This window comes from Podarcis melisellensis (assembly GCF_964234715.1).
Source record: "Podarcis melisellensis genome assembly, chromosome: 14".
In the NCBI taxonomy this organism is placed as follows: Eukaryota; Metazoa; Chordata; class Lepidosauria; order Squamata; family Lacertidae; genus Podarcis; species Podarcis melisellensis.
Window position 1 is genome coordinate 11,760,052 of NC_138546.1, and position 126,513 is coordinate 11,886,564.

The 126,513-nt window shown below is 45.7% G+C and overlaps 1 protein-coding gene across 1 annotated transcript; it reads left to right on the top strand.

Moving 5' to 3' along the window:
- The first annotated feature begins 7,314 nt into the window (after nucleotides 1-7,314).
- Nucleotides 7,315-107,668, top strand: FAM20C (FAM20C golgi associated secretory pathway kinase). The gene is made up of 10 exons (XM_081889193.1): nucleotides 7,315-9,552; nucleotides 25,454-25,632; nucleotides 50,756-50,834; nucleotides 88,702-88,794; nucleotides 90,800-90,915; nucleotides 95,766-95,946; nucleotides 98,463-98,572; nucleotides 99,197-99,278; nucleotides 100,250-100,309; nucleotides 104,755-107,668. The coding sequence occupies exons 1-10, from the start codon at nucleotides 8,753-8,755 to the stop codon at nucleotides 105,005-105,007; spliced, it is 1,953 nt and encodes a 650-aa protein (XP_081745319.1). The 5' UTR covers nucleotides 7,315-8,752; the 3' UTR covers nucleotides 105,008-107,668.
- The last annotated feature ends 18,845 nt before the right edge of the window (nucleotides 107,669-126,513 follow it).

Consider the following 126,513-nt stretch of genomic DNA (forward strand, 5'->3'; position numbering starts at 1 on the left):
CCTATTGTGTTTGTGCAGACATGCATGTTGTCCAGAAGCCAGCTGAAAACAAATTTCACTCGTTTAATATGTGTACTCAGGAGAACCCAGACTCATTTAATTTAAACAAATCACACAAATTCCCACCATTGCCAACGTGACTGCGAAGGCAAATAGATAAATCAGGGGGAGAGATCTGGCAAACCTGCCTTTTCCAGCAAACCGTATCATAAGCGTGTACAAGCGATAAGAGTTACCACGCAATTGCCAATCCTTAAAATACAATACAAGACTCAGGTGTCCTGATACAGAAACTGACACAGAGCCCTCTGGTTTCAAACAGAGTAATCTAGATAATTACCCGCTACCTCAAAAACAGCACGCATCTCCTCCTAAAACCTTCCTCAACTCTTTACATGGAAAGACAACTGAAGAGATATCCCTAGGAATAAATGAGGACAAGGCTACTACTCCCATAACCGAGGTACAAGCACTAATTGATAGAAAGGTGGAGCTGCTGGAGGAATGCTGCCTATTGACTGCTCAAACGGTTCAAAAAATCTTTGAACAATTACAAAACATCTCCAACACAGGGGTAGAACAATGATGGAGGATCACACACCTGGGGAATCAGACCATGTCAGCATATAGTAGCTGTGCTCCTACCCTGGTTGCTGATTTGCTGCTGGTAAAGGTTCAAGGTGATATATATATATATCGGGACACGGGTGGCGTTGTGGTCTAAACCACTGAGCCTCCTGGGCGTGCCAATCGGAAGGTCAGCAGTTCAAATCCCTGCAACAGAGTGAGCTCCCATTGCTCTGTCCCAGCTCCTGCCAACCTAGCAGTTCGAAAGCATGCCAGTGCAAGTAGATAAATAGGTACCATTGCGGCGGGAAGGTAAACAGCATTTCCGTGCACTCTGCTTTCCGTCACGGTGTCCCGTTGCACCAGAAGCGGTTTAGTCATGCTGGCCACATGACCTGGAAAGCTGTCTGTAGACAAACGCCAGCTCCCTCGGCTGGAAAGCGAGATGAGTCACCTTTGACTGGACGTAACCATCCAGGGGTCCTTTACCTTTACTTTTTTATTAGTATATAAAGCACTTAATAACTTGAGAACTGTTTACCTGCAAGATGGCCTGGCCCCAGGTATACTCACTTAACCACTTCAATCTACTCTTACATATGCCACATAAATTCTTCTTCTACCATGCAATAAATCAATCTTTTAGCATGGCAGCACCTACACTCTGGAACTCCCTGCCTATTGACACCATACCATAAAATGTGGAACACAGGTGGCTCTGTGGTCTAAACCACTGAGCCTCTTGGGCTTGCCGATCAGAAGGTCGGTGGTTCAAATCTGTGTGATAGGGTGAAGTCAGAAAACCACAAGGTAGGGGGAGTAAAATGGAGTGACTGGAAGCCTGTGTGAAAGCATTAGATAAATAGCATGGTCCTCTTCATAATAAGCTTCTAAAGCCAATAATTTCTAATGAATGCTTTCATGTGGCATCACCCTGTTCCAGTACTGAATGACTGGACTCCATTGTCTCAGCGAGGCTTCTTTTAATTTACTTTTCCCACCCCAGAGAGGTTTGAAACAAGTCACCTTATGCATTAATATAGTGCTCCAATTATTTTTAATATCTCAATTGCTGGAAAATGTCCTTATTTGAAGAGTGAAGCCATTAAAATCGTACCTGTGGTTAAGAGATTTGCAAGGAGATGCCTAGAGGGTCAATTTAACGTTGGGTTTCCAGCAGCCTAATAGGACAGTTATAGGCATCATATCCAATAGATTTCCAAAAAACTGCTGGTACAATGTGTCTCTCTGCCTGCATTTGAATGATTCCTTGTCTCATTGACCCTATCTCTCCAGTGTTTCCTGTATCTCAAAAGCCTCTTTCTGGAGAATGCCGGATCCTCAGGACTGATTTTGGAGGGGCTCAGGGACTGTAATGTGGAGGAAGAGGGGACGGAAAAGCCCCATTATATGAGTGGACTTCCACACCTCCACCTCTAGCACATTGCCATTCTTTGGCCTATCCCCATTTAACATCCCGCCAGCCCCTGCCCAGCCTTAGACAGCATGGACAATAGTCAGCGATGATGGGAGCTGTTGTCCAGTTCCTGCATTGCCACAGATTCCCTATTCATTCGTCTAGTCAAGGAGTGGAGAACCTCCAGCCTGCAGGGCAATCTTGGCCCACCAGGGGGAGTCCAAGCTGGCCCACAAGGCCATTTCCAGCCAATCCACACTGCTCAGCTGATATCACTTGTGACATCATCTGATGGGTGGTAGGGTAGGATTAAATTTGTTCATTTGTGCATTTTTATCCTACCTTGTTCAAGGTGGTGTCCATCGTTCTCTCATCACCATTTTATCCAAGAGACTATATTGGCTGTGATTCCTGGAAGCCTCTTTCCTTTGGAACCTACCTGGACCCTGAGATCATCTTCTGAGACCCTCCTTCGTGTGCTGCCTCCTCGAGAGGTCTGGAGGGTGGCATCACGAGAACAGGGCCTTCTCTGCAGTGGCTCCCCGTTTGTGGAATGCTCTCCCCAGGGAAGTTCTCCTGGTGCCTTCATTACACACCAGGCAAAAATGTTCCTTTTTAACCAGGCCTTTAGCTGATCTGTTTGACATTCTATACCCTTTTAAAATGTGGCTCTTCTCTCTCTCTCTCTCTCTCTCTCTCTCTCTCTCTCTCTCTCTCTCTCTCTCTGTGTGTGTGTGTGTGTGTGTGTGTTACAGTGGTACCTCAGGTTACAGATGCTTCAGGTTACATGCGCTTCAGGTTACAGACTCCGCTAACCCAGAAATAGTGCTTTAGATTAAGAATTTTGCTTCAGGATGAGAACAGAAATCGTGCTCCGGCAGCACAGCGGCAGCGGGAGGCCCCATTAGCTAAAGTGGTGCTTCAGGTTAAGAACAGTTTCAGGTTAAGAATGGACTTCCGGAATGAATTAAGTACTTAACCCAAGGTACCACTGTATTGGGTTTTATTCTGATTATATACATTGTGATCTTTTCTGTGAACTGCCCAGAGACCTCTGGGTATAAGGCAGTATATAAACTCTAATAATAATAATAATAATACCTGCCCATGGAGAAATAAATAAATTGCACCCCAGTTTAGCCCCTGACTGCTCATTCATAGCGATCAAACTGGGCAAAGAGAGAGTCTAAAATGGGGAACGTATTGTTTCATCTACTCCATGATCATCCAAGTTGTAAATTTTAGTCTTTGGGGTAGGGATCAGAATCAATAAGGTTTGGACAGAAGTCAATTTAGAAATCAAAGCAGACAAAACAGCATCAATGAGGTCATGGGCTGATCCAAGACTGAGTTCTGAATTCTGGAGGGAGCATACTAGGCAGGTGGTCTTGAATCAGAAAGGAGAGCTGGAGTTGAATCTTGATGAATTATAGGTGGAGTTGGCCAGAACCTAGGAGAATCAACTGGCTCCCCCCCCCACCCCCGAATGCTCATTGCTAGGAGTGTGCATCAGATTTTGGGGGGGGGAGTTAAATGTCAAGCAGAAGTGAGGTGCCTCAGCGAGATGTTGGGCTTGTTAGATGTGAAGCAGGACACACCAGCCTGTGTGTCAAAGCAGACACCCACTGAACTGTTTCATGGCGCCTCGGTGATCCAGGTATCCAAAAATGCTGCAGACAAGTGCCCGCAAAAAGCAATTTCTCCAACCTATCATTTGAGAAATCACACCATGGTGAAGAAAGAGAGAACATCAGAATGGGGAGTACGCATAGGGATAGCTCTGTGGTAACTGACAAGTACAGTGGTACCTTGGGTTAAGTACTTAATTCGTTCTGAAGGTCCGTACTTAACCTGAAACGGTTCTTAACCTGAAGACCACTTTAGCTAATGGGGCCTCCTGCTGCCGCCGCGCTGCTGGAGCCCGATTTCTGTTCTCATCCTGAAGCAAAGTTCTTAACCTTAAGCACTATTTCTGGGTTAGTGGAGTCTGTAACCTGAAGCGTATGTAACTCGAGGTACCACTGTATAGCTTGTAGTCAGAGGGAAAGATGTTATCCCGAAGTGAATCCTTTCTAGTCCTCCTCTCCCCACCCCCACCCCAAGAAAAAACACATTAAAGGTACCTAGTACAAAAGTCACTGGGCTGATTTGTCTGAAACGTAGCAGGTTTCTTACCCAGGGGAACCTCTTTCATAGCTGAAAATTTCAGACCAATTGTCCTGAAAATATCATGGAAGATTAAGTGATTAATTCTTACCCTCCCCAAGGTGATAGCTGCCCCAGCAGAAAAACCATGACAATTATCTTTTTGGAATTTGGCAGGATTCTTCGACTCAGAAGGGGCAACGTTGCCTGTGAATTTCATTCAACTCTGCCCTCCCCCAATAAAATAAAAGTTACAAAAGATGCCTGCAACTACCATCTACTTCTGCCAAAATAAGGTACTTACTAGGTACTTGCCACAAAAAAACTTCTGTTCCTTAAAAGAACACTAATTGTCAATCCTACATGCAATGCTCAGCTGCAAACGGCTGTCTGTGTTACATTTCTATAATTATATTTGTTGTTCAGTCACAAGATCATACACCAGACTTGCTGATATTAGCTACTCATATCAATAATGCGGGGGCAGAGGGGGAAAGAGGAAGAGAGAAAGAGAACAGGAACTGTTTCCAGGCAAAAAATAATGCTAAATCACAATAGGTGCCACGATATACGAAAGAGTTCATTTTATTACATTTATCAGCCAGCAAAAAACCCATATTAATGGCAAGCAATTCCATTAAGAGCTCATTATTTCCTTGTGTTTATAATAGGAGAAGCATTATCAAGGGTAATATTCATCTGACACAGCAGAAACTGAGAGCGTGAAACAGTTTGGGAAAGTCACAGGAGAAGACGTTGAGCTTAATTCCTAAAAAGAAATAGTTATGTTCTGCCTCCCCACCACCACCCAACTGAGTTCTGCTCATCAAAAGCATATCAAACCTTCATCGGAAGGAACGGGGGGCGCAGAGGCGTCTATATAAATGCCATGTATATATTATTGTCTCAGTAATCCCCGTAACAAATTAAAGTAGGCAATTTATGTTAGCCGCACATTGCAGAGGGAGACCAACCCAGTGTGTCGAAAACTAAACTGACATTTCAACCAAGGACCTGCAGGCATTAAACCACTATGCTACAATTAATTGATATTGTTATAATTCGGCTATTATTGGGGGAATATTGGAAAACCAATAAGAACTTATTAGCTATTCTGCAACATTATATTCATTTATTGCATGGTTGGAGAACCTAAGCCCTGGGGCTTAATTGCAGCCCTCCAAGCCTCTCTCTCTGGTCCTTGGGGCTTTCTGCTAGCCACACCCTCTTTCCCCAAGCCACACCCCTCCCTGGCCTTGCATCACAGCCTCCTTGAGGGTTTTTGCCTGGCTGTTATGTGCCCTCGACTCTCATAGAGGCTCTTGCTTGTCTGCCTGGATGGATGATAGACAGGAGAGGGTGAATGTGAAAATTCTGGACTGCACTTCCCATTGCCCCTGAGCATTGGACATGCTTGCTGGAGCAGATGACATACCCCCCAACATTTCTCTGATGAAAATGGGAACATCCTATTCTATTATTGGGACGTGGGTGGCGCTGTGGGTTAAACCACAGAGCCTAGAAGGTGAGCGGTTCGAATCCCCACAACAGGGGTGAGCTCCCGTTGCTCGGTCCCTGCTCCTGCCAACCTAGCAGTTCAAAAACACGTCAAAGTGCAAGTAGATAAATAGGTACCGCTCTGGTGGGAAGGTAAACGGTGTTTCCGTGCGCTGCTCTGGTTCTCCAGAAGCGGCTTAGTCATGTTGGCCACATGACCCGGAAACTGTACTCCCTTGGCCAGTAAAGCGAGATGAGCGCCACAACCCCAGAGTCGGTCACGACTGGACCTAATGGTCAGGGGTCCCTTTACCTTTACCTTTACATTGGTACCTTGGGTTACATATGCTTCAGGTTACATACGCTTCAGGTTACAGACTCCGCTAACCCAGAAATAGTGCTTCACGTTAAGAACTTTGCTTCAGGATGAGAACAGAAATTGTACTCCGGTGGTGCGGCGGCAGCAGGAGGCCCCATTAGCTAAAGTGGTGCTTCAGGTTAACAACAGTTTCAGGTTAAGTACAGAGCTCCAGAGTGAATTAAGTACTTAACCCAAGGTACCACTGTATTCTATTATTATTATTATACTATTTATACCCCACCACTCTGAATGGGTTGCTGCAGGCACTCTGGGCCACTTCCAACATATAAAAACACAATAAGACATTAAACATCAAAAAGCTTCCCTACACTGGGCTGCCTTCAGGCGGCTCGGGTGTCAGATAACTCCACACCCTCCAACATTTCTCTGATGAAAATAGGGAGGTCCTAAGGAAGAGCGGGATGTTCTGGGATCAAATCAGAAACTGGGAATACTTCTGTAAATCTGGTGATGCCACTGGGAAACAGGGACACTTGGAGGGTCTGAGATGGGAATCAGGGTCCAACAACATCAGGAGTGCACCACGTTGGCTATTCCTGACCCAACAGTCAGTTTCATTCCAGTGGCTTTTGGATTCGTCTTGCAGTCATCGCATACAGAAACCACAATAAAATCTGGCCTGGTGTGCCTACTTAACCCTGGAGAGCTGCTCTGGGAGCAATTACGTGTGCATTTATGGATTGATTATTTTTGCATTAAACGCGCGCGCACCCTAGACTATTCGTGTGTGCATCTCTCATCCCTCTGTAAAAAAACAAAACCCAAACCAAAATAATGACCTTGCAAAAAGAGCCAGATGCACTTCTCCTTTGTGTTTCATTTGCGAAATGTGCTCTGTGTAATGCAGACGATGACAACAGCAAAAAAATATTAAAATAATAATTCAAGTCCCTCTGATCCGACGCAGCCAGACTGCCCTCATACTTTGCAATCATAGATTTTCTTCCTTTCCTCTCTCTCTCTCTCTCTCTCTCTCTCTCTCTCTCTCTCTCTCTCTCTCTCTTTCTCCCCGGCTACCAGCGCCTTCCCCTCCTCAAACCTTTGAGAAAAAGACGCCCTCTTTTTGCCCTAGTTGGATCTGCAGTAAAAATGAGAGAGATACTGGGGGGAAAGGAGAGAGAGAGAGAGAGAGAGGGAGACAGCTTTTGGGCTGAGGTTTTCCTGTTACTATCACTGTAGCATTTATTTAGCCAATCTCTTAACTATGACGTCTGGGTGGATGGCTTGCTCATAATATTTTAACACACCCACCGAAGGCCGGCGCTGCCTCCTCCTCTCTCGGCCAGCCAATCTGCTGCATTCAGTGTGGCTCCGAGGGGGGAACCGCGCTGCACCTGCCAAACGCTCCCTCCGAGCGCGCTCTCTCTCCCTCCTCCCCCCTTTCCCTTTCTGCCTTTTCACATTTATTTACCCCCTTCCTCTTCTTCCCCACGAAAAGCAGATCCGCACAGCCCAGCGCGGATACAACCCAAGCTGCTGCCTTGCTCCAAAAAGGACCGCTATTGAATGTGATGCTTCTATAGACCTTTTATTTTCCCCCCCTTCTAATTCGCCAACCCCCCCCCCCCGCACCACCCTATTTAAATTCTCTATTTTGGGTCATCTGGGAGGTTATTATTTCTTTATCTCTCCCCCTCCCTCTTTGGAGCAAATGACAGTATTGCATTTTTCTTATATATAGTGCGGGTTTTCTTTTTTTCTCCTGCACTGATTTATTTTTTTAAGAGAAAACCTCTGTCCTTTCAACCCACCCACCCCCACCTCCTCTCGCTACCCAATTCCTGGATGAGCCGATCGCTCTCGCCCAAGCGCTGGAAGGAAGCTCCGGAAAGAAACATGTTAAAGAAAAAACCCAGCGTCCAGCCAATGTTTTGAAACAGTCGCGCAGAGAGGGAGAGAGCGAGAGAGCGAAGAGAAAACGGCCAGAGGAGAGAGAGAGAGAGAGAGAGAGAGAGAGAGAGAGAGAGAGAGAGAGAGAGAGAGAGAGAGAGAGAGAGAGAGAGAGAGAGAGAAGGCAGGAAGATTTTCGCCTCCTGCTTTTTTCCAGCAGCCGCCTCGCTCGTTTTGCAGAGAACCGGGTAGGAAAAGAGAAGCTCGAACAGAGGACCAGAAAAATAATGGGCTGATTCCTTCTCCACCATCATCCCCCTCTCTTATGGTCCTTTTCTGAAATCTCGTCATCCACCCCTCGCCTTTTACCTTTCTAATTTAATTTAATTCTTTTTAAATGCTCCTGATTTCTTTGCCTTTATTTCCCTCGGCTTCTTTCTCCCTCCCTTTTCCCCCCAAAGGCAAAAAGAGGCCGATGTTGTGTGCATTCGGGGAGATCACGTCCAACATCCGACTCTCTATTTTTTGCATCTGTTTTGACCCCTTCCTGCTTTAAACCCGTCCGACCGTGGGGTGCTCCGAGGACTTTTTTTAAAAAAAGATTTAATTTGCAACTCTACAGATCGCGATGCTGCTGCTGCTGCTGCTTCCGTCGCCGGCTGCTCCTCGGTTTTAAAAAGACTTGCCTGGTGCGGGGGTAAAGAAAAACCGATTTATTTATTTCTGGAAATGACTGGCTGGACCGGACCGGGAAGTCCCGACGCTTTTGTGTTTCTTTTTCTGTGAAAAAGCCCACCCAACTCCAGCCACCCTTTCTTCCCACCTGGCTGGGGTCCCTTCATATATTTATTTCCAAATTAACCCTCAATATATTATATACATTTATTTATTTCCTCCTCCTTTCCAACCGAGCCATGAAGATGATTTTGGTGCGCAAATTCCGGATCCTTATCCTGATGGTGTTCCTCATCGCCTGCACCATGCATATCATGATCGACCTGCTGCCCAAGCTGGAGAAGCGGGCGGCGGGCGCCGACGGAGCCGGAGACGGCAGAGGAAGCGCTGGAGGAGCCGGAGGAGGCAGCGCCAACGCGGGCTGCTCCTGCTCGCACGCCGCAGCCGCCGCTGCAGCCAGCCGAGCCGGGGAGAAAGAAGGCGCGCGGGGCTGGGCGCCGGCTCCGGAGCTGCCCGAGCAACAGCAGCAGCAAGCGGCTGCAGCAGCGCCGGCGGAGAGGGCCGGCGCCTCGGAGGCTGCCGCTGCAGCCGCGGGCTGGCCTAGCAAGCACACGCTGCGGATCCTGCAGGACTTCAGCAGCGACCCCAGCTCCAACGTGAGCTCGCACTCGCTGGAGAAAGGCGCCTCGGAGCGGGCCGAAGCCTTCAAGCGCGCGCAGCAGGAGAAGCAGCAGCAGCCAAAGAGGCCGGATCTGACCCAGAAAGCGCTCATCCAAGATGGGGAGCTGCGCCACGGCCAGCCGAGCAAGAGGAGGCAGCAGCAGCCGGGGAACCGCCTGGGAGGCCACCGGCCTCGCCAGCAGCCGGGCTACGAGGAGGAGGAGGAGGACGAGGAAGGCGCGTATTTCTCCAAGCTGGCGGCTCTCTTCGAGCACCCGCTGTACAAGCTGCCCGTCCCGCCGCTGGGAGACCAGGACGTCCTATTCAGCGTCAACAGCGACATCCGATTCAACCCCAAAGCGGCGGAGAATCAGGAATGGTGAGTTGGGGGATTGCTGGGGTGGGGGGAGAGGAAAGAGGCTTTGGAAAACGCCCCGCCGTCGAAAATAGAGATGGGGGGGGGGCGTCTAGGGTAGGAGTGAAACTAGGCTTTCTTTCACCCGGGGCAAAGACCCCGGTTGGCACACTCCCCGTGCGTATTTGCGCGCACGCACGCACACACAGGCTGGGAGTCTCAACAGCGCCCCTTTGGAGGCTTCACCCGGGGCAAAACCTCCCCTGGCTAGCTTCCCCACTGAATTGGGGTTGGGGGCTGCTGCGGGAGGGGGAGGAGAGAAGTGGCTTTGGCTTTAGGTAACGCCCCACCGCGCCGTCCAAAACAGAGGAGTGGGGGGGGGGTCTAAGGGAGCGTTGCCTGAAGCGGCCCTTTCGGATTCTCGGCTTAGGAGCAATCTTTAAAGAGCCTTGTCCTAATTGCGCCCCCACCCCTTCCGCACCGGTGTCTTTCTTTGCCCGTTCAGATTCTTGCATTAAATGATTCTCTGCTCTCCCCCCAAAAAAATTAAATAGAGGGGGGAGTCTTTGCCCCTTCTGGTTCTCTCCTGAAGAACAGGCAGCGTTGGTTGATTCTCTTCTTTACCCTAAAATTGGTTGATTCTCTTCTTTACCCTAAAATTACAATAGGGAGGGAGTCTTTCTGGGAAAGGGTGAGCTGCTGCTGCTGCTACTGCTGCCCCTTCTCCACCCTCAGAGTTTAATATCTCCCCCTTCCCAGCCTGAGGACTGGAAGAGAAGCTTGCATGGGCTGACAAGCCCCCAACCCATATACTTCAGCATAGAGGGACGGGGGCAGAAAGTAGTAGCTGACGTTGGCAGTGCCACCTTGCTGGTCGTTGCCTTCCCTTCTTAAAGAGAGGAAAAAGAGAATCTTACATTGACAGCTTGCCCACCCACCCTGTAAATACAACAGGGAATGGGTCTTTCTAAGAGAGCTTCGAGTGATGTTGCCCCCTAGGAATCTTCAGCTCCTTCCAAAAATTATCAGCTCCTTCCTTAACAAAAATGGATAAGAGTCTCCTCTTGACTTTTACTGCTCTCCCCTCCCCCAACCCAAGAATACAGTGCAGAAGTCGTAGTAGCAGTGATAACATTTCGGAAATCTTCCTCCCTTATGGGGAAAAAAATGGACAAGTCTTGCATTGGTTACCACCAGCCCCTCTTAATATTTTTTTAAAAAAGGCCTCACACACCCTACAAAAATATAAGAGACAGCCGAGTTCTGTAACAGCATCAGCTGATGCCACCTCTTCTGATTTTCTCCTCCCTTCAAACCTAAAATATATAGGTAAGTCTTGCAGTAGTTAATGCCCCCCATAAGAGTCTTATAGTGATTGACACTCCCTTCTTAAACTAGATAAGATATCCTGAGATAGCAATGGCTGGTGATTCTCCCCCACTTCTCCTCTGCTCCTGGTTTTGCAGTTATTGATGCCAAGGCTAACATTAACAAATACAAATATTTTACTGACTGTCACCCTTCCAAAAAACAAACAAACCAGAGTGCATTCTATGATGCTGCTTTCTCAGTACGTTGCTCCTTTGAAAGGTATTTCTCTTCTCCAGCTGTTGTAAAAATGAAGAAGTCTTGGTTGACCTCCCCTCCCCCCAGATAAATAAGGCAGAGATAATGTTTCTAAGAGAGCACTGTGTGTTGTGAAAGGTAGCTTTGGTTTATGATAAATCCCTTCTTTGATTCCCACCCAACCTCCCCGCCTCCACTGTGGAAATAGATAAGGATCTCAGGGGCAAAAAGGCAATGTTTTCCTTTAAAGATAGCACCTGGAGATGTCTTGCCCACCCAACCAAAAACTGAAGAGGCAGAATTGTCATGTCTTCTTCTCACTCTTAATTATTCTCCCACTGCCCCCCCTCCAAACTACAGATAATGGATAGTGGGTTTTTCAAAAATAACATAGACGAATGTCTTTTAAAATACCACTTTGAACTTCCTGATTGGTCTCCTGTGTCTCTCTGCCTATATGCAATTGTTACCCCCTCTCCCCAAAAAGGAAGGTGAGATACAGTGTTTTTAGGAATCCTGTCACTGCGAAGAAGGTTGTTAGATTGTTTCATCTGAGCTGAAACGGGTTTGCAGAGTTAATCTACCCAAAAGACAAATAACTAGGAATCAGAAGGAGGAGATGGACAATTCATGGTCTTCCCACCTCAGCCCATGTTTACCCCTTGTTAGGTAGAGAAAATAGAATTTGGAGGATTTTATTTCAGTGGAGGTGCCAGATTTAATTGACCTCAGGAAGAGGAACTGGATAGATGCTATGACTTCCACCACAGCCAGCCTTCCCTTCCCAGGAACCTTTCTTAAAAAACACGATTGTTTGAGTTGTGTGAATGGAGCCTGCTAATCTCATCCACCAAAGATGAAGCGGTGATGGTGAAATAGGAAGTATGTCCAATCCCATCTCCTTCCTCCACTGCCTTTGTCAGTGTATAATCTACTCAACTTCAACCCTTTGCTGGAACTGCTGAATGAATTGCTTACTTTTAATTATATAGGATGTCTCCCTAGATTAAATGGCAGTTTTACCTGGAAATAAGCCCCATCAAACATAGTGGGATTTACTTCTGAGTAGACATGTACAGGATTGTGCTAGTAGTGGGTTCCTGAAGAGAACCAGGTATGTTAGAAAAAAGGTGTGTCTTTCTCTCTCCCCCCCCATCTTTTCAGGCTTCTGTCTGGGATGAAGGTCTTAGTATGTTGTCCAATAATTTGAAATGCTGAGGGAGCTCCTGCAGATTTAAGACCAGACACACCCAGAGGATGCAGAGAATTTGAGATAACCATGCTGACATCCTCACCCACTGCCGCTACTACCACTTCCAGTGTTCGAAACTCCCATTGATCTAGGCGCATTTCACAACAGGGAATTTAATGAGTTCTAGGTGCAGCATTGCACCTAAGATTTCAGATTAAAACTGCAGAGTGGAAGGAAAGGAGGAACTTTTTTTCTGCCTCCCCACTTCCAGCTACTCTCTGAAGAGGGGAGAAGAGACCCTCTTAAAGAATATTACTGAGGTGGGCAGGGAAAGGACCAGACCATGTGAAAAATGAACATAATATTTTAGCTGCAGTTCATTCATTTTTCAGCTCTGTATTCTTATAAAAGAGAGTGCTTAGAATTCTGTTGTTGCGCCCGTAACCTAGGTTTAAGGTGCCGTCAAGCTCCTAGCTTTCATATCTCAGTTTCTCACACTGACCACTACTATACTAGATCCCATTTTCCAGATGTTTGGTGACAGCACTAGATATTGTTCCCACAGGAAGCAGTGGTGGCCACCGATTTGGGTGGCTTTCAAAGAGGATTAGACGAGTCCATGGAGAGGAAGGCTGTTGATGGCTACTGGCCAAGATGGTTATACTCTGCCACCACAGTCAGAGACATTAATGCTTCTGAATACCAGTTGCTGGAAACCACAGGAGTAGGGAAAGTGCTCTTGAGCTCTGGTCCCACTTGTGAATTTTCCACAGACATCTGGGTGGCCACTTTGAGAACAGGATGTGGACTAGATGGGCCGTTGGTCTGATCCAGCAGAGCTCTTATGCTCTTACCTTTCATGCTCTGGTTATTTGCTGATTGATCCTGTAGTCCAGGCATGTCCAAAGCCTGTTTTGGGGGCCTAATCCGGCCCGCTGGTTGGTTTAATCTGTCCCCTGTGGCAGTTTATTTCCTGGGGGAAATCCCCCCAAAAATGTTCAACCCTAAAAAAGGGACAACAACTTCAAAGGTCAAGAACTTTGGTCAGTCCTTTGGTCGACCCTCACAGGCCTCCACTTCATCAAATCTGGCCCTCTTTGAAAAAGGTTTGGACACTACTGCTGTATTCCTTTACTCGGTGAGAGTGAACCCCTTTGGACAGACGTGTGTAGGGCTGCACTGCTAACTTCCAAAGCTGAAAGAATTGCAGGTGGTCTAAACACTGTTTGCAAAAACTCTTCCCACCCCTTAGGTAGGAGTTGTTGTTATAAAGATAAAAGCAAGTGCATGAGCAAATCCCTAGAGTCCATCTCCGAGTAAGAGTATTAGGAGCTGGATCAGGCCAAAGTCGCATCCTGTTCTCACTGTGGCCAGCCAGAAACCTATGGGAAGCCTGAGAGCAAGAGCTGAGTGAAAGAACACTCTTCCCGCCCCCTTTGTGATTTCTAGAGGTTGGTATTCAGACATCCATTTGATGCTTTGCTTGCTGCATTTATAACCCACTTGTTCCTCCAAGGAGCTCAACGTGATGCCTTTAGATCTCCACCTCCCCGATTCCTCCTCACAACAAACCTGTGAGGTAAGCTAGGCTGTGAGTGACAGGCCCAAGCTCAACCAGTGAGCTTCATAGCTGAGTGGAGATTCGAACCTTGGTCTCGTATGCTAGTTGGACACTCTAACCACAATACCACACAGGCTCTCTTTTTTATTGTCCCTGAAAGAGTCAGAGATCCTATTGGGTAAGGTGCAAGTTTCCATTCCCTCTCCCGACAAAAGTAATTTGTCCATTACACTCCACCCAACAAAGACACCCTTTTTGTATATGCAAATGTCATGTGCTAAATTGTAGCCCCAAAGACATAGATATATAACAAAAGGTGTGAGCTGTACCTTCCTTCCTCCTTTTGTGGCCTCATTCAGGATTGTCCCTTCCCTGCTGTTAAACAATGCATTCATAAAAAATGAATACGGGTGGATAATATTTTTATTGTACAGGTAGGTAGCCGTGTTGGTCTGCCTTAGTCAAAAGTAAATAAAAAAATTCCTTCCAGTAGCACCTTAGAGACCAACTAAGTTTGTTATTGGTATGAGCTTTCGTGGAATGGGTGATTGGCTGATAGGTGTGGTAAACCTGTTGACGACTGTTAACAACTGCAATTGGTCTTACAGGAAAAAGCAAGGGGTGAGATGGCTAAAAACAGCTTTATCATGTATAATGAGATAAGAATCCAATGCCTCTATTCAGACCAGGTCTCTCCATGGTTTTAAGTTTGCTGATGAGTTGCAATTCAGCAACTTCTCTTTCCAGTCTATTTCTGAAATTCTTTTGTAATAAGACAGCTACAGGTTTACCACACATGTCAGCCAATCACCCATTCCCACCACCCTTCTGAATAATACTCCTCCCCACCCTCTCACTATATATAAGGGTCTGGTGACTTCTGTTTTGGTGTATCTGAAGAAGTGTGCATGCACACAAAAGCTCATGCCAATAACTAACTTAGTTGGTCTCTAAGGTGCTACTGGAAGGAATTTTTTATTTTCTTTTTATATTGCTAGGAGCAATTCCTGAGTCCTTTTTTCTGATTGAACTAGTCCCCCTTTCCCTCAGTACAGAGGGATGACTTCTTGGATATACAAGGCCAAGAAGGCAGGCTCTTTTCTTAACTCCTCTCTGGACCCCTGCTCTCCTCATATTGTCCCTTAAAATGGCAGGGCCTCTGATATATGCATCTGTTACATATCTTTCCTATCTGTCCTCCAAGGAGCTCAAGGTGGTGTCTTATACATTTCTTATTTCACTGCATGTACCTGTTCTTGTAGGTGCATTATATATTGAGGCAGCTTGCTTATTTTTCTCCTCTCCAACCTCCACATTGGATGCATAGTCCCAAGGATGCCCCTCCACCCTTTTACAGCAGCTTTCCTCAGCCTGGTGCCCACTAGATGAGGCTCCCAACCAGTGCCGGATTTACATATAAGCTAAGGGACGCAGGTGGCGCTGTGGGTTAAACCACAGAGCCTAGGACTTGCCAATCAGAAGGTTGGCGGTTCGAATCCCCGTGACGGACTGAGCTCCCGTTGCTCAGTCCCAGCTCCTGCCAACCCAGCAGTTTGAAAGCATGTCAAAGTGCAAGTAGATAAATAGGTACCACTCCAGTGGGAAGGTAGATGGTGTTTCCGTGCGCTGCTCTGGTTCACCAGAAGCAGCTTAGTCATGCTGGCCACATGACCCGGAAGCTGTACGCCGGCTCCCTCGGCTAATAAAGTGAGAGGAGCGCCGCAACCCCAGAGTCAGCCATGACTGGACCTAGTGGTCAGGGGTCCCTTTACCTTTACTTTAAACAAGCTATAGTTTAGGGCCCCACTCTCTTTGGGGACCCCTAAAAAAATTAAAGGAAAAAACCCTGAATGTACTTTTCCCAAATATAAGAGAAAAAACAAATAAAATACAATCTACATATAGCAACAGTGTTTTGTGTTGTGTAGGCTTCTATGATGTAAGTCATGGGCCCCGCCTGCTAACCTGCTCCCTAAAATATCACTGGTTACTAATTTCTATATATAGGGTGCCTATGTTCTGCATGGGCTGGTTGCAGGGCAACAAGGGCAAATGGCTTTAGATACCTATTAGGTCCATAAATTACCATATAGCATATATTCAACACAGAAAACAGTGACAATTTGTTGTTGACAAAGGACAGCCGGACATATAAAGGACCCCATTACCTTTAGTAGCTTAGGGCCTCATTAAACCTAAATCTGGCCCTTTCCTAACCCTCTTTCAGCCCCAGATCAGCGGTACAGCAACTGCTTTGCATGCAGAAACCCCCAGATCCAGTCTCTGGCATCTCCAGGTAGGGCTAGGAATGTCCCTCCTCTGAAATTCTGGAGAGCCGGGCTGGTCATTGGATAAGTGGACCCAATGGTCTGTATAAGGCAGTGTCAATAGGTGAAGTATTGCAGCTGAGAAGGCCTTTAAAGATGCAAGCCTAAACATGTCTACTTAGATCCAGCTGATTTCAAGAAGGCATCCCCCCCAGTGCATGCAGCCTGAGATGATGGCCGGATGGGAGGATTTTGCCCTGTGTGGCTTTGCCAATCATAATTCTTTGTGGTTGGTATGTGTGTTGAAACTGCAATGGATATTACCCACTCCCATCCCTTTGCTGTGCAACTCGTAAAAAACCATCGTTGCCCTCTCATCTGGACCCTATTTATTTATTTTCATCATTTACAGTGGTGCCTCGCAAGACGAAAAGAATCCGTTCCGCGATTCTCTTCGTCTAGCGGTTTTTTCGTCTTGCGAAGCAAGCCTATTGACAGCTTAGCGGATTAGCGCTACAGCTGTCAAGCGGCTTCCAGCGATCAGCTGTTAAGCGGCTTATCAGCGGAACAGCTGATAAGCTGCTTAGCGGCTTAGGAAAAGGGCAAAAAAAGCGAAAGAAACCCGCGGGGGGACGCAAGATTTTTTTCGTCTTGCGAAGCAACCCCATAGGGGAATTCGTTTTACGAAGCGCCTCCAAAACGGAAAACCCTTTCGTCTAGCGGGTTTTTCGTCTTGCGAGGCGTTCGTCTTGCGGGGCACCACTGTATATCCTGTACCTTCTTCGACATAGATGTTTGTTTGTTTGTTGTTGTTCCCAGGCTGGTCTACAGGGGAAAAAAGTACCATTGAAAATAAACGATTTAATAGGATAACAAGGTTTATTACCTATTGGAACCCTTTTAGTACACAGAGTGAGTAGCATTTAAACTAGTGAATCTTGGTTAGAGAGTAGATTTTGCTCATTGCAGTCACACACATACACATAAATGCCTGCACGTAAAAAGGAAAATAAAGTTGTTTATTGTAGGAAATAAATAACTTGGACAGAAAAGGTGTCTAGTTCCAGAGGTTGGGTGGCCATCTGCCTTGGGTGTTTTAGTTGAGATTCCTGCATTGCAGGGGGTTGATTCGATGACCCCTAGGGTCTCTTCCAACTCTACAATTTCTTGAACTAGACAAGAACAAGGCAACCATGCTTACTCCTTTGTTCTCTCAGGGAGGGGGAGAGACAGTGAGAGAGAAAGGAGAAGGAGAAGGAGAAGGAAAACAGGGTGCTATCTGAGAATATCATTCTAATATCAAAGAGAGAGGGATTAAAAGTACAGGGATAGTCTGGGACTGTGGAGGTCCCCAACTCTTTTGTCTGTTTTAACCCCATGCAAAACCCCTCTTCTGCAAGCTGAGTCGCACCCAAATGCCCGGCATAATAAAACAGAAAGCCTACAAAAAAACCCTAATGCAGCAAATTAAAAACAAACCTAAAGCAGCAACAGCCAATTTAAGCAGATGGTAAAATCAAACGTCTCCGAGTTTCGGAACGCTTACATTAGCAGTTCTTCAAAGCCTGGGAAAACAGGAATGTTTTTTGCCTGGCGCCTAAATGATAGTAATGAGGTCTCTAGGCAGACTCCCTCAGGAAGGGCAGGATGAAGGCGCTGAACCCTCTTCTTCTCCCTTTTCCTCTCATCACACATGAAAAGGGATCTAGGGATCCTCCAATTGGACCAGGAGGGCCATGCTCTACCTCTACTGGCTTCTGAATTACAGCTTCTGGGAATTGCAAATAGGGAGAGAACGATATGGCATTCAGATATGGCATTCAGATTCCGCTTGCTGGCTTCCCAGGGGTTGGACATTGTGGAAACAGACTGCTGGATGGGAGGGGCCTTGGCATGATCCAGCAGAGTTCTTCTTCTATTTTCATGTTCCTCAAAAGGCCTATTGCTAGTGAAGGCTGCAGTCTGAACACCACTTATCTCTGGGAGCGAGGCCTGTTGAATCTGGTAGGACTTATTCATGAGTACTCATGGGTAGGATTGTAACCAGTTCAGCCTGAAAGCTCAGAACTGGACAAAAGACCCCCCTAATAAATAAATAAGAATCATTATCCTGTTATTTAAGGTCATATATATAAAAAATGAAATGTTCATAACTGTATATATAAACCACATGTCTGAAACCCCACAGATTAGGGCCTGAACAAATGGACCTCAAATATTTCCCTGCAAGGTCAAAGTGGGAAACCTCCCCATTGTCTTGATCCTCACAAATCCTGTCTTAAGGGCACATTCAAGATATGAACAGGGTGTGGACCTGTGACCTGGATTCAGGAATTAAGTAGTTTTAATAACAAAAGGGTGGCCAAAACCCAGATAATGCAATCAGGTAACTTGCCAGACCGGAGATAAACAAGCATTCAGATTTCTGTTGTATACCGCCTTTTCTGTGATGTAGGTATGATGTATCTGGGGGATGGTCTTGGACTCCAGGGTAGCAATTTAAAATGTCCATATAAGGGCTTGCACACATGGCTCTGGGTCCTTCTCTTCTGTCCTGCATGTGGGGGAGCACCCTGTTGCACAGTTCAATAAAGATCAGGCTTACTAGCTGCTTTGCTTCTCAATATTCTCTGGTTGTTCTCTGTTATTTTTTCTTACCGATAGAGAACCTACAAAAGGACTCTATATGGGCTCTTGGGTACCCCATAAGGGAAAAGGAGCAGGTTTTTTACTTATATCATCCCAAAAGTGCACCACTGAAGAATTAGATCAGAGTCAATTTTGGCAGGGATACCAAATCAGCTTCTCCCCTGGTGGAGAACTCATTCTCCAAGGCATCCTTACCAAGGCATCCTTACTAATGCAAAAAGTGGGGGTGTCAGCATGGTCAAGGGGAACCCCAATATTTTCCATATCATCATCATCAACAACAAAATCCTTTAGGGGTATGCGTGTCTACATATAGGCACCAAACCTGGGTATTTTGGAACCTGAGTTCTTCCAGGTGGAGAAGCTGTGATTTAAGATGAGACCCCAGGAACCATGAGGAACTTTTGTATACTTTGGTAGTTTTAGTAAAAGGATCAACCTGGGTGGTGCTCGGTGAGTTATTCATAGTGAGACAAGTCAGGAGTTGCACACGTTGTTTTTATATTGCAAAAACCAATGGATGATTCTGGAGATTGGTTGTATATATATATTTCTTTTCAAAGCAATCTCATGTTAAGGGCAAAATATTCAGGGGTGGCTTATAGTTGGACCAATATGGGAAAGGTAGGGGTGTGTGTGTGTGAGAAAGACAGATAGACAGACAGACAGAGACTCTGAGACCAACAGCTCAATGAAGGCTAATCAAGCTTAGTGGCTACAGAATGCTGACTGTTCTAGGAAGGTATTGGAATAGAACGCAATGGAGTAGCCTGGAAATGGATCACAGCTAGCTGGCTGGCCAGCATCCTGAACAGGAAAATTTTTTTTTACAAGTCCACTTGTATTCCTTATATTCAGTCAAATAGAAGCTCCAGCTTCTATAGATCATAGTGAACACATCTACTTTTAGCAACTTTTCTATCACAGTTCTGGGGTGTGTGTGTGTGTTTCCAATATATTGTGTAGAAAATGTGCTGGTTTAGTTATGCGAGAGAATTCCTGTCACATTTTTCCATCTAGAGCACCAGCAATTCAGCTTACTTTTTAAAGGTTATGACATTGTTGCTTCTAAGCTTTGAAATGCTGTCATTCAGGGAACTGTTTGATTTTCTCAGCAGTTGAGAAAGGGCTTACTAGTGTGCCAAGAGGGGCTGAAACAAGATAACGTTATAAGTTATTTACCTGCACTTTTAAATCCAAACACAGAGTTGATGTGTCTGTATTTGTGTGATAACTGACAGTATGCAAAGTGCTTTTTATTATTAAACTATTTCCTTGTTTTTGTTTTTTAAAAAAATATTTATTCTTTATGGCTGTACCTGGGCTGCCACCACACACTGGGGAATAAGTCCCACTGAGTTCAATGGAATTGACTTCTTAGAAGATGTTCATTGCTTTGTGTTGCCTATGGATTTGCAAAATTTGAAACCCTGTAAATAAAGGCAACAATTTACTGGCGATTGCTCCTGCCTGAACCTAATAGGAATAAACAGGTGCTGCTGCAATGAATGGAGAAATCCCCTTTCAACTGTGCATCTATCGGAAATACCCATCTCGCTCGCTCTCTGCCTTGTAGTAAGAACAAACAATAAAGTATCACAATTGCCTTCCAAAACCTTCTGACCAGACAGTCTGTCTCCCTGCATACGTGTATCGGTAATCTGAGACTGTGTCACAGGACAGAACAAGGTTCTTGCACCTCAGGCAGGGGTGGGGAACTGTAGCAGCCCGAGGGCCACATTTCTGCCTGAGCAACCTTTCAGGGGCCACATGTCGGGGTGGGTGGGGTCAGAAGCAAAAGTGGGCGGAGCAACTACTATTATTTCTACCTTTGTGTTGTAGGCTAATTTCCACATGTGCACCCACGCACACACACACCTCTATTCTATCCAGGCAAGGATGAAGCGTTTTTAGAGTGCAAGGACAAATTCCAGCCAGGCAAAAACACATGAGGCTGCAAAACAAGGCTGGTGAGAGGTGTGGTTTGCGAGGGTGTGTAACCTGGGGAGAGTCCTGTGGGTCAGGGAGGAAGGGCCAAAGGACTGCATTTGACCCGTGGGTTTCATGAATTGTGGCTTAGGTGAATTAAGCAGGCAAGCTCTTACACAACTTGGCATGAACCATATAATATTGTTTGAAGAACAAGGGCAGTTATGTTGCAGGTTTCTTTATGGGCTGAGAAACACCCCCCCCCAAAGCGTTAATGTTCATTTTCTCTTGAAATATGGTCCCCCCCCCTCCCAGAACGGTTTACAGTATTTTACTCTCTTTTTGTAACACTTTTAACCTTTTGTTGTTTGTAATTGAAAATGAAAATAATGGCTTATAAAAGGATCTGCAATTGGGTTGCATATTCAGATCCAGGGGCAGAGCAGAGGCAACCATTTACTGCACAGAACAATTCTGTCTCCACTGAATAAGTGCTTTCTGGCTCTGGTTTTGTCATGCAAACTGGATCTGAAAGCACAAGCCACAAAACGTTTTCTGGAGCCCCAAATCTCCCCCAACATAACCAGAAATCTCACGGAAGTACTAAAAACACCCCCAAAACATTGCTGTTTGTTTGTTTTGAGATTGGATGAAAGTTAAGCAGACATTTATTATAATTATTATTGATCTGCCCAGCACCTTCAATGTGCATTGTGCTTTGCACCATACAAGAGGCTAGGTCCCTGCCCCATTGAGCTTACAATCTAAAATTGGAGATGGGAGGGAAATGGCAGCAGGAGCTAAACAGAGGAAGACCAATGAATTTGCTCTGGTCATTTGCTGCAAGTTCTGCTGCCAAGATGCTACTTGTTACCAAATGTTTTACACTTTTCATGTTAGTCTTTCATTGTCTTGATGGCATATTTTGCCAGTTTCAAAATTCGTCCATAAGCTGCCTTGGAGAGCCTTTGGCAAGGCGGAAGCGGGGTGGGAGCTTTCCCAGGGAATAAAATGAAATGTTGAAACTACACATGCCAGATCCTCTCCCCCTCCTGAAAGCTAACAAAGTTAAACACACATATAAAAGTGGGAAAAGGGATGTGAGAGCAGTACTGTAGAATATTAACTCCTCTTGCAAACAGGAGAATCAGCATCAAAGGTCACAAAGAAAAACCATTTGCAAGTATGGATTGCTTAATGGGGATTTCCCCCCCCCCTCTATCCCTGAGATTTTTTTTAGTTATCTTCATGTCCTAAATGGCAGCTTGACAACTCTGCAGCCTTCAGCTCCTGCTTCATACTGTTACGGAAAAATCTAGGTGCGAGGCTGCTCAGTCACCCAGCTCATCGGGCAGAGCCCACGGGTCCCTGCGGAATAAAGGAAGGAGTCTAGCCACCAAATGGAGCAAATAGCTGTAGGTCAAAGTTTATTGCACAACAGGTTCAAAGAGGAATTTTGAACCCCGAGGATGAGGTGACAAGGACTTTTAAAACTTTCCCACCATATTCTGGTATATAGTACAGCATCATTGATACATCACTGACATGTCGCAAAAAGGGGAAGGGTAGACAGGGGTTGGGACGCAGGTGGCGCTGTGGGTTAAACCACAGAGCCTAGGACTTGCCGATCAGAAGGTCGGCGGTTTGAATCCTTGCGACGGGGTGAGCTCCCGTTGTTTGGTCCCTGCTCCTGCCAACCTAGCAGTTCGAAAGCACATCCAAGTGCAAGTAGATAAATAGGTACTGCTCCGGCGGGAAGGTAAATGGCGTTTCCGTTCGCCAGAAGCTGTACGCCGGCTCCCTCGGCCAATAAAGCGAGATGAGCACCGCAACCCCAGAGTCAGTCATGACTGGACCTAATAGGGGTCCCTTTACCTTTTTAGACAGGGGTTACACTAGTTTAACCTTGGCAAACATCTCAGGGCAAGACCCAGGTATAAGATTAGCATAGGCAAACACCTCTGAAGTCCCACCACCCAAAGTACAATAGAACTCCCTTTGCATGTCTGAACCCCTTGGCAAGTCTGGTGATGGGATTAGGCTTTCCTTGGCCTACAATCAGCTCAGCAATTGTCACCTCTGGGCACTTCCCGGAGTCCCTATTTTTCAAGGGCAAAATAGTGTTGGAATGGAGGAAACTGGCAAAGGAGTTGATTTTATATGATTGTTAAAGCTAGGTGACTTTCCTGAGCTGCCAAGTCGAAAGGATACATTTAAGCATAATCTGTAACATTCAACAACTTTAAAGATCTGCCCCGCCCCCCGTAATTTCTGTAACAATACTGAAAAAGCATTTTGGATTTCCTCTGTGGATGCCACACTTGCCAACATGAACAGATGATTCTTAACCCAGCTGCACTCCCCTTGCCAATGTAATGACACGGCCCTGTTGCATTGTGGTATGTTATACCTGCTCTGGCAGACAACCAAGATGGGTGGTGTTTGTAACTTCACATCCCTCTTTTTTAAAAAAGTCTTCCTTCCTTGGGATCAATTCATATTGGAATGAGATAGCTCAGGCATGTCCAAAGTCCGTTTGGGGGGTCTAATCTGGCCCACTGGCTGGTTTAATCTGGCCTCTGTGGCCATTTATTTCCTGGGGTAAAATCCTAAAAAAGAGAGAAAAAGCTCAACAACGTTGGTCGGCCCTCATGCATGTTCACTTCATCAAATCTGGCCCTCTTTGAAAAATGTTTGGACACCCCTGAGATAGGTAAATCAGATTGGGGGGGGCATGTCATGAGGGGTAGAGAGAGAACATCTCCTGAAGACCAAACCAATCTTCTTGGGATGGGGTGTGTGATAGGAATTTTGAGGCCTTAGATATATGTTAACTGTTCATAAGTGTACCAACTAAGCACGTACATAGATCAGCACAGGAAGAACGACCTGGAACCATTTTGATTCCCAAACTGACCAAATGTTTTCTCTGCAACGTCAAAGGAAAATGGAAAAGCCTCCCCCTTGTCTTTTCCTTAACAAATCCTGTCTTAAGGGTATGTCTTAAGGGTGTGAGCCTGTGACATGGCCCAGGAACTAAGTATTTATCATTACAAAAAGACTGGCCAGGCTCCCCAGGCAATCTAATCAAGTAACCTGCCAGACAGGAGATAAAGAAGGACAGGAGAAAAACAACATTCAAATTTCTGTTTTAGACCACCTTTTCTGTGATGTAGGTATGATGTATCTGAGGGGTGATGTAGGTATGATGTATCTCAGGGGTGGTCTTAGGTTAACCCCTTCTGTGATGTAGGTATGATGTTTCTGGGGGTGGTCTTGATCTACAGGGTGGCAATTTCAAAAGTCCATATAAGGCCTTGCATGCCATTGTTCTGGTTTCCTCCTCCTTTCCTGTGGGTGAGGGGAGCACCCTGTTGCAACAGATCAATAAAGATCAGGCTTACTAGCTGCTTTGCTTCTCAATATTCTCGGGTTGGCCTCTGTTATTTTCTCCTGCCAATAGGGAACCTATGTAAGGACTCTATATGGGCTCTTGGATAAGGGAAAAGGGCAATTTTTATTTACAACAGGTAGAAGTTTCTAAGTTCTTTCACATTTATTTGGGGGTCGACAGGGGTTGCCAGTGTGACACCCATGGGCGCACTGGTGCCCTTGAAGTCTTCCCCTGGTGCCAGCTAAGACTTGCAGCTCCCTCCCCCTACACTCTGCTCCTCTGGTCATGAAGTGGTGAGGGAGATACAGTGGTACCTTGGGTTAAGAACTTAATTCATTCTGGAGGTCCGTTCTTAACCTGAAGCACCACTTTAGCTAATGGGGCCTCCCGCTGCCGTGCAATTTCTGTTCTCATCCTGAAGCAAAGTTCTTAACCCGAGGTACTATTTCTCGGTTAGCGGAGTCTGTAACCTGAAACATCTGTGACCTGAAGCGCCTGTAACCCAAGGTACCATTGTACCCCCTTTCCCCCTCTTCCTTGCAAAACTAGAGCATGGCATCTGTTGATTGTTGTTTTATTAGGGAAGGTAATTCAGGAAAGCAAGACCTAGAGTTTGCTTATGTAGGTCTGGCAAATATTAATGTTTAGGACCATTTTTGGCAGTGTTTTCATTTTGCTTTGTGAGGTGCTATAGGATTGTGCGCTTTATGTAGAGGTGTCTTTGAAGACAGTTTTGAAACTTCACTTGGTCCAGATTGATAACACACAAAGAGGGTTGTTAGCAAAGTCTCTTTAATTAATGCAGATGGAGTCCAGAGAGAAAAGAAAAACACCCTGATAAGAGGAAATTATTTTGTGCATAGTTTAGTGTATAATTTTAGGAGAAATAAGCATAGAGCTTTTGCGCACTGGCAACTTAACTTCAGGCCTTGTACATAGCAGGGAGGCATGAAACCAAACACACGGAGGAAAAGCTCCCTCAGAACTATACAGCCAATCAGAGTATCTGTTATCTCAGCAAACATCATGGCACTCTGCCTGGTTGCTAAGCAACACCCCCACTCATCCTCCTCTTGGCTAGTTGACTATAACACTAACAGAATCAGCACATAAGTTACACATTGAATGATCTCTGCCATTGCACTTCCAACACAAGCAAGCCAGAACACTCATCTGCAGTACAACAGAGTTTAAGAATTCTGCCCTGACCTATTGCTTTGCTTGGCACCTCCCCAGGCTTGGAATCCGTCCCATTTGCTCCCCTCCCCAATTTCCCCTCTCCCTCACTGACATGTTGCAAAGTGCATTGCTGGCATTTTAAGGAAACCTAATCTTCTCCTGTCTCTTGTTCAATTTTATTTTGGTAGGCAAAACGAAGGCAACGAAGACGAAGAGTTTCTACCCACTGGAGAAACGTCAATTGATTCCTATCCAAACTGGCTCAAATTCCACATTGGCATTAATCGATATGAACTGTATTCCAGACACAACCCGGCAATCGGAGCCTTGCTTCAGGACCTGGCCTCCCAGAAAATAACAAGTGTCGGTAGGTTGATGAACACGCAGTTCCTAACAGCAGACTGTATAAATCATTTCTTCCTTCTTTTTGTTTCTGCTTGTGGATGAGGGATATTTTATTTGGGTTTATACTGGCTACTCCTAAAAGATGGTTCCAATAAGTCAAAACAAAAAAATTCCTTCCAGTAGCACCTTAAAGACCAACTAAGTTAGTTCTTGGTATGAGCTTTCGTGTACATGCACACTTCTTCAGGTATCTGTAACTGGTTCCAATAAGGTTTGCTTTCTGCTTCGGGAGGCTGTAAAGAGAAGCCACTGCTAGCTATGAATTGGCTTTACAGCAAACCTGCTGCTGGCTCCGAATTGGATTTAAAATGAATCTGCTGCTGGCTCTGTATTAGCTTTAGAGCGAACTTGCTGCTAGCTCTGTATTGGCTTTAAAAGCAATTCCTAAGAACAACCCTTAGAGGCGTCTAGTGGCAAAATGCAGCCATAGTCTTGAGCTGAGAGGCAGAAAATTTATGGGGCCTCTTTGGTGGTGGCAACACGTGAGAAAATCTAGAACTTCTCAGGGATAGCGGCTTTCATGGACAAAGAGCACTGGCTTTTCCCATTCTTCTTTCAAATGTAGTTTGCTGCCAGTGCTCGTGCCTGGCCCACAATGCCCACCTTGGAATGACCCTATTTAGTATTATTCTAAAGGAGGGCATGTTGGAGGGAATGGCTGCTGTTGATAGTGTCTTAACTACATTAAATAGAGGAGAATCCCACTGCCGCTGGTATATGTCCCAGTCACACCCTACAAGACCTCAATATTTTCTCCCTTCCCCCATTTTTTTTTTTGAGAAAAATCTATATATTTATTGTCTGCGTATAGGTTCCTTTTATATACTGCCTGTATCTGTTAGTGAAGGTGCTTTTAATTTGATAACAATGACGTGCAATCTAAGAGACGTGCTACTAAAGGAAAAACGGATGAGGAGGGTAGAGAAGAAATAAGGCCAGATGCTAACTCTTTTGTTGCTTTTATGTAACGAAGTTATATGTTGCCCTGGCTGGAATGGCCAGTGGTTATTGGTTTGTTGTTCCTGTTTTTATTAAGTATTATGCATTTTTTATCTTGTATTTTTATGTTGTGAACCGCTCCTGAGATGAAGAGCGGTATACAAATTTAATAAATAATGAAGTGCAGAAGGGAAGATCCAGGTAGTGAGTTGCTTGCAGCTGAGCCAATGGAAGGGGCTTTGCTTTCTTTGCCTCTTTCTCAGACATGGGTGGATGGAATGACAGAGCTGGTGCAGGCAGCTCTGGCAAAGGAGCCCCCCCCTTGCTGACAGATGGGGTCTCACCATCTTGCACCTTTCTCAGATGCATTTGTGCTGGTTTATGAGAAGTTGGTTAGACACGTTTGACTTGTGTGGTTAATACGTTTCATTGATCCATCTCGCCACCTAACTTTGATCTATGCCTGTCTACTTTGGCACGTTTTGAAGAATGTACTCCTTGAATAGTCTGTTTCACCCAGTTCACATCCGCACTGGACATTTAAAGCGCTCTTATACCACTTCAACTCTTAACAACGGTATTCCCCGAAGCATCCTGGGAACTGTAGTTTGTTAAGAGATTTGTTAGGAGACCCGTATTTTCCTTACAAAGAAATACAATTGCAAATGCTACTGAGGAAGAGGAGTTGATTGTTAAACAAACTGGAGTTTGTAGCTGTTTGAGGGGAACAGTCTCTTGACCACTCTCGGCACTCTTAAACTACAGTTCCCAGGATGTGGGGGTGGGGCAGGAGCCATGACTGTAACAGCGATGCAATAGTGCTTTAAATGCACAGTGCGCATGTGTCGCCTCAGATGGGAGCTGTGAAGTTCGGCACTAGCGGGCTCTGTGGAGAAGCAAACCTGTCTCTTGGCATCTTTGCCAGTCCTGTACAGTTTTGGCAGATGTGGCAGCTCGCAGTCTTCCCAGACCAGCTGAACCTACCAACATTCAATAATAATAATAATAATAATAATAATAATAATAATAATAATAATAATTTTATTTATACCCCGCCCATCTGGCTGGGTTTCCTGAGCCACTCTGGGTGGCTTCAAACAGAATATTAAAAACACGATAAAGCATCAAACATAAAAAATTTCCCTAAACAGGGCTGCCTTCAAATGTCTTCTAAAAGTCAGATAGTTGCTTCTCTCTTTTACATCTGATGTGAGGGCATTCCAGAGGGTGGGCGCCACCACTTAGAAGGCCCTCTACCTGGTTCCCAGTAACCTCACTCCTCGCAGTGAGGGAACTGCCAGAAGGCCCTCGGCGCTGGACCTCAGGGCTGAATGATGAGGGTGGAGACGCTCCTTCAGGTATACTGGGCCGAGCGCTCAAAGGACCCATCCCCTCTATACTGGGTCACCCTTCTTGTTTCTGTCTCAGAGTGCCACCCAGGCAATGGAGGAGGGACAAAGGATTCAAACATGTACATGTCCTTTGGAGAAAAATCCAGTAAAGGTGGTTTCCTGGTGGGAACAAATGTGAAGGGGGTACTAGAGCCACATTTGTTCGTAGGCCACATTCTGGAGGGCCGCATACTGTGCAGGGCAGAACCAATAGCAAACGTGAGAGGATCAACAGAGATGATTCTTCCCTTGGTACAGTGGGGTACAAGAATCAGAGGTTCATATCTACAAACACATCTCTTTCTCCATACTCCATTCAGGCAAGCAAGAGTCATTGCCACAGTTCAAGGACATATTCTAGCCAGGCAAAAAGCACAAGGAATGTGTGATCCTGCAAGGACTTACGGTCTGGTTTGATGAGGACTCCACAGAGATGCAGGCCAGGGCCAGGGAATTTATTTCTGACAGATTTTTAGTTTTCAGGTTTGATCCAGCACTGCAAAGATGGATAGATCCCCTACGAACCTACCTGGGTTGGTTCTCACAGTTTAATATCATGACCTGACAAGGTGTCATTGGCTTAACACCTAGGAGCACGGTGTACAGATTACAGAATGTAGCACCAATTATCAGTTGACAACCAAGAGATTAGCACATATAACAGGTGGAAGTGTTTTCCGCAGGAATTCTGACGTGTGATTCAACTTTGGAATGTCTCCACATTTTCGGCACTGTTAAAGAACTGCCTAGTATATTATATTTGCACAAGCCTTGAATATTCTAGTTAGGATTAGTCAGTGACAAAACCCTGAGTGCAACTTCTCAGCAGCAAACAACACTGAATTCACAGGCGCTTACTTCCAGGTTGAGAGGGTAGGGTGACAACCTAAAAGTGCAATCTTAATAACTTAACTGTGGTTGCTGCTATTGTTTTAATTTATTAATCACTTGCAGCATAAGCAGTCTTGGAAAGGGAGCAGCCAAATTAAAAACAATAAAATGAAGCATAGTATAAAACCGGGAGAAAACAATGAATCATAATACAATAATAAAAATACTCGGTTCATACAGCACACCCTGTAAAATAGCTAGAAACGTCGGCAGCAAAATCAGAATCAGTGTGGTGTAGTGGTTAGAGCACTGGACCAGGACATAGGAGACCAGGTTTTGCATCCCTATTCAGCTGCAAAGCTCCCAGGTGACCTTGAGATGGTCACTAATTCTCAGCCTAACCTTTCCAGATTCTCCTGGACTACCAGTCCCATTACCCTTGCATCATATTAGAAACTCAGATCTAAAAGCTAGGCACCTTAAAACCTAGGTTACGATCATCACAACAGAATGTCTGTTTGCCAGGGGGCTGGACTAAATGACCCCCGGGATCTCTTCCAGTGCTACAGTTCTATGATTCTATGGTCTCAAGAAGAAGAAGAAGAGTTTGGATTTGATATCCCGCCTTTCACTCCCTTCAAGGAGTCTCCAAGCGGCTAACATTCTCCTTTCCCTTCCTCCCCCACAACAAACACTCTGTGAGGTGAGTGGGGCTGAGAGACTTCAAAGAAGTGTGACTAGCCCTAGGTCACCCGGCAGCTGCATGTGGAGGAGCGGGGAAGCGAACCCGGTTCCCCAGATTACGAGACTACCACTCTTAACCACTACACCACACTGGCTCTCAACTATATTGCTTGACTGTAGTTTGCTCTTAAAACAATTCACGCCCCCCCCCCCGCGTGCAAGAAGGAGAAACACATATGGCGGCAATGGAGATGGTATTTACTATGGACCAAGGCAGAGGTTATGAACCTGGCACCTGGAAATCTCTATGCAGTCGGATTGGACCCACACCAGGAGCAAAACACACCTGGCGCCTGGGGAATTTCAAACACTGCCTTTGAACCGTTGGCTGTGCTGGATGGAGCTCATGGGAGTTGTAGTTCAGCAGCACCAGGGAGGCTAGAGGTTCCCCATACATGCTTTACTCATTTTTTTTATGGAGGATCCTAATGATGTCACTGGGGAATCTTTGCAATCCATTGTTTTCTGGTGGCTGGTAGGAGGTGAACACCTGGAGACCACAGGTGCCTCTCTGCCCCATCTTGAACCATGTTTGACACTGCTGAGGCATCTGCTCGAAGATCAGGACCTTCCCTTGTGGGGAAGTAAAGCTGAATGTGCAGCGGGTAGACTACAGAAGGATGAAGGGGATTAGACAGGCCTCATTGCCATGGCGACAGAAAAAGAAGAACTCCACATAACCCTCAAGCAGACAATGTGACCTTTTGGGAGTGGATAAAATGGAAGCCAGTAGGCCAAAAATAAGTCAGGTGTGCCCCCACTTACTTCCTCATTAAACACAAAACCAAACAAAAGAATGGGAGACACAGCTGAACTAGGTCAGACAACTTGCTTTGAGAGTATAACCAGCTTCAGCTACTTGGTTCTTTGTTGGCTCCATTCAGACTTAATGTTGCTCAGTCCTTTTTCCTGTTAAAATGCATACTCTGGAGTGCCTCGTGTCCTCCAGTTGTTGCTGGATTACAACTCCCATCATGCCTGACCATTTGTTCTATTGGCTGGGGCTGCTGGGAGCTGGAGTCAAACAAGGCCTCCGAGGGGGTCTCTGGTTCCCCACTCACTCTTACTTTATTGAAATGCTTTATCTATTTATATACGAGTGGGGAGTTTCCAGCATTGCCTGAACATTTTTAGAAACACTTCCCATCCCCCATTAATTAGGTTGATTTTTCTAAAATGGATAGTGTAATTTGTGAGTTTGGATCCATCACACCAAAGATCGGGTGAAGTCACGCCTAAGTCGTGTTTTGGTCTGCCATCTTAATTCAAAATGGCACCTGGCATCCAAATGGCAATGAAAACTGCCATACAGTGGTACCTCGGGTTACATACGCTTCAGGTTACAGACTCCGCTAACCCAGAAATAGTGCTTCGGGTTAAGAACTTTGCTTCAGGATGAAAACAGAAATCATGCTCCAGCGGCGCGGCAGCAGCAGGAGGCCCCATTAGCTAAAGTGGTGCTTCAGGTTAAGAACAGTTTCAGGTTAAGAACGGACCTCCAGAACGAATTAAGTACTTAACCCAAGGTACCACTGTATTGGGAACCCTCATGCTGAGCTTGTTGTCGAGAGGCAGCGGAACCTATGCCGAAAAACAGGCAAAGTCACGTCAAAGTGACATTTTGGCCTACCGTTGTGATTCAAATTAGTGCCTGGCACCCAAACATCTACCAGAATCACCACCCACACCCTGGGAACCCTCCTGTTGAGTTTGGAAGTGCAGCACTTTGAGCTCCTTAAAAGAAAAGGTGGTAGATAAATGCAATTAATAAATTAATAAATCTTCACAGTCACAAGGACTAGAACCTTGGTTTAAGTTTTGAGCTCAGCAGGAGGCTGAATTCTGGGCCTATTGCTATCAAATGCAAGCACCTCTTTTCGGCGCTCCGGCAGAATTGTGATTCTGGTCTTTATTACCACCCTCACATGATGTAGTGTTAGTTTCAAGATCTTTTATCTTGCGTAGCTCCTGGGCAGTGTATGTTTCTTTGAAGAGTTTCTGTTTGAGGCACCTGAGTGTTTCACTTTTCATATGTGAAATTGTGTGCGCGTCAGCAACCCACAAAGCATCTTTCAAAATACGTTTGAACAAAGGCAGGGGTGGAAATCTCATACCTCAGCTGTGTTTCTGTCTCATTGCTTTCGAGATACAGAATATTGGTGGCTGACTTAGGCAGGCAAGAGTTTGGTGGGGTCATATTTCGTCAACTACTTTTGCCAACTACTTTCAGAAGCAAGGCCTTCTGAAATTAATAATGGGACAGAATGTTTGGTAGCATGTCAGATGGACAGTATAATCTAGTGGTGTCAAAATTAACAAAGCACCTCTAAGGATTACAGTGGTACCTCAGGTTACATACGCTTCAGGTTACAGACTCCGCTACCCAGAAATAGTACCTCGGGTTAAGAACTTTGCTTCAGGATGAGAACAGAAATTGTGCCCCAGCGGCAGCAGGAGGCCCCATTAGCTAAAGTGGTGCCTCAGGTTAAGAACAGTTTCAGGTTAAGAATGAACCTCCGGAAATAATTAAGTACTTAACCAGAGGTACCACTGTATTCAGATTTGCAAAATGCTGGTCGTTTTAGTAAGGGAGAGATGAGAAGAGCCTGTGACTTTCTAGATTATTATTGCAGACCTATTTTCCAGGGACAGTCCCGGATACAGAAGCTCTCCTAGTTTGTGATTTGATCCTGGAATATCCCACTTTTTCTTTGTTGTTGTTGTTTAGTTGTGTCCGACTCTTCATGACCCCATGGACCAGAGCACGCCAGGCACTCCTGTCTTCCACTGCCTCCCGCAGTTTGGTCAAACTCTTGCTGGTAGCTTTGAGAACACCGTCCAACCATCTCGTCCTCTGTCGTCCCCTTCTCCTTGTGCCCTCAGTCTTTCCCAACATCAGGGTCTATTCCAGGGAGTCTTCTCTTCTCATGAGGTGGCCAAAGTATTGGAGCCTCAGCTTTAGGATCTGTCCTTCCAGTGAGAACTCAGGGCTGATTTCCTTCAGAATGGATAGATTTGATCTTTTTGCAGTCCATGGGACTCTCAAGAGTCTCCTCCAGCACCATAATTCAAAAGCATCAATTCTTCGGCGATCAGCCTTCTTTATGGTCCAGCTCTCTTAGGACGTCCCTATGCTCATCTGAGAAATGTAGGAGGGTATGGAGTTATGGGACCCCCTGAGCCAAGGAGATAAGTAGCTATACAACCTTTAGAAGACATCTGAAGTCAGCTGTGTATAGGGAGCTTTTTAATGTTTAATGTTTTATTATGTTTTTATATATGCATTGGAAGCTGCTCAAAGTGGCTGGGGCAACCCAGTCAGATGGGCAAGGTACTAAACATGATGATTATTATGGAATAAGGTGTCCCTATTTTCATTGGAGAAATGTTGGAGGGTATGAAGGTGGACACACACACCCAGTTTTCACCTGGGTGTCTACCTCTTCTCCCAGTCTCCCACCCTGAGAGACTGGATTTGCACAAAATGTCGATCAGTTTGGACTGCACTTTTTCAGGAAAGAAGTTGGATCGCAAAGCAGTTTCAGGTATGGCCACAATTGGCCTCCTTAACAATTTTCAGGGATGAAAATTATATATTTCTTCATAGATATGGATTCCTTCTAGCAGAAGAGGAAGACCCTTTGGCCCTCCAGATGTTACTGAACTATAACTCTATGGCCACTAGTCTTGCTTGCTGGGACTGATGGGAGTTGTAGTTCAGCAACATCTGGAGGGCCAAAGGTTCCCCATACCCAGTGTTCAGGATACCCAGTGTTCAGGATTGGATTTACGGATCTGCTGAATTCTTGGATTGCCAGCCAGCAATGTACCACCTATCTATTCAAATTCAGTTACACAGGGCTTTTAAAACTGAGGAAAGGGGGGTGTTTGTCTTTATGAGAGAAAGTTGCCATAGCAGTGCAAGGTAATGTTTTACTAAATGAAATATTTACACTTAACACTGCTGCATATGGTGTAATTTTCAAGCAATTAAAGAGTGCCATGAAAACAAAAGCCAAAAAGAAGACCAGATGCTTCTGCAAAACGCAAGTCGTGACCGGCTGGGAGGGATAGCCTGTCATTTTCAGTTTCTCTGCATTTCTCAGCTTCCCAGTCTTCTCTTCAGTCCTCCCCATATCAATCAGTTTGCAATTTATTCATTTTTTTAAATAAAAAAAATCCCCTCATGAAAATGCCTTTGCTTTTTAGTGAAAGCCCATTTTTGCAAGCTATTTCCCCTGATACAATGCACTGTATGTATAGCTTTCACTGACATATTCATTATCTTATCTATTTATCTAGTTTTCAAAGTTATACAGAAATACCTATTTTAATGCACACTTTCCCCTAATGCATTTAGCTGGAGAATGTATGCATTTAGCTGAAGAATGGCATTGCAAAATTGGGAGAAGTGTGAATTTGCAGGGATAGCTGTGTTTTGGCTTGCATACTGTTCCAAAAAGTGCAAATTAGAGAATTAGAGAAGTTTGCATCATAAGTCTAATTGAACCATGTTTATCCTCCATCCCTACAGGGTGGTCGCTAATCATGAGATGTTGGTGCTTTAAAATGACTGTGACAATCTGAAGGTGGTCAGACGAAAGTTAACCTGGTTGTACTGCGGTGACGTCCCCTGCCCCCTAGAGAACCCTGAGAATTGTAGTTTTGTGGGAAGTTATTTGATAATTCCATTCACAGAACTACAATTCCAAGGAGTCCTGCAATGGGGAAGGGCCCCCCATGACAGTAAAACTGGTTGAACTACGGTATATGGAATACCCCAGACATACACTACTTTGATTTGTGTGGGGCAAGGATGGGACACCTGGAAGTCACACAGATATTGATGAACTAGAACTCCCACCATCCCTAACTATTGTCCATGGGCTTGCCAATCAGAAGGTCAGTGGCTCGAATCCCCCTGACAGAGTGAGCTCCTGTTGCTCTGTCCCAGCTCCTGCCAACCTAGCAGTTCAAAAGCATACCAGTGCAAGTAGATAAATAAGTACCTCTGCAGCGGGAAGGTAAACAGCATTTCTGTGCACTCCGGTTTCCGTCACGGTGTTCCGTTGTGCCAGAAACTGTTTAGTCATGCTGGCCACATGGCCCGGAAAGCTGCCTGTGGACAAACGCCGGCTCCCTTGGCCTGAAAGCGAGATGAGTGCTGCAACCCCACAGTCACCTTTGACTGGACTTAACCAACTAGGGCTTCTTTGCCTTTACCTTAATGGAATCCAACAGTGCCACAGGGTCCTAATCCTTGGGCCAGAGAAACTTGGACTGGCTCAAATGTCTGCTCAACCTTTCAATCCACCAAGCTGACCTGAAAAAAAGACCTGAAGTCTGCTTTTTTCTGCCAGAACTCAACAAAACTCAGTTCTGGCACCTCTCTGGGGAGTGCCATCACCATTATAAGAGAACTACGGGTGCATTCATGTTGAGATCCTGCATTATCAGACCCTTTCAGCATGGGAGACACCAAATGGGAATTGCAGTACAACAAGCTCTGGAGGGCCACAGATTCCCTTTTGTTTTCTGTGGAGCTCCAGGCAATGCACATCCTTTCTCTACCTCCTCCATTTTCTCTGGTCCTAGGCATTAGGACCTCGTTGCAACCAGCACTGTTGGATTCCATCAGCCTGAGCCAACAATGGTCAATAGGTAGGGAAGGTGGGAGTTCTAGTTTAACAACATCTGTGTGGCTCACAAATGCCCCAGGCCCAAATGTCTGCTGAGCCTTCACCATTATATTAGGAAACGTCACTTTGCAAAAAGAGGAAGTATATATTAGGCAAAATTGCACACAGATAGGTGTATATTTGGAGAAATTAGCAGTCAAACTCTGCTGATTTTTCATGTGGACTTCTTTAAAAAAAGTAATCACAAACTAATGTGCAGAACCAAATTTAAGGTTGGAGAAATGAGAAACTGCAGTTGAAAGTTTGGCCCATTAATGTTTCTTTTTTTATGTTATCTTCCCTTCCCCCATTCATTCCATGCTATGCTCTTAAAGGATAATTAGATCAGTGTTTCCCAACCGGTGTTCCGCGGCACACTAGTGTGCCGCCGGACGTTGCCTAGTGTGCCGTGGGAGGGAGGCGGGCGAGTCGGGCTAATCCTCCGACGAGCTCCACCTCCAGACCCATTGCTCAAATCCTTTAACCCAGGAGGGCGGGGAGGGGGGGGAGAAAGAGAAAAAAGAAAGGGTGGGAAAAAAGAAGGGGAAGAGAAAATATTTTTTTAAAAAAAGGAAAGAGAGGGGAAAAAGCGAGGGATGGAGGAAGGGGAATAAACAGAAGGGGAGGACAATGAAGAGGGGCGGGGCTTGGCAGGCAGCAGATAACTGGGGAGGGGGGCGCGGCTGGCGGCGGCTCAAGGCAGGAAGGGAGGAGCTGCCTCGCGGAGAGTCTTGGGCTGCAGAGATTTCCCGTTCAGGAGCGCGGGAGGCCACGCCGTGGATGGGAATCTCCTCCTCCTCTTCCTCCTCCTCCTCCAGGAGAGAGGGTGGTCCGCCCCACCGAGTCGGGCGAGTCGGGCGTGCTCAAGCGTGGGAGCCTATAGTTAGAGCTCAGCTCCTTTTCTTGCCTTCCCCGCCCCCCCACGGAGCACATTTTCCTCGCCCCCCAACCCCCGCATGTAGAATAGAAGCCCTCCAGCCTCCACGGTGCACAAACTCTCCCCTCTGCAACGAAGCGCTTTGTTGCATATCTTTGGTGAGGTTTTTAGGCAGTCTTGGTGCACCTTAAATCAGCGCTAATTGTGCCTGGACGCAGTATTTACTTCCGAGTAGGCCCCCTTCCCCCCCCCCCCCGGTAGCACCTGACGTTGCTATTCGTATCATCAGGTTTGTTTGTTGATAATTTAACTGTTTTAAAAGCATCATGCTAAAGAGCTCTCTCCCACCCCCAGACCCTTGGGCAAAACAGAAACACACACATACACAAACACAGAGATTGAGCCCTGCAGGTTTTATGAAATGAATGGATTCTGAATGCCTGTTTCAGTGGCTTGTCCGCCTTAGGCTGCTGGGCCAGACACCTGTTACACGGTGCAGTCCGTAAGCTGTGAGCGCTGCTACCTGCCGCCGAGACCACGTAACGACAGTCTTGAAAGACCTACATTGGCTCCCAGTACCTTTCCGAGCACAATTCAAAGTGTTGGTGCTGACCTTTAAAGCCCTAAGCGGTTTCGGTCCAGTATACCTGAAGTAGCGTCTCCACCCCCATCGTTCAGCCCAGACACTGAAATCCAGTGCCAAGGGCCTTCTCAGTAGTGGCGCCCGCCCTGTGGAATGCCCTCCCATCAGACATCAAAGAGATAACCATTACCTTCTATGCTGTTACTATTTTTTAAGTAAAAAGTGACCTTTCCCCATCTGGCATGGTGGTGTGCCTCGAGATTTTTTTCATGAAACAAGTGTGCCTTTGCCCAAAAAAGGTTGGGAAACACTGAATTAGATCCTTAATATTATTTTGAACTGAAGACTGGCAGTACATTTTCTGGGAAAGGTGAGCATTCTGAGCTCATAGGCTCAGAAACATAATTATCTGAATCAAGGCTCAAAAATGACCATAATTAGCCATTTCTTTGTGCAATTTGAAATTTACATCTGCAATAATGCCACCTGCATGAGCCAAAGAGTTGTTTAATTAGAAACGCGGCATGGTGTAGAATGGTTAGATGCAACTTGCTAATAACATTGGGCTTTTTCCTTCCCCAAGTTAAAATTAACGGGAGGCTTGAGCTTGATTTCTTAGGGAAGAAGGTAGGCCTCAAGGTGGTTTGTTTTATTTCCCTGCCCGAAGAAACGAGTGCATAACTCGAGTCAGTTCATTTCTGAAATCTACAATGCGTCTTGCTTGGGTGGGCAAAGTAATTAAAGAGGTGCATGCAGTTCTGGAAGCAATTAGCGAGTGGGACCGATAAGTAATCTGGGCACTAGTGAAATGAAAATGAGTTCAGAGTTCAGCCCAGAGAAAGTTGCCTTCAGTTAAATATTTGGCTGTGTGTGAGATCCTATGTGTATTTACCCAGAGGTCAGCCCCACTGACTTAGAGATGTAGCTTGAGGGTCAAAGTTCATGTTCTGACTCTGAATAAGTCAGAAAGGGGCCCATCTTGTCCAGCACCCTGGCCAGTCCAATTGCTGCAGGAATACTACAGGCAGGGCACAAAGGCAACAGTCTTCCTGCTCTCTTACTCATAAGAGCCTAAGAAAAGTCTTCTTGGATCAGGCCACTGGCTCATCTAATGCCAACACTCTCAACTACCACCCTAACTCTCCATTCCTTGAAATGCTAGATTTCCCTGTGCAAGGATTATTTTGCCTGGGAATAATAGAATTGCAATTTGTTCCTGCTTATTTTAAATTGGGGGTGGGATGGGACATCCCACAAACCGTTTGCCCCATAAAGAACCAAATCTATTTCTATCTGTGACTGATGAATTGGTCATTGGCTTGGAAATGGAGGAAAAAACAAAAAGCTGGTATTTCCATCTGTCAGCGGATTAAAAAAAAAGAGTAAATGATATTCTGGTGATGGGGAAAAAGAAATCACATGCCAAGTCAAAGACATGACTGAGCCAGGCCTACTGACTTCCTCCATTGTTTGGTATCCTTTCTTGAGATATCTAGCGTTATCTAATACAGTGCTGCGTCTAATGCATCTGAACTTTGCATTAAAGGCCCCATCTGCACTATAGATTTAAAGCAGTATCTTACCACCTTAAGCAGCCATGGCTTCCCCAACAAAGGATCCTGGGGACTGTAGTTTGTGAATGGTGCTGAGTGTTGTTAGAAGACCCCTATTCCCTTCAGAGTTACAGTTCCCAGAATTCCCCAGGAAGAGGGACTGATGTTAGTTAAACCACTCTGGAAACGGTAACTACGTGATCAACAGAAGTATAGTGTCCTGGTCAAGTGAAGTAAGAGTGGCACTATATTCTGCCTTGGTCTGACCACATCTGGAGTACTGTGTCCAATTCTGGACACCACAATTTAAGAGGGATGTTGACATGCTGGAACATGTGCAGAGGATGGCAACCACAATGATCAAGGGTCTGGAAACCAAGCCTTAGGAGGAATGGTTGAAGGAGCTGGGTATGTCTAGCCTGGATAAGAGGAGACTGAGAGGAGCTATGATAGCCATCGTCAAATAGCTCAAGGGTTGTCACATGGAAGAGGGAACAAGCTTGTTTTCTCCTGCTCTGGAGGGTAGGACCCAATCCAATGGATTTAAGTTACAAGAAAGGAGATTCTGACTAAGCATCAGGAAGAACTTTCTGACAGTAAGAGCTGTTTGACAGTGGAATGGTCTCCCTCTGGAGGTGGTGAACTCTTCTTCACTGGAGGGTTTTAAGCAGAGGTTGGGTGCCCATCTGTCATGGATGTTTTAGCTGAGATTCCTGCATTTCAAGGGGTTGGAATAGATGACCCACAGGGTCCCTTCCAGCTCTACAATTCTGTGATTTCATGATAGGAATAAGAGTTCTCCCAATCATGGTGTATCGTGAAACAGTGATGTTTTGTATCTGGAGACGTAGTGGTTGCGGCACAACTTGCAACAACTTTGTAAGGGGATTAGACAAACACATAAACACATTAGACAAACACACATGATAAAGCTAGCAATAGCTACAAAGTTGAAATGCATATCTGGGGCATCCAGTATCAGAGATAGCTGGTTGCTGCTGAACACTACAATTCTGTGATTCTACGGAGAGAAGGCCATGTCTTGCTTGCAGGCTTCCTGCATCTTGTTTTCTACTGCAGGAGCAGAATGCTTGACTAGATGGACTTTCCTCCTGCTCCAGAAGGGCACTTCTGGAGTTTCTTAATGGTATTTACTGGGAATTCAGTGCCTTGCCTGTGTGATAGGAATTTTGAGGTCTTGATATATGGTAATGCTCATAGGTGTACCAACCAAGCACATACATAGATCAGCACAGGAAGACTGACCTGGAACCATTTTGATTCCCAAACTGACCAAATGTTTTCGTTGCAAAGAGAGAGGGGGGGTCAGGGAGCCTTCCCATTGTCTCAGGAACTGAGTAATTTGCATTTTAATGGGTGACAGACTATCAGGAAAGGCAAGCAGATAACCTGGCAAACAGGAAAAACAACATTCAAATTTCTGTTTTAGACCGCCTTTCCTGTGATGTAGGTATGATGTATCTGGGGGGTGGTCTTAGGTTACACCCCTTCTGTGATGTATGTATGATGTTTCTGGGGGTGGTCTTGATCTACAGGGTGGCAATTTCAAAAACCCATATAAGGCCTTGCGCACCATTGTTCTGGGTCCCTCCTCCCTCCTTCGTGTGGTGAGTGAGGACCCTGTTGCAACAGATCAATAAAAACCAGGTTTACTAGCTGCTTTGCTTCTCAATATTCTCTGGTTGGCCTCTGTTATTTTCTCCTACCAATAGGGAACCTACATAAGGACTCTATATAGGCTCTTGGATACCCCATAAGGGAAAAGAGCAATTTTTGTTTACCACACCTGCAAATTGAGTTGAAACAGAGGAGGGAGGAAAGGCAGCCAGGAAAGGATTGTCCCATGCTATTCATTTGCAGATAGGTATAGATAAGGTAAAGGTAAAGGTACCCCTGCACGTACAGGCCAGTCGTGTCCGACTCTAGGGTTGTGCGCCCATCTCACTTAAGAGGCCGGGGGCCAGCGCTGTCCGGAGACACTTCCGGGTCACGTGGCCAGCGTGACAAAGCTGCTCTGGCGAGCCGGCACCAGCGCAGCACACAGAAACGCCGTTTACCTTCCCGCTATAAAGCGGTACCTATTTATCTACTTGCACTTAGGGGGGCTTTCAAGCTGCTAGGTGGGCAGGAGCTGGGACCGAAAGACGGGAGCTCAACCCGCCGCGGGGATTCGAACCGCCAACCATGCGATCGGCAAGTCCTAGGCACTGAGGTTTTACCCACAGCGCCACCCGCATCCGAGGTATAGATAGATGAGCACAAAAATGGGTCCTACTTAGCATTAGAGGCACAGTTATAGTCTGGAAGAAACAGGAAAACATGGTGGTTGGAGGCAGTTCCAGGGGCAGCTTCCAGTGTTTCAGATCGGGGCTGTCCTTTAACCACGAGAGAAGACAGCTTGATAAGTTCATCTGTGCTGCCTCTGCTGTTTTTGGAGCTCCCCCACCGATGAGGACCTCATGACCATTTGAGGATGACTGCGGAGCAGGATGACTCTGCAGGTTCCATAAACCACTGGCTTCCTTGATATCTTGCAGCTGCCTCGAGTTTCGAAAGGAATAGAGGGAAAGTCTGACTTTTAGGACGGCTGTGAAGTAACAGCCTGTTACCCAACCCAGGCAATCAGTAAGGTTAAACGACAGGGAAGGAGATTTCTTGTCCAGGCAGGTTTATTGCGGTTTGGTAATGGAATGAGATACATCAGCAGGATTGCTTTCTCTGGAGATGTGATAGTAGAGGAGGCTGGTAAAGCACTGTTTGGGGAAGGGAGCTGGGATGGTGCATGACTGTTGGGGACTTTGTGGCTTCCTTTGTATAGACACGGGGTGCAAGGAAAGGGCCGGATCATGTGCTGCAGTGTAGAGGTGGCTAATAGGGGAAGAATGTAACTAAACTGTGCAACTTCTCTTGCACTTGATCCACAAGCTGCAGTTAGTGCGGAACGCTGCAGCACGATTGCTGGCAGGAGGGAGACCTTGTCAGAATATAACACCTGTGCTCTGAGATCTGCACTGGCTGCTGAATTGCTAGCGCACCAAGTTCAATGTGCTACAGTTAGTATAAAGGTAAAGGGACCCCTGACCATTAGGTCCAGTCGTGGACGACTCTGGGGTTGCAGCGCTCATCTCGCTTTATTGGCCGAGGGAGCCCGCATACAGCTTCCGGGTCATGTGGCCAGCATGACTAAGCCGCTTCTGGCGAACCAGAGCAGTGCACAGAAACACCGTTTACCTTCCCGCTGGAGCGGTACCTATTTATCTACTTGCACTTTGACGTGCTTTCAAACTGCTAGGTTGGCAGGAGCTGGGACCTCACCCTGTCAAGCGGATTCGAACCACCAATCTTCTGATCGGCAAGTCCTAGGCTCTGTGGTTTAGACCACAGTGCCACCCACGTCCCACAGTTAGTACATGAAGCCCTTAACAACTTGGGACCTTCGAAATCACCTTACCCTATGTACACCCACTCGGTTGCTTTGAACAGCAGAACTGGCACTGGTTACAGGTGCCACATAATGCCTTTCCTGCTTTCGTAAGAAATCAATCTTTCAGTGTGGCAGGACCCTTCGGAACTCCCTGCTTATTGACATCAAGCAAGTGCCTTCACTGTATTTTCAGCACCTTCTAAAAAACATTTTTGGTTAGACAAGCCTACCCAGATATGTTGACTGTTGACTTGTATTTTAATCTGTTTTTGTTTTATCACTGATTTAATTTTTTTAAAGATATTTAAATAATTGTTTTTAGCTGCTTTTAGCAATAATTTTATTGCTTTTTTTGGTTAACTGCTTGGCTTTTGTTTTGCTTGCACAATCAAGCGGTATACATTTTTTTTAGGAAATTAAAAATAAAATAAAATAACTGGCGCTATGGAAAAAGGCCTGCGGGGTGTGTGTGTTGAGCAATATTAAGCCCACCCCGTGACCATGAGATGTCCTCTTAGGCAAGCTTCCCCTTTTGACTGCGACTTTTCATCTCCAGTCTAGAGCATGTGGGTGTGACATTGAGATTATGAGTATTAACTGTGAAGCTCTGAGCACCACTCACTTCAAATGTCACTTCACTCACCCCAGATTGGCTCAACAGTCAATCTCTCTTCACAGGGAACTCTGGGAATTGTAGTTCTGGGAGGTGAATAGGGGTATCGTGATAACTCTCAGCACCCTTAACAAACTACAGCTCCCATAAGTCTTTGGGGGAAGCCATGACTGCTTAAAGTGGTATCACAGTGCTTCAGATGCATGGTATAAATGTCTTAGTCTTATCGAACACAACTGCTCTTCCCCTGCAATGTGCAGCTGTTGGACATCTTCTGGGGCACACTGTCAGCTGCTACAGAGCAAGAACCCACCCCAAAGGTCTAGCTAGAATTCATTGATTTGACCCTACAGCAGGGATGAGGACCCAGTGGACCTCCAGAGGTTGCTGGACAACAATTCCCATCATCCCTGACCATCGGCCAGGGTTGGGAATGATGGGAGTTGGAGTCCAACAACATCTGGAGGGCCAAACATCTGGAGGGCCAAAGGGTCTCCACTCTTGGCTTCATCTCGCCATAGGTGCTGAATGGACAGAATTGTGCATGTCTCCTCTTCTATAACTATTGCATCTGTTGGGGCCAGGCTGAATAACTCTCCTAAGGACCACCTTAAGGAAAGCCTAAATCCAGAATAGCCAATGTGCTACCTTCTGGATACTGTTGGACTACAACTCCCATCATCTCAGGACCATTGCCCAGAGTGGCTGGGGCTGATGGGAACTGGAGTCCTGCCCTAGGATCCTGTGCTGGAACATGCATCTGAGAAGATCCCCCAGAATCCTTTGCAATATGAAATTATTCTCCAGCATACAAGCTGTCATCTAAAATGTTCCAGTAAGGTAGAAAGTTTTTGGGAAATGGAAAGGTGGATGATCCAAAGGGAAGATGACATGAGAAGGAGGTCAGGGCAGGAGAATATAATTAAAGGTCTGATCGACAGCCAAATACTCATGGAACACTTTCCTGAGTGCAGTCCTGAAACTCTTCCAGTTTTCCCCCTCTTTTACCTGAAAGTAAAAGTAAGCTGAAATTCTAACTCTTTCAAATTGGCTGTGCCCTTCTCCCTTGACTTTGGGGTCAAGGTGATTGCTGGTCTTTTTGTTTGTTTGTTAATCTTTATATAAGATTACTTAACTCACTCTTTGCTTTCCATTCTTTGGGGTGTGTTTTTTCAGATGCTGAAAGATTAAATGTAACATTTGCATTTGAATGCGCTTTCAACACTATGTAAACGTTCTGGGTAATCTTTGCCAGAGTTAATGATATATACCTTGGGGAATTGTAAAGGCTATGAGGAAAATAAAATCTCTGCTTCCAGCATTCATACATACCTAAGGGCTTCTGGGGGAAAGGGCGATTATGACTGTGATTGGAGGACACTTAAAAAAAATCACACCTCTGGTTTTATATTCCTTTTGAGGCTTTTCAGAGAACCTTGTGGATCTGTTGGGTGGGGAAAATCCATTGTCTTAATGGAGTCATACTTTTATCAAGACCAACTAAAAGCTGGTGTGAAACCTCCAGCCCCTGGGTGCAAACAGACTTTCTTATATGGCTCAGGGGGCTGCTTTGGCCAAGCTACACCCACCCCACCAGACAGATATCTTCTGGTGGAAGAGATACTGCAGCAGACTGGGAAAAGTGGTGTGTGCCACAAATACAGGGTTTGAAAGGGAAATAAGGCCTTTTTGCATTCCTGCACATGAGACTCTTGCAAGGCAGAAAGCAGAAGTAAACTGTTATAAGAATTTCTGGGTCTCAAATATAGAACAACTCTATCTAAATATATGAACCATGTGTCTGAAATAGTATGGGAGAGCAATCCTGGGGCCATTTTGACTCTCCCAATGACCTCAAATATTCCTCTGCAGTAAGGGAGACAAATGGGGAAAGCCTTCCCATTGTCTTTTCGCTTGCAAATCCTGTCTTAAGGGCGTATTTGTGTATGAATAGGGTGAGCCTGTGACTTGGATTCAGGTACTAAAGTATTAACCATCACAAAAGAATGGCCAGGCTGCCCAGGTAATGCAATCAGTGACCATTATCAGGTCTCCTGGCAGAAAGGATTTCTGCTGTAGACTGACTCCTCTGCAGTAGACCACCTCCTTCTGTGATGTATGCATGATGTTTTAGGTGAGTGGCCTTGAGCTACAAGGTGGGCAGTTTCAAAAGTCTAAATAAGGGCTTGTTCACCATTGTTCAGGGTTCTCCTCCCTCCTGTGTGTGGTGAGTGCAGACCCTGTTGCAACAATTCCTTTAATACAGATCAGACTTACTAGCCGCTTTGCTTTTCAATTTACTCTGGTTGGCCTCTCTTATTTTCTCCTACCGATAAGGAGCCCACTTAAGGACTCTGTACAGATTCCGGAATACCCCATAAGGGAAAGGGAGCAGTTTTTCTTATAACAAAACAAGCAAACAAACAAAAAACTTGGTAGTCTTTCTGCTGCTAAAGAGAGCTGGAAATTCTGGTGAGAGCCAAATTGGCCTCCCATTTTGAGGCCTCGTTAGCATGCCGTTCCAAGGCTATTACTGGCAGCAGTGACTTAGTGTCATTATTATGTGGCTTCCTTGAAAACTGTTGACACAGTTCTGCCTGCTGTAAATCCTTATGACAATGTTGTTTGGACAGAAACGAGAGTCTCGAGTTGTCATCTCCAAATGTGCAAACAGAGTCTTGGAAACGTGAGTGGCTTTCTTGTAAAAGAGAAGGGGGAAAAGGGAAAGGAAAGGGGGGGAACGTTGGTTGGTCTGACACAGGAATGCAAAGCAAAAATTGCCATGTGTCGTTCATAAAAATAGGACCGGAAACAGGAACATGAAACTCAGTGTGGTTGGGAATGCGTGGGTGGGCTGGGCATATATTTGAGTCAATTTGGATGACGTACACAGACCCTGGCAGGCTTCAGGCTTGTATGGACTTCTCAGTTCTCTGAGCACCATAATGTCAGGGATTGGCAATGTAGCATCCTCCAGTTGTTGTTCCATTCCTCCAACCCCCATCAGCCACAACCAACATGAACAACGGCTTGAGAGCACCACGTTGGCTACCCCTGCCATACATAATGCTCAGTTGAAAATACGCCTGCACAGATTCTTCTTATTTCCTGTAGGGTTTTTTTTTCTTTTTGAGGGTTTTTTAGGGGATGCCGTCAGCCTGCATGATTTCCCCCCCAGGGCTGGAATGGGGCAAATATTCCAAATACACACACATACATACAGACAATCCTGGGAACTGTAGTTTTCTAAGGGTGCAGAGAGTTGTTAGGAAACGATTGGAACACTTAGAGTTTGAAAATCTCTTTGTCAAACTTCAAAGGGTATAATGCCACAACTAATTTACCAAAAGGATAAATTCCAGCTTGACGCTTGCTCCTGCTATATGTCAACCCCCTTTGTAGGAAGGAACCCCTCCTCCCCCAATTGCATGATGTAAAATGAGTGTGTATTTATCAGTCTAAAAAGGTAAAAAAGGTAAAGGACCCCTGACAGTTAAGTCCAGTCGCAGACGACTCGGGGGTTGCGGTGCTCATCTCGCTTTACAGGCTGAGGGAGCTGGCATTTGCCCGAGTACAGCTTTTCCAGGTCATGTGGCCAGCATGACTAAGCCGTTTCTGGCACAATGGAACACTGAAACCAGAGCAGCGCATGGAAACACTGTTTACCTTCCTGCCAGAGCGGTACCTATTTATCTACTTGCACTGGCGTACTTTCGAACTGCTAGGTTGGCAGGAGTTGGGACAGAGCAACGGGAGCTCACCCCGTTGCAGGGATTCAAACCACTGAACTTCCAATCAGCAAGCCCAAGAGGCTCAGTGGCTTAGACAACAGCGCCGCCCACGTCCCATTTATCAGGCTGTGTGTGGCCAAATGCCAAAGGACTTTCTGACATTGACCTAAGCTTATCTCTCGTGGCTTAGGTTCTTACAGCTTTATATTTGGCTTTTTCTGGATGTATTTGTAGTTGGGTTAATGGTTTTGTATTTTGTTGTGGGCAGGAGGTTTGGGCAGGGGTTTGTCGCTTTTGTTCTTTTGTCAAACTCCCCAGGAAAATGCTAAGCTGCTGGGTGGATGATTGCTCAAGGTATCAGTTGTGTTTGCTGGGAAAAGTCCAAAATCGACCTGGTAGGATGGATGATTCTGCAAGCGTTTTCATAGTCAAGCCTGTAAGTGCCAAAAAATGAATCCCTATGGTCATATTGGCAGTGATAATGCCTTTTGCTTGTCTGGACCATGGGTAGGCAAACTAAGGTCCAGGGGCCAGATTCGGCCCAATCGCCTTCAAAATCTGGCCCACAGACAGCCTGGGAATTAGCGTGTTTTTACATGAGTAGAATGTGTGCTTTTATTTAAAATGCATCTCTGGGTTATTTGTGGGGCATAGGAATTTGTTCTCTCCCCCCCCCCCCGAAAAATATATAGTTTGGCCCCTCACAAGGTCTCAGGGACAGTGGACGGGCCCCTTTGCTGACCCCTGGTCTGGATGGAAGCTAGAGAGAGTTTTGTGCATGTGTGTAAAAGACTACCCTAGTGTACAATATTTGCATCCATTGTCTGGCTCATTTTGCCACTGGCACGTAGCGCTTAAAAGATTGCCCAGTAACGAATGTGGTCATTAGTCCAAAAAAGATTTCTCACTCCTGCTCTGCATGATTCTTCTTCTTATTATTATTATTCATTAATTTATATACTGCCAAAATGGCTTCTAAGTAGTTTACAACAGTGAAATCAATACATAGTAAAAAATACACCATAAGAAATCCACAATTAAAAAGCATAGCAGTTAAAAAAGGTTTGAAGAAAGCTGAACTGCCCTGAAATCTGTGGATGAAGGGGCAGCATACAAATTTAATAAATAAATTAAAAATAAAAATAAAATAAAACCAGAAGTTCTGCTTGCCCAAACAAGTGTGCCTTCGGGATGAGGTGGAATACCAACATTAACAATGCCTCTTGTATTTACTCCCTGGATAGCTCAGTTGGTTAAAGCTTGGTGCTGATAATGGAGAGGTTGCAGGTTCAATCCCCATAAGGGGCAGTTGCATATTCCTGCATTGCGGGGGGTTGGACTAGATGATCCTCAGGGTCCCTTCCACCTCTACAGTTCTATGATTCTTTGATTTCAGTAGGGGGGCATTCCGCAACACTGGCGCCATCAGTGAAAAAGCCCACCTGCATGGTACCACAAGCTGATAATCTTCATACACCGGCAGCAGACTCATTCTTTGAATTTGGATGTTGATAAAGCCAGCACAGAATCATCCAAAGGCAATAGGGAAACATAAGCAGGCTTGGAGAAACCCCAAATTTTGCACTCAAAAAACCTTTGGCAGACCCTAGGGCGACCCCTCCCTAATAACCCCAGTGCAAATGGGAACTGAGAATTGGTAAGGTAAAGGGACCCCTGACCATTAGGTCCAGTCGTTGCCAGCTCTGGGGTTGTGGCGCTCATCTCGCTTTATTGGCCGAGGGAGCCGGTGTACAGATTCCGGGTCATGTGGCCAGCATGACTAAGCCGCTTCTGGCGAACCAGAGCGGCGCATGGAAATGCTCTTTACCTTCCCACCAGACTGGTACCTATTTATCTACTTGCATTTTGATGTGCTTTCGAACTGCGCTGTGAAAAGCTAACTGATTGATCATCAAGAGGGGCATGAAAAACCAGAGAGGGAGGATGAAAGGGAATGGAGTATTCTGGAAAGGGAATTGCTGGCTGGCTGGCTACCTAGAAGAACCCCTGAACAGAAGTAGCCCACCAAGCAACATTTTGTTTCAGGTGCCACTTGTTTTATAAACAAGTGAAGAGAGTTGAAATGAGGACACACGGTGTGTTCTCAAGCAACCTTGACAATGTATGGCAAAATTTTGTTACAATGCGCTGTGCATTTGCAACAGATCTGACTTCAGGCAGCTGCTTCGAGGATTGGAAATGAGGTTTTGCTTTCTTTAAAATGACAGCATGCTTTTCTCCCCTTAAATGCATTCCAAGTTTTGGCCTACTCAGCACCACCAACTTAATCTAATATGTGAAACCTGTGCGTTCCTGCTCTGCCTATTTGGTGCAAATTGCTTAATGCACTTTAATTTCTAATTATTTATTTGTTCCTGTGGGATGGGTCGGTAATGCAAGAGAAGGCTAGGGTCAGCAGAAAACAGCGAGGCTGGAGGGACTGTTTTGCTGGAGGGACTGTTTTGCTCGAGCCGAAGAGTAATTAAACTGACCGGATTTGCATAACATTTTGTAGCGCAGAAAAGAAAGGAGGAGGGAAAAGGACAGATTACAAGCTGGTGACCTATCAGTAACACAGCACCGAGAGGAGTAATTAAAAGGACGTGTAGCTAATATCATTGGTTCAGGGAGAGAAAACGCACAAGGCCAAAGAAGCTGAAGGACAACAGATCTGAAGTAGAATAATGTGACATTTATTTACGCACGCACACCCCCAAAAATAAATCTGGATTATTTTTTTGTCAGCTCTCCAAAAGATGTGGGTTATCTGACCTTTGGAAGGAAGGGTTTTTTTATTTTATTTATTTAAAGAAAGGACAAAATTGCACACACTAAGCTGGCTAACAGATTCAGCTTTGAAGATAGTTCTTTTAAAAGCTAAGGTGCATCTTGTTGCATGTTGTCTGCTGCTGGTGTGATGACTTGTGTGTTTGTGTATATGTGTTACGACCCCTGAACCCAGCCCCGCCTGCAATGCCTCCAAAGAGAATCCAAATGAGGAAGAAAAATGGGGAGATGAGGCTAGTGGCTACTAGCCTTCATAGCTATGTTCAACCTCACTGCTGGAGGCAGTTTGCCTCTGGAAACCCGTTGGTGAGAATCACAAGTGGGGAGAGTTGGTCCTTCTTATGGGCTTCCCATATGCACCTGGTTAGCCACAGTGAGAAGAAGATGCTGCACTAACTAGATGGGTTTTTGGCTTGATCCAACAGGCTCTTATTAATATTCTTAAGATGCTTAACCCTGTTGGTTTGTGTGGGGTTTTTTTTGGGGGGGGGGATTTTCAGCATCTCCTGTACTCTCCCAGCTTAGGGACAACACCCCCTTTGCCTTCTTCAGACTCTGAGGACTACCCCTTTAACCTCTGTCTTGTAGAAGCCAGTGATTCCAGAAGCTGGCAATGGTTCTTTGAGGAGCAAAGCTTCTCCAGGGAGGCGGGTCCAATTCCAGAAGACATGCTCGCTAGCCTTCATGGGGCTTCCAATGGATACAGCTCTTTGCTAAGGCAACATTCCCCCCATTACCTACAATAGAGCCAGCAGAAGAACCCACTGGGAGCTATCCGTGGTCCTGATGAGACTTGTCTGGCTTGGAATATACCTTGCCAAGCCACATTCTCCTGGATCTGGACTTTACTTAGCATGACCTTCCTTCCTGAAGACACTGCTTGACACGTCCTTGCTAAGTGGCAATTGAAGATGTGGCCGTACTTTTGTAAATTCGTGGAGGAAAGGGCTGCCAGTGGCTGCCAGCCATGATGGCTATAGTCTACCTCCTCAGTTAGAGGCAGCAATGCTCTGAATACAGTACCAGTTGCTGGAAAACAGAGGATGGGAAGGGTACTCTTGTTCTGTGTCCTGGTTTCCCACAGGCATCTGGGGTTTACTTTTGTGAGAACAAGATGCTGGACTAGATGGGTCAATGGCACAATTCAACTGTCTATTCTTCTGTTCTTAATCTTGCCTTGAGGGGAAGCTAGGAATGGGGGATAAATATTGGTTCACTTCTTGCTTCAATGTGAACCTATCCAATATGGAGACCAAAGTGCACATTGCCTTACAAATTTCCCCTTTTCCAGATTTTGCAATCCAGTTCTCCCAGCAACAGGAAAAGAGAATAAGAATGCATATATTAGGGGAACATGCATATACTATATGCACAGAAATGCATGTATTTGTGGAAATCATGTGCTAAGATGCTTGCAAGGGAAGTTTGCCTATATTGCATATATTAGGGGAATATGCATATACTATATGCACAGAAATGCATGTATTTGCGGAAATCATGTGCTTTAATGCTTGCAAGGGAAGTCTGCTTGCATGTGCTAGGAAAATGTGTGCTAAAAGGCTGATGAATTTTCATGAGGGCTTTTTAAAATAACAGTACTAATAATTCACAAACTGATGTGGAAATCTGGTGAAGTTGAGACTGAAAACTGAGCAACTGGGAGAAATCGAAACTGACAAGCTCATCCAGCTCTCAAGGAGACCACACATTAAAAAAAACTTCCCAGTGTTAAAAATGGCACTGCTGTGTTTTTGATGCTGACTGCCCTATAAATAACCCTTCTTTCTCGCTGCAGGTGGTTAACTGTGACATTTCAGTATTAAAAATTTGCTGGTTGTCTATTGAACTGTATGGGCATGGTTTAACTATTTTTCTCTTTCTTTCTCCCCTTCTGCTTTCCCCTTCCTCTACAGCAATGAAATCAGGAGGCACCCAGCTCAAACTGATAATGACATTCCAGAATTACGGGCAAGCCTTGTTTAAGCCAATGAAGTAAGTGGGGAATCCCTGTCTTTAAAAAGCAACTTTACAAAATTTCTGATGCCTGCAAAGAGATCAGTAATGGGCATTCTTGTCCGCAGCCAAGCTTGTGGCGGAAAGAGATATGACACTAATGAGACAAGGAGCAATGATTGTTTGGGTGCCCCTACCTGCTTTTAAATTAAAGGGATGCCTCGTGTGTGTGTGGAATCTGGTGCAGACTTAAGGTAAAGGTAAAGGGACCCCTGACCATTAGGTCCAGTCGTGACCGACTCTGGGGTTGCGGCGCTCATCTCGCTTTATTGGCCGAGGGAGCCGGCGTACAGCTTCTGGGTTATGTGGCCAGTATGACTAAGCTGCTTCTGGTGAATCAGAGCAACGCACAGAAATGCCGTTAACCTTCATGCCAGAGCGGTACCTATTTGTCTACTTGCACTGGCATGCTTTCGAACTGCTAGGTTGGCAGAAGCAGGGACTGAGCAACGGGAGCTCACCCCGTCGCAGGGATTCGAACTGCCGACCTTCTGATCGGCAAGTCTTAGGCTCTGTGGTTTAACCCACAGCGCCACCCGCGTCCCTATGGTGCAGATTACAGCATAAATAAAAGGGACTGTTAACGCTTTCCCCTACATTGGTCCCAATCAACACACACACCCCAGCCAGGTGTAGATGATATTTGCATGGGGGGTGGGGACATAGCACGAAATAATATTTTGTGCTGAGGATACCTTCACAACCAGAGGCGTAAACTCAACTCAGGTTGGTAAGGCAAGCATGCACTAACCAGAAAAGCTCATTTGCTTTGCAGATGTCTTACTGCTTTCAACTTGCCTGCTGTATGAACCTCTGCCAGACATTTAACGAACTCAGGGAAGGTCAAATATGGGTGAAGGCTCATGAGTTAGATTTGGTTTTAAGATTCCAGCTTTACCTTGGACTCATTGCGGGGAAGAGTTTGGAAAATAATTCATCTTCAGATGGTAGGAAAACTGATTCACGTTTATGGTAATAACCAAACACATACATGGTAATAGCCAAACACATCCCCCTGCCCTGCTGCTCCCAGATTTCCCTTTGGTTGTATATTCATTTGTGATTTGTGCTCGTGATTGCATCAGTAAGTAAAAAAAATAAATCCAAATTATTATTATATTACTTAATTAATTAAATTTGTTAGTTGCTTTTTTGCTATGGCAACTCAGAGTGATGTGCAGTATTTTAAGCAAAAAAAAAATTTGCCTACATACATTAAAACCAGCATATATGTGTATATATGTGTACACACGTACACACACACACACACACACACACAACCTGCATGCAACCAGCTGGCTACAAGCTGCTAGGATCCTGCCCATGCCAGATATTTAAGTGTCTTCTTGGCCCCAGATCAAGCTAAACCTGGGGGAACAGGCTGACTGCTCTGATTTAGATCTCTGAATTTGCAATAAGCTGCGAGGTGGTCGAGAAAATGCACCAAAGCGCCTGCGTTTCTCAAGCTCCCAGCACCGCTTGGCTGACTGCTTGGGGATATTTTATGGGTGGCTTGAAGTTATTTTGTGCATAGCTACTCCAATCCCCCTTCACAAAACCCGAATCCCCTGCTGGTTCTGATTAACAGAGCAGATGAAAAGATAATGGAAAAAACGTTCTCCTACAGACAGACTTGCCCAGTTGCTCACATCTCCGCACCTTTTGGATTGGAGCTAATCCTCCAATCTGTGTTAGTTAAAACCTTTTGGGGCCTTGTGATAATCTCTGATAATCTCTACCATTTACCTGGTGCCATCAACAACCTTTCCCTCTCTTCCTGCCCCAACCTGACCCTGCAAGGAACAGTCTCAGTCACAAACAGTCCAGTCCTGTTCAGGAATAGGGAACGTGTGGCCCTCCCGAGGCTGTTGGGACTCCAAAAGACTCAGCCAGCATGCCCAGTGGTCAGGAATGATAAAAATAACATCTGGAGGCCCCTCGGGGCAGAGACCTCTTATGATTTGTCCTGTATCAAATGGAGCAGCTGCAGTCAGTGGCCAGTCAGGCTTCTGTATTCTCCTAGGCTACGTATGCACTATGCATTTGAAACAGGCAACTCTTTTCAAAGAATCCTGGGAACTGTAGTTTTGAGAATTACCATATTTCCAAAAAGTAAAAACCAGGGCACCCCGAACGTTGTTGAGGTGTTTTTTTTTTTAAGGAAGGCCCCCAAACACCACCTTTCAATTTTTCAATCCCGCCTTTGAAATCCCGGCAATGTCCAGAAATATCTGGATGTATAGCAGCCCTAGTTTATGGGGAAACTACAGTTCCGCCTGGGGGTCTTAGGGCGGTTCACAGATCTTTGCTTACCCAAAAGGCGATCAGATTGAAGAACAGCAGCAGACCTGGATGCTAGGGTTAAAATGAAGATGTGCTGCAGGTCTGGAAAAGACAGGGTTGTGCCTCTGAATTCCACTTGCTGGGAACAACGTTAGGAGAGAGATCCTGCACTGTGTTCTGCTCATGGGTTTTCCATAAGCATCTGGTTGGCTTTTGTGACGGGAAGGTGGACTGGATAGGCCTTTGGCCTGATCCAGCAAGGCTTTTCTTATGTTCTGATCATAGAATTGTAGAGTCGAATGGGGCACCCAGGATCATCCAGTCCAGGCTTCCTCAAACTCGGTCCTCCAGATGTTTTGAGACTACAATTCATATCATCCCTGACCACTGGTCCTGCTCGCTAGGGATCATGGGAGTTGTAGGCCAAAAATAATCTGGAAGGCAGAGTTTGAGGATGCTTGATCAGTCCAACCTGTGCAATGCAGGGTTGTGCCCAGTACAGGCTGTGTTTTGGAGTAAACAAAATTTTTTGATCTGCCACAGCTCTCCAGGGCCTCGGATCTAGGCCTTTCTCATATTGGATCCTTTTAACTAGAGGTTAGGTAAAGGTAAAGGGACCCCTGACCATTAGGTCGAGTCATGACCGACTCTGGGGTTGTGGCGCTCATCTTGCTTTATTGGCTGAGGGAGCCGGCGTACAGCTTCCGGGTCATGTGGCCAGCATGACTAAGCCACATCTGGCGATCCAGAGCAGTGCACGGAAATGCTGTTTACCTTCCCACCGGAGCGGTACCTATTTATCTACTTGCACTGGCATGCTTTTGAACTGCTAGGTTGGCAGGAGCAGGGACCGAGCAACGGGAACTCACCCCATCGCGGGGATTTGAACCGCCGACCTTCTGATCGGCAAGCCCTAGGCTCTGTGGTTTAACCCACAGCGCCACCCACATCCCTAACTAGAGGTTAACTGGGGCTTAAATTTGGCACCCTTTACCTGCAGACCAGGTGCTCTGCCCTCGAGTTGCTGCCCTTTCCTTTGTTGGGAGAATGTGCAACAGAATGTCTGGTTCCATATTAGTGACTTGTGTTGGAGGCGAGCCCTGTGGTTGTCATTCTGAAGGATGATAATGCACCCATCAGGATTTCTGTTTGGGGAGGGGATTCCAGGAACCTAAAGCAAGCCGAGGAAAGCAGAAGGGCACCTGGGGCAATAAATACCGTAGGCTTGGTTTTCTTAACCCAAGAGGGATTGGACTTTCAAATTAGGGACGAGGGTGGAAATCAAAAGCAGAGGTAAGGAAATTTGAATAAAGGCAGGGGCACACTCCAAGGAGGTCAGCACTAAAGTGGAAGCGTGGTGTGTTTATTACACTGGGTTTCGCAAAGTCGCTTGGGGCCGCCAAAGGTTTAACAAAGCCGTTCAGTACCCGTGTTGGGGCCTTGCCGCAATCATAGGCTCATTTCCTTGCTTTGTTTCCCTGGTACAGAAGTTCAATTATTAGTTCCCTCCAAGTGGGTCCATAAAGCAGGAGAGTCAGGGAGGATAAGTGGCTTTGAGTATCTATTTAGTATTCCTCACATCCATGCTAAACATCAGGTTTCCTGTATGAAGCCTTCAGAAGGCTGCAGTACTTAATTTTTCAAATGAGAATCAGCGGGGCTCACAAATCATGTTTTCTGGCCTGGTGGCTTTTTCCTCTCAGTCTCAGTTCTTTTGTGGGGAGGGGGGCATGTGCTCTGCTTGATGGAGGACAGCCCACTATTTCAGGGATAGGGAAAGCTGCATCCCTAAAGATGTTGTTGGAACTCCCGCTCTCATCAGCACCACCCAGCGTGGCCAGTGGTCAGGGATGATGGAACCCGGCTGCCAAAAGGATCACCTGGTTCTCAATAGTAGAGCATCTGCTGTTTTGGTTCCCTCATCACAAGAAGTGAGAATACAGGGAACCAGACAGAGGGCCTTCTTGGTAGTGGCGCCCTCCCTGTGAAACACCCTCCCTTCAGATGTGAAGGAAATAAGTAGCTATCTTATCTTTAAAAGACATCTGAAGGCGGCCCTGTTTCGGGAAGTTTTTAATATTTACTGCTGTATTGTTTTTAACACTTGATTGGGAGCTGCCCAGAGTGGCTGGGGAAGCTCAGGCAGATGGGTGGGGTGTAAATAAAAAATTCTTCTTCTTCTTCTTCTTCTTCTTCTTCTTCTTCTTCTTCTTCTTCTTCTTCTTCTTCTTCTTCTTCAAAGGTCCCAGGTTCAATCCCCAACACCTGCTGTTGAGGCAGATACCCATGGCCCACATCACCAAGGCTCTGGGGGTTTTTTGCTCCTGCCAACTGGGTTATAGTGGTTGGCTTCTGGGGAGAGGACCTTCTCAGTGGTGGCCCCCTATCTAGCTCCAAGTGCCTTCTGGCGTTTTTCTCATTGCAAGAAATGAGGTTACAGGAAACCAGGCAGAGGGCCTACTCAGTAGTGGCAAATGCCCTGTGGAAATAAAGAACTATCTTTTAGGAAACAGCTGAAGGCAGCCCTCTATAGGGAAGTTTTTAATGTTTGACGTTTTACTGTGCTTGGTGTTTTCATTTGTTGGAAGGCACCCAAGAGTGGCTAGGGCAACTCAGTTAGATGAGCGTCAAATAAATAATAAATTATTGCTATTATTATATCTGTAGCAACAATATACTACTGCAATATTGAGAAAATGTTTGCAGTAAAGGAGACAAAGTATCATTGCACTTGCAAAGTGTGCATTTCCACTAGGCTTTATGAGGAACCCTGTAGCACAAAATAAATAATAATTATATCAAAGAATACTTTAAGCAGCAGACAACAAGGCTTCTAGGCAAGGTTCTGTTTTAAAGATCTTCCTCAGATAATAATAAAGTTCAAAAACCTTTTGAAGTTTTCACAAATGGGAGGACTCCAGGAATGTTTATCTCTCCAGAGACGTTACTTGATTCCAGAAGGATAATGCTAGTGCGAGTGTCCAAAATTATAATGATATACAGTATTATAATGATATTTTGTCTACTTGAGGGAGTTGGGTATGTTCAGCATGGAAAAATGGAGACTGAGAGGAGATGTGATGTGATAGCCACCTTCAAATATTGGAAAGGCTGTCACATGGGAAACTGAGTAAGCTTGTTTTCTCCAGCTCTGGAAGGTAGGACCCAATCCAGTGGATTCAAGTTACAAGAAGGGATATTCCGATGGAAGAACTTCCGACGGAAGGGAAAACTTTTTGACTGTAAGAGCTGTTCCACAGTGGAACGGACTCCCTCAGGAGGTGGTGAACATTCCTTCCTTGAAGGTTTTGAAGCAGAGATTGGATGGCCATCAGACAGGGATACTTTAGCTGAGATTCCGGCATTGCAGGCGGCTGGACTACGTGACCCTACAAGCTTATCTTTCTGGCATTTGCCAGGGAATACGATGATGATGACCTTTGAAGAGTCTTTTATCTCTTGAACTGAGCTGCCTTGCCTTTGCTTTTATTCCAGTGATCTTGTTTTGTACCTTCCCTGTGTTTTATGACGTGGGCAGTTTGATGCCATTGTGCACAAGGCATCAGATGGAATTTGAAGCAAGTTGCTCGTTTTGAGGGAATGCTTGTGTGCTTCAAATTAATGTCTGACTAAGGCTGCATCCATGCTATATATTTAAGACAGTATCATACTGCTTTAAAGCCATGGCCTCCCCCCCCCAAAGGAACCCTGGGAAGTGTAGTTTGCTAAGAGTGCTGAGAGAAGTTAAGAGACCCCCTCATAGAACTACAATTCCCAGAGTTCTCTGGGAAGAAGCATTGGCTGCTAAACCACTCTTGAGGGCTGTAGCTCTGTGAGAGGGAATAAGAACAACTCTCAGCACCCACAACTCTCAGCATCCATAACAAGGTAACACTACCCAGGATTTTGGTGGGGATGCCATGACTGTTTAAAATGGTATGATACTATAGTGCATTGAGGACCTAAGAGGAAAGAGAATGCTGTTTTTGTGGTGACACCCAAGCTCTAAATCTCCCTTCCTAGGTGGTCATCAAATCTTCATTTTAAGCACATTGTTCAGTCTTAGCGACTTCATTGTAGCCTGTCCAACTGCTTTAGAATGCTGCTCTTATTATTTTTAATTTTCTGGTCTGCTGATGCTTGTTTCTTTCTGACAATTAAGTTTTTAGGACTTTTCAAATGGAAAAAATAGGTTTGTATTTATTTATTTTTAAAGCATATGCGGATCTCCTTTTTTCACTAGCCATCTTGAGGTTTTTGTGTGAAAGGGAGATACAAAAGTTTTAAACAAACAAGAAATAAACAACATGTGTGTGATAGCGAAGCAACAACAACACTCAATGGTCTGATCTGCTCGGAATGTTTCTAAATGTTCAGGAAATAAAGCTGTCAGAATATTTGCAGTTCCGTTTCTGTTAGCAGAAGGACAGTGGTAATTTTGGCTGGGGTAGAAACCTCAGGCACAGCCTGGGAATATTACCCTTTGAAGGGCAGGTTGAGTAGTGGAAATAATTTCCAGGTGATAGGGAAACTGACAGGCAGCAAGCTCAGTTGTTGAGGAGAAGATACAGGAAAGGTAACAGGACTGGAAACAGGAAGGGTAAATGAAGGAGAAGGAGGCTTGAAGAAACTGGGGCGCACGGTGGGGTTAATAAGATAAGGGGCAGATTTACTTATTGATTTGAGCCAACCAGACTGCTCTTGGACTGCAGGCTTCTAATTGCTTTATTCTCCGACCTCTTAAATCAAATGAAAGGCAGGGAAGGAAGGCTGAAAGAATGCCCTTGCGTGAGCGGAGCCCACCGTGCAACAATTATTTCATTTATTTGAAGATCTACATCCTCCATCCTGAACTAATTGCCCATAAAAGGTTGCAGGGTTAGCCAGCTCTATTTACAAATCCTTATTGCCCAATGCAAATTCTGTTGCTAATTCTGCATGAATCAACCCCAAATGAGAATGCTTCCAGGAAACACCAAGGGAGTTCTGAGCATAGCTGAAATGTATCTAACAAACAATTAGCGTGGAGCTTTGCTTAATATACTGCAATATTCCCCACATATTGAGATTTCTCGTGCCAGGCTTTCTAAAACGGCTCGATACACCGGGTAGGAAGCCACCCAAAGCCAGCCCAGCCAAATGCTGGAAGGTTAGTAACACCAAGTGGCTTTTTATTACAGTGGTACCTTGCTTCTCAAACTTAATCCGTTCCAGAAGTCCGTTTCAAAACCAAAGCATTCCAAAACCAAGGCGCAAATTTAAATTGGGATATAGATAAAAGTACAAGTTGCAGGGCTGTGCATGACAGGGCATCCTTGGGCTGGCTTATGCAAACCAAGCTGGCTGGCCTAGCAAAGAGCAAATCTGTTAACATGACAAAATGTGTTGATGAGCCATCTAAAGGGAATCATTTGGCCTGGGGAGACAGATGTTGCCAAGGTAATGGGGTGTGTGAAGTGACAGGAAAAGAGAGCTTTTAGCAGGGTGTTCTGGGAGGAAGAAGGAGGAAGAAAGATGGGGATCCATGTTGGGCAGGCTGGCTGAAGGCTGGCTGGGAGAGATGCCTTGCACTCCAGGGCTGCACTGCTTTGAGGGGCAAGCGCTTCTTGAAATGCCCATGCTGTAAGATCTGGACTCCCTCCATGAAGACTGAAGATGTAAATGGGTGAATAGACCATATTTCTCAAAGCTACCGTGTCTCAATTCTCCAAAGCTCCACAGACCCGGGGTGAGTGCCTGAAATCCCCTGGGCTCTTGCCAACAGAGGGAGGATGAGGCAACCAACTTTTGTAGTTTTGTAACACTATGTTCCCTGGATTTCCCAAAGAGTGTTTTACCCTCCCCAGTTTCTCAGTTTTCAGTTGGTATCTCCTCAAACCGTGCCAGGAAAAGACAAATAAAATTACTTGGAGAAGCTGCGGGGCATTCCTTCCATTTAGCATGGCAAGGGTGTGGCCATCTTCACAGTTATTTTTGAATTGCCTTTCTACCAAACATGCTCAAGGCAATGCAGAATTAAAACAATAACAACATAGAAATGGCAGTCCAATAATTTATTGGTGTCTCCTGCTTTCAAAGGGCCAGAAATTGGTGTACAGTTGCCAGGGCTTGAGAACAGCCCAAGCAAGTTGTGGCTGGATGAGACTTGAACCGACAGCTGGATTCAAACAAAGACCTGCTTGATGTCTGTGCTGTTTGCAACACAACTGCACAGTCGCCTGCAGATTTGCATAAACGTGGCTACCTCCCTCCCTCCCTCCTTGTTCCTAACATTTGTACCTCATTCATCACCCAAAAGATCACCCACAGTAGCTTGTGGATCATTCAAACCAGCATAGCCCTTGCAGACATGGCACAAGAGGAAAGGGGAATGGAGAGGGAAGAGGAAATCAAGAATGCTCAGACACCAAATGCTTAATGTCATATGGTTCTTTTTAATCGTCATAGTCAGCTGAGATTTGGGGGGGGACAGTCACCTGTGACAGGGCCTTCTCAGTGGTAGTTCCCAACTTACAGGTGCCTTCCTAGTGAGTTGTGTCAGTCTCCTTCATTGTTAACTTTTAGAAGAAATTTGAAAACGTCTCTTTTTACCCAGGAATTTGAAGGCTGAAAAATGAGTCCCTGACCACCCTGAAATTATTCATTTTGACAGTACGTGATGGTTTAAAGAAATTTAAGGTGTTTTCAGCAGGTTGTTTTAAACTGTTCATCACCAGCATGCCTCTATAACTGAAATGTTTTGTGCAGACCTTGTTTTGGAGATCTGGGTTTGCCACGAAATGCCTGCTTTGTTCCCCTGCTAGCTTGCATGGGCGATGGCTGGTGTTAAGTGGCAGACATCTTAGATGGAGCCTAACATCAGCCTGTAAGAATCCCAAACCCTTTGAAAACGATTCATTTGAAAAGGAAAATAAAATAACATTGCATGCAGTTCTGACTCCGGGGGTGGGGGTGGGGGAAGGCGGAATTAATTCGGCACACTTGGCTTCCAGCATCAACACACCGCTCCAGAGTCAACGTAGCAATTAATTCAAATTGCAGCGGCTCCCCACCTTCACTCCAGCATCTTCCTAAATGCAAGATGCGTTCAGTAACCGTGATTCTAAAAACACTGGGATTGCTCTGTGACACGCTCTGCTGAAGGAGCCCCGGTAGATGCGCAGAGAACGACACTCTGGCTGGAGAAACAGCTTAAAGCAATTTCCCATGAGGATGTCGCTGTTGCAATCCTTCTGTGCACAAGAGGCTGATATTCCAGATTTGTGATGCGACAAGCTGATCTGAAGGGCAGAAGCTGATAATCAAAACATTCAGGACTCCGTGCATGTTTAGAACTGAGGAGTGCCGTGTGTCTGAAGATAGGAAACAGGAAATGCCTCTCTCTCTCTCTCTCTCTCTCTCTCTCTCTCTCTCTCTCTCTCTCTCTCTCTCTCTCTCTGTTGTGAGCATATATTTTGATGGAGAAGCATCCTTGTTTTCTATTCTGCCCTGTATTCGCCATGTGCAGCACTGTCTCCCTTCAATTCGCCTCCTGCCCTGAATCATGCTATTTGTTTCGTCACGGCGAAAATACATAACTTGCGTAATTTACGCAGTTAATTGCATAAATTGCCTTGCCATAGTGTTATTCCACACCACTCATTTCCATAAAAAAGCGACAAAGTGGAACTTGGAGGGAGTGGTAGTAACCAACTGCATATTGTTTGCAGACTAAAAACAACAATAACAGCAAATACCAATTATATTCACAGGATTGATTTCTGCTCTACTCATGGGATGAACAAACAGATATTGGGATTATCTATTCCCATTTCCATTTTCACCAGAATCCCCCGACATTCCTTGCTAAGCATGCTTGCAATTTAGCAGAAAAAATCCAGCCTGTGGTTCAAACGCAGGGTGTGCACATGATTGCAAGGGGAGCTGCTGTCATGGCTCCTGTGTGCAGCAGTGACCTGGACACAGATTTGGCGACTGCAGTGGCACCAGATGGGGAGCCGGGTCTGGGTATCTTCTACCACATATCACCAGCCTGGGAGGGTACCAAGAGGAACAAAGGCATGTCTTGTTCCACAGGACTACAATTTCCAGAGTTCCCTTGAAGAGGGATTAGAGCCTAGGACTTGCCGATCAGAAGGCCGGCGGTTCGAATCCCCGCGACGGGGTGAGCTCCCGTTGCTGGGTCCCTCCTCCTGCCAACGTAGCAGTTCGAAAGCATGTCAAAGTGCAAGTAGATAATTAGGTACCACTCCGGCGGGAAGGTAAACGGCGTTTCCGTGTGCTGCTCTGGTTCGCCAGAAGCGGCTTAGTCATGCTGGCCACATGACCCGGAAGCTGTACGCCAGCTCCCTCGGCCAATAAAGCGAGATGAGCGCCGCAACCCCAGAGTCGGTCACGACTGGACCTAACGGTCAGGGGTTCCTTTACCTTTACTTTAGGAACTGTAGCTCTGTGACGGGAATAGGCACCTCCTAACAACACCCGACACCCTTAACAAACTACAGTTCCTATGATTCTTAGTGGGGGGGCAGCTTTAAATGTGTAGTGTCAATGTGGCTTGTGAGAACAAAGATGCTGGAGTAGCTAGGCCTTTGGTGTGGAGCCAGCAAGGCTATTCTTAAGTTCTTCACAGAAATTTGGGGAAAAGAATAACAGCCCATCTTCCCCATTGAAATTGAGCTTGTTGCTTCCTGTTATGTGGATGTGTTTACTATAAAACTGCTTCTCTCCCTCTCTCTCTTTTTAAAAAAAGAACTAAAGCTTTTACTGTGTTGCCCTGTTTCTTTTCCAAGTCCTGCCCACACCAGGTCAGGCCTAGGTAAAGGTCCAGCTCTGAATTCACGGAAGTGGGCAGTTTTGGCTCTGGCAGTCAGTATTTACTGTCAATCCCACCTCTCCACCCCCACCCTTAAGGCCTCTGACCAGCTCATCCTTTCCGTAGGGCCTATTTAGTAACCCTCAGCTTCCTGCCTGTGGACATGTCTAAAAATCAAAGGTAAATATATAAACAGCAGGAACTCTTGCGGAGACGGCAAAACCAATACAGAGGTTTCCGGATCCCTGGGTTCAAGCCTTGCTAAAGGCTGAATGACTAGGCTGCAGTTCCTCAAAGCACTGGATGGGTGCAAACAATCCACACCCCTATGTAGTGAAGAAAGCGTTTTGGCTAGCAGGGTACTGTTGAGGATCAAGAAGCCAGAGGAGAAGGAGAAGACGATGTTTGCTCAATCTTCCTTGTACCGTAATGCTCACTCTGCAATTGTGGCTGAGCTCTGCTGAGGAAAAAGCTAGGGCAGAAATTACAGGGTGTTGTAGACTGAGGCTCTAGGACTGTTTGGCAATTCTTTAGTTCTAACAGGACTCAAGAAAGCTGTGCTGTTCGTGTTGTCCTAGCATTAAGGGAAGTTAACTTGGTAAACTTTACGGAATAATGATTTCAAGGAAAAGAAACCTTCCTCATCTCAATTAAAAGGACATGGGGCGAACCTGTTGGATCAAACCAAAGGCCTAGCTCAGTGTTTCCCAAACTTGAGTTTCCAGCTGTTTTTGGACCACTGGTCCTGCTAGCTAAGGATGATGGGAGTTGTAGTCCAAAAAACAGCTCAAGACCCAAGTTTGGGAAATGCTGGCCTAGCTAGTGCAGTATCCTGGTGCTCCAGATGTTTTGGAATACAGCCCCCATCATTCCCTCACCATTGGCCGTAGTCGCTGGGCCTGATGGGAGGTGTGGTCTGAACCATGTGGCAGGCAGCAGGCTCAGGAGGGCTGGACTGGTGTAATTTAGTTCATCTGTTTATTATTGCATTTGTATCGCACCTTGGCTACTAGCCACGATGGCTACGTTCTGCCTCCACGACCAGAGACAGTAATGCTGGAAAGCTCGGGAGGCAGGGAGTGATCTTCTGCTTGGGACCTGCTTATGGGCTTCTCATAGAGAGCCAGTGTGGTGTAGTGGTTAAGAGCGGTAGACTCATAATCTGGGGAACCGGGTTTGCGTCTCCGCTCCTCCACATGCAGCTTCCCGGTGACCTTGGGCCAGTCACACTTCTTTGAAGTCTCTCAGCCCCACTCACCTCACAGAGTGTTTGTTGTGGGGGAGGAAGGGAAAGGAGAATGTTAGCCACTTTGAGACTCCTTCGGGTAGTGATAAAGCAGGATATCAAATCCAAACTCCTCTTCTTCTTCATTGGAGCATCTGCTTGGCCATTGTGAGACCAGGATGCTAAATGGGCCACAGGTCTGATCCAGCAGGTCTCTTCTTATGGCCATACCTTTCCTCTAAGTAGCTCCAGCTGGCCTTCTGCGTCCCCATTTTTTTATTCTCACCGCAAGGCTGAGAGACAGTGACTGGCCCAAGGTGAGCTTTATGGCTGAGTGGGGATTCGAACCCGGCTCTGCCAAGTCCTGGTCCAACACTCTAACCCACACATGGAGAACTGGTGGCCTTTCAGATGTTGCTCCCATCATTCCTGAGCATGGGTCTGATAGGAGTTGGAGTCCGATGAGACCCAGAGGTTCCCCTTCCCTGCTCTAACCACTCCACCACATTGTCCGCTGAACCATGCTGCAGCCTGCAATGCAGCCTCCACTCTCTGTGGTTACTAGGGAGATAAAGAGTTGCTTACTGAGATAGCGAAGCCGGAACCGCTGCCGTGCGAGAGTGAGCCAGGAAAGGATCTAGCGCTGGTGCTGCCCAAGAGAAGAGGGAATCCATGCAGAAAGGAAAGGTCTTGCAGTGTGGCCAAGCTGCCTGCTCAAACCCCTGCCATTCTGGCACACAGGATGTTGTCTGACAACTCGTGTGCAGGCTCCGTGCCATCCAGGCAGATGGATGCCATTCGTCTGGCAGGCATTGATGCCTGGCTGGCTGTCCCTTGTGGGTGTGAAGGGCAGAAATGCCCGGCTGGTCTGTAAATTGCCAAAATGGATCTCTCTCTCTCTCTCTCTCTCTCTCTCTCTCTCTCTCTCTCTCTCTCTCTCTCTCTCTCTCTCTCTCTCTCTGGATGCTATTATAAGCTGATGAGGAATGCAATGGGAAGCAGGAAGACTTTAGGTCTGTTGTTGAAGAATTTTGATCATTGGGCCATAACTGAACCCACCATCTGTCTTGGGGTGATCTTTCACCGCTCCATCGTTAATAAGTGGGATCCTTTGTGGAAAGATTCATTGATATGCCATGGAAGTGAAATGCAGAGGAATAGAAGCTGGAGGGGTCAGAACTGTCAAGGACCTATTTGCCCACCCCTACTCCATCTTCTCTCATTTTTAGTTGAGTTTTGAACATTTCTCTCTTCTGGAAACTGGGGGGGGGGGAGAAGAGCAAATCTACAAATTACAGGAAAAATGCAGTGACCCCCTCCTTTTTTATGCCTGAGAGCCTTGAACATTTGGCTTCCAGATGTTGCTGGACTCCAGCTCTCATCAGCCGTAGCCAGCATGACCAGTGATCAGGGGTGATGGGAATTGCAGGCAACAAGATCTGCAGGACCACAGGTTTCCTAGCCCTGATATACCAGATTCAAATTTCTAAGACCCCTCCCTGCCCCTTGAGATATGCCTCATTCCCAAATCTACACTAGTAGCCAGTCTGCATTCAGCTGTGAAGGTTGTTGTCCCTTTGAGGAAGAGCCATATAGCTCAGCGGTAGAACATTTGCTTTGCATGCAGAAGGTTCCAGGTTCAATCCCCAGGTCAGGCTGGGAGAAAGTCTGAAGGCAGCCCTGTTTAAGGAAGCTTTGAATGTTTAATAGGTTATTGTATTTTAGTGTTCTATTGGAAGCTGCCCAGAGTGGCTGGGGAAACCCATCCAGATGGGCGGGGTATAAATAAAATTATTATTGTTGTTGTTTGTTTAGTCATTTAGTCATGTCTGACTCTTCGTGACCCCATGGACCAGAGCATGCCAGGCACTCCTGTCTTCCACTGCCTCCCACAGTTTGGTCAAACTCATGCTGGTAGCTTCAAGAACACTATTCAACCATCTCGTCCTCTGTCGTCCCCTTCTCCTTATGCCCTCCATCTTTCCCAACATCAGTGTCTTTTCCAGGGAGTCTTCTCTTCTCATGAGGTGGCCAAAGTACTGGAGCCTTAGCTTCAGGATCTGTCCTTCCAGTGAGCACTCAGGGCTGATTTCCTTAAGAATGGAGAGGTTTGATCTTCTTGCAGTCCATGGGAATCTCAAGAGTCTCCGCCAGCACCATAATTCAAAAGCATCAATTCTTCGGCGATCAGCCTTCTTTATGGTCCAGCTCTCACTTCCATACATCACTACTGGGAAAATTATTATTATTACTAGTGTTCTAAACTGGGACAGAAAAACTATTCGCCATATGGCTCCTGGAACCTAAGTTGCAGGTGCAACAACAGAATGTCTAGTCACACCCCCATCTCATTCAGTCACACTTTCTATGGATTTTTTCGAAAAAACTCTTATTTTAAAATGTGATATTGTTATCTGAGTGTATATGCGTGTGTTATATAAAGTATTTTGCCAGATTTGAACTTGCATGTTTGGTGCGGGGGAGAAGAGGCAAAGCGTCACACAGAAGGGAGCAGCCAGCGATCTAACTTGTGTGCATTTCCATTCCCTCAGTGGTCAGTGGCGGCCATTTTCTTCTTGAGTCTCAGTCGCCACACGAGGCACCAAGACATCGTAGAATCATAGAACTGTAGAGTCCAACTCCCTGCAGGAATAGTTTGCCCAGCGTGGGTCTATTCCCACAACCATGAGTTTTAGGAGCCTCGTTCTCTACTGACTCAGCTAGCTGCTCACGATCTGCCAATCCCCGGTCACAAAATGTACCCGCGCCTGTCTAATTCTGAAAACTGGGAGAGGCTGCTGTCTGAAACCCTAGAATGCTTCTGCCAGCCAGTGTGGATGATACTGAGCTCAATGGACAAAGGACCTGACTTTGCAGGGTAGTTGTGAAAATTAAATTTTGGGGAAAGCTGTGTATGCCTCAATAATAATAATAATAATAATAATAATAATAATAATAATAATTTATTATTTGTACCCTGCCCATCTGGCTGGGTTTCCCCAGCCACTCTGGGCGGCTTCCAACAAAGATGAAAGATACACTAAAATGTCACATATTAAAAACTTCCCTGAACAGGGCTGCCTTCAGATGTCTTCTGAATGTCAGGTAGATGTTTATCGCTTTGACATCTGATGGGAGGGCGTTCCACAGGGCGGGCACCGCTACTGAGAAGGCCCTCTGCCTGGTTCCCTGTAACCTGGCCTCTCGCAGTGAGGGAACCGGCAGAAGGCCCTCGGAGCTGGACCTCAGTGTCCGGGCAGAACGATGGGGGAGGAGACGCTCCTTCAGATATACTGGCTCTTTGGAGGAAAGGCGAGGTGCACAGTAGTGGTGATGGTCATGATGATACATAATCAGTATCATAGACAAGAGGTTTGTTCCTGCAGCTGCATTAAATTAGCTCTTCTGTGCATTCACACACAACGTGAGTCATGCTAGGCCAAAGGTTGAAAGGCGCTGATGTTTCATTAAACAGCAGGATCGTTACGTCTCAATTAAGGGACGTTGCGACTGCCAAAACCTTTAAGCACGTACTAGGGGCTGTTTTTGCCGTTTTGTTTTGTTTTGCAGTGCTAAGCAATGTTGGGTTGGGGTGTTGTTTTCCCGCCCTTGCTTCAGCCCTCATTTTCAAATACTAGCATCATTGTGCGAGCAGATGAAACCATCAATAGGAGCCTGGAATTTAATAAGCTCACTGCTGAAAAAGCTCCGTTGAAGCCATATAAAATGTCTTTCTTGGGAGAGGGGCTACCCCGTCCCCCACCCGTTCCCTGGCATCTCTCCAGCGATTCCAGCACATTGCTGTGATTGTGAGGAGGTCCCTCCAGGAGGTTTTCGTACAGGTTGGATGTGCAAGAAAATAACATTTTGCTTATATTCCACCTTCCTTCTGTCATAGGGAGGTGGGCATGTGCTTCATAGGCAGTCTCCCATTCCGAGATTAACCAGAACTAGACCTGCTTAGCCTTAGCAAAGTGGTCGCCCCATGTACTTTTGGAACCAAGCACTGCCGCCAGTGCTGGATTAATGCACAAGCCCAGGGATCAGCAAACTTTTTCAGTAAGGGGCCGGTCCACTGTCCCTCAGACCTTGTGGGGGGCTGGACTATATTTTGAAGAAGGAAAAAAGAACGAATTCCTATGCCCCACAAATAACCCAGAGATGCATTTTAAATAAAAGGACACATTCTACTCATGTAAAAACACGCTGTTTCCCAGACCATCCATGGGCCGGATTTAGAAAGCAATTGGGCCCGATCCGGCCCCCGGGCCTTAGTTTGCCTACCCATGCACAAGCCCAGTAAGGTACAGTTTAGGACTGTCCAAGGCCTCTGAATACAAAAAACAATTACAAAGCCTGCTTCTTCACCATACATTTAAAGCATATAACTTCCCCCAAGGAATTATGGGAACTGTAGTTTGCTAAGGGCACTGGGAACTGTAGCTCTGCAAGTGGGGAAACTACCATTCCCAGGATTCTTTGGGGGAGGTTACATGCTGGGAATGTGTGGTTCTTATGCAGCCTAAATTTTGAATTTCATATCCTTAGATGGAATGGGGAAACCTGACTTTAAAACAAGACGTTATTATTGTGATATGACAAAAATCTCCCTAATGGCATAACTTTACCTAAATTTTATCAGACCAGGTGCCCATAAGCGGTCAAATAGGTGGCGTGTGAGATGTGGTTCAAGGTACAGAGCCTCTTAAACATATATAGGGCTTTGACCTCTCTAAGGCCCCATCTGCACTATATATTTAAAGCAGTATCATACCACCGTAAACAGTCATGGCTTCCCCCAGAGAATTCTGGGAGCTGTAGTTTGTCAGGGGTGCTGAGGGTTGTTAGGAGACCCTCCTTTTCCCCTCTCAGGTCTACAGTTCCCAGAGTTCCCTGGGAAGATGGATTGATGATCAAACCTTTCTGAGCAACTTCTCATGCGTCTGTGCAACTTTCATATGCTTTTGAATGTAACCTAGCAGGATAATCTTATAATTGATTACACTCTTCTTGCGGAGCTACACTTAGAAGTACAGTACATGTTTAATTAACACATACAAATTTATTTGCTTTTCATACTTGGCCTCTGCAGGCAGGCAACAATAAATCTCCTTGGAATTAATTTTTCACCTAGATGAAGAAGCTCACCATTCCCTTCTCCCTCCTACCCTTGAAGCCGCATTGGGGATGGTTACCTAGATACCTTGCTATAAAGGATGTGCTTGCCAGAGCCATTTAAATAGCTTGATTTGTCATCGAAATGCTGGCATCATTAGGGAAGTGCTCTTTGGCTACAGTGCTGTCAGCTCAATAGTAATGATTCCTTTTGGCACAGCGGAGTGAGATTCACTTTGATTGCCAAATCTCACTGCTCTTACATGATTGTAACTCGCAAACGGAGAAGCCCAGTCCCCAAAATAAGTTTCTTGATCCCGCCCTCCCTGCATCCTGCACAACAGTAGGAAAAAATACTGTTTTTTTAAGGACCATGCAGAAACTTTTCCCCACCCCATTAGCCATAAAATTCAGCTATTGGGGGGGGGCACACATTTTTTTAAAATAGTATATGGTATTAGGGCGTACCATGGTGGTAGGGTTTTTTTGGGGGACTCTTAGCAGCTTCCAGAGCAGGAAAATTTCCCCAGCCCTATCTTGGAGCTGCCAGGGATTGAACCTGCAACTGAGATGCTCTACTGCTGAGCTACAGCCTGTTCCCAATACAAGGCAGCTTCCAATGAACAGCTAACGAAACACGAACAGCAAGGGATTCATTATGCCATCACCAGGGGAAGCCGAAGCCATCTGTTGCAACTTTGATGAATTTCACGTCTACCCTCAGTTGCTTCGGGGTGCGGGTGGATGAATTGGGGTGCTTGCAATTCTGCTATCCCTCCAATTTAAAGCTGAAGGTTCTTGTTAAGAGTTTCAGACTCTGCTTGGCTCTTTAAAGAAATTGATTTGGCTTGCATTATAAAAGCCTGAACCTGACAATGAGTCAATTTATTTAGTGCTTTTAACAGCAGTATGTGGTGACAGGAAACCTCAGTCCATGGTAGCTTATTCATGCTTGACTTTTATAGGTGTTTTTGCATGAAATGATTGTGGTGATGATATTTATTACTAATTTATAGGCTTCTTGATGCCAAAATAAGCTTTTGTGTTGTTATATATAAACACTGAGAACCACTTCTGTGGTGACTGAGGGCTTTGTAGCTGCCCTGATGACCATGGGGCTGTCCCAACATGTCACTGGCCCAATGGATGTGGCAGTCCACACTTCGGACTTCGTTTTCTCAACTGGGCAGGAAGAGGGTGGTCTGAAAGTGGAGGAGATTCAAATCAGACCCATGGCATGGTCAGATCATTTCCTGTTGCAATTTTGGCTTTCAGCACCTTTTTCCCTTTGCAGATGGGCCCAGTGGGTTTTCAGACAGCTCTGGGGAATTTTCTGGCTGATATGACTGGCGCTCCTGTTGAAGCCCTGGCCAGCATCCCAAAGACTCAAGACTCCTACTTCATGGAGCCTATTTCACTCTTTAGTGTACTCAGTATCTTAGGTTGAGGAAACAAACTGGGATATGACTCAAACACAAGCGGTGGAAAGGACTGGCTAATTGCAATTGCATGAGCGAGGGCTCATCATTGAGCCTAGCTAGCAGCAGACATTTAAACCTCCCTGTACAGCACTGCCTTCAGATGTCTTCTAAAAGTCATAAAGTTACAGTGGTACCTCTGGTTAAGAACTTAATTCATTCCAGAGGTCTGTTCTTAACCTGAAACTGTTCTTAACCTGAAACACCACTTTAGCTAATGGGGCCTCCCGCTGCCACCACGTGATTTCCGTTCTCATCCTGAAGCAAAGTTCTTAACCCGAGGTACTACTTCTGGGTTAGTGGAGTCTGTAACCTGAAGCGTTTGTAACCTGAAGCATTTGTAACCTGAGGTACCACTGTATTTATTTGTTTGACATCCGATAGGAGGGCATGCCACAATATGAGTGCCACAACTGAGAAGGTCCTCTGCCTGGTTCCTTGCCACTTCACTTCTCGCAGTGAGGGAACCACCAGAAGGCCCTCAAAGCTGGACCTCAGTGGCTGGATGATGGGAGTGGAGGCACTCTTTCAAGTATACAAGGCCAAAGCCACTGAGGGCTTTAAAGGTCAGCACCAACACTTTGAATTGTGCTCGGAAACATACTGGGAGCTGATGTAGATCTTTTAGGGCCAGTGTTATATGGTTTCCGCGGCCGCTCCCAGTCACCAGTCTGGCAGCCACATTCTGGATTAATCCCAGCTTCCAAGTCACACATTATCCTTCTCTTAGTTTCTGTATGGTTAAGGCACCTGCAGTTGGGAGCATAGGAAGCTTACCTTATCCATAGTCAGACCATTGGTCCATCGCGGCCAGTATTGTCTACACTGACTGGCAGCAGCTGTCCAAGGTTTCAGGCAGGAATCTTCTCCCAGCCCTGCCTGGAAATACCACTGAGGATTGAATTTAGGACCTTCTGCATATAAGGTACTTCGCTACTGGCTCTTCCTTGCTGTACTTCTGCTGACCTATAACATACTTCTCCTTACCCCTTTCCATTTTTAATTGCTGTTCCCGAATGCTTTATATAGCTAGTCTTTTAGATTCAACGTTGGCCAGGCCTGTGATTTATTTGATGCCGTTAAAACCAAAGCAAAGAAAAGGCTGGCATTTCCTCCCGATTAGCAAGCTCCAATTCTGCCTCTACTGACGGATCAGTCAACACAGGTATTTTCGTAATTGGAGATGCATCGGGATTGTTTTATAAGTTGAATTTATCGGAGGAAACATCTCATCATAACCGATTTTTTCTTCCCGTAAATCTGGGCGCATGCATACATCTTCCAGGTGGTGATTAAATTCCTTCGGTGACACGCGGTGTATTTTCTGAATGTCTTCCTCATAATGAATATATTTATCATCGTAGAAGCCCACAATATTTTCTGGCTGTTGTGCCAGTAGATCTCCGCGTATAAATAATGCAAAGCGTGATGGGGGGGTGGGTAATCTCTCCCCCACTCCCACCGCCCAGCTTTTCCACATCTATTATGCCATTTTAAAAAAATCTCCTGCTGTTCTTTCAGCTAGGGACATGCGGCATGGAAAGAGATTTGAGAGATTGTTTTCAGTGATCAGCAGCCCTGGAAGCAGGGAAAAGTTGATGCCTGTATCTGCAAATGCCAAGTCAGGTAGTTTTACTAGCAATTGCTGGCGTTAATTACCGCACTGAAAGCTCATAGAATTGTAGAGTCAGGAGGGAACCCAGGGGTCATCTAGTCCAACCCCCTGCAAGTGGAAAGCTGAAAACTGAAGCTGAAAGATTAGCTGAAGTAAAGTCCTTGCAAATCAAGGGAATTTAAGCCCTATTCAGGAGATGGGGCATGTTGCCTAGCACTTGCCCCAGCATCACACACTCTGACTCCACCCCCCCAAGCATCCATCCATGTTGCACAAAGATCCATAGAGAAGCCGCCTTCACACCTGAGGGCTTTGTTCTCCAACAAATTGTGTTAAGGATCAGGGCAGTGCTCAGAATATGGGAGGGGAAAGGAAGTAGGAGGCTTTGCACAAGCCCCACCTCCCGACCCCCACCAATTTTTAACAAAATAATGAATGCTCTTTGTTTCCCCCCCAAAAAAGCATTCATATCAATTGGTAGGAGTCTGGAATCTCCTGCCCTTCCCCTGTAATTTGAGTATAGGTTAGTAAAGGTAAAGGTAAAGGGACATCTGACCATTAGGTCCAGTCATGGCCGACTCTGGGGTTGCAGCGCTCATCTCGCTTTATTGGCCAAGGGAGCCGGTGTACAGCTTCCGGGTCATGTGGCCAGCATGACTAAGCCACTTCTGGCGAACCTGAGCAGTGCACGGAAACGCCGTTTACCTTCCCGCCAGACCTATTTGCCTACTTGCACCTTGACATGCTTTTGAACTGCTAGGTTGGCAGGAGCAGGGACTGAGCAACGGGAGCTCACCCCGGCACGGGGATTCTGATCGGCAAGTCCTAGGCTCTGTGGTTTAACCCACAGCACCACCCACGTCCCTATAGATTAGTAGAACTCATTATTATTATTATTGTTATTATAAAAAGCGAGGGTGCCTTTGCAGCTCTGCAATTTTTTATATTAATTAGCCAGTCACTATAGTGATTATCTATGTTTTTATTTGTTTTTGTTTTTTTAATGGCGGTATAGAAAGGCTTTTATATATAAATGGGAGGAGGGGCAACACATGAACATCCCCAGAATCTGGGAGCATTGAGTGGGAGAGAGGAACAACTGGTCCACAACTTGCAGTGATTCTTGAGGGTCAGGAAAACTTGCCTCTGCTGAGTAGGGACAGTTGGAGTGGGACAGGCTGTTTTTGCCCTGGAAATGTGCAGTTTTTTAAACCAGCAGCAGACGCCAAAAGTCTCGAGCTGTCCACCTGGCCTAGCACTGCAAATACTCTTTAAGTTCTTGTTATGTCTTGCCTTTATGTGTTGCAACATCCCACAGACATAATTTCAGTGTTTCTGTTTTGATGTCTTACTGAACCTTTTGGTGGGTTTCAATCACGGTTTTTATCTTCTGTGCCGGCTTTTTGCTTGCGGTTTTACGGTTGCAGTCGGCGTGGACTGTTAAGCGGCATATAAGTCATTCAGATGAATGAAAAAGGAAGAATGAATGGAAGAATGATTGATTAGACTCCAGGCCTTTCATGAGATCCTTGCTCTGGAAGCTCCAAACCAAGAAGATATGGACAGGGCAGTTCTTAGCAGGCTACAACCGACCTGCCAAGAGATGTAGCTGCCATCTGTGCCAATCCGGGCTGACGTTCAAGTATCGATTGGCTATTTTAATTGAAAGTGTGCTTTGCGGTGACAATTATAGAGCCCTTAATTAGCTGCGCACACTTGTGGCAAATCAGTATTGCCACCATGTGCTGTTCAAAGCTCTCCCCATGCTGTTAGTTCCTGTCATCCCCAATCCTTAGCCATGGATGGCTAACAATATCTGGAGGGCCACAGGTCCCCCATCTCTGGTCAGCGTGCAGACCAACCAGTTACAGGTCCAACCAGTTACAGAATCTGGACTGAACTCAATACCACAGTGAACCACAGACCTGGATGCTAAACGCAGCCATTTTAGGCGGGAGAGAGACAGCGAAAAAAATCACGAATTAGAAACATTCCCATAGGAATCAGTGGGAATCGTGGACTCATTATGCAAACACTCACTTAAGAAACAATTTCCAGGGAACCTATTTTGTTTGCTAAACAGGACCTGCATGTATTCTTTGTACCCCATCTCCCTCTGGTTCTGTGAATTGCAAGGCCACATCCTGCACTGATGGCTGCACGCCTTACAGGCTCCCTCGCACAGCAGGCTGCAATGCCACTGACATGCTAAACGTCCCCCCATGCTTTCCTGTCAAAAATCTAGGACCGCTTTTTTCCTACCCCCTCTAGATACCACCACCAGGCTGCATCTAGCTTTGTTTAAGTGACTGTTTCCTTGTCCCTGTTAACCCGCCTCTGCCGTCACCACCTCTTGCTGATAAACTGTGCTGCAAGCCATCCTGGAGATAGCATAACTTCTCCAAGGTCTGCTTAAAGCTAACACAGTGCATCAAAAATGGTACCCTCTTGCCCTTCTTCATGCATCATCCCTCTCCTAGTCCACACATCCCTTGGTTGCTCTTCCCGGTGATGCTGTGCATGTCTCAAAGTTGGGTTGTTCACTTTTCCAGGAGGGTACCTTTGTTAACCTCTGGCAGCAAAAACACCAAAGTGCCTTGGGGCACCTTGAAGGCTTGCACAGTTATCATGGCCCACACTTTCGTCAGCTATCCCGAGTGCTTCCGTTTCTCTGCCTGCTGTGGGACTTGGAATGCAAGACTCGGAATGTTCAAGCAGGTCATCCTTTGGGAAGGGGGAGAGGAGGTTTATTATTATTATTATTATTATTATTATTATTATTATTTATTATTATTATTAATACCCTGCCCATCTAGCTGGGTTTCCCCAGCCACACTGGGCAGCTTCCAACCAAATATTAAAAACAATACAGCGTCAGACATTAAAAACTTCCCTGAACAGGGCCGCCTTCAGTTGTCTTTTAGAAGTAAAATCGTTGTTTATTTCCTTGACATCTGATGGGAGGGTGCCACTACCGAGAAGGCCCTCTGCCTGGTTCCCTGTAACCTCACTTCTCGCAGTGAGGGAACTGCCAGAAGGCCCTTGGCACTGGACCTCAGTGTCTGGGCTGAATGATGGGGGTGGAGACGCTCCTTCAGTTTAGACCAGGGTTTCTCAAACTTGGGTCTCTGGCTGGTTTTGGACTACAGTTCCCATGCTCCCTGACCACTGGTCCTGCTAGCTAGGGATGATGGGAATTGTAATCCAAAAACAGCTGGAGATCTAAGTTTGGGAAACTCTGGTTTAGACAAGTATGAATATGACTATATATAGGCATGGTTGGGTTTTTATAAAATAAAATAAACTCAGAGGAGAAGTGATAGCAATGAACTTCATCTTATATTTGTCATGCAGCGCTTTCACATTACAGTCTCCCTTTGGATGTCTTTTTGCTTGAGGTTGCCTACCTTAAAGTCACTTGCAGAGTACCCTAGAAGGTCAACATGCCACCCCCCTGCCCTGGTTTTTCAGTATTTCCCCTTCTCATATCCAGATTTATATTCACCACCACCCTTTTTGTGTAGAGACTGGCCTGCTTTTCAGTTTTGGGGTATTTAAAACTATGAAAATTGGCTATATCGTGAAATCAATCTAAAAAAAATAATCATGTCAGCATTTAAAGTTTCTGACCAATTTTTTTCTTTAGATTGATTTCACGATACAGCCAATTTTCATAGTTTTAAATACTCCAAAACTGAAAAACAAGTCTGCACTTTTGAAAAACAACAACTCTGTAATTAATATTATTTTAGATTTTAAGATGAACAACTATGTTTCATTAATTTTTATTTTACAGCTATGGATTGTAGGAAAGTTGTACCCGGTAGCCATTTCCCCCCCCCCCCCACGATGTCCAAAAAACATTACATTTTGTTACAAGACATAAGAGACCCAAAATTGTATTCTTTGTTGAGAAAGAGCACGTCTTTGCAATAATTTTCACCATCAAAAACTTTTGATTGCATAGTGCCCTAACGCTGAAAATTTAGGTTTCCTAAACCTAGTTTTTCCACCCCAAAAAAGCTACGTTTATACATTTTTAGGCATTTATAAAATCTTTTGAGTGCTGGTGTATTTTCCCTGAAATCCTCATCATGTTATCGATCTCTGTGTAAAATTTCAAAGAGATCTGATCATTGGTTATGGAGAAAAAAATTAAAATGCACACAAGGCCAGGGATCTCAAGAAACACAGTTTTCACAAAACTTTGAAGTGCTATAAAATTTAAACCGTTTGAGATAGAGGGGGGGAATTTAAGGGGGTTTCTTTCAACCATAAGGGAAGGGTGTACACAAAGTTTCACCAAAATCTGAGATGGTGGGTGGCGAAACCCTAGTTTTTTGCGTTGGTTTGATGTGGAATGACCTGCAAATGACTTGAACCCCTAGTGTTGTGGGTGACATCATTAGGCCCTGTGACAGGTCTGCCAGAGTAGACACAGGGGAAGAGTTGATATCTGGGTCTGCTGTGAGACTCTGGTTTGCTGTGGCCGCATCTCTGCTCTGTGGGAATGACAGCATTCCAGATGTGTTCCTTGCTGGATGGCAAGTGTTTATATAGATATAGCTTCTGATTGTTGAGAGCACATGGCAAGAGGAAAGGAGGGTCCATTCAGCAGGCCACATGCATCAATTTTCCTTGCCTCACAACTATCGACGGGGGGTGGGGATTCCCTGGGTTGGTGCTTCCTGAATTCTGACAGCTGTCAGTTGCCTGGTGTCACTGTGACATCAGGTAACTGGCAGGTGGGTGGTTCTGGACACCTGTCGAAATCAGCCAGAGGTGGGTAGAGAAATTAACTTCCCCACCTCTGCTTTGTAGGGCTTGAACCTGGCTATTCTGGCAACGCGAGACTCCTTCTCCAACATAGCTCAATTGGTAGAGCATGAGACTCTTAATCTCATGGTTGTGGGTTCGAAGCCCACAGTGTGCAAAAGATTCCTGCATTGCAGGGGGTTGGACTAAATGACCCCCATGGACCCTTCCAACTTTTATCATTCTGTGATTACAATTCAGAATGTTCTGCAACCTCGTTTGCAATTAGGCAAAAGGCCTGGAAAACGAGAAAGGAAACTTTGCAGCACAAGAAACATAATAATATACCATATTGTATCAGAGCAAATCCCATTACTTTTATCCTTTTTTCCCCCTCTTGCAAAACAGAACCTGAAACAATTAAAATTCTCCCCCCACCGGGCACCTCACCCTTTGCTGTGCATTAAAGAATGTTAATTGCAGCAGTAAAACAAGTTCAAGGGTGTGTGTTCTTTATTAGGAAATGGCACTTCTGAAGATTCAGACACTTTTAGCCCTAGGGTGTGATTATAGCGCTGTAACCACATGCCTCCTATCACGGCCAGGATAATTATTAAATATCTTTGGGATTTTGAGCAGAGACAGTCTGGGAGAGGAGGTGCACTCTTTTTCAGGGACGCAGCTTAGGGGCTGAACATCTGCCTTGATTGCAAAAGTTTCCAGGTTTGGTCACTGGTCTCTCCAATTAGGGCTGGGAAAAATTCCTGCCTGAGACCTGGAGAGCTGCTGCCAGTCAGTGTCAGCTATATTGAGCTAGATGGAACAGTGGTGTATGCAAAAAAAAAAGGAGTTGCTGCACCTTGCCTGCTGATAGGCTAGGACTGGGCCAAATGTCTGCTGATTTTCAGGCTGGACGTGGGTGGCGCTGTGGTCTAAACCACTGAACCTCTTGGGCTTGCTGATCAGAAAGTCGGCGGTTTGAATCCACGAAATGGGGTGAGCTCCCATTGCTCTGTCCCAGCTTCTGCTAACCTAGCAGTTCAAAAGCATGCCAGTGCAAGTAGATAAATTGGTACCGCTGCGGCGGGAAGGTAAACATCGTTTCTGTGAGCTCTGGTTTCCATCACAGTGTCCTGTTGCAACAGAGGTGGTTTAGTCATGTTGGCCACATGACCTGGAAATGACCTTGGCCTGAAAGCAAGATGAGCACCACACCCCATAGTCGCCTTTGACTGGACTTAACCATCCAGGGGTCCTTTACTTTTACCTTCTTCCCTATTTGTTTGCAAAGCCTTACAGTGGTCCCTTGGTTTATGAACAACTTGGATTAAGAACGCTGCAAAACCGGAAGTAGGTGTTTTGGTTTGTGAACTTTGCCTTGGAAGCAGAACATGTTCTGCTTCCTGTTGAGCATGTTCCATTTGTAAATTGAGTCCCCCGCTGCTATGGGAAAGCATGCCTTGGTTTAAGAACGCTTTGGTTTAAGAATGGACTTCTGGAATGGATTAAGTTTGTAAACCAAGGTACCACTGTGTTTCCTTTTGGCTAGAGTCATGCGAGTGAGGGCATGTAACATTGTCATAACACTTTGTAGCTTTTCTGTCCTGGAGACAGTATATCTCCATCCTGATGAGGAGCTGCGTGTAGCATTATTCTCCACCGATTTGTCTACTCCCCCTCTGAAGCTATCTGAGTTGGCAGCCTCATCTTATAGTAGCTGATTTCATAAATTAATTTTGCATTGTGTGAAGAAGCACTTCTCTCTCTGATTTACATCTCCTGCCAATCTGTTTCATTGGCGGGCACACACTCCTTGAATTCTAGCGTTATGAAAGGGATAGAAACCACTCTTATCAATTTCCTCTCTTCTGCACATCATTTTATCAAACCTCTTTGTCTTCCCCTGTGCTAAAATGGGGGGGGGGCGGGGAGAGTGAGAGAGAAATGAAACATTTTTATTCGGGTTTTTCAACTTGCCTTGTTCCCAACGGCTTAGGACAAGTAACAGCAGATAAAACAAAGTAATCGAAAGACGTGGAAATGTAAAAAAAAATGCATTAAAAGTACCTGCAAAATTAAAAGAACTTATGGCTCATCCACAAGTTCTGAAGAACAATTTATACATCCATGTACTCCCGTTAAAAGGGACACAGGTGGCGCTGTGGGTTAAAGCCTCAGCGCCTAGGACTTGCTGATCGAAAGGTCGGCGGTTCGAATCCCTGCTGCGGGGTGCGCTCCCGCTGCTCGGTCCCAGCGCCTGCCAACCTAGCAGTTCGAAAGCACCTCCGGGTGCAAGTAGATAAATAGGGACCGCTTACCAGCGGGAAGGTAAACGGCGTTTCCGTGTGCAGCTCTGGCTCACCAGAGCAGCGATGTCACACTGGCCATGTGACCCGGAAGTGTCTCCGGACAGCGCTGGCCCCTGGCCTCTTAAGTGAGATGGGCGCACAACCCCAGAGTCTGTCAAGACTGGCCCGTACGGGCAGGGGTACCTTTACCTTTACCTTTACTCCTGTTAATAGCTAACGACTCAGCAACTAATCAGTCAGTGGCTTCTAACCAATGGGCCTGTTTGAGTGGGATTCCTGCATTTTTCTACTGCTCTTGAAAGGACCTTTTCCTTGCCTTGCTAGTTTGCTGCATGGTGACAAACCCCCTCAGTGGAGTGCAGTGAAATTTTTCATAAGGGAACAGCTCACGAGGACGATTGGGGTAGGGGGTGACGTGTGAGCATCGCACCTCCCTCTCTAAGCCAGGCAGAAGTTCCCCAAGCTTTGAGAAAGAGGTGCCATGTGAACATTTACGAGGCTAGCCTAGTCCCCCTAGCCCACTGATGACACACCACCGAACCCCCTGCAGTCTGTGGAGCTTTCAGACATGCAATCCCCCCCCCCAACTAGAGCTTGATGAGGTATAGTCCAGAAAATGCTTGAACACAGATGGGAAACCTGTGGCGTTCCAGATATTCATGGACTATAACTCCAATTGGCTGTTCTGTCAGTGGCTGGTGGGAGTCGAGTCCAGCAACATGCGGAGGGACACAGGCTCTCTACCTGTGCTTCAGTAGATGATGTTGAAGATTATATAATATTGGTTTTGCCTTCTTCCTTTTCTAAAAGTGTTCTGTATCACATGCACACTTACCTGCGAGTAAGCCCAGTTGAACTCAGTGGGGAAGTTTAAGCCTAGGATTGCACTGTCAATCTGCCTGTGCTAAAAAACAACAACCCACCCACCCCCCAAAAAACCCAACAGCCACCAAATTTCAAACATGAATCATAGAATTGTAGAGTTGGAAGGGACCCTGAGGATCATCTAGTCCAACCCACTGCAATGCAGGAATATGCAGCTGTCCCTTACGAGGATCGAACCTGCAACCATGGCGTTATCAGCACCATGCTCTAACCAGCTGAGCTATTCAGGTGTTGTGAAAAATAAACTACAGGACAGTTTTCCTCCTGTAGTGTGTGTGTGTGTGTGTGTAAACTGCTTTGTGAGTCGTTTTTGAAAGAGAGAGAGAGAGAGAGAGAGAGAGAGAGAGAGAGGAAGGAAGGAAGGAAGGAAGGAAGGAAGGAAGGAAGGAAGGAAGGAAGGAAGGAAGGAAGGAAGGAAGGAAGGGAAAAATAGTTTTGGTGAATACATATTGAATGCTGATATAGAAGCATTGCAAGTATATCAGTTGGGAGCATGCATACCTGAACCAGCCCCTATGGCAATGCTAAAAAGAGCATTGCATTTGATGTGGTGCATGAGCACATGAATTCTTGGGTCTGTGGTTGGGAGGCTTGCGTGAAATTCCTCCCTGGATTTTTGAGTTCCCAGTTTTGTTGCTCTGTTGCTTTGTGTTTTGTAGATGCTAATTCCTTCTCTGGTGATTTGTTAATGATTCAATTAATTATTCAATATGATTTATGCTGTAGTTGTGATGTTTTATTGCGTTCAATCACACTGTTGTTAGCTATTGTCTGGAAGCCACTTTGTGTTTCATTCGACTGAAAAGCAGCATAGAAATGAATCAAATCAGCTGCCTGCCATTCTTGCCACCCTCTTCCCCTCCCTATGGTGCCATCATGCAGGCAAAGGGGGCTGAGTGGGGCAGGGACCCATGAGGGGCAGTGGTCCAAGTACATACACCCCACTCCGCTTTCCTGGACATAAGCAGTACAGCAGTACTTCTGGTTGCGGACACGATCTATTCCGGGGTGCCCTTTGTACCCTGAAAAGTACATAACCAGAGCAGCGCTTCTGCACATGTGCGAAGTGCGATAGAGTACTTCTGTGCATGCACGAACTGTGCAGAACACTTCTGCGCATGTGTGAAGCATGCAGAACACTTCTGTGCATGTGCGAAGCGCACACGGCAAAACCCAGAAGTAAACACTTCCGGGTTTGCCGTGCTCTTAACCCGAAAAAACAGGTTCGCAACATGAAGTGTTCACAAGAAGAGGTATGACTGTATTCTTTGCACTTCCTCAGACTTCAGAAACACTTTTCATTCCCACAGTTTCTGTTTATTTCAGTGGGCATTACAGCCAGAACTTTAGAGTCTGTTGGATTATATCCATTGTTATACAGACAGCAGGCTGTCCCTTGTGTGTTCATACTGAAATACCGGTAATAATATCAGGACAGTTGTAACACGATCCACCTTTCAATGCCATTGGCTCCAGCAGACGTTTTGGGATGGCAGTTCACGCAGCGATTCCCGGACTGTCTGCGGGCTGGATCCAGAAGGCAATTGGGCCTGTTCTGGCCTGTGGGCCTTAGTTTGACGACCCATGCTCTAAGTCAGATGTTCTCAACCTGTGGGTCCCAAGATGTTGTTGGACTACAACTCCCATCATCCCTAGCTAGCAAGCTCAGGGATGATGGGAGTTGTAGTCCAACAACATTTGGGGACCCACAGTTGAGAACCGCTTGTCTAAGTCATCTGCTTGGACCCTGTGAGATCAGGATGCTGGACTAGATGGGCCATTGGCCGGACCCAGGAGGCCCTTCTTATGTTCTTATCACCAAATGTGCCAGTTAGTTTGTTTTGACCCACTTTTGTTGCACTTTGAGTGCAAGAGTTCCCCTCCAGATAGCAATAATTCAGTGAGGTAGGTGGAACATCACAATGCTAATGAAGTAGGATGGCCTGGGGACCACCCAGTATAGATCCTCCACTTTCACTGTTGTGGTGCTAAGGACAGTTTGCAGAATACACCTACGGGGGGGGGTGTTAGGAGGTCCCCCAAATTACTGCAGTGTTGATTTTCTTGTTGCTACTTTGATTTAATTGCTTCTGCGGCTTATGACATTTCCCTTTTGAGCATCACTTTATTTCGGTGTAGATAAAAGCTTTTTTATCCTCTTCTTTTTTTAAAAAAAAGGGGAAAGGGAAAAAGAAGTCTTCATCTGTCAATAAATTTTCCACCAAACTGATTCCCATATTGGAATACAGAAGCTCATTTGGATGACGCTGGTGTCAGCAGAATTTCAATTTTATATTGGGAGAGAGAAAGCAATGTACATCGGAAATGGTTGACTTGGGAATTATATATAGTCAGGCTGTCAGCCGATTAAAGATTATTTAGTTGATTCATCAACCGGCTTTCAATTAAATCAGTGCAGTTTAAATAAATTGCTGCATGACCAAAGCAGCAGTGTAGGTGCCTTTTTGAGAATATTGAAGGCAAATGAACTCTCCTTTTAAAAAAATTAGAGAGAGGCTTTGGTTCCCCTTACAGAGCCACAGTTCCCAGAATTCCCTGGGAAGAAACAGCTATTCTATTCTGCAAGTTGTGGCTGTATCAGGGGAAAGGGGTCTCCTAGCCACCCTGAACAAGCTACATTTCCCAGGATTCTTTGGGGGAAAGCCAAGACAACATAAAGTGAGGCTGCTTTAAATGTATAGTACAGACTTCTGGCTTTGTTCTGTGGGCCCTTCATCATGAATAGAACATCCATTTAGTGCATGGTTGAGCATTGAGCTGTATTGAACAATGCATGTGCAATGGATCTTTTGTTTCCCTGCAGTCCTCCAATACCCTTTCCCCCAAAAAAAGGTTTTCCACAAGTTGGGAAGGAGGGCAATCAAGCATTGTAGGCTTTGTCTTCTGGGGCTGCAGTGGAAAGTTGTCCTGTTTCAGTTGGGAGACTCCTCATCAGAGGTGGACAGAAGGTCCCAGCTTACACCAAGCCGTAGATCAAGCTCCATATGGGGGTGAGGAGTTGGGATCCTTTGACAAGGCTGAGGAGGGGCCATCTGCACCCAGGGCGAGTTCGGCCTCTGACATCGAGGAGGAATGTGTCCCAAGTTTGAGGGAAAGCCTTAAACTCCAGCTGGAAACCCAGCCAATCCAGAGAAGAACCCAACTACAGGCAAGGACTCCTCATTAGGGCTGGGTGATATATTAATATATCATCCAAAACTAGTTTGAAATCTGTACAGTGGTACCTCAGGTTAAGTACTTAATTCATTCTGGAGGTCCGTTCTTAACCTGAAACTGTTCTTAACCTGAAGCACCACTTTAGCTAATGTGGCCTCCTGCCGCTGCCGTGCCGCCAGAGCCTGATTTCTGTTCTTATCCTGAAGCAAAGTTCTTAACCTGAAGCACTATTTCTGAGTTAGCGGAGTCTGTAACCTGAAGCGTATGTAACCCGAAGTACCACTGTATTGCGATATCGGTTTCATAATTTTTGATTTGGCAATATACAGTGGTACCTCAGGTTACATACGCTTCAGGTTACATACGCTTCAGGTTACAGACATCGTGATATATCAGTAGGTTGCTAGGTTGGCAGGAGCTGGGACAGAGCAATTAGAGCTCACTCTTTTGTGGGGATTCAAACTGCTGCCCTTCCAATGGGCAAGCCCAACCCAAGAGGCTCAGTAGTTTAGACCAGTGTTTCCCAACCTTGTGCCTCCAGCTGTTTTTTAACTACAACTCCCATCATCCCTGACTAGCAAGACCAGTGGCAAGGGATGATGGGAATTGTAGTCCAAAAACAGCTGGAGGCACAAGGTTGGGAAACACTGGTTTAGACCACATCGCCACCCACATCCATCCATGTATTAACTTAAAATAATTTTCTCTAATGCAGGTTGAGGTTAATTTTTGGAGGTGGTTGCCCATAGGTTGTTCCAATCTAAAGGTCTCCAATCTTAGGTCAGTGGAGCAAAAGTCTCCTTTGCCCAATATCTGGATTCTCGATTCTCCCTGCAGCCCCATCAACACAGTCCGCTGTGGCTGGTCTGCTTCATCGCCTGCACCAACCCTCTTGATGGCAGGAGGAGGGAAGTGGAAAGCTCCATTGTGTGAACTTGACTTCGACACCTTGTCCATGTCAAATCTAACCCATTGACTTGGCCTCCCTTCCTTATTACATTTGTCGGTGACATCCTGTTCTTAGAAATGGCTGGTGTGTAACCAGATATGCCACTGCCGGTGCCAAAGAATTCAAGCACCCAGATTCCAGCAGTGCTAGAGAAAGGCGTTGGGTCATTTTGGCACCGTGTACCCATTGATGCATTAGCACAGCAAGTACCATTCATTTTCCCAAGGACGCACTAAGCCCCCGAAATGCATGCCAAGTGGTGTTAGTAAAGAATCTTGCAAGTGATTCTAATCTATGTGCAAAATTTATTAAGCGTGGTGCAAGGGACAATGGCGCGACAGCCTCAGAGGCATTCCTTTTGTCTACAGGCTGCCTCTTTCATTTAGGATAAATCAGGTTTACACTACCTTGGGGCAATCTCCATTCAGTCTCTGCACAGTCAGAGTCAACATAAGGGAATGCAGGGAAATAGCTTGGAAGAAGTTGGCAGCCTTCCTTTCAGGTGCTAAGAAATGGTTGTTGTTGTTGTTGTTGTTACAGCTCGTTTGTTGCTTGTTACACAAACAAAATGTGCCCAAGCAATGTAAAACATGTTTAAGAGCACAAGCATAGGTAAAAAATACATTTAAAGAAAGAAAACACATGAAATTGCTTTGGCGTCACAACTACTAGCAAACAATAAAATTGCAATCCAACAAAGGGCAGGCAGAAAGTGAGTTTTTCATCTGGCATGGAAAAGGTGTCAGTGGAAGCTCCAGGCAGGCTTCACTGGGGAGGGCATTCCACAAATGGGGAGCCACAGCTGAAAAGGCCCTGTCTCCTGTCATCCTCCTCTGAGCCTCCCTCACAGGAGGGATTCTGTTTCATATGCAAAAGCAGGACCAACTCTAGAAAATGTAAGAGAGCAATACGTATGGGCGGAATTGTAGAATGTATATATAATTCTGTTTTCTATTATATACATGGTCAAGGATGGTGAAAGGTCACAAGTTAGCTGGGGCTATCTTAGAGCATTAACTTCCATGTGACTCCTTTGAATTTATGTACCGTATTTTTCGCCCCATAGGACGCACTTTTCCCCCTCCAAAAATGAAGGGGAAATGTGTGTGCGTCCTATGGGGCGAATGCAGGCTTTTGCTGAAGCCTGGAGAACGAGAGGCGTCAGTGTGCACCGACCCCTCTCGCTCTCCAGGCTTCAGGAAGCTATCCGCAAGCCTTACCAGCCGGCGGGAATTCCCGCGGGCTCACAAGGCTTGCGGGCAGCAGCCAGCAGCCCTGGCGAGTGTCTGCAAGCCTTGTACGCCCGGCGGGAGGCCCGGGGCGGCAGCCTGCAGCCCGAAGCACGCGGAGCCCTCCTGAAGGTTGCCCCGTGCTTCGGGCAGGTGTGCGCAAGGCGTGGGGCGGCAGCCGCGGCTGGGGGGAGAATAATTTTTTTTATTCATTCCCCCCTGAAAAAAACAAGGTGCGTCCTATGGGCCGGTGCGCCCTATAGGACGAAAAATACGGTATATTGTATTCTTAAATATTCTTAAATATTGTATTCTTATATATTGTATTCTTAAATATATTGTATTCTTAAATACAATATACCTTAAAATGCAAAATAAGACGCAGGTGGCAGTGGGTGGCGGGGTTGTCAAGATTAGTAATAGCCATCTATATTGTTGCTTGGAGCTGTGGGGAGTTAATAGAAAAGTAACATTTCCAAGAGTATATTATTCCAGCAGTGCTGTAATGACCACTCCCTATGTCCGAGAGGCAGCAGCAATGAACAATTAATGTTCTCGGTAGATAGCTCTGCTCTCATGATAGAAGAGTTTGGATTTGATATCCCGCTTTATCACTACCCGAAGGAGTCTCAAAGCGGCTAACATTCTCCTTTCCCTTCCTCCCCCACAACAAACACTCGGTGAGGTGAGTGGGGCTGAGAGACTTCAGAGAAGTGTGACTAGCCCAAGGTCACCCAGCAGCTGCATGTGGAGGAGCGGAGACACGAACCCGGTTCCCCAGATTACAAATCTACCGCTCTTAACCACTACACCACACTGGCTCTTTGTTGGGTGTACTTGGACACGGGTGGCGATGTGGTCTAAACCACTGAGTCTCTTGGGTTTGCCAATCAGAAGGTCAGCAGTTTGAATCTCTGCGATGGGGTAAACTCCCATTGCTTTGTCCCAGCTCTTGCCAACCTAGCAGTTTGAAAGCACGCCACTGCAAGTAGATAAATAGGTACCACTGTAGCGGGAAGGTGAATGGCATTTCTGTGTGCTCTGGTTTCCATCACAGAGCTCTGTTGCGCCAGAAACAGTTTAGTCATGCTGGCCACATGACCTGAAAAGCTGTCTGTGGACAAACGCCAGCACCCTCTGCCTAAAAGTGAGGTGAGAGCCACAACCCCATAGTCGCCTTTGACTGGACTTAATGGTCCTTTACCTTTACCTACATTTGGAGATATCACCAGAGGCCCTATGGAACCCCTTGAGATCCTTCCCAGCACCTTCTCCCTGCTGGGCTTTTGCTCTACTAGAACTCTGCATCTCTCCCCAGTTCTTCCTTGTCTGGCCCCACTCCAGAAAGGAGAAATGTCCTGCTTGTCTAGCTGCAAACTTGTCTCTCCATCAGCAAGCCCCACAGCTGCCCTAGGTGGCTCCTGGTGGCCTGATGCAGTCTGTATGCAAGTGGAGCCCACAACAGCCCCTCCTGTTGGTTTTGGCCCACGGACCCAAAAAAGTTAGCTACTGTTGACTTGGCCTTTTCTCCAGCCACATTGGCAATACTTCAGCTTCGTAGAGACTCCATATGGAAGGGGCCTGAACATGACATAGAGCATCTTCTCCTGGGCACCCCCAGGCAGTGGGGCGGTGCTTCAGGGCAGTGGCGTAGCGTGGGGGGTGCAGGGGGGCCCGGCCGCACCGGGCGCAACATCTGGGGGTTAGGGGGCGCAAATCCACGGGTTAGGGGGCGCAAATTACTTGCCTTGCCCCGGGTGCTGACAACCCACGTTACGCCACTGCTTCAGGGCACACTAATTCTAGGAGTGGGATGAGCCTGCACCGAGCCACACACCCCTGTTCGAATGCACATAAGGTTTTGATTTTAAGCAAATCATAATAATAATAGTCATTCTGGATCGATCCTGACCCCAAATACACCCGAGATGAAGGAACTACAGGTTCTTACAATGCATCCTTCTCTTGAGCTTGTTAATATGCAGGAGAGCACGGCACATGCCAAGTGACTATAAATGCGGAGATGGAGAGAACATTGGTGGAGCTCCGATGTAAAACGGAACTGTCATGTTTTACAGCGGAAGCAGTGCAGCAGCCCAAGTTGAAAGAGAAGCACAATGACTTTCGGAAATGTTATAATTGGGATTCACAAGGGTCTAATAAAGCAACCATCTTTTCTGCTGCTCTCCTAAGATGTTGTTGGACATCTAAGTGTTTGTGTGTTGAGAAGGGACGGTTTGTGGGGGGGACTTTCCCATATACATGCGTCGCTTGGAACCTGGAATTTTCTCGTAATTAGGGCTTGTTTGCACAGTTGTAGATGTGAGAATGTTGTACAATGCAGTTACATGGTGCATATGACATAACTTAAGTTGCAGCTCCATCAGCAGTATGAGGGTGGTAATATTAGACTACCTTGCATGGCTAATGTAAGATTACTGAAATAATGTGTTCAAAGCCATTCTGAATTAGGAATGAATGGGACCGTCTACTTCCAGCCCCATTTTCCATGTGTTGATTCTTAAGTCTATTCCACATTTTTCCCCACTTTGAGCAGGGACCCTGTTTCATGTGTTTGAGTCTTCTAGGTTATCTTTCATTTTTGATGTTTTAATTTTTATTCTTTTGACTGAGATTAACTGGTTTTTATTTAATGCTTTTAAATAAATAAAAAAATAATTTGCAGCATTTTAATATAAATTGCACAGAAATTCAGATTTAAGTAGTATCTCATCTTAAAATACACAGCAATTCCATTTTAGCTTAGTATATGCATTTCTATATGTATTTTAGCCCAAGATCCATATTTCGTAGCAGCTTTTGAGCTGAGAATTTTATAGGAAGCCTGCAACTTATGTGCATTAACTTGTGTGCATTCAAATTTTTGTTTGTGGCAAAAAATATACATCGAAAACCGGAAGTGATTGTTTTTGGTTTTCGAACGTTCTTTTGGAAGCCAAACTTCCGATGGGGCTTCTGCAGCTTCCGATTGGCTGCAGGAGCTTCCTGCAGCCAATCAGAAGCCGCGCTTTGGTTTCTGAATGTTTCGGAAGTTGAACGGACTTCTAGAAGGGATTCCATTCGACTTCTGAGGTACAACTGTATATGCAATTTTGGCTCTAGGCACGATCCCCAGAATGTAACCCTTGGGTAAGTTGTGAGCTTACTGTATTGCAGATTTTGAGGAAATGCAAATGTTGAAGGCAAAATGTTTGCCATCCCTCAGATTAGGCCCCATCTGCACTCTACATTTAAAGCAGTACCTTGCCACTTTAAACAGTCATGGCTTCTCGCAAAGAATCCTGGGAGCTGTAGTTTCTAAAGGGTGCCGAGAACCCTATTAGGAGACCCCTATTCCCTTCACAGAGCTACAATTCCCAGAGTTCCATAGAAAGAGAGATTGGTTGTTAAATCACTCCAAGAACAGTAGCTCTGTGAGAGGGATAGGGGTCTCCTAATAGGGTTCTCAGCACCTTTTAGAAACTACAGCTCCCAGGATTCTTTGGGAGAAGCCATGGCCATAGTGCTTTCAATGTAAAGACCAGATGGGTCTTTAACCTGGGAGCCTGGATAAGGTAAGTTTGCACCAGCAGTCACAGGAATCATATACTGTTATGTACTGAAGTTCTCACCCTGGGCCAGCAGGGGGATACTGTAGATAGTTTTCACTCAGCTCCACATATGCAAATAAGGAATTGAAAGTGACGTTCAGTGATTGGATAGTTACAGAAAGTTGTTACTGTTGCTTTGTAGGTAAGCTCTATATAAGCAGGTTGGCTGAACCCTTCAGCTCAGTTCTGTTGTGGGCCTGTGAATAAACAAGAGCTGTTGAAGAATCGCTGTGTCATCTGATATGTTCACCCACAACTTAACATGTACCTCAAGCATCCCTGCTTAAAAAGCTCCAAGGGCTTCTCATCAGGGGAACCCACCACAGAGACTTACTAACCCTTTTTTTTTTTTTTTGCTTAGCCTCAAGTGTGCAATCTTCTCCTGTCTTTCTTTTTACAGGCAAACAAGGGAGCAAGAAACTCCCCCAGATTTTTTCTATTTCTCAGACTATGAGCGGCACAATGCAGAAATTGCAGCATTTCACCTGGACAGGTAAGGAGCACGGAGCAATAAAAACAAAAAAAATGACTGGGAATCACCTACTGAGTTTTAGGTTTGTATGTTGCATGGATATTTTTTAAAAAAACAAACAAACCTTTGTGAAGTCTAACTCGGTGAACTGTGTTCCTGCTCAGTCCACTGTCTGAGGTGTTAACAGCTATTGCAGGGATAGGCAACTCCAGCCCTCCAGATGTCTGGGACTACAATTCCCATCATCCCTGACCACTGGTCCTGTTAGCTAGGGATGATGGGAATTATAGTCCCAAACATCTGGAGGGCCAGAGTTTGCCTATGCCTGAGCTGTTGGGTAACTTCAAGCCCCCGTCTGCTCTCTTTCCTTTTCTTTGAGAGCCAGTGTGGTGTAGTGGTTAGAGTGCTGGATTAGGACTTGGGTGACAAGGGTTCGAATCCCCACTGGGCCATGAAGCTCGTTGGGGGGGCAGTGTCATATTTACATATAAGCTAAACAAGCTATAGCTTAGTGCCCCACTCTCTTGGGGGCCCCCAAGAAAATTAAAGGAAAAAAACCTGGATGCACACTTCCAAAATCTAAGATAAAACACAAATAAAATAAAACCTACATACAGCAACAGTGTTTTGTGTTGTGTAGGCTCCTGTTTGTTATGTGCAAATTGCTTTAGATACCTATTAGGTCCATAAATTACCATGTAGCATATATTCAACACGAAAAACAGCGACAATTTGTTGTTGACAAAAGGACAGCGGGACATATAAAGGGCCCCATTACCTTCAGTAGCTTAGGGCCTCATCAAACCTAAATCCTGCCCTGGGAGGGGGGCAGTCAGTGCCTCTCAGCTTAACCTCCCTCACAGGGTTGCTGTGGGGATTACCTGAGGAGGGGAGGAACCATGTACACTACCTTGAGCTCCATGGAGAAAAGGAGTGGGGTATAAATTAAATAAATAAATAAGACGGGCCAGGCAGGCTTTCAAACAGATGACACATTCAGACAGAGTACTGTCCATTGTAATGTAGGGCACCCAATTGCCCTCTTGCTGAGGTCTATAAACAGCACAAGCAAAAAGGCTGCCTTTGAATTCAGTAGTATGTACAATGCTTGAGGGCAGTGAATTTAGTTCGCACATTCATGCAAACCTATTTTACATTTCCTAAGCAATCCGCGAACCAGACCATAGCAATCCTTCAAAACACTTCTCTGAATGTTGGTGTTCTGTGCTCCAAACAAGCAAAAAAATGTGTTTAAAAAGCACATATATTGGGGGGGGGGAATGTGCCCAAAAGTGTGTGTATTTGGGATAGTGATACAGTGGTACCTTGGTTCTCAAACTTAATCCATTCCAGAAGTCCGTTCCAAAACCAAAGCGTTTCGAAACCAAGGCGCTCTTTCCCATAGAAAGTAATGCAAAATGGATTAATCCGTTCCAGACTTTTAAAAACAACCCCTAAAACAGCAATTTAACATGAATTTTACTATCTAACGAGACCATTGATCCATAAAATGAAAGCAAGAAACAATGTACTGCAGTCACACAATCAATCGATCAATCAGTAGCTGAACTGGGTTCCACATAGTCACAAAAACAAAAACGCAAAATAAATAGCGAAAACAGACTGACCTCAGCTTAACACTCAGAACGGAAGTGTGGCACTCAAAACGGAAGCGTGACTCTCAAAATGGAGTATATTTGGCTTCTGGAAAAAGTTCACAAACCAGAACGCTTACTTCCGGGTTTGCTGTGTTTGGGTTCCAAGTTGTTCGAGTACCAAGGCATTTGAGAACCAAGGTACCACTGTATACCAAAAATGCACTACGTATGGGGAAATGGCTTGCAAAAGTGCATCTATTAAAAGAACTGCCTGCCCAAACACCTAGAACTTTTTATGCAGACTGGTACAGAAGTGGGTCAAACAGATTTCAAGACAGGAAAAATGAGAAATTGAAATGTCCAGGATTGTCATTTCAATGCCATACTCTCTCTCTGTTTTTCCTCCTCCTCCCCCCCCCCCCACTCAGAATCCTGGATTTCCGGCGTGTCCCACCAGTCGCAGGCAGATTAGTTAACATGACCAGAGAAATAAGGGACGTTACGCGTGACAAGAAACTATGGAGGACGTTTTTCATCTCACCAGGTATGTACTTCCGTTCTGAAATGTAATTCACTTTCTTATTAAAAAATCTTTATGACAATATATTCCAGAGGGCTTTGCAGCAATACAGCAAGAAAAATTACAAACTGGATAAGGCAATCAACCATCTAGCAGCACAGATAAAAACTACAATATTTAAAATAAGCTTTTTTGCCTGATGTGGAAAATAAAGCAAGGTTGGCTCCAATCAAGCCTCTCAAGGGAGGGCATATTTTTCTTACTGCCATAAAAACAGGTCTTATTTTAACATGGCGCAGGTCAGGTTGATGGTTCCCACCAAGTCCTGCATCTTTTAGAAGAGGGAAACCGAATCTTCGGCCTTCCAGATATAGTGGACTACAACGCAAATACATCTTTCTGCCCAGAGTTGGTTAATCTCCCCTAAGGTCTCCTTATATTTAAAGCACATGGCTTAACCCAAAGAATCCTGGGAACCACCATTTGTTAAGGGTGCCAAGCTTTGCGGGAGGTAAACTACAGTTCCCAAGATTCTTTGCGGGAAAGCCATGATTTGTAAATGTATGGTGTTGATGTTATATTCAAACTATGGCGCCTCATTACCCCAGGAAGCAGTGATGGACATCAACTTGGATGGCTTTAAAAGAGAATTGGATAAATTCATGGAGGAGAAGACCATCCCTGGCTACTGGCCGTGATGGCTATGATCTGCCTCTACAGTTGGAGGCATCAATGATTCCGAATACCAGTTCCTGAAACCACAGGAGGGAAGAGGGCTCTTGTGTTCATATTCTGCTCGCTGGTTTCCCACGGGCATCTGGTTGGCCACTGTGGGAACAGGATGCTAGACTAGGTGGGCTGTGATGGCCTGAGACTCAGGCTCGGACTCAGAGCCAGAGGAGTCTCAGTCTGCACCAGATCCTTTGCCTTAGGCGGCATCTGAACCTAGTGTGGGACTTGATTCTGAAGAGCCCCAGTCTGCGCAGGTTCCCCTGCAACAAGCTCCAGCTGGGCCGAGTCAGGGGCCTGAGCCTGCCCTGGCTCCTCATTGCCTTCAACTGGGCAATCACTTACAGCTGCTCCACTACCAGTTGGGTCAGGAGAGGCTGAGGCGGTCTCTGGGTCTAGTAACCCACCGACGTCTCCTGAGCTGCAGAGACTGAGGTCTGAGAGAAGGAGAGACCTGAGTACTCGCAGGAGGAGTGCTTGCCTTCGGGTGAGACAGGGTGGTGAGTCACCAGGGGATCAAGACCAGCCATTACCCCAACAGAGATAAAAGGCTGCTGGACTCTGCCCCAACATTGCTGTTTGCCAGAACCTGCCTGTGATCCTGTGCCTGACCTTGCTTGGTTTCCTGCCTCGTGTCCTGCCTTGGTCCTGTCGTACGGACTCCTCGCAGAACCCTTGGATTCGGGACCAGACCTGGACCATGTTACTTGGGTTACCCCCAGGCCCAGCACATGGGCCCTTGGCCTGATCCTGCAGACGCTTCTTATGTTTCATGCAGGATGGTGTTTATGGCTCTCCGTTTCCTGCAGGGTCCAAACCTTTTGTGCCCATCCTGTTCCCTGAATCACTGCCTTTTGATGCCAGCGTTCCATACACTGCTTATACTGATGAGGCTTAGTGAACTTCAACATTCATAGAGAAAGACCCCTGGTGACATTTTGTTAATAACAGCTGACTGGCAAAGAAATGGGCGAGGGGAGCTAGATCACCTCCACGTAAATATTTCAAGCGGTTTGCAGATATTTAAAATTGTTAACTGGACTCCTCTCGCTAACAAAAATAGACAGAGTCTGCACCATTCTATGAACGTCTAGAATTATATAAGGATCGTAAGGAGACGGTTATCTTAGCTGGCAGCCTGAACAGTGAGTTCCTGGGCTTCTGTTGTTTTAAGTTCCCAAGTTGCCTCTGCAGTTTTACTTCTGGAAATTACTCAGGTTGTTCCTTAGGCTTCAGTATATAACCAGGGTTGTTATGATAACGACAGCTCTTTTGCAACCTTTGCTGAAGCCTGGTGGTAAGGATAAGGAAGAAATTTGATCGAGTTGCATTTAAAGGCAAACCTATTGAATTCCAAAACAATGCATGAACTGGAGCACCCAGCAGGATGAAAACCCACCTATTCCAGCTGATTGACAGGTGGACTCCGTTTGTGGAAGATGACCTCATGCATCAAACTGGATCCCCTGACAAGCTAGAAGTTCCCTTATGGGCCTGAGGCTGCCCCACAGGCAAGCGGTTCCTCATTCTCATCTCTTAAACGCACACAAACACACGCATAGCTGTTTTGGAGTTTCTACAGGGTGTTTGGGGCTGAAAAATGGCCATCGCACTTTTGTTCAAGAATTACTCTCCATCGAAGGCACCAGCCTTTGTTCGAAGAAACCTGCCTGAAAGTGGCAGGAAGGGGGGAAGGCGGGAAGTCGATAACACAATGCTACGTTTGGAGAGAAAAAAGAGGACTGGAGCACTTTAGACTAAATGTGAGGAATGGAAATAGGTCAGTAATTATTTAAATGCACTGATACATCCTTTTGCAGTTGGGCTGACTGCTATAACTCCAGGCCTTGGACGAATGAGTGGTAATTTAGCAGCAAAAAGAGACATATTAACAATGTCTGCCATAGTTTCCAGAGTAATTGAAGCGGCAGTTTACCGAAATCAATGTTACATAGTTAGTAAGTGCTGGGGCTTTTGTTCATGTTAACCAATCACAGGGGATTATGGATTTCCACCCCAGTATCCCCCCTCCCTCCGAGTAAGCAAACAATAGCATATCTGCTCCTGTTACCCAGGAGAGATAGATTAAGATCTCTCTGTGTTTCCTTTGAATGTGTGTTAGATGAGTATCGCTCTCCAGGATTTTGAACGTGCAGAAGAATAAATGACTAACTGTGCAAACCATATTTCTAACCCTACCAAGACACAGAGGACTCTCTCCACAGATTACACAGCAGGAGGCCCAAGGTTTTCTCCCAGCTACCCAACGGGGCACCACAGCCTGTGGCAAGCCTAAAATATGACTGCCTGAGGCAAAATATAAGATGACGCCTCCCTCTCCATTCTGCAAGATAAAGTGGATAGAGAAAAGCTTTTTTCCCTTCCCCTCCCATTAAGAGTAGAACAGAAGGGCATGCAATGAAGCTGAATGTTGGAAGAATCGGGACAGACAAATGAAAGTTGGAACTCCCTGCCACCGGAGGCAATGATGGTCACCAACATGGATGGCTTTAAAAGAGGAGGAGACAAATTCCAGGAGGAGAGGGCTATCGCTGGCTACTGTCAGGGACTGGCTAGATGCAGAGGACTGGTGGGAGGCTACAGTTGGGGAACCCCCAAGGGAACCCCCAGGCGAAGAAGGCTCAGAGTCTGGGGATTGGTGGTGGGATGACAACAAGTGGGCAGACGGAGAAGAGGGAGCAGACTAGGAAGAGGAGGTGTTGGGAGCTGAAGAGGCAACGGGGTTTAGTGAGCAGTGAGAGGCTGTGGCAGAGAGCAGTCCAGACTCAGAGATAGGAGAGGGGGTGGGAGACACAGAGATGAGGCAGGCTGCTGAAGAAGCCAGGAAGTCTTTCCCCTCCTGCTGCAGCCAGCTCATCCAGTCTCCCAGAACCCGCAGAGAAATGAAGATAGCAGAGCAGAAAATGCAGTCTCCCAGTTGCTTGGGGAAAACCCTGCAGAAGAGGGGACTTAGGGAAAGCGGGGACCTTCAGTCCTCACAACTGCCTCATTGTGCAAGGCCTACTGGAAAGAGTTGCTGGGATCACTAGGCCTGCGCTGTTTGGGTTTCTTTGAAGAAAGAGTTAAATTGACAGGCATCGTGTTTTTTATCGCTGACCAAGACCTGACTCCAACTCTTGAAGGCTCCTCTCATCTTGGAACTTCCACCATCAACAACCCTTCCTCCTGGTTGCATTAGGACAGTATTCTTCAGCCTTTGTTCTCCAGACATTGCAAGACCAAACTCCAATTATCCCATAACTTTGGCTAAGCTGGCTGAGGGTGATGGGAGTTGTAGCCCCAAAGGCCAAAAGGTTGAAGAACACTCCTCCATTTTTGGGGGGGGGCAACTGCTTTTTGGCTTTTAACCTCCCAGAATTGCTTCTTGCAGTGAGCCTTGCACCTGGGCATTATGTAGCTTCGTTCTGTAGCTGTTTGAAAAAGTCAGTGTGAGACTTTGTTCATGTTTCTCCTTTGGTTCCCCACCTCACCCCTCTTTTGTATCTGTCTCAAAGCCGTGATGATAAACAGGAAACGGCCGAAATGCTTTGGCAGAAAAGGCAATGCATAAATGTAGCAAAATAAATAAATATATATAATTCCCTCTCATGGCAAACTCAGTCGGTGAGTGCTGATTAGGATTTGTAGCCAAAATGGGGCCACTGAAAAACATGAGGCATGCTCAGGGAGATGTTGAGGCTGGTAGAAGTATTTTTTAAAATATATATATATAGTGAGATAAAAGAAGGAAAACCTAGCTCACTGAGGACTGAGCAAGCTGAACATGAGTACTGGGGTGTTGATTGTCAGTTTGGAAAATAAAAACAAGGAAATGGGAGGTGGGTGGAATGGTATAGCCTGGAAAAGGAGCTTGGCTGGCCAGCTAGCAGGAACCCTGAAGCTGAACGTTCCTCCTAGGAGCTGAAGATATTTGCTCAGTAGCCATAAAAACAGGAAAGCAGGTGGTGAACGGAATGGAGTATTCTGGAAAAGGGCACGTCTGCCTGGCTAGGAGCTGAGGATACACTGCAACATTTTGTAGCAGGTCCCACTTGTATCGGCTAGTCATTCTGATGTGCTCTTTTAACATCAAAGACATGGAAGATGCTCCCTCACCACCTCTCTCTTTCTCTCTCTCTCCTCAGCCAACAACATCTGTTTCTACGGTGAGTGCTCTTACTACTGCTCCACGGAGCATGCTCTTTGCGGGAAACCAGACCAGATTGAAGGCTCCCTCGCTGCCTTTCTGCCAGACCTGTCTTTGGCCAAAAGGAAAACCTGGAGGAATCCGTGGAGACGCTCCTACCACAAGCGCAAGAAAGCCGAGTGAGTCCTCCTCCCGTTTAGGCAAAAGGCTTCCCGGCACCCCGGCGGCTATTTTTGCTGGGCCACTTATGAGCAGCAGGCAATTAGTTTTCCGTGGTTTCGTAGCCAGACTTTGATTCAAAACCTGCTGAGAATGACTGGCACATTTCCATCGGCTTCAGTTGGCTCTCTTGAGGAGAGCAAAACCATAAACCGTTCCAACCCATGTTCCCCCATCTGGACACCACTTTTATTTAATTCAATTAAGTGATCTTCTTTTCCCCCCTGCTGATGTCATAGTCTCCATAGGAAAATCTGCTTGAAAAGCTTCAAAATCAAAGCTTCTGGACTCCATTGCAGCTGTACTGAATCACAAACTTAGGAAGATACCTTATACTGATTCAGATCATTGGTCCATCTACCTCTGTATTGCCTACACTGACTTGGCAGCATCTCTCCAGGGTTTCAGGCAGGGATATTTCCCAGCTTTTCCTGGAGGTGCCAGGGATTGAACCCGGGACCTTCTGCATGCAAAGCACATGTTTTACCACTGAGCTGCAGCCTTTTGCCTTGCATTCGCTAGAACTGACAAAGAATCTGCCCCCTTCTACACCAACGTGCATCTGTACCAAAACAGAGATGTGAAAGGGAGAAATCTGTGTGTCCCTGCCCCGGACTGCTTTTTCTAGGTATTCTGTTTCTTCCTCCCAGATTTCTCCCTGTGCCCCCCCCCCCAGACATTCACATCTCTTTACACCTGCATTGTGGTGCAGAAGGAGTTGACCAGATGCAGCTCTAATGAGTGCAAGCTTCAGTAAATCTATATCAAACAGCTGTGTCTGTCTGGGTGAAGTGGGGCCACAAAGCTGGTGTTGGGGAAATTAGTAAACAGTTCACCTTTACTGGTGTTTCCAAGAGGAGCACCAATAGACACAGGTTTTAAGTGAAAACGTAGGCCTTTATTAATCCTAAAAAAAATCAGGAAGGGGTTGTCCTTTACTTCTGCCAGGCATCACCTTTATACAGTGGTACCTCTGGATACGCACACCTCTGGTCGCGTATCCTTCAGGATGCGAACGCAGCAAACCTGGAAGTATTTTTCTGGGTTTCGCCATGCATGCATGTGCAGAAGCCCTCTACCGTGCCGCACGCATGCACAGAACAGGCACCTCCAGTTGCGAATTCCTCAGGATCCAACTGGAGCTCCGGAACGAATCCTGTGCACAACCAGAGATACCACTGTATATATCCAGCTACACAAGTGATTACCACTTAAACAATCAGACAGTTATCACAGCAGTTGTTTTCATCACAGTTAAACAGTTACAACACATTGTTGTCATTTGTAAACCACTCAGAGATCATTAGACCCTCCTGACTAGCTTACCCCAACCTTCTCATTTTAATATGTAAATACACATAACCATCTTTCAGCGTCTTTCTTTATTGTCCTCTAATAGATCTGTGTATTATCTGTCAGCCAATGTCTGCTGTCAGTTATCTATGTTGACATTTGGGGTCTCTTCTTGACCTAGGATTTTGTGTATTTACTTTGCTCAGCCAACCTCCTAGCGTTTAGTTCTTCATGTCACATCTTCCCCAGTCATATTCTATCCCTTCCAGTTGGGGTAGGAACTATAAACGAACCAAAGCTTGCCCATACGTCTCCTTAAAAGCAGCCTGTTTGTTAGTAAAGCTCATGCACAGATTTCAGACTGCAAAGTTCTGAATGCACAAAATGAATTCAGAGATGAATTAAAATGGGGACATTCTCCTATGCTACCTTACCAGCAGGTGGGTCGCTTGCTTACCTGGAGCAAGAGGTGAGCAGGGAGGTCAGTGTGGTGGAAAAGCAGGAGCAGGAGTGCTGGATTGGATCCTCCTTCCATTGTGTTTGCACCATGCTGACCTCCTCATCACCACATCTGTCTCCCAGAAAGCAACAGCCTTCTGCCTGCTGGGAACCCAGTATAGTGACTCTGCCCCACCCAGGGAGCTGATTCTGGTACCGAATGCCCGAACCATCTTATATGTAATTGGAAGTGATCTTTTAGATTCCTGGCTATTTATAGAATAAATAAGCAAATGCCATCCTGTCAAAAGTACGTCCGTCTTCCTTTGACCTTTCATTACTTGAAGTCTGTGAGATGATGTCTCCAATATAACTATTTGCCAAACACTAAAGTACCAATACCGTAGATTCTTGAACTTAATTCTCCTGCCTCGGTATTTAGCTATTGTCGCTCTCGCTGTGAAAAGATGACTAATCAGTTCTTTCTCCTTCAGATCTTGCTAAATAAATAAGTCTAAAACTGTTCCCTACACCACACTGGCTGTCAGCTTCTTGTAAGGGTGACTGTAATACACACACAAAGAGAGAGAGAGAAATAAAATTGGGACGCATGCCAGAAAGCCCTGAAGATTTTCTCCTGTTTATTTTGAACTCAAGGAGAAAGCTCCTGCTGACTTTAATATTGAAAAGATAAGAGCTGTGTGTTTTTCCATCTACATTCTCCTAACGCTGTTGCTTTTCCCAGGTGGGAAGTTGACCCGGACTATTGCGAAGAGGTCAAGCAAACACCGCCCTATGACAGGGGGACCAGAGTGCTGGATATAATGGACATGACCATTTTTGACTTCCTCATGGGTAGGTATCCTAGATCTCGAAATAAAAATGGCACCGTGTGAATCCCAACTCAGTTCTGCACATGTTAGCAGGCCTTTGGGATGGCGGAAAAAATCATTTCATTTTTAAGCAAACACACACACACAGCCTGCACTGATACATAGATTGGCATGTAATTATTCTTCTGATGTGCGGCCCCCTTAGTCATGGGACGACGGGCTTGCTGTGGAGGGAATCGTGCTCCATTTGGAGGAAGCGGCTCAAATGCAAAGTGCTTTCTCAGCAGAGGGGGAAATGTTCCTTTTCGACTCCTGAAGGAGCCTTTCCCGCTCTTCAGAGATGATCTTCCATAAATCATAGAATAGAATTATGGACTTGGAAGGGAGCCCACCAGACTGGTGTTTGCACACAACCTCCTCTCAACTGTGAAAGGTGCCAATCACCTGATATCATTATGGCGTCTTGTGATTGACAGGTGGGTGTTCCTGTGGGGGGCAGCGGAGTTAGGGATCCATTACCTATCCATGGTTTACTGTCATGTGTGAACGCAGCCAAAGTTTGATGGAAATATGTGCTGTGTTGCTTTTCTGAGCCATTTGGTGTGCATTTGTGTTTATCCCTCCTGCGTTTTTTACCCCATTATAGGCAATATGGATCGCCATCATTACGAAACCTTCGAGAAGTTTGGAAATGAGACATTTATTATCCACTTAGACAACGGAAGAGGGTAATTGCTGGTGTTTCTTTCCCTTTTAAACCAATATATTTGTTTAATTTCCCCCAACATTTTTACCCACCTCCCCTCACAGAACCATCTGACACCATCTGCCCCGTAGAAAGGGTTCTGATGATTATTATTAATATTAAGTGACTTATTTGCCACGTTTTCCTTAAAAGCTGAGGCGTAAGGAGTCACAATAAATAAATAAGTCCACAACCAGTCACCTTATCATTCCTGCAGACCAGCGTATAAACTGGCCATGCCGTAGATCTTGAGAAAGTTATTGTCACTTTAAGAATTGAACAGAAGGGGAAACTCTGCTTACTACAGATTTCTCACAGCAAAAGCTGCCCTAAAAGCTACAGGGCCTTCTTAGATTTTTGCGCTGGCAAAAGGCCATAGCTCAGTGGTAGGGCATATACTTTGCATTCAGAGCATCTCCAATGAGTGCTGAGAAGGACTCATTTGCAGAGGAGGGCAACCAAGATGATAAAGGATCTGGAAACCAAGACTTACAAGGAATGCTTGAGGGTGTCGGACATGTTTAGCCCAGAGAAGAGAAGACTTAGAGCGCATGGGACAGATAGCTGTCTTCAAATATCTGAAGGGCTTTCACATGGAAGATGGAGCAAGCTTGTTTTCTGCTGCTCCAGAGGGCAGGACTCGAACCAGTGAATTCACATGACGAGAAAACAGATTCCAACTAAACATCAGGAAGAACTTTCTGAGGGCAAGGACTGTTTGATTCCCTCAGAAGGTGGCCGACTCTTCTTCCTCACAGGCTTTTAAAACACACACAGAAGTGGTAGCTTATTCCAGCCACCCACCATCAGGGGGCATCATTGGAAAGAGGTGCAGTTTTCCAGACCCAGCACTGCATGCCTACGTTTATCCTGCTTAAACATACTCCATTGCAAAACTGATGCCTCAAGATGCCCTCCTGACACGCTCTTCTCTTGTTTCTGTCTCTGTGATAGGTTTGGAAAATATTCCCACGACGAGCTATCCATCTTGGTGCCTTTAAATCAGTGCTGCAGGTATGCCTTCCCTTGTCAGTCGTGAGCCCGGTGGCAGCCTCATGGGGAATGATTTACGGGGGTGGGCAATGTCTCGAGAAACACTAAGTGTTTTGAGGGTTGGTCTGTAGTGGCGGCAGTTATCTAAGACACTGAAGAAACAACTGGACCTCCCCGAACAGCTGGGAGTAATAGAGGCATGAACCATGTGCCCAAAAGCCATTTTAATTTCACCAGGGGAAAGTACAGTGGTGCCCCGCAAGACGAAAGGGTTTTTCGGTTTTTGCGACGCTTCGCTAGACGATTTTCCCTATGGGCTTGCATCGCAAGACGAAAGCCCATAGGGAAATCTCGGGGACCTCTTTTAAATGCTGGCGGTGGGGAGCAAAGCCTTTTCCCCCCCTCCGGACTTCAGAAGAGGTCCAGGAAGGCCGGCGGGGGCGAAAGGCTTTGCTCCCCACCGCCAGCATTTTAAAAGCGGTCCGGGATAGCAGGGAAGCGCTTCCCGCTATCCCGAACGGCTTTTGAAGGCAGGCGGGGGGGGGAGCAAAGACTTTTGCCCCCGCCGGCCTTCCTGGACCTCTTCTGAAGGCGGGCGGGCAGCAAAAGTCTTTGCTCCCCCCCGCCTTCCGGGGGCTTTTAAATCGCCCCGGACAGTGGAGAAGTCCTCCACTGTCCCGGGGTTTTTAAAATGCTGGCGGGCGGCAGCGAAGCCTTCGCTGCCGCCCGCCAGCATTTTAAGATCGCCCCGGGACAGAGGAAAAGTCTCCGCTGTCCCGGGGGCTTTTAAAATGCTGGGGGACGGCAGCGAAGCGTTCGCTGCTGCCCGCCAGCATTTTAAGATCGCCCCGGGACAGCGAAAAGTCTCCGCTGTCCCGGGAAGGCAGGCGGGGGGGGGAGCAAAGACTTTCGCCCCCCGCCAGCCTTCAGAAGAGGTCGGGGGACAGACTGTCCCCGGACCTGGTCTGAAGGCGGTTTCCATAGGTACGCATTAATTGATTTTTAATGCATTCCTATGGGAAACCGTGCTTCGCAAGACGAAAAACTCGCAAGACGAAAAGACTTGCGGAACGAATTAATTTCGTCTTGCGAGGCACCACTGTAGTTGTTGTTATTTATTAAATTTATATACAGTGGTACCTCAGGTCAAGAACTTAATTCATTCTGGAGGTTCGTTCTTAACCTGAAACTGTTCTTAACTTGAGGTACCACTTTAGCTAATGGGGCCTCCCGCTGCCGTGCAATTTCTGTTCTCATCCTGAGGTAAAGTTCTTAACCCGAGGTACTATTTCTGGGTTAGCAGAGTGTGTAACCTGAAGCGTCTGTAACCCAAGGTACCACTGTACTGCCCTTTATCCACAGATCTCTCTTTTTTTAAAAAAAAATTCCTTATTAAACATTCAACATTAACTTACACAACAATACACAATAGTACAATATATACAAAGGTTAAACCACAGAGCCTAGGACTTGCCGATCAGAAGGTCGGCGGTTCAAATTCCTGTGACGGGGTGAGCTCCTGTTGTTCGGTCCCTGCTCCTGCCAACCTAGCAGTTTGAAAGCACGTCAAAGTGCAAGTAGATAAATAGGTACCACTCCGGCGGAAAGGTAAATGGTGTTTCTGTGCACTGCTCTGGTTTGCCAGAAGTGGCTTAGTCATGCTGGCCACATGACCCAGAAGGTGTACGCTGGCTCCCTCGGCCAATAAAGAGAGATGAGCGCCGCAACCCCAGAGTTGGTCACGACTGGACCTAATGGTCAGGGGCCCCTTTACCCTTTACCTTTTTACATACACATACTTTACAGAAAAAGAAAAGAAGAGAAGAGACGAAAAAGAAGAAAGTAAAAGATAAAAGATGAAATAAAATAAATTTCTGATTATCCACAGATCTTAGGTTGGGTCATAACATAAAAATACAAGATAAAAAAAAATACATAATAGAAACAAAAACACTTAGGTAACCATCCTGCCAGTGCAGCATGGTTACTTAGCACCACATCAGATGCAAGCCATTGTTTCTATGTTTCAAGTCACCCCTAGAAATATCTGCTCAGGCGTCAAGTCACTGGGTAGGCCGTTCTCTCATATTTGGCCCCCTTCTAAGGTACAAGCCTATCCTACAGGGATACTAAAATGCCCTTCAGCTGGAATAGAGATGTTGGCTTAAATAGCATGGCCAATAGTCTGTGTCGTCCAGGAACATCTAGAGGGGCCATAGGTTCCCAACCTAGAGTTATACTGACCAGAGAAAAATTGCTAAATAGGGCCTTTGTACATCGCTCCATCAAAGCAGCAAACTTGGCATGTACCCAGTGATGGAGGAGGAGTTTTTACCCACCATGGCAATCTAAACTTTGTCAGAGACTCATGGCCCAGAGAATCTGTTGGGGGGGGGAGCAGCACGTTTGTGAAAGCCCCTCTTTCTCTCTGCCCTGTAGAAACTCATATCCATTTGGTATTTTGGAGCTGTTCCAGCTCCATGCCTAGTTTATCCTCCCCTCCCTCCCTCCTTACCCTTGCAGCGTCCCCCAATTTCCATTGTGTTGTCCTTCCTGGACCAGCCGTTAGAAAACCAAGGTGATGCCTACTGAGAAATGAAACAGCCCTTTGAGATCTCAGGTTACCTGATTCTTTCTGAGGGCACAAAATGTACCTTGGATTCAGTGCATTCCAGTCCCTAGGAATTAGATGACTAGTACTTGACATTTAATTAAATCTGGCTTTTACAGAACAGAGCACAAGGGTGAGGGAGAAAGAGGGCCGTAAGCGAAGAATGTAAGAAAAACCCTGTTGGATGAAACCAAAGGTCCAGCATTTTGTTCCCACAGTGGTTAACCAGAGGCTTTCAGGAGAGCCACAAGCGGAGGCAGGAACACAAACAGCTCTTTCCTACTGTTGCTCCTAAGCTGTTTAGTATTCAGTGGCATACAGCACAGAGCAGGGGCTTCCAAAACAGACCACCAGTGATCTGCAAGTTTCACTCCGGTGGTCCGTGGCGTGTTCACAGTAAACACCCGAATTATTTTGAAATTGCATTTTTTATTGCTTCTTCCGTTCCTTCTATTGCATTTCACAGCATTGCAGCTTCAATTCTGCCGCATGCAAATTGCAACACAGCATAAGAAATAAGAGAAACCATAAAAATGCAATTAAAAATTGTGCGGCATCTGACACAGGCAGAAAAATCATTAGGGCTATCAGCAGTTCTCAGAAATGTTTGGGTGACATTGACATAGAAGCTCTGGATCCCAGACTATGCTGGTGGCTTGGTTGCTCTCCAGAGACCACAACTGCCTCCAGCTGCCACTTCAAGGCTTCTGCCGCTTTCTGGGTTCAGATCGGGATGGGGAAGCTTTTTCAGCCTCGAGCCTGTGTTCATTTTGTTGAATTAATTAAACTAAATAGTTTTAATTGAATTTCAAATGAATGTGCAGCAGTTGCAAGCTACCGATCTCTGCAGCCACAGCAGGCGCTGTGATTCTCCAGCCGTCTCACTTCACCCCTGGAGGTGTACTCCATTGTCCTTCGAGACAGACAGATGCCAACAAAACTTGCATTTTATTGTGTTGTGATCGTCCTTAGTGAGTCATACAGACCCCTATTCTGAATACAGTGGTACCTTGGTTCTCAAACTTAATCCGTTCCGGAAGTCCGTTCCAAAACCAAAGCGTTCCAAAACCAAGGCACACTTTCCCATAGAAAGTAATGCAAAACAAATTTTAATCTGTTCCAGATTTTTAAAAACAACCCCTAAAACAGCAATTTAACATGAATTTTACTATCTAACAAGACCATTGATCCATAAAATTAAAGCAATAAACAATGTAGTGTACTATAAAAGAAATAAGACAGTATTGCAGATGATAAAAAAATTCAAATTAATTATTTCGTTAACTGCACTGATGATAGTCATTGTTATCCCTTTCCGCAGTCACACCATCAATCAGTAGCTGAACTGGGTTCCACACAGTCACAAAAAAAACTAACTGAAAAAGCCTCGCAAACAAAAATGCAAATAAATAGCAGGGAAAAAAGCGCCAAACTTAATATGTTCTGGAAGTCCGTTTGGCTTCTGAAATGTTTGAAAAAGAAGGTGCAGCTTCTGATTGGTGCAGGTGCCCCAGAAGCAGTAGCCAAGAGACATTCAGCTTCCGAAATACGTTCCAAAACCAGAACACTTACTTCCGGGTTTTCGCCGTTTGGGAACCAAGGCATTTGAGAAGCAAGGTACCACTGTAATGTTTTTATCAGGTAGGGTGGCCTGGGGATGAGTTTATGGAATGCGTAGGGAGATGACTTGAAAAACTTTGGGAACTGCTGCTCTAACCACTCCACCGCAATGCCTCTCTTCCCCTGCTACTGCCAGAGCCAGCAGCATGAGCAGAACTCCATGTGCCACTCACCGCGGCAAACCTTAAATGCGGTCCTTTTCCCTCACCTTCAGCTTGCCTCTTTCTTTCCTTAGAATACGGAAGTCCACCTACCTGCGGTTGCAGCTGCTAGCCAAGGAGGAATACAAGCTCAGCCACCTGATGGAAGAATCCTTGCTGATGGACAAGATCGCGCCCATCTTGTACAAGCTTCACCTGGAAGCAATGGACAGAAGGCTCCGGATAGTCCTCAAGGCCGTCAGTGACTGTATAGAGAAAGATGGCTACAGCAACGTTGTCGAAAATGACTTTGTCTCCGACGTGAACACGATGGCTACCAAGAGGTAGTGGAGATCGCAGGACCACCTTTTTATTGGTTCCGTGAAAGAAAGAACCGGAGCCAGGGAGGGAGGAACAGTCTTGCGAGGGACTGTGTATGCCGCTGTGTGAATTCAGTGAATTCAGAAATTGCGATAATAACCATTCTCAAAATAGCTAAGGCGTTGACTCTGCAGAGGATTTAGCTCTGGGGCTCGGGCGCAACCAGATGGAACAATTTGGATGCCCCTTGGGGAATCTACAAGTTTTTGGCAGATGCGGCCTCCCAGTTGCCACGGCCTCCATGCAGTCCTGCTTCCCTTCAGCCCTAAATTATTTCTTCCTGTTGCCCGTGGCGGCACAAGGGTTACACCTTGTGGGCGGAGCTTCTGGCAAGCCCCGCCTTGTGTGGTGTTGCTGTAGATCCTGCGATGTGGTTGTGGCCAAGCCCTCTCCAACCTAGGCGCAGACACAAGCCACACAGGCATGCGGGGCGCATTGGCGAAGCATACCAGCAATGTGGGGAAGGGCTTGCAGGAAATTTTGAGGTGGGTAAAGGAATAGTTGTCTATCTCCGGATTAAGTGATTAGAAAGAGAAATGCACTCATTGCCACACTTTTAAAAAGAGCCGATCCCCAAAACGTGATTTGGAAAAATATTTTGAGAACATGAATTGCCTGGTGGCAAAATGCACTTCTTTCCTTTCCTTTTGAGCTTATTTTGTTTGTACAGAAAGCAGAAGATCTTTATTTAATATTTTGTATTTATATATGGAAAAAGTTGTCCTTTTTGTTTTGTTTTGTTTTTAAAAAATGCAAGCCTGAGGGAGGGAAGGAGAAAACAACCGCCTCATGTTCACAGCTCACGGTTTACTGTCAAAGAAGGGCCATACAGAAATAATTCAACACTGTTTGCAACTATCCTGGGACTCTTTTCCACTTAGGAATCCCAAGCAGGGAGAGAATCGAACCATTATGTGCTCCCCAAGTTCAAAACTGCATGCGCATAGGAAATGTAACATGTCAAAGGGAAGGTTTGGCCTATAAATATTGTTCCTGGCATGCTAGCTTTCAAAGTGCAAAAGAATTGGCGACATGGAAAAAGCTTTCTCCTCCCCCTCCACACCCGCAGACACATATTTAAATGGTACAGTCTTATAGAAGAACATGCTTAGGAATCAAAGAATCAGAGAATTGCAGAGTTGGAAGGGACCCCGTGGATCAGCTAGTGCAATCCCCTTCAATGCTGGAATCTCAACTAAAATCATCCATGACATGTGGCCATCCAACCTCTGCTTAAAAACCTCCATTGGAGGAGAGTCCACCACTTTCTGAAGCAGTACGTTCCATTGTCAAACAGCTCTTACTGTCAGATAGCTATTCCTGATGTCTCGTCGGAATCTCCTTGTGACTTGAATCCATTAGTTTGGGTCCTACCGTCCAGAGCTTGCTCCATCTTCCATATAAAGATGGCTATAATATCTCCTCAGTCTGCTCTTGACCAGGCTAAACATACCCAGTTGCCTCAACCATTCCTCATAAGGCTTGGTTTCCAGACCCTCATTCATCTTGGCCATCCCTCTTTGCACATGTTCCAGCTTTTTAAATTGTGGCGTCAGAACTGCACACAGTACTCTGGGTGTGGTCTGACCAAGGCAGACTAGAATGGTACTATTACTTACTTCTCTTAATGGGGAAGAAATTTGGTTCAGCTGATATTTGAAGGTGAACCTACTTACCGCAATGCTACATGAACCAAAATGCAGCCATCTTTCGAAACTCTGCATTTTGCAGGGCAGTTCTCTAAGCAAGTGCAAAATGTGCAAAAAAAAGTATGTATGCTCCCATAAAGCTTGGGTCAGAATGCACATATTAGTATATCATTTTGTTGGTCCAAATCGCTTGGGAAAAAATGTGCATTAAGTAAAATTGCAAACCAGAATGTGTCTACTAGGAAGAATTTTGCACTAAGATACTGGTGGATTTTCATGAGGACTTATTTTTAAAAAATTGCAAACTGGTGTGGAAATGTGAAGAAATGAACTCAGCACTGGCAGAAATGAGAAATGAGGAGAAACCGAAATTGAGAGATCCGCCCATCCCTAGCTATGCCTTCTGCATTTATTTCTCAATGTGCCATAACACATCTTGTGTTCGGGTTGTTTCCTTCACTTTATTTAAATTGCTTCCGCCCCAACCCCACCCATGTCTGCTCAGCGCTTCAAGGATGGAGACATCTCAGAAACTGTTTTCAAAGGCAGAAAGCCCCACTCGATAAACGGCAACCCGCCTAGACATAGTCAAAGCTACAGCAACATAGTCAAGAAGCGGATTTTGATAATTTGTGCATTGACAGGAATACTTGAATGTGGTTTTACAAAGTGATGTAAAAAAAGATATATGACAAATTGTACTATTTATCCATAAGGAAAAGTAGCGGCTCTTATCTTTCTAGACTGTCATAGCAGAGCAGCTGCTTTCCAGACTTTGCTTTTGATAGTTTTTGTGTAAATATATACATATACGAGTTTAAAAAAAACAACCTGAAGATTAAAAAAACAGACAAAAAAAAGAGGCTGCTTTTGGCAGTGATAGACTTACTTTTGCAGCAATTTTTTTTTTTTTTGGTGGATTTGTTTGCAATGTGGTCCCAGTGCAATAAAGATATGGCAAATGTGTAGCCAGAAAGTCTATGCAATGCTTTTTTTATCCATTTCAGCAGAACGAAATAAGGGAGAACGAAAACTCGGGAGAACGAACTCACTGTGTAGTAGGGCTTCCCCCCTCCAGATGTGGCTAGACCACAGCTCCCATCACCCCAGCCAACAACATCTGGAGAGCTCCAGGGTCTCCACCCTGCTGTATAATCAGAGAGATATCCCTATGGAAACAGGCTCTGAGCTGGCCCTGCCCAGCCAGTGTCCCCATTGGTCAGGAAGGGCTTCCTGTTGGACTGGGAACTTGTCCCAGCAATGAGATTCTCTTCTTGGCTCTGCTGCATTCTCTGCGACTTCTTGGCTCCTCTCTGGGTTCCTACTTATCGTCTCTCCTCCGACAGCTACCTACAGCTCAGTCCTGACAGCTTGGGTGCAAACGGAGCCCTCAGTCACAGGTGCAAAGTCCCAGGACTGTATTCAGGGTTGAATTTCACCTTAAGTGTTCTCTGGCAGCGGCACTTCGTGCTGAGGGCATTGCATGCGTGCGTGCATGGCTGGGAGGTCGAAACACCTTTTTCTGCTTGTGTGACAGCCAGATTAGCAGAAGAAGATTCAGCGGCTCTGAAAGGGTGTCACTGTTTATTAGATCAGGAATCCGAGAGCTCAGGGGAATTAACATGACGAAGCGCAATGTCCTCTTGGAAGCTCAGCACACAGCCTTCCAAAGGAGGGGGACGGTTGCTTGAGTGCACCTTAAATCAGGGGGAGGAAATTTCCATAGGAATAAGAAAAGTTGCAGGGCTTCAATGGTTATTGTTATTAACAGGGCATTTTCCCAGCCAGAACTGACTGGAACTTTCAGGTGGGTGCCATTGCCATTCTAAGAGAACAAGGAAGGCATTCATGGTGAATTCTGGCAGCTATTTTTCTAGAAAAATAGAACTGGTTATTTCTAATTACACCCCACCTTTGCTCCAGGGGGCATGCATCCCCCTCTCTGTTTTATCCTCACAAAAACCCTGTGAGGTAGGTTAATGCTGAGAGACTGTGACTGCTGCAAGGTCACCCAGAGAGCTTCATGACTGAGTGGGAGGATTTGAACCCAGGTCCTACTCCAACCACTACAACACACTGGTTCTCAATAAAGTGTGCTATCACAAAACGGAGTTCAGTTGCTTGTTAGTTGTTCAGATCAAGAACCACCGGTCCTGAGAGATCTGCATTGTCTCCCAGTACGTTTCCGGGCACAATTCAAAGTGTTGGTGCTGACCTTTAAAGCCCTAAACAGCCTCGGTCCAGTATACCTGAAGGAGCGTCTCCACTCCCATCATTCAGCCCGGACACTGAGATCCAGCGCCGAGGGCTTTCTGGCGGTTCCCTCATTGCGAGAAGTGAGGTTACAGGGAACCAGACAGAGGGCCTTCTCAGTAGTGGCGCCCGCCCTGTGGAACACCCTTCAGATGTGAAGGAAATGAGCAGCTATCCTATCTTTAAAAGACATCTGAAGGCAGCCCTGTTTAGGGAAGTTTCTAATATTTAATGCTGTACTGTTTTTAACACTTGATTGGGAGCCTACCAGAGTGGCTGGGGAAACAAAGCCAGATGGGCGGAGTATAAATAATAAATTATTATTATTATTATTATTATTATTATTATTATTATTATTATTATTAAGGTTGAAATATTTTCTGCCACATACCCAGCACACAATAAAGCGAAAGTTAGGATTAGCAGTTCTTTCAAATTTGGCAAATGTTCTGGTGTCGCTGCTTGAGTTTCGGATGTGCCGTTTCAGATTCAAAATCTGAATTTACACTTCAAATGTGAAATGTCGGCAACATGCCATTGAGGCTTTGTTAGTTGTTCTGCGATGGAAAGTTTTGCAGTGCAAACAGTTCTACAGAATTTCAGCAGGCAGCTGTGAGATATGCACTGGATGGAAGAAAAGTGGTATGTGTGCCCCAAAACATTTGCAGACAAAACAGTGTGCAAAGTGGGATTGTGTATAAGTGCCCCAATACCATCATGAACACACAATAAAAAAAGATGTCTCTGCCCATATTCCACGTCAAAACTATTTTCCTAACTCAGTATTGTCTTCCCTGACATGCAGTGGTTTTGCAGGGTCTCAAAAAATTGAGTCTTTTCCCAGACCTACCCGTATTTTTCGCTCTATAAGACGCACCACCAGACCACAAGATGCACCTAGTTTTTGGAGGAGGAAAACAAGGAAAAAAATATTCTGAATCTCAGAAGCCAGAACAGCAAGAGGGATCGCTGCGCAGTGAAAGCAGCGGTCCCTCTTGCTGTTCTGGCTTCTGGGACAGCCTGCATTCGCTCCATAAGACGCACACACATTTCCCCTTACTTTTTAGAAGGGAAAAAGTGAGTCTTATAGAGCAAAAAATACTGTATCTAGAAATGTCAGGGGTTGATCCTGGGCCTTTCTATGTGCAAAGTGGATGCTCTGACATTAACCCTTTCCCAGAGTGGTTTTGGCTTTATGGCTTTGTGTTTTGGCAGACATCAAATATGAAACCTCCATAAGCTGTCCAACACTGTCAGTTATTAAATATTTCACAGAGCTGTCAAATAAGATTTGAATATTAAACACTATTGCACACCTACCTTCAGACGCTGTCAGATACTAAGATCCATTGTACATCAGCTAAGAAATACTGTCTCCGGTGCTAAAGATCATTGCAATGCCATCAAGTCAAATACTGCCAGGCTGCTGCCATTGCATGTCTGGATTAAATGGTAAAGAGCATTGCATGCCTGCTGTCCCAATATCAAATCGGAAAATCAAATATCATTTACAATGTCAATTGCAGCGATTATATTCTAAGAGTATCTTCCAATACATGTGGAAATGTAAGGTGTCGTCATGTTCTGGGAGCCATGCTAACCGCAGCATGAGAAACAGCAGGCAGGGCGAGGTGAGGTGAGATGTTTAATGTGCCTATAGTGAGGTTTAAAGGGACGCGGGTGGCGCTGTGGGTTAAACCACAGAGCCTAGGACTTGCCGATCAGAAGGTCGGCGGTTCAAATCCCTGTGACAGAATGAGCTCCCTTTGCTCGGTCCCTGCTCCTGCTAACCTAGCAGTTCGAAAGCATGTCAAAGTGCAAGTAGATAAATAGGTACCTCTCTGGCAGGAAGGTAAACGGTGTTTCCGTGCGCTGCTCTGGTTCGCCAGAAGCGGCTTAGTCATGCTGGCCACATGACCCGGAAGCTGTACGCCGACTCCCTTGGCCAATAAAGCGAGATGAGCGCCACAACCCTAGAGTCGGTCACGACTGGACCTAATGGTCAGGGGTCCCTTTACCTTTACCTAGTGAGGTTTAACGGAGGAGGGTAGTGCTTCACTCAGTGGTTTAGCAAGCCACTGTGTGAACTGCCTGCAGCCTCCTTAAAAGGGAGTAAGGCTTGGGACAAAAAGCAAGAAGGCAAGAGACAAACTGGGGGGGGGGGGGACAAACTGGAAGTTGCATCTTCTTATTTGGTGATCACTTGTAGCTGAGTAAGATTGTCTTCCATGAACACGGTCTTAACGGTGAGTCCATAAGTGACTGTGGAGGCCAATTCTGGATCCACACATCCTTCCACAGTGGGGACATAGGTTTCAGGGCAGGAGTTGATCACGGTGAGGGTTTGCCAAACATGTCTTCCTCTTAGCTCATCTCACCCTTTGGTTTTGAGTTCATGCTTCTTCAAAGTCTATGATGCCTTTGGTAGAGACTATTCTCCAACTGGAGCACTTGCAAGCCAGTGTTTCCCAGTTATCAGTGTTTATACTGCATTTTTTAAAGATTTGGCTTGAGAGTGTTTTGAATTTTATTATTACGGTCACAGACCAGTTCTGGCTCACTTACAATATCATGAAAATCATAGAACACAACAGGAATACATTGAATTGCAATTGGGTATAACAGAGACAATTCAGATATAGCGGCAGTTAAAAATATATATTAAATCTTGATCACTAAAATAAAACCTAAAATTGTCATTTAAAACCTTAATCATTTTGGGACTTCCAGGATAGCGCGATCCGGTAATGGCGGATTCCCTCCGAGCTCCGGAGGGAATCGGCTCCGCAGAGGACGGGTCTTGCCGTGCCGGCGACACGGGGACCCTCAAAAACCGCAGGCGCTGAAGCCTGCGGACTTGGTGACTCGGTGGGCACCTTAAACGCCCTCCCCGACCCGCGAAGAGCCTTTTTAAAGGCTGCGGAGTGGACTGGGGTGCGGCGCGGTGCTGAGAGTCCATCGCTACCTCGGCGGAGCGAAGCCGCGAGCCATGGCCGGAGAGCGCTGTCTTCCTTCCTGAAATTTGGACTGAAACAAAGAACCCGTGAGTAAAATGAAAATTCGACACTAAAATTTTACCTTTGATTGGAGTACGACCGGGGGATGTGCTAAAAGGAAGTCCACACTCCCCCCCCCCCACAAAAAGATTCAAGCAAGGAGAGGAGCACTAAGGTGGAAAGACTTTTGTGTTTAGAAAAACAACTTGCACGAAATGGATTAAAAGTTATTGTGCTGGAGAGGAAAGAGGAATATTAGAAGCTTTTGTGTAATCCCCCCCCCCCATTCTGGACCCGGGAGTGTCCTGCGTGTGAGCCTGAGAAAAAAAAAGAGAAAGTTTGACAGCTGTCAAAAGAGCTGTTAAACGGACGATTAGAGGCTGGAACTGTGATATTTAGAAATTTCTCTTTGGATTAAAGGTGACATATTGTATCTGAACTGATTGGAAACAAAGTATTTTGAACAACAAAGTAACGAATTGCTGGAAAAGAACTATTAGACTGGCAATCCCCCTGGAGGGAACAAAGGATACTGCAATGGCTGCAGAAGGAAAATTATGGGCAGAGATAGAAAGGATGTTTTTTCTCGTGGGAACTTTACAAGAGCAGACTGCAGATATGAGCAAACAACTTGTGACCTTGAATCTGAAATTGAGCAACTCTGCTGACGATACAAAGTTGGAAAAAAACCTGGCAGCCGGAAAAGAAGAGACAGCTTTGGAAATGGGGGGAAAAGAAGAAGAAGAAGAAGGAGAGGATGTTCAGATGGAAAGCACCAACCAAAAGTCTGCAGTTTTAGGAAACAAAGGAACTGAAGAAGAGGACCAGTGGACCGTAAATCTGCAAAAGGAGAGAAGGACAAAGGAAGAAGCCCCTGGAATATCTGGAATACTGGAATACAAAAAAACAAATAAACATGATTGGGACTTCTTCCTCAAGTTCGAATATGGGAGACTGGCAGATCCATGGCAGCAATTGCTATTGACTGATTCGGTGGAAGGAAAGAACAAGCATGATTGGGACCTTTTCTTTAAGATTGAACATGGGAGATTGGCAGATCCTTGGCAGCAATTGCTACTGACTTTGGTGGAAGGAAAGAAGATGGAACTTGGGACACAACTCCTTCGAGAACTGAAGGCCAATAAGCAACAAAACAGATGGAGAAAGACTAACTGGGGCTTGAGAGCCTCGGATGTGAGAAACCCGGGCTGAAACTGTTCTTTTAGAATAGTGATATGGGAAGGGACAGAAACCGGGCCAGGGAGGGAGGGGGAGAGTAGAATAGTAAAAATTTATGATTTTTGTTCTTTTTAATTTTGATATGGATTGTTTAATAAAAAGGGAGGATTTCGTGGGAGAGAGGGTAGGACGACCTTAGAGAAAGGAGCTAATGTGTAAAAATAGGATAAGTAAACTGGAGCCCAACAAGAGATGTTAAATATTAAGAACAGAGGACAAAAATATAATAGAGAGAAGAGGAAATAACTTGCTGAATTAACTATTGAAATTGGAATGGGGGAAGGAGAGATGTGGGGAAGTCAAGGAAAGAGGGTAATGAACATTATATATGTTTTGTTTTGTGTTTTGTGTTTGTGTGTGTGTATGTCTATAAAATGTGAAAACTCAATAAAAAATATTTTTTTAAAAAAAAAACAAACCTTAATCATTTTGGTAGTACAGCTTGTTCCCTAAGTTTTATGGCAGTTGCACAGAATTTGGCCACCCTTAGCGTGATCTCTAGATCCTTGTCCTCTACCAGGAGTTTTAGACATTGAAGTTTGGACCCATTTGGAGATTGGCTTGAGAGCGTCTTTAAACCTCTTTTGTTGTCCACCGATATTTCGCTTTCCATTCTTAAGTTGGGAATAGAGTAGTTGCTTTGGAAGACAATAATCAGGCACCTGAACAGCATGGCCAGTCCAACGAAGTTGATGTTGAAGAATCATTGTTTTGAGACTGGTGATCTTTGCCAGGGGCGGAGGAAGCGGGTGCAGTGGCTGCGGGCTGCCCTGGGTGTCACCACTAAAGGGGGTGACAAAATGCCAGGTGGCACTCACCATGGGGCCTGCAGCACGCCCGAGCCACACGTCTCTCCTGGGAGATATGTGGTGGCTTAGGTGCACGCAGGCTCTGTGCTGCCCAAATGGTCCTTCCGCTGCCTCCCACCCCCCAGCTGTAGGGCAGCTGAGTGGGAGGAGGCAGGCAGACTCCAGAGGCCCCACAGTGTACCCTGCCTATGCACAGCTCACCCAGCCCCTATGAGCGACTCTCACCACCCCTGGGCGTGCTGCCCCAGGTGCCTAAGCAGCTTCAAGTACACTGCTTCAAGTACATTAGGGATGTGGGTGGCACTGTGGGTTAAACCACAGAGCCTAGGACTTGCCGATCAGAAGGTCGGCGGTTCGAATCCCCGTGACAGGGTGAGTTCCCGTTGCTTGGTCCCTGCTCCTGCCAACCTAGCAGTTCAAAAGCACACCAGTGCAAGTAGATAAATAGGTACCGCTCCGGCGGGAAGGTAAACGGCGTTTCCGTGCGCTGCTCTGGTTCGCCAGAAGCAGCTTTGTTATGCTGGCTACATGACCCAGAAGCTGTACGCCGGCTCCCTTGGCCAATAAAGCGAGATGAGTGCCGCAACCCTAGAGTCGGTCACGACTGGACCTAATGGTCAGGGGTCCCTTTACCTTTACCTTACACTGAAATTAGTTTGCCCGTCTTCCATGCAGCTGCAGTCAGGAAGCAAAGCAGACCCAAAGCTGAGGACCAACCAAGGAATAACATTCACACCCCTCCTGCCTTGTAGTTCTTGGTCAAATAAGAGCTTGCCAAGCCTACAGAAGGACCACCTTCATAATCAGTTGTTGATCAGATGCATCCAGCCCTGACTTCTGATTCTTCAGAGCCCAAACCCCTGACTTTTCAAGTTCTTCCCTAACTCAGCTCCATCCCCTCAACTCACCAGAAGGCCAGTATTTATTTTATTTTTAAAAACCAGAGGCTGGCAGATGCCGGATCAATGGGTCACATCCAAGGCAAGGCCTTTTGACAGGCTCCGTTCTAAACTGCGAAGAGAACTCTCTCCAGACTCTCCATATAATCAGTGTTAACAATTCCCCAGAAAGCTAAGAGGCACTTAAAATCTTTTTTTCCCTAGCCCTCAAAGCCTGCTATTGTGAGCCTTTGATAAATAAATAAGCTGAACGTCTCTCTCACTGTCTCAGGCATAATTCCCACTATAAATAGCCCATTCTGTTGATTTTTAAATAATTCTTATTAATCAGCAAAGTCAGTGGCAGTTTTATAAAAGCCAGATTAAGTCCATTATATTTCTCTGACTGTCCTATTCACCGCTGAATGGTTTTACCGATTCTCTGGGTTCCTTACTTAATGCTGTTCAAAAAAAATATATTATTGTGATATGCCCTGACATTCATCTTACTCCTTTAATTTTTATTTTTATATATATATATATATATATATATATATATATATATATTCTTTCCTTGCATGGGGAAATGCTATGCTTCTTTATAAACCTCTCAACATCAGAGGTTTCTCAAAGTTGGGCAGCTTTTTGAAAGAGGTGTTGGGCAGAGTAATCCTATTAGTGTGGGGGAGAGGGAAAATCTGTGGGGGAAGAGTCACCAAATCCACACACCCCACCCCGTTTGTGCCGGCCAAGATAGAAAGGAGAAAATATATTTGGAGGGGAAAGCCCTCAGACTTTAGAGCAAATAATTAGGGAACAAGAAATAGTGTCATTGGAGTTAGGGTCTGGGACCCAAATCCCTGTGGTGAGCCTATAACAGGAGATGGAACATAAGGAAACTCCGCCCACTTTCCACAGTGGGCGGTGTTGCGGCTGGGCATCCGGGACCTCCAGTGACCCGGCTGTGGGGTGGAGGGATGCCGCCCGTGTCATACGGACTCCCGGCTGCGTCACACCCTTGTAGCAATCGCCAAAACTTTGTAAGGTCAGACATTGGGTTTGCCTTTGTTTATGGGATAGGTTGTAGCTTCCGCCAGCCCCTCCACAATAAGGTTATCCTGTTAAAGGGACCTGGGGGTGTGGATCCCGTCCGAAGCCTGGGCATTGGCTAGGGCCATGCCACGAGCCCAATGGGGACCCCATGAGATGCCCCAATTTTACATATGTAATAATAATAATAATAATAATAATAATAATAATAATAATAATAATAATAATTTATTTATACCCTGCCCTCCCCAGCCAGAGCCAGGCTCAGGGCAGCTAACACCAAGTAAATTTCAGTAAAAACATAATAAGAAAAAAGAAAAATAAAATAAAATACAGTGGTACCTCGGGTTACATACGCTTCAGGTTACAGACGTTTTAGGTTACAGACTCCGCTAAACCAGAAATACTACCTCGGGTTTAGAACTTTGCTTCAGGATGAGAAAAGAAATTGTGATCCAGTGGTGTGGCAGCAGCGGGAGGCCTCATTAGCTAAAGTGGTCTTCAGGTTAAGAACAGTTTCAGGTTAAGAACGGACCTCCGGAACAAATTAAGTTCTTAACCCGAGGTACCACTGTACAGGTTAGAATGCAATTTAAAATGCAGCGTCATTTTAAAAGTCAAAACCATAAGGGGAGGGGAACATAAGGGTCAGACTGAGTCCAAACCAAAGGCCAGGCAGACCAGCTCTGTCTTGTAGGCTCTGCGGAAAGATGTCAAGTCCCACAGGGCCCTAGTATCTTGTGACAGAGCATTCCACCAAGTCGGGGCCAGTACTGAAAAGGCCCTGACCCTAGTTGAGACCAACCTAACCACCTTGTGACTTGGGACCTCCGGAATGTTGTCATTTGTGGACCTTAAGATCCTCCGTAGGGCATACCAGGAGAGGCAGTCCCATACATACATAGAGCTTTAAAGGTCAAAACCAGCATCTTAAGCCTGACCCTGTACTCCACCGGGAGCCAGTGCAGTTGGTAAAGCACTGGATGAATGTGATCCCATGGCAAGGCTCCCCCTACTGGTGGTTTACCCTTAGTGAGACTCCCTGAAGATTGGCAGGAGTCGGGATATAGCCGGGGTTCACCCAATGCCTAAGCCAAACCGCTCACATCTGTAACCAATAAAGTTGTGGCCTAATTTATCCCATTAACCTAAAATATTTGTGTCCATGTGTTTATTATCTGAGGGAACTGTGGGACATGGAAGTAGGGGAAGGAAAATGGGGAAAGGGCAGAGGAGGAGTCCAAGGATGAAAAGGGGTGTGTGAGCTCTTGTAGAAAAAGTCCCATCCAGTAGGATTATATTAGCTCTCCAAGGACCCTATGGAGGGCAAGAAGTGATGGATAAACATAGAGTAACTATAACATCTAGTATCTCACCTTGAGTTCCACAATGGAAGAAAGATGGGATAGAAGTCTGCTAAATAAATAATACAACACATACACAAATTTATGGATTCTATTTATGGCATGTATATGATTCCCAATAAAGGCAGTTCTTTGGACGGCTTACAACAGAAGTAAGAACTGCCAAATACCCAAACCATAAAAGCGTAATTGATATTTTGCTAGCAGCTGCCCAATCAGTGCAGATAGCACGGCAAATTGAAATCTATCAAAACACCTACAGAATTAGATTGGGTTTTTTTTTTAAAAAAAAAATGGGGTTTATTCATGACGGATAAATTAGCACGGCAAATTAGGACTCCAAAAGGGATCGTTTTATGGAAGAAAGTTGGTGAGCAATCACATATTTGGAAACAGAGCCTATGAACTGGGACGAGGAAACAAGGAGTGCATGATATATTTGTACTAATTGCCTCTGAAGAAATTGCTTTCTGTTTGTTTTACGCTAAGTGAACCCGAATAAAAGTTTGCAACTGGGGAGGGTAATTATAATCATTTTTGTTATTTTCAGGGAAGTAAGGGGGATCATTGTTTCATGTTTTATGCATTATGGGCTATGAAAATTCAAGGAAACGACAAGTTGCCCAAACCATAAAAGACTAACATAGCACATTACAGCATATAAGCAGCAACAGAGGATAATATCAATATAGCAAAACTCCCAACAGCCCCCACCCCCTGCCTCAAAGTTTCAACAGCTCTTTAAACTCCCCAAATACCCAAGAGATACAGAAAGCATTAAGAGTTTTCCAGATCTGAAAGCCCAGGAAAATGAAAAACATTTCCCCCTGGCATAGAAAAGACTGCAGCTTATGTGCCAAGTGAACCTCTGGGAAGGGCATTCCATGCCATCCTGGAAAAAGTACTCCTCTCAGATAGCCACTCCCTGAACTGGCAGGGGCACAAAAGAAATGGTCTCAGATAAGCATTGATCGGTGAAAATATACAACTTGCTGCTGAAGTATGACACAGAGCAGATCAGGTTAAAGATTATTGTATATATGTTTTAATGGGCTCAGAAAGTTGGAAGAATGAGGAAATCCCGACAAAAGAACAGTGGCAAGAGAAACTGGTGAATTATGCAGAACTGGCTAAATTGACATATAAACTGCGAGATAAGGACAACTGTGACTTCGACGAAGAATGGGAACTTTTCACAAATTACTTAAAAAGACAACAAAATGAATTGGACTCCTTGGCAGGTTTTGAATAAACATTGACAAATTTATTGATTGATAATATTTTAGATAGATAATGTAAGGATCTGCATAATTTTATAATATGCAGAGAATAATATGTGTTGAGAAATCAAGAGAGAGGAGCTGAGGGACGTCTCTGGGGGAGAGAAGGTTTGAGGGGGTGGGGGATGGGGAGAAATAATGAATATGATATGTTTTGATAAGTTGTTATGTCGAAATTGCATATATATATATATATATATATATATGCTTTCGTAGATTTTCACGGGTACAGGAATGCAGGTTTTGGTGTCCTCGGGTGTCTTCCCGTGTAAAAGTTGGGGTGTCTAGGCGACGTTTCGACGAGGTCTCACTCGTCATCTTCAGGCTGGTGCTTTCGGCTTCTTGTTACTGGAACAGAGCAGGATCTCAGTGTTTGAGTTCCTATAAATACTGTTGAGGGGGTGTGGTGTATAGCCTCCAATGTTCTGGGCAGAGAGGAAGTTCCCAGGCTAGTGTGCCTTTTCTTCTTTTGTTCCTTAATTACTTGAGGGATATCTTGAGTGATTTCTTGAGTGATATCCTGAGTACCACTTAGGTGGGTCATTAGGTGTGGATTAGTTGCTAAAGTCTTTGTGTCTTGACCTCTTGAACTTTGTGAAGAGTTTTCTGAGAAGATGGCTGTACTGCACTTAGTTGTGCTCTGGCTTGGCTTCGTGTATAGGGGCGAGCTGTGGTTTTGTGGCCTGTGTCAGCCAGATCTGTGTAGGTATTGCAGGGGGGTGCAGCATCCGGAGGTGCCACCCTGGTTTGGCTACTGGATGGTGTCTGTAATTTATCTGTGGAGAGGGTCTGGGTTTGGGTCTGGTGTGGTTGATTGGTGATAGCGTTCTGTGTGCCTCTGGATCTGGTGTCAGTTTTTGTGGGGAGGGCTAATTTCCAGATGTCTGGCAAGCGGGATGTGTCGTCACGCTTGTTCATGTTGTGAGGGTGTTTCTCTATCTCGATGGCTTCCATGATTATTCTCTTGTGGTGATGTTCCATGTTAAAGAGCAATTTGGAATCTGCAAAATTAATTTCGTGTCCTGTTTCTTTCATGTGTTGGAAAAGAGAGGAAGTTTTTTCTTCTTTTTTGACGGCATTCTTGTGTTCTGCGATACGTGCATTTATTCGTCTGTTTGTTTGTCCAATGTACGTGGCTGGGAAGACTTTGCAGGGTATTTCATAGACCCCTTGGTTTTCCAACTGGATTTTATCCTTGGGGTTTCTGAGGATATTGGCTATTTTTTGGTTGGTGCAAAAGGCTGTTTTGATATTGTGTTTATGGAGGATTTTGCTAATTTTATCTGTAGTGCCCTTGATATAAGGAAGGAGGGCCATGCCATTGTTTTCTTCTGTGTCTTGGTTTTTGGGGGGTGTTTCTTTTTGGATTAGCTTCGTAACCCTGTTTTGCTGGTATCCATTGGCAATTAACACATTTGAGAGATTCTGTAACTCAGTTGTCAAGTGGTCTTTGTCAGCCAGGCGTTTGGTTCTGGAGATGAGAGAAACAGGACACGAAATTAATTTTGCAGATTCCAAATTGCTCTTTAACATGGAACATCACCACAAGAGAATAATCATGGAAGCCATCGAGATAGAGAAACACCCTCACAACATGAACAAGCGTGACGACACATCCCGCTTGCCAGACATCTGGAAATTAGCCCTCCCCACAAAAACTGACACCAGATCCAGAGGCACACAGAACGCTATCACCAATCAACCACACCAGACCCAAACCCAGACCCTCTCCACAGATAAATTACAGACACCATCCAGTAGCCAAACCAGGGTGGCACCCCCGGATGCTGCACCCCCCTGCAATCCCTACACAGATCTGGCTGACACAGGCCACAAAACCACAGCTCGCCCCTATACACGAAGCCAAGCCAGAGCACAACTAAGTGCAGTACAGCCATCTTCTCAGAAAAACTCTTCACAAAGTTCAAGAGGTCAAGACACAAAGACTTTAGCAACTAATCCACACCTAATGACCCACCTAAGTGGTACTCAGGATATCACTCAAGAAATCACTCAAGATATCCCTCAAGTAATTAAGGAACAAAAGAAGAAAAGGCACACTAGCCTGGGAACTTCCTCTCTGCCCAGAACATTGGAGGCTATACACCACACCCCCTCAACAGTATTTATAGGAACTCAAACACTGAGATCCTGCTCTGTTCCAGTAACAAGAAGCCGAAAGCACCAGCCTGAAGATGACGAGTGAGACCTCGTCGAAACGTCGCCTAGACACCCCAACTTTTACACGGGAAGACACCCGAGGACACCAAAACCTGCATTCCTGTACCCGTGAAAATCTACGAAAGCATATATATATATATATATATATATATATATATATATATATATATATATATATATATATATAGTTGGGGGAAATATACCAATGGAGGTTTGGGAGAAGCTGCAGATAATTGCACAGTTCTCCCTGCATTCAGGGAGGAGGCGGAAATTGTTATAAAATAATGTCTATTATTTATCCAAATAAATAAATAAAAAATATTCCCTCACATGTTGGAAATGTCAGAAAGGAAAATATGCCCCCCCCTCCACATGTGGTGGAAATGTGAGCTAGCAAAAAGGAAAAAGAATGGATAAAAGCTGAGTTAGGAAGAATTTTGGGTGATGAGGTTCCACTGGATCCAGTAACATTTCTGTCAAATTATTTGGAAAGATTGACAAAGAAAGAACATAAAGAAATGAGTTATTATTTATCAGCAGCTTCCAGAATCTTAGACACTGGGGAATGTCAAAGAATGGTACGATAAAATATGGGACAGTAAATAATGGCAGAAAGAATGTATTATGTAAAATTCAAGGATTGCAATTATAGGCAAGAAAAAAAAATGTGAAGAAGGAACCAATTTGTGGATTATTGTAAGCTACCTGGAGTATATCTGAGTGCTAGTTATTGATGACGGCAGCTGGATATTGTTTGTATAATGAGCCTCTCTTCTTTTTGTCAATACGACTTTGAAAAGTGTGCCTGTGGTCTCTGAAGATGATTATCAGATCCAGGTAGGTACCTATGGAGAGAAGTGTTCCTTCAGACAAGACTAATAATTATTCATACAACATATAATAACAAATAACACATTTCTGGCATTCGCTATTATTATTATCATCACCATCATCACTATCTCCATTTACATGTTGCTTACTACCTATGAAATGTATCAAAACAACTTACAACAGCAAAAACCATAGAAATGCAAAACTAGTAAACTAAAAGTGCTCATTCTACAATATTCGAACAAGGAGAAATCTTACCCCCGTCCCACTAAAAGATGAAAACCACAGTGTTATTTTTGCTATGTTTACTAGAACCACACCTGTGTGCTCCCCTAAATCCACCTCTGACCTATGTGGCCTGTCTAGACTGCATTGCCCTCCCTCTGGTGGGTTTCGGTTTTGTCTAATGATGTCACCTTAGTGATGTCAATTGCCATTGTAATGCCATCATGCCCAGTATGTGATTCCTGATTGGCAAGAACAACACAAGGATGAATGAAGGAGGGGAGTGGGATGGCCATGGACTTTGGGGAAAGTGGCTGCAGACAGCCCCAAACTTAGTTATTAGTTGTGTTTTTGTGGAGCTAGGAAAGCCCTCTATAGATTGACTTTGTGTTGGCCTTTGACCATCACTCTGTCTTTGAGACTCTCTTTCAAAAACAGACTTGTTAATTTCTGGAAAGCAGGAAGAGGGACCTCATCTGTTATTCATGCGAGTGGCTGTATGGATGTGTATCGGGCCCCGCTGGGATTCTGGAGTTCTGGCAGATGAGATAATACATTGGCACCAGCGGAGGAAAGAGTGGAAGAAGTGGAAGATCTATGGCAAGGAGCAGAGTCCTATCGCAGCTCAGATCCGTGTACTGAGGAGGCCCACAAACTACTAAGGAGGAGAGTACAGTTGGAGACAAAATGTCTTTGAATACCAGTTGCTGGGAGCTGTAAGGGGGAAAGTGTGTTATTGCACTCAGGTCCTGCTTATCGGCTTCTCATTGGATCACCTGGTTGGCCACCGTACGAACAGGATGCTGGACTATTGGCCTCATCCAGCAGGGGTCTTCTTATGCTCTTAGGAACACATTTCAACAAGTCCATTTCTCAAAGGAGTTTCAGTTGTTATGGAATGCAGATGGGCAGGCGAGAAGGGACAGGAAGCACAAGTGACATACTTCCTGTTCTCTGCACTTATTTGTATTGCTTGTCCTCTTTGTACTGCTTCCCTGCTTCCCTTGCAATTGAATGTTACATTCTTACTGCAAGGACAAGCCACTGTGGTGTAGTGGTTAAGAGTGGTAGTCTCGTAATCTGGGGAACCGGGTTCGCGTCTGCACTCCTTCACATGCAGCTGCTGGGTGGCCTTGGGCTAGTCACACTTTGAAGTCTCACAGCTCCACTCACCTCACAGAGTGTTTGTTGTGGGGGAGGAAGGGAAAGGAGAATGTTAGCCACTTTGAGACTCCTGAAGGGGAGTGAAAGGCGGGATATCAAATCCAAACTCTTCTTCTTCTTCTTTCCGAGTCCCGCCCCACAAAAGCCCATCCTTTCTGATGTCTCCATCATTATCCAAAGGCAGCTTCAGAAGTGGAAAGAGTTGGCAAGATCCAGAAAGTGGAAAATCATGGTGTCTTAAGCCCTTTAAGAGATACCTAAGGCAGTAACTCATATGATGATGGATGATTCGGGTATACAGTGGTACCTCGGGTTACATACGCTTCTGGATACATACGCTTCGGGTTACAGACTCTGCTAAGCCAGAAATATTACCTCGGGTTAAGAACTTTGCTTTAGGATGAGAACAGAAATCGTGCTCCGGCGGCACAGTGGCAGCAGGAGGCCGTATTAGCTAAAGTGGTGCTTCAGGTTAAGAACAGTTTCAGGTTAAGAATGGACCTCCGGAATGAATTAAGTACATAATCAGAGGTACCACTGCACTGGACTTCACAGCGCCTTTATCAAAACAGCTAGACATTGACAATGTGGCATTGAAAACACCTCTTTGAATAATTATTATTTATTAACTTTCTATAGAGCCCATCTGTGATGGCCTGGGATTCCGATTCAGAGGCTGAACCAGAGGAATCCCAGCCTGCACAGGAGTCCCCGCCTCCAGGGCCGGCTGAACTGGGGCAAGGCCTAGATTCTGAGGAGCCTGCACCTGTGTCAGATCCTCAGGAGCAGGCACCAGGTGAAACCATTCTGGCCCCAGAGGTGCTTGAGGACTCAGTGTCTACAGGTGAGCCTCCTCTGGGGCCCAGTAACCCTTCGGCCTCTCCTGAACTGCAGAGGCTTAGGGCAGAGAGGTGAAGGGAACTGGTTGCTCCCAGGAGGAGTGCTCGCCTTAAGGCCAGAGGAGGCGGGGCTCCAAGGGGCCGGGACCGCCCCTGGCCTTAGAAGAAGATAAAGGTCAGTCAACCCGGTCCCAGGTTGCAGGAGCAACGTTGTTGTTGGCTTCAGACCTTCCAGTGTTCCTGTTCCCTGCCCGGCCTCCTGCTCCTGACCTTCCAGCATTCCTGTTCCCTGCCCGGCCTCCTGCTTCTGACCTTCCAGCGTTCCTGTTCCCCGCCCGGCTCCCTGTTTCGGACCTTGCCTCTCATCTTGTGAACTCGGACTACGGTAACGGTACTTTTCCCCCGGGACCAGCACACCATCATATGAGGTTCACAGGGTAGTTTGCAATATGAAAACACAAAAATGCATAACATAGTAACAAACAAAAAGAACAACGTTCTCCAGTTTAAAAGGCCATTAGGTTGTTTATTTAGCCAAAGACCTGGGAGAAATGGAATGTCTTTTCCTGGCACCTAAAGATATGTAATGAAGGCACCAGGTGAGCCTCCTTGGAGAGAGAATTCCACAAACAGGTAGCTACCACAAAAAAAGGCCCACTTGCATGTTGCCATCCTCAGGAACTTTTGTGGAGGGGGCCCATGAAGAAGGGCCTCAGATGATGATTACAGGGTCCAGGTCAGTTCATATGGGGAGAGGCATATGATATGGGCATGTCCTGTGCTTAGGTATGGAATAATCTGTCCATTTCAGTTTTCTGAATTTCTCAAACATTTTGAAGGTAACTTCAGTTCTCCAGAATTCTAAAGTAATTTGCTATTTTAAAAAAAGCAACTCGTGAAAACTCCTCCATGTTTTCGTGCAAATGACACGTTTTTGTATGCAGTTTTGACTAATGGATAACTTTTCCAGTAGCAGTTTCTCCTAATACAATGCATTTTTCTATGTCGCTTTTGCTAATATATTGCATTTTTATGCAGAAATTAGTCTAATATATGCATTTTTGTAAACATTGCTTGGTTGGAGAACTGCATCACAAAATTCAGAAAAGTGCAAATTTCGAAGGATGGCTGGACTCTGGTTCCCACGCTTTGGGTTGACAATCTTAGGGACTGGCAACCCCAGAGGTGATGCCAACTGGGCTCACGGGGACAGGGTGGTGTGTGACTGGGCAACAACAGCAAGGAGGAAAGTCCACCAGCAATATTTTCCACCAAAACCTAGAATTGGCCTTGGCTTTATATGGTTCCAAAAGATAGCGATTTCTTCCATTTATCCAGAAATGTGCATATGCAATTTCAAGGTCCTTTGGCCATTATCTCACAAGTGCTACTGCCCCAAAGAGCTTTATTCGAAAACCCACAGTCCTCCGCTCCACAATTTCCCATGTATCATATTTAAGTAAGATGCAGGATGAAGTTATGGTGACTGACAATAATTTTCATCACCGGGGCTGCTGAAATTGCAGCTAGAGCCCTCGTGCCCCATTACTTCCCCAGGCGAAGATCCACTTGATTTATGGAAAACTGCAATATATATCATCCTGTTCGGGCCTGCAGGCATGCTGCAATCATTATGAATGCAGCCCCAGTGAATGATGAATAATCCTCTTCCCTGCATAATCTCAGACCTACCAGACGTCGGCTTTGAGGGTCTCGCTGACCAGGACTTTAAAGTCATATTTGAGTACAGACTATTATTTATTAACAGAACTCTGTCGGAGGGAAAGCCTGCATAATGTGATAGTAGTTATTGCATGCAACATCTCTGTTCAAGTAGCATCACAGCTGATAAAGGCCAAAGCATCTGCAGTCCAGGGTAGTGGGTAAGTTTTGCCTAAATTGCTAGGTTCTCCTCAAACATTTTATTTCATCTTTTCCCATCATTGCATTTAATTGTATTCTGGAAGAACAAGGTGGTGTAGGTGGTTCTCTTCCTCCCCATTTTATCCTTGCAATAGCCCTGTGAGGTAGGTTAGGCTGAGATGCAGTGACTGGCCCAAGGTCAGTCTCCCACCCAGAGACTTGTAATCTGGTGAACCGGGTTCGCTTCCCTGCTCCTCCACATGCAGCTTCTGGGTGACCTTGGGCTAGTCACACTTCTCTGAAGTCTCTCAGCCTCACTCACCTCACAGAGTGTTTGTTGTGGGGGAGGAAGGGAAAGGAGAATGTTAGCCGCTTTGAGACACCTTAGGGCAGTGATAAAGCAGGATATCAAATCCAAACTCTTCTTCTTCTTAACTTCATGGCTGAGCAGGGATTTGAACCCTTCTCTCCCAGGTCCTAGTCTAACACTCTCACCCCTACACCACACTGACGGCCATTCGTGTTTGTGGGTAAATTAAGATGCCTAGGGTGTCCATTTACGGCTCACTGTCATGGACTAGTTGGATACAGAGGAATGGTAAGAGGAAACAGCTGGGGAACCATCAAGGGAAGAAGGCTCAGAGCCTGGGGAATGGTGGTAGGACAACGGTGAGTTGTCAGAGCAGCAGTGTAGCTAGCCGCTGAGTTGCTTGGGGCGGCGCACACACTCTGCAGCCACGCATAGGGGCGGGGTGAGCCAAGGCAGGGAGCGCTGCATGGAGCCTCTCCGCAGAGGGACCTCAGCTGTAGGGTGGCTGAGGTGGTGGACAGACGCAAGCCCAATGCTGTTTG

What these genes read in the sequence shown, in the direction of transcription:
- FAM20C (XM_081889193.1), top strand. Translation starts at nt 8,753, where the DNA reads ATGAAGATGATTTTGGTGCGCAAATTCCGGATCCTTATCCTGATGGTG. An exon ending in GCCTTGTTTAAGCCAATGAA is followed by an intron (nt 50,835 to 88,701) that starts GTAAGTGGGGAA and finishes TTCTTTTTACAG; the next exon opens with GCAAACAAGGGAGCAAGAAA. An exon ending in GCAGCATTTCACCTGGACAG is followed by an intron (nt 88,795 to 90,799) that starts GTAAGGAGCACG and finishes CCCCCCACTCAG; the next exon opens with AATCCTGGATTTCCGGCGTG.